Source organism: Pisolithus orientalis (assembly GCF_024613125.1).
Source record: "Pisolithus orientalis strain OTSU chromosome Unknown F5J12scaffold_32, whole genome shotgun sequence".
Lineage (NCBI taxonomy): Eukaryota > Fungi > Basidiomycota > Agaricomycetes > Boletales > Pisolithaceae > Pisolithus > Pisolithus orientalis.
In genome coordinates, this window is record NW_026260813.1 from 188,069 (window position 1) to 299,252 (window position 111,184).

The 111,184-nt window shown below is 47.9% G+C and overlaps 26 protein-coding genes across 26 annotated transcripts; 18 read left to right on the top strand and 8 right to left on the bottom strand.

Moving 5' to 3' along the window:
- The first annotated feature begins 1,491 nt into the window (after positions 1-1,491).
- F5J12DRAFT_329684 (Phophatidylserine decarboxylase-domain-containing protein) lies at positions 1,492-3,080 on the top strand. The gene is made up of 3 exons (XM_051738925.1): positions 1,492-1,614; positions 1,665-1,951; positions 2,001-3,080. Exons 2-3 carry the CDS (start codon positions 1,694-1,696, stop codon positions 3,036-3,038), a joined length of 1,296 nt encoding a protein of 431 aa, XP_051597108.1. The 5' UTR covers positions 1,492-1,614; positions 1,665-1,693; the 3' UTR covers positions 3,039-3,080.
- An 891-nt stretch (positions 3,081-3,971) lies between these two features.
- F5J12DRAFT_895674 (heat shock protein 70 family) lies at positions 3,972-5,988 on the bottom strand (the record flags this gene model as incomplete). The annotated part of the gene is made up of 6 exons (XM_051747854.1): positions 3,972-4,135; positions 4,192-4,395; positions 4,443-5,458; positions 5,513-5,589; positions 5,641-5,700; positions 5,749-5,988. The coding sequence occupies 6 exons, from the start codon at positions 5,986-5,988 to the stop codon at positions 3,972-3,974; spliced, it is 1,761 nt and encodes a 586-aa protein (XP_051597109.1).
- Positions 5,989-7,024: 1,036 nt separating this feature from the next.
- F5J12DRAFT_703837 (uncharacterized protein) lies at positions 7,025-7,207 on the top strand (the record flags this gene model as incomplete). Its single annotated transcript, XM_051740542.1, has 1 exon — positions 7,025-7,207. A coding segment is annotated over one exon (183 nt), but the record flags the coding sequence as incomplete, so codon positions are not given.
- A 301-nt stretch (positions 7,208-7,508) lies between these two features.
- F5J12DRAFT_956376 (uncharacterized protein) lies at positions 7,509-8,339 on the top strand (the record flags this gene model as incomplete). Its single annotated transcript, XM_051749870.1, has 2 exons — positions 7,509-7,751; positions 7,812-8,339. Coding segments are annotated over 2 exons (771 nt in total), but the record flags the coding sequence as incomplete, so codon positions are not given.
- Positions 8,340-9,014: 675 nt separating this feature from the next.
- F5J12DRAFT_725130 (uncharacterized protein) lies at positions 9,015-9,490 on the top strand (the record flags this gene model as incomplete). Its single annotated transcript, XM_051741596.1, has 2 exons — positions 9,015-9,059; positions 9,110-9,490. Coding segments are annotated over 2 exons (426 nt in total), but the record flags the coding sequence as incomplete, so codon positions are not given.
- A 997-nt stretch (positions 9,491-10,487) lies between these two features.
- On the top strand, positions 10,488-11,687 carry F5J12DRAFT_850559 (uncharacterized protein). Its single transcript, XM_051746512.1, has 2 exons — positions 10,488-10,806; positions 10,866-11,687. Exons 1-2 carry the CDS (start codon positions 10,679-10,681, stop codon positions 11,506-11,508), a joined length of 771 nt encoding a protein of 256 aa, XP_051597113.1. The 5' UTR covers positions 10,488-10,678; the 3' UTR covers positions 11,509-11,687.
- Positions 11,688-11,821: 134 nt separating this feature from the next.
- On the top strand, positions 11,822-12,536 carry F5J12DRAFT_850563 (uncharacterized protein). The gene has a single exon (XM_051746513.1). The coding sequence runs from the start codon at positions 12,076-12,078 to the stop codon at positions 12,262-12,264; it is 189 nt and encodes a 62-aa protein (XP_051597114.1). The 5' UTR covers positions 11,822-12,075; the 3' UTR covers positions 12,265-12,536.
- Positions 12,537-14,459: 1,923 nt separating this feature from the next.
- Positions 14,460-15,964, top strand: F5J12DRAFT_850569 (phosphatidylserine decarboxylase-like protein). The gene is made up of 2 exons (XM_051746514.1): positions 14,460-14,873; positions 14,923-15,964. Exons 1-2 carry the CDS (start codon positions 14,616-14,618, stop codon positions 15,958-15,960), a joined length of 1,296 nt encoding a protein of 431 aa, XP_051597115.1. The 5' UTR covers positions 14,460-14,615; the 3' UTR covers positions 15,961-15,964.
- A 546-nt stretch (positions 15,965-16,510) lies between these two features.
- Positions 16,511-18,594, top strand: F5J12DRAFT_850574 (CoA-dependent acyltransferase). Its single transcript, XM_051746515.1, has 4 exons — positions 16,511-16,700; positions 16,783-17,356; positions 17,414-17,436; positions 17,491-18,594. The coding sequence occupies exons 1-4, from the start codon at positions 16,540-16,542 to the stop codon at positions 18,275-18,277; spliced, it is 1,545 nt and encodes a 514-aa protein (XP_051597116.1). The 5' UTR covers positions 16,511-16,539; the 3' UTR covers positions 18,278-18,594.
- A 99-nt stretch (positions 18,595-18,693) lies between these two features.
- F5J12DRAFT_850582 (Metallo-dependent phosphatase-like protein) lies at positions 18,694-21,228 on the top strand. The gene is made up of 9 exons (XM_051746516.1): positions 18,694-19,432; positions 19,491-19,712; positions 19,760-19,970; positions 20,026-20,042; positions 20,096-20,175; positions 20,227-20,612; positions 20,668-20,698; positions 20,753-20,882; positions 20,935-21,228. Exons 1-9 carry the CDS (start codon positions 19,056-19,058, stop codon positions 21,068-21,070), a joined length of 1,590 nt encoding a protein of 529 aa, XP_051597117.1. The 5' UTR covers positions 18,694-19,055; the 3' UTR covers positions 21,071-21,228.
- A 2,241-nt stretch (positions 21,229-23,469) lies between these two features.
- F5J12DRAFT_850613 (caspase domain-containing protein) lies at positions 23,470-26,314 on the top strand. Its single transcript, XM_051746517.1, has 19 exons — positions 23,470-23,571; positions 23,655-23,784; positions 23,846-23,869; positions 23,919-23,999; positions 24,063-24,068; positions 24,116-24,584; positions 24,640-24,721; positions 24,775-24,921; positions 24,978-25,040; positions 25,089-25,135; positions 25,186-25,203; positions 25,259-25,291; positions 25,343-25,354; positions 25,403-25,427; positions 25,479-25,492; positions 25,548-25,625; positions 25,671-25,751; positions 25,810-25,992; positions 26,047-26,314. Exons 2-19 carry the CDS (start codon positions 23,714-23,716, stop codon positions 26,071-26,073), a joined length of 1,461 nt encoding a protein of 486 aa, XP_051597118.1. The 5' UTR covers positions 23,470-23,571; positions 23,655-23,713; the 3' UTR covers positions 26,074-26,314.
- A 1,555-nt stretch (positions 26,315-27,869) lies between these two features.
- Positions 27,870-28,832, bottom strand: F5J12DRAFT_329978 (uncharacterized protein). Its single transcript, XM_051738926.1, has 6 exons — positions 28,580-28,832; positions 28,459-28,523; positions 28,301-28,408; positions 28,211-28,241; positions 28,016-28,161; positions 27,870-27,939 (listed from the first exon to the last, which is right to left on the bottom strand). The coding sequence occupies exons 1-5, from the start codon at positions 28,775-28,777 to the stop codon at positions 28,051-28,053; spliced, it is 513 nt and encodes a 170-aa protein (XP_051597119.1). The 5' UTR covers positions 28,778-28,832; the 3' UTR covers positions 27,870-27,939; positions 28,016-28,050.
- Positions 28,833-30,405: 1,573 nt separating this feature from the next.
- Positions 30,406-37,085, top strand: F5J12DRAFT_956398 (uncharacterized protein; the record flags this gene model as incomplete). The annotated part of the gene is made up of 8 exons (XM_051749871.1): positions 30,406-30,495; positions 30,533-31,034; positions 31,084-32,157; positions 32,211-34,978; positions 35,027-35,339; positions 35,398-35,991; positions 36,053-36,594; positions 36,642-37,085. The coding sequence occupies 8 exons, from the start codon at positions 30,406-30,408 to the stop codon at positions 36,765-36,767; spliced, it is 6,009 nt and encodes a 2,002-aa protein (XP_051597120.1). The 3' UTR covers positions 36,768-37,085.
- Positions 37,086-37,186: 101 nt separating this feature from the next.
- F5J12DRAFT_895683 (uncharacterized protein) lies at positions 37,187-38,926 on the bottom strand (the record flags this gene model as incomplete). Its single annotated transcript, XM_051747855.1, has 1 exon — positions 37,187-38,926. One exon carries the CDS (start codon positions 38,924-38,926, stop codon positions 37,187-37,189), a length of 1,740 nt encoding a protein of 579 aa, XP_051597121.1.
- A 594-nt stretch (positions 38,927-39,520) lies between these two features.
- Positions 39,521-41,776, bottom strand: F5J12DRAFT_850638 (uncharacterized protein). Its single transcript, XM_051746518.1, has 2 exons — positions 41,091-41,776; positions 39,521-41,029 (listed from the first exon to the last, which is right to left on the bottom strand). The coding sequence occupies exons 1-2, from the start codon at positions 41,366-41,368 to the stop codon at positions 39,832-39,834; spliced, it is 1,476 nt and encodes a 491-aa protein (XP_051597122.1). The 5' UTR covers positions 41,369-41,776; the 3' UTR covers positions 39,521-39,831.
- Positions 41,777-42,346: 570 nt separating this feature from the next.
- Positions 42,347-43,804, top strand: F5J12DRAFT_850650 (uncharacterized protein; the record flags this gene model as incomplete). Its single annotated transcript, XM_051746519.1, is given in 6 exon segments — positions 42,347-42,369; positions 42,586-42,737; positions 42,749-42,919; positions 42,976-43,099; positions 43,159-43,269; positions 43,321-43,804. Coding segments are annotated over 4 exon segments (625 nt in total), but the record flags the coding sequence as incomplete, so codon positions are not given.
- Positions 43,805-45,988: 2,184 nt separating this feature from the next.
- F5J12DRAFT_914736 (uncharacterized protein) lies at positions 45,989-46,523 on the top strand (the record flags this gene model as incomplete). The annotated part of the gene is made up of 5 exons (XM_051749129.1): positions 45,989-46,030; positions 46,085-46,144; positions 46,196-46,255; positions 46,307-46,366; positions 46,418-46,523. 5 exons carry the CDS (start codon positions 45,989-45,991, stop codon positions 46,442-46,444), a joined length of 249 nt encoding a protein of 82 aa, XP_051597124.1. The 3' UTR covers positions 46,445-46,523.
- A 2,171-nt stretch (positions 46,524-48,694) lies between these two features.
- Positions 48,695-50,836, bottom strand: F5J12DRAFT_906920 (uncharacterized protein; the record flags this gene model as incomplete). Its single annotated transcript, XM_051748843.1, has 9 exons — positions 48,695-48,738; positions 48,787-49,071; positions 49,314-49,386; positions 49,440-49,599; positions 49,648-49,841; positions 49,890-49,957; positions 50,027-50,255; positions 50,307-50,383; positions 50,812-50,836. The coding sequence occupies 9 exons, from the start codon at positions 50,834-50,836 to the stop codon at positions 48,695-48,697; spliced, it is 1,155 nt and encodes a 384-aa protein (XP_051597125.1).
- Positions 50,837-62,899: 12,063 nt separating this feature from the next.
- On the bottom strand, positions 62,900-63,406 carry F5J12DRAFT_725106 (uncharacterized protein; the record flags this gene model as incomplete). The annotated part of the gene is made up of 1 exon (XM_051741592.1): positions 62,900-63,406. The coding sequence occupies one exon, from the start codon at positions 63,404-63,406 to the stop codon at positions 62,900-62,902; it is 507 nt and encodes a 168-aa protein (XP_051597126.1).
- Positions 63,407-68,276: 4,870 nt separating this feature from the next.
- F5J12DRAFT_785052 (uncharacterized protein) lies at positions 68,277-69,006 on the bottom strand (the record flags this gene model as incomplete). Its single annotated transcript, XM_051743160.1, has 3 exons — positions 68,277-68,438; positions 68,593-68,774; positions 68,835-69,006. 3 exons carry the CDS (start codon positions 69,004-69,006, stop codon positions 68,277-68,279), a joined length of 516 nt encoding a protein of 171 aa, XP_051597127.1.
- Positions 69,007-71,733: 2,727 nt separating this feature from the next.
- F5J12DRAFT_785053 (uncharacterized protein) lies at positions 71,734-74,841 on the top strand (the record flags this gene model as incomplete). The annotated part of the gene is made up of 15 exons (XM_051743161.1): positions 71,734-71,836; positions 71,973-72,021; positions 72,156-72,212; positions 72,320-72,419; positions 72,574-72,642; positions 72,771-72,800; positions 72,999-73,079; positions 73,122-73,225; positions 73,271-73,752; positions 73,790-73,897; positions 73,938-74,048; positions 74,327-74,373; positions 74,606-74,680; positions 74,732-74,758; positions 74,803-74,841. The coding sequence occupies 15 exons, from the start codon at positions 71,734-71,736 to the stop codon at positions 74,839-74,841; spliced, it is 1,482 nt and encodes a 493-aa protein (XP_051597128.1).
- Positions 74,842-76,433: 1,592 nt separating this feature from the next.
- F5J12DRAFT_850655 (uncharacterized protein) lies at positions 76,434-76,773 on the bottom strand. Its single transcript, XM_051746520.1, has one exon. It carries the CDS (start codon positions 76,686-76,688, stop codon positions 76,455-76,457), a length of 234 nt encoding a protein of 77 aa, XP_051597129.1. The 5' UTR covers positions 76,689-76,773; the 3' UTR covers positions 76,434-76,454.
- A 1,078-nt stretch (positions 76,774-77,851) lies between these two features.
- Positions 77,852-78,638, top strand: F5J12DRAFT_785055 (uncharacterized protein; the record flags this gene model as incomplete). Its single annotated transcript, XM_051743162.1, has 3 exons — positions 77,852-78,028; positions 78,072-78,195; positions 78,421-78,638. The coding sequence occupies 3 exons, from the start codon at positions 77,852-77,854 to the stop codon at positions 78,636-78,638; spliced, it is 519 nt and encodes a 172-aa protein (XP_051597130.1).
- Positions 78,639-81,372: 2,734 nt separating this feature from the next.
- On the top strand, positions 81,373-82,766 carry F5J12DRAFT_330189 (uncharacterized protein). The gene is made up of 5 exons (XM_051738927.1): positions 81,373-81,532; positions 81,590-81,914; positions 81,967-82,090; positions 82,153-82,263; positions 82,315-82,766. The coding sequence occupies exons 2-5, from the start codon at positions 81,747-81,749 to the stop codon at positions 82,533-82,535; spliced, it is 624 nt and encodes a 207-aa protein (XP_051597131.1). The 5' UTR covers positions 81,373-81,532; positions 81,590-81,746; the 3' UTR covers positions 82,536-82,766.
- A 1,119-nt stretch (positions 82,767-83,885) lies between these two features.
- F5J12DRAFT_850673 (uncharacterized protein) lies at positions 83,886-84,619 on the top strand. The gene is made up of 2 exons (XM_051746521.1): positions 83,886-84,165; positions 84,239-84,619. Exon 2 carries the CDS (start codon positions 84,245-84,247, stop codon positions 84,455-84,457), a length of 213 nt encoding a protein of 70 aa, XP_051597132.1. The 5' UTR covers positions 83,886-84,165; positions 84,239-84,244; the 3' UTR covers positions 84,458-84,619.
- A 6,408-nt stretch (positions 84,620-91,027) lies between these two features.
- Positions 91,028-92,362, top strand: F5J12DRAFT_785057 (uncharacterized protein; the record flags this gene model as incomplete). Its single annotated transcript, XM_051743163.1, has 7 exons — positions 91,028-91,034; positions 91,183-91,394; positions 91,443-91,604; positions 91,656-91,729; positions 91,810-92,154; positions 92,213-92,254; positions 92,323-92,362. The coding sequence occupies 7 exons, from the start codon at positions 91,028-91,030 to the stop codon at positions 92,360-92,362; spliced, it is 882 nt and encodes a 293-aa protein (XP_051597133.1).
- Positions 92,363-111,184: the final 18,822 nt, after the last annotated feature.

The window sequence follows — 111,184 nt, forward strand, 5'->3', positions numbered from 1 at the left end:
GAGAGCTCGTGGCCCGAGAAATTGCGATCCGGACCGAGGGTCTTTGGACGCCCTACGTTTATGACGGCTTGGCATCAACAATTTGACTGGCAAGCTCAGCGCACTGCCAGATAATTCGAGCCACGTGAGGTAGGTGCATGAGGGGCCTTCGACTTATTTCTCGACTGAAACTGTCCTAATCTAGTAGGTGCCATGGTTCACACAATGAGCGTCACAGAGATGTTGAGAAATATCCAGTGTGCATGTACGAACTTGTTGTACTCCCCAAATCAGTAGTACTTGGACACTATAGTGGGAAACCACCAGAGAAGTTGGCCAGGTCTCGACTCTGCTGCGCCAGTATGTCAGCGTGCCAATGGGCTCCGTTCAAAAGTAGTACGTGGGCCCTTTGCAATTTTATCTTATCTTCTAATCATTGTATTAATACAGTCACCAAGAAACAGCTCAGTGACGTGGGTCTCGACATTGCAGTGTTCTGCTGGTCAGTCGAGTGAACGTTCGCGCGAACGCAAATGAATACACCAGCTCAACAGCTTGCACGTGGCTAGCTGACAAATGAGTCCAGCCTCATCAGTTGCTATTACCCAAAGAGGACGCCCGCTGAAAATCACGTTCAAGTGAACTTCAGTGAAGTTTCATTGACGTGGTTGCTGACCATGATCCCCGTCACTGACTGGCAGCGCACTGGTTGACAGTTCTTTGTGCTTGAATGAGCCCAGTTCTCATTGTGGCTTAACGAGCACGGCCCACGGTACGATGTCAATGACCTCTGTCGACCGTCTTATAAAACACAAAAGAACCACACCCCTGCCTCCAAAACGGAGGTCCTGGCCCATCTAACTAGTAAGAGCTAGTTAAGTTCCCCTCGGGTAGCCTTCCTGAGAAACGGCTACATACACGACACGACCATTATTAACAGCTCTTTCGCACTTGAGCGAGCCCCTTCATTGACCAACAAGTGTCTTAGCGAGCGCGAAAGGAGCCTTACGACGAGACACTTCCAAGCGGAGGTTGCCGTGGACTGTATTCCCTCGGATGGTTTTGCCGGGTTAGTAGTCTAGTTTGACAGCACCGGTCATCCATAAGTAATAGCCGTTGCTCCGCGAGGACAACGGAGGCACATATATTTTGCGTGCGTGTAAGCTTTTAGCCCAGCATCCTGCCCTGACGTGTATTATTGGAGCGAATCAATGGCATCGTCCGCAACCAGATTCTGATGCAAATGACGTCGTCGTAGTCGCATGGACATGTTGTCCATTGGAGGTCAGTCTCGAGTACGTCCTCGATGACTTGGGATCTGCGCGTGACTTTGACAGCGGGCGGGGATTGACTGATTTTTTTCCGCCACTATTCCCTCCTTTTGCTCCAGTTCCAAACCGCTATGCTATTAGCACCTGACTGGCTCGTCAACGTAATTGTTAATCATTTTACATTTTGTTCGCTGATCTGAGGATCTAGGATGAATATTGTCGTGGGAGATAAATTGCGGAAAAAAAATTGGCGTTGCCTTCCCGTCATACAGCACTAGCGTGCCGTTCGGACCCTCCAGATCTTGCACGTGCACTTGTTGGTCTTCAGCGAGTGACCGTACTACATAAATTCAGTGGAAAGGTGGTAAGGTCTCCCCAATATCGACCCCTCGCTTCGTGCGTTTACCCCTACAGGTTAGGCTTCCTCAAAGCATTCAGAAACCATGTCACCTAGCGCATACGTTCCGGACCATATCGGTAGATGGGTTGTGCGCAAGCCAGCCATCCTTGATGGCTGGACTTATAATCAGCTCACTTTACCTCGTGCTCAACTACCCGCCGACAAGAAGTGTTTCAATGTTCGGCCACTCGCTCCAGTCATCCAGGAGTTCCAGCAGCTCATAGAGGATGACCCGGAACTCTTCATGTACTTCCACACGATGTTTGATGAAGTCCGCCGACCAAACGGTGACCTAGATCATGTAAGTAGCTTTACTTGATGTCCAGAAGCTTTGAATAACGGTGAAATAGGTTAACGATTATAAGGAGTTAATGAAGACCCTCGACCGTATCATCACTCAGGCGCCCAAATTCGGCGGTGCCAATAACCTTGTCATGGGTGTTCCCATGTATGCTGTCCTCGCTCCGTTTTGCAACACTCCATCTGGTTACAACATCTTCACCAATCCAAAAGTGAACGCCCAACTTCACAAAATCTTCGACGTCTGGGCTGCATTCCTCGTCTCTCCCGAATCTCGTTACGTTCTTACTACGAACGAGCAATGCTGGTTTAGCCCCATTGCCATAGACGTCATGTCGGAGAGACTTGGGACGAGTTTCTATGATGCGTGGGTTTGCAGAGACAGCAACCCTCGGAATCACTACGGCTTCACGTCCTGGGACGATTTTTTTACCAGACGTTTCCGGCCTCACATGCGCCGAGTCATCGATCCTGATAATTCGAATCTAATCACTGCCGCATGCGAGGCACACGTTCACACGATCCAGTCCAACGTTCGAGCCGTGGACAAGTTTTGGATCAAGGGGAATTCGTACTCGCTCTCCCACATGTTTAACCACGACCCCTTTACACCGCTGTTCGTAGGCGGCACGGTTTATCAGGGAATTTTAAGTTCTCTCGATTATCATCGTTGGCACAGTCCCGTGGATGGAATAGTTCGGAACACTCGCCTCATCCCGGGCATGTATTATGCCGCACGTTTGGACAATGACCCCGATCCAGACGTCGTCTCTCGCTCCCAAGACTTTGTAACGGCGATCGCTGCGCGTGCTTTGATCTTCATCGAATCGGACAATCCAGTGATTGGACTGATGTGCTTCGTCGCGGTTGGGCTCGGGGAAGTATCTACGTGCGCGGTTACGGTGAAGGAGGGAGACAGACTGAAGAAGGGGGATGAGCTTGGGTCATTCCATTTCGGTGGCTCCACGCACTGTCTCGTCTTTCGCCCACAGACGCCTTTGAAACCGTTCCCTCATCTACAGCCGGGGACTGTGCATAACGTTAACAGTAATATTTTCTACATCGAAAACGGAACTGAGATGGACTAACCACATAACTCTCGCAACGTGGACGATTTTTTATCTATCCATTTTTCTTGGACTCGTTCTACATTATGTGTACTGAATGATATCTCATAGTTTATAGCTTATGTTGATGTGTTTCAGAAGAGAGTTTACCAGAGCTGACATGTTGTAGTTATTTTTCAAATACCAACAGTACTGACCTACGTACGGAGTATCTGAGCATCGAAATTGGTTAGACTCGAAGCTCCGACCGTGGACATTTGTTGTAATATATTGGAGATGCACTCTGGGCCTCTCTGGGCCTGCTGGTCAGCGGGCGCACTTTTAGAAACAGAACCGATCGCTAGGTACAAGATACATATTAGCCTGAGGCTCCGTAACATCGTAACATTGTTGCAAGCGAATACACTTTACCTCGGCATCAGGTTCATAGGGATTAGATACTGACTTTAACTTCTTAAATCAGTCCCTGACACTGCCTTGGCATGAAAGTGACGTATTACTGGTACTCGTCTACTAATCCATGGAACAGAAAACATTACTTGTACTTCTGCTTGGCGGCAGCTTTTGTGGTCTCGGGTACTCTAGCTTTCATGAACTGTACCGACTGACTGGCTCGGAGGACTATGACGCTGCATCTGTAACATTAAACAAACAAAAATAAAATAGCCGATTGCGCGACTCTTGCAGCACTGCGCAACTTAAAAACAGTGACCCGCAATTTTTGCAGTCACCCCTCCATTTTTTTTTTCGAGTGGATCAATAAGACGTTTTATCATAATATGAAGATACCCATACTACAGCTCAGAGATCTGACTACCTCGAGTAGACCTGTGGCAGACGGAAGTACAAGTAGGACAAGGAAGAGCGTGGGGGGCGTGTCCTCAGAGCCTTGCGTTAACTGCGTGGAGGACGCATTCTCTGCGCCGCGCTTCTCGTACACCTTCTGGAAAAGGCCTAGCGAAACTTGTTGAGTCTCGCCGATCTTCTCCTCGATTTGCTCGGCAGTGACAGAAGCATCGCCGGGAGGCCTTTCGAGGCCAATTCACTAAGTTCGCCAGCGAGTTTCGACACCTTCTCCCTCTCGGCAGCATCAAGCTGCTCCTTGAACTCGTTCATTGCTATCACAGGTGCGAATCAATGCGGGAAAGTGAAGCACCATGTAGTAAATACGTACCCTTCTCTGTGTCGACACAGACTGACTTGCCCTTGTTTGCTTCCTCGATGAGTTCCCAACGGGCCTTATCCACATCGGCATACTTCTCAGCGTCAGAGATCATGCACTCAATGTCCTTGTCGCTCAGACCTGACAAAGACGCGATCGTCATAGACTGATCCTTGTTGGTTGCCTTATCCTTGGCGGTGACGTGGACGATATCATCTACAAGGGATGAGGAAATTATCTGAAGACCTGTATAAGAGACATACCAGCATCGATGTCGAAAGTGATCTCAATTTGAGAGACGCCCTTCGGGGCCGGAATACCGACGAGATTGAAGTTGTCAAGGAGTTTGTTGTCCCTGACGAGTTCACGTTCACCCTGGAAAATCTTGTCCTCAATGGCGGTCTGGCCATCGGCAGCGGTAGAGAAAACTTGCGACTTCTTCGTTGGGATGGTCGTACTGCGGTTGATGAGTTTTGTCATGATACCATCGAAAGTCTCAATGCCGAGGGAGAGTGGGGTGATGTCGAGAAGTAGAATGTCGGTGACATTTCCGGCGAGAACACCACCCTGGATAGCAGCACTAATGGCAACGGCTTCATCGGGATCGACACCTTTACTCGGCTCACGACCGAAGATCGACTTCACGGACTCACCGACCTTAGGCATGCGGGTCATACCACCAACGAGGAAGACTTCGTTCACCTCACTAGACTTGACTCCAGCATCGGACAACGCTTTCTTGCAGGGATCAACGGTACGTTGGATCAGAGGGCCGGTAAGGGTCTCAAATTGAGTGCGGTTCAACTTCAAGTTGATGTACTTTGGACCGGTTGCGTCCGTGGTGATGAATGGCAAGTTAATTTCGGTCTGCGTCGTGGATGATAATTCAATCTTGGCCTTTTCGGCAGCCTCACGAATGCGCTGAATGGCCATGCAGTCTTGATTGAGGTCAATGCTCGACTCTTTCTTGAATTCGTTGAGGATGTGGGTAACAAGAGCGATGTCAAAGTCCTCGCCACCAAAGTGGGTGTCTCCATTGGTGGACTTGACCTTGAAGACTCCTTTGTGCATCTCCAGGATGGAGATATCAAAAGTACCACCGCCAAGATCGTACGTGGCAATCACTGATGATTCGGTACGATCAAGGCCATATGCCAGTGCCGCGGCCGCCGGCTCGTTGATGACTCGAAGAACCTCAAGGCCAGTGATTTGACCAGCGTCCTTGGTGGCCTGCCGTTGCGCATCGTTAAAGTATGCGGGGACCGTAATGACCGCATGACTAATAATAGTAGTCAACACTGGGGGACTCCTAACTAGTATACGCGCAACTTACTTGACTTTCTTGTTGAGATACTGCCTGGCGGTCTCACGCATCTTGGTAAGTACCATGGACGATAACTCCTCAGCACTCTAGAAAGTATATTAGTTCTCTTACTGATCCAGAGGGGTGAAAAGGCATACGAATTGTTGTCTCTCGCCACCGATGTCAACCTCGACAGCTGGTCGAGCATCTTGAACACCCTGCAGATGATATAAGATGCTTTCCTATTTAACAATTGTCGCATGTACTAACCAGTGCTTCATGTCCTCCTGGACCTCCACGTCCTTGAACTTGCGGCCGATCAAGCGCTTAAATGTGAAGACAGTTCTGGTGGCGAGTGGACCAATGGATGGAGCTTGGTGCGGTGAAGGGCAAGAGCAGTGAATTTCTGTATCTTGGTCTTCAAGCCGGACGAGGATGGGGGCAACTCCGGGCAAGCGAAAAAGCAGGTGATAAAATGAGTACGAAGAGGCATCAAATTGAAACATGTTCATGGCTGTAGTATTCGTCTTGTCATGCGATGGGCTGTGTCGGTGGTGGTTTCGACGAAAATATGATATGGGAATCCAATGTCGACCGCAGGTGCCCGCACTCGCACTGGTAGTTGGTACATAGCAAGTTGTGTTGCGGTATATCCGTCTTCCTCGGGCTCCTTGGCACTTGCATCGTTGGTAGTCTTGCATGGATTCACGACGACGAGGGCAGTGGAGCTGATTCTAGTGCAAGGTAAGTCCGCACCTGTGGGCCCGTGACCGTGGGAAATGGTGTCGCACTACTGAGACAGTGGCGACACACCAGCAATGTCGATGCCGTGGACATGAGCTCTATCGCCCAGCTAGCGTTCCTGCCCCTTCCACAGCCCAGCCTTGGTAGATGGCCAGCTAATATCCAGACCGCTCATGGAACCATCAAGAAAGTGTACGATCAAGCTCTTTATGTCCTGCGATCTGATAGTTTTCCGGATCCCACTCGGGTTTCATTCCACATAGACGCACTCACTTCAACTGCACTTGCCATCCTCGAAGCACTTATCCCTAGTGGTTCTAGTCATGAGGACGAATCTCTGCCTCAGGAGTGGTTGGTGGGTGTCGCAAGGCTCATTGGGCAGGCAGTGCAAGATCTTCGGGACGTGGCACAGGTTGTTAATATGTTGTATGTCCGATTTTCTGTCGGTGAATGGCGCTTGACTTCTTTTCAAGTGAATGGCGAGAGGTTAGTATACCTGAGCTTGTAACGGAGTCCAAGAATGGTCGGCGCGGACGGCCTCAGAAGTCTGTATGCCCTGACTTCCTTACTGAGGTTGTCACCGATAATAGCTGTCACATCAGTCTCAGTGAACTTGCTCGCATCCTAGGCATTAGCCGCATGACACTCTGGCGAACTATGCGGAAACATGGCCTGAAGCGGAGCTACACCGTATTGAGCAATGATGACTTGGATGTAGTTGTGAGGGCGTTCAAGAAACACAAACCAGAGTCTGGATTCCGCTATTTACTCGGACACTTACGCCATCATGGGATTCGAGTCCAACAAAAACGAATATGGCAGTCATTGTCTCGCGTTGATAGACTAGGTCAGCGGTTACGTGAACATCGTGTTATAAAACGCAGGGTGTATCGTGTCAAGAGGTCAAATGCGCTCTGGCACATTGACGGACACCACAAACTCATCCGATGGGGATTTGTGGTCCATGGAATTATTGATGGTTACTGTCGAACGGTGTGTCGCAGCGCTTACTGACATGTTTGATTGACCTTACGCTTTCAACAGATTACTGGTTTATGTGCCAGTACAGACAACCTCGCATCAACCGTTTTCAATGTATTCCTCAATGCACAGGCAGAGTATGGAATGCCATCACGTATGAGAGGTGATCGTGGTGGTGAAAATATCGACGTGGCTACATACATGGTAGCTGTCCGAGGTCCCAACCGTGGATCATTTATGTGGGGATCGTAAGTCACAACTACGCGCCAATGGCTGTCTTTTTGATGTCATGTACTACAGGTCTACCCGAAACTCGAGGATTGAACGCGTGTGGGTCGAAGTTGGAACTCAATTTGTACGCCGCTGGCGGGGATTTTTTTCTCGGTGTGAAAGACTTCACTGCCTTAATCCTGGTGACAGCAGTCACCTGTGGCTCATTCAAAGGCTCTTTCTTCGGGAAATTAATGATGATTGTGAGGACTTCCAGTGCGAATGGAACCTTCATCCAATTAGCGGGCCAACGACCAATAATAAAAGTCCACAGGTGTGTGAAGCATATCATTTTAAGGATGGGCCGCACTCAATTTTACTGACATATCCACAGGATTTACGGCTTATCAGTAATGTCACACTAGGAGAATACTACGACGAATATGAGGGGATCCATCCCCTCACTATTGAGCGATATTATGGCGTTCACGGCCATGTACGGGTTCGGCGGAATGGCCAAACGGGTGCGGGCCATTGCCCCGACGAGGAGCCAGAGGCCGATGACGAAGAAATTGCCACAAACGAACATAATGGTATTCTGAGAAGGGTTGGAGCTGACCTCCAGGAGCAAGTGCGCCATGAAGCAGTGGAAGTTCCTGGCAAAGGATCACCTTTCGCATGTGTCAAAGACGAGGCAGAATTTTGGTCAGTGCTTGACCGCGTTGTCATTGAAGATATCACACCAGCAGGGTATGGAGATGATCATGGGTCAGAAGGTGATGAATCAACAGAGGAGCACATCGCAATTGGTCGGCAGGGAACACGGTTTGTTACAGTATCATTAGCAGAGCCCATATGGGCAAGACGGGCAAAAACCTGGTGTCAGGCACTCGCCGTTCTAACTCTCTTCGATGCAGATGGTTATTTTTGATCCCCCCCTAGTCATACATGCAATGTATTTACTGTACATATGGTCATGGTCAATTCAGTGGTTGTCGAGTTGAGCACAAGCACAACACTACCGGCTTAGTCAACATTAGACAGACACATCAGAACTCAGAGTCCTGCCTCGAGCTTCAGTCTTCACTCACTCCTTCTCTCGTTGCCGGTAGTTGGTCCAATCCCTCCATGCCAGATGTCGACGAGCGGCTCTGCTGCTATTTCGATGAGAACGGAAAACAATGCAGTTGCAGGATGTTTACCGCACCTGCCAACAAGAATGCACGTTATCACTGTCGTGAGTGCACGCATGGTTTCAGTAATCACCCGGAAGCACAGTTTAGCAACAAATCCCCGAAATTGACTATGGATGTAAAGGTAGAGCCTGCAACCGGCAACCGGCTTTTGGATGTGTTCCATCAACGGAAGACATCTCGCAATATGGAGTTGCCTAACTCCCTCCAGCATGTGCGTGAAGAGGTCCTGAAAGGATTCCGTGCTGGTAGCAGTGGGACACAACGAGTTACATCAACTAAAATTAAGGTGCGTTGGACCACTTCCTAAGCCAGTGTCCATACTCCAATATTGATGATCACAGAAACCTAACTCTACTGGGAAGCGGGTCCCATCTGGTAACCATGATGGGTCCCAGCAGGATGTTTTAGTTGGAACGTGGCTACTACTGATCAATGCATTGGATGAGGTATGTGCTATTGAACTAGCTCCTAACAAGTATTAATCACAGATATACAGGCAGGTGAATTGATCCAGACAAAACCACTGTCGAGAACAGAAATGTACACAGCAGAACATCGGCAGTGTGTGCACACTGGTGCCAATGCGGCCAAATTCGCATTCCGGCGGGACTGGACTCACGACGATGTCGACAAGTACCTCAGAGAACACGTTTTCCCGCGTCCGATGGAGTATGCACTTATGCACAAGAAGGGTAAAAGTAAGGCGAGCTGTTGTTGGAAACTCGCCTTCAAGGAGAAACAACGATTCGGACTCGCAGTGACCGAGGACCTTCCGACTGGCCAGGATCTATTCTACTATCGAGGACGGTTTAAATGTGGCACAGATTCGAGCATAATTATAGGTATGAGTTATGCCTTCCACCTGTTAAACTACTAATATATCAACACAGCATTGTGCGGTCATGTCCCGGAAGAGGAATATGCGTCTTGGGGTCTAAGACAGCATCAGGAGAGTAGTGAATTCCAGCCAGCAAAGCTTCGAGAGAGTAGCGACTCCATCCCTCCAGCAGCCTCAAGTGAAGACTCCGAAGACAAACGGACAATATTTGAATCCATGATGCGGAAGCAGGGACGCAGTCAGCACCCTGGTACGATGACCAGAACCCTGTTCTAATCACAGCTGACCTCTGAATTTTCCCCTCTGTGCAGACCAACCAAAAGGGAAACGAGGCCGATATCAATCACCGGTAATCGAGATCGAGAGTTCAACTGACTCTACTCAGCCACCGCCCAGCACCCAAGTTCCTCGCATCCATGGTGGATCCATCAGGCCATCAACACGTAAGTCCCATTTCTTTGTTTTTGACATGTGCTCACACCGCAACAGTTTTTCTCCCATCAGGCGACAGTGACTTATTGGATGTGGCTGACCTCCCGACTCAATTGAAGGGTCTCTCGGTTTCTCCACCTCCACCCACATTCGTTGGCCAGGCGCCTCTCGCCACTGTGAATCGCTATGTCTCGTTGCCCCCCAAATTTTTACAGGATCTTGATCCCTTTGGATCACTGGTCAACTCCCCCCTCTTACACCCGTATGTAAATCCGTGGTCACCTGATTATTTCCTTGGTGCGGCCGACTACTTTTGATTTGGAGGTAACATGCTATTGAGTATGAATGGTCATCCACTTACATCTAACCGTAATCCACATTCATGTCTATGGAATTTTGAGGTACCACCCACATTCGTTTAATCAGCATTCATGTCGACGCAGTTACATCCTGTAATCACTTGTCCCCAGCATCAATATACCGTTGATCTCGAGGCTTAGCCCTCTTCGCAAATATTGTTGTGGTTTGTTTACTCCTGTCAGCGGAGCCAGCCACATGTCCTGCTCGTCGACGCAAGTCCAATCCCTCTGCAAAGTGATGGATGACCAAACCCAAACCATGCCCATGCGACGACATCACATGTTCTACTACGAAGACGGAACCCATGTCTTCCAGGTGAGTTACCTAGCATCGTAGTAACATCTATCAGGCTGTTTACAATACATCCAGGCTCAAAGTTCACTATTCAAAGTCCATAAGAGTGTTCTCTCCGACAAATCCATCGCCTTTAAGTCTATGTTTGCTGCACAAGACAGTACCGGACTTCCCCAAACTGATGGACACAGCGACGAAAAACCAATTATTGTGCCTGATCAAGTCTCCGACCTAGGATTTGAACTGTTTCTGTCCGTGTGCTACAACAAGTAGGTCGATCCGTATGCTGCCATTGAAAATATGCTATATATTGATGTTGTTATTTCAGATGGCGCCCAGATACTTCACAGGCATCCGAGACCACCCTTCTTCAGCTCCTTGAGCTTAGTCGCATGTATGAGTCCAAGGACGTCCGTGAACACGCCATCAAGCAACTCGCCTCTCGCCGCTATACCATCAAACCTATCACACTGATCTCCATTGCCCTAAAATATCATATCAAGGACATCTTCTGTTACGCATTCAGACGGCTCATCCCAAAGCCTATAAACGAACTCAACCACGCCGATTATGAGCTTCTTACTGTCCCTGTATGGATGACGCTCCTCAGAGTCAAGGAGCGACTCGAACTCCACCGCCGTATTGTGGCATGTGAGCCACCACCTATGGTGCATTCGCCGTGTTGCCAGGACCACAAGAGGTGTGTTGACGACTGGCGCCAAGTATGGTGGAATGGCATGGGCCGGTACTTGCTTGATGGTCGTAGTCCTCAGCCATACAACTCTGCGGTCAAGCAATTTGAAGGTCTTAGCTATGGGAGTGTCGACCCCGAGTGTTGGAGAGTGATGCTCGCTCTTGTCAAGGAGGGGAAGGCATTTCAGCACGAAGATGATCTCATTTACCGCACAGCTCGGGGACTGGCAGAGTACTTGATCCACGAACCCTTCTTCGGCGATGATATAGACATGTGATCCTACAGTTGTACATCTAGTGTCGTGGCCATCCACCCAAAAAATCACAGGCCATATATATTTAAAGTATTAATGACTGCAAAAGTTGCGGGTCACTGTCTTTAAGTTGCGCAGTGCTGTAAAAGTTGCGCAATCGCCTGTTTTATTTTGTTTGTTAATGTTACAGATGCAGCGTCATAGAGGACAACAAGCGCTGATGCAACTTTAAGGTGTAGTCTCGGTTCCAAATTTCCGGTCAGCTTCGGAATCTCCCGGAACACGGCTGGAACCGAGGCTACGTTCCATTTTAAAGGAACACTTAGGATCCACTAATGGTGGTTTTCAGCTGCTGCCAAAAGCGATATCAAATGGAATCAATAGGCCCCTCGTGTTGCCAATATTGCTTACATGATCTTATCGACTTCCCGTGTGTGGCCGGGGGCCTTGCCATTCCGCACTTCCCTCCTCCGTTCGCATTTCTATGTTAACTACTGTCTTCTTGCAGCACGAAAAAGCTTGCTGATATTGGGGAGGGTATCACAGAGTGTGAAATTATGCGTTGGTGAGTAGAACCGTACGTTGTAGGCAATGAAGGAGCCGTCGGCTATTCAGTCATTTGACCCGCTGTGTGAGGTACGAAGTGACAAGGCCAGCGTTGAAATCGTGCCTCACTACGACGGTGTCATCAAACAATTCCTTGTCGACGAAGGAGAGGTGCCGGCAAAGGAGGCTGGACAAGGCGAATTGTCTCATAAAAGTAGTAGAAGATACCACTGATGTGGAGCACCGGTCAAGGAGATCACGGAAACGACAGGCCGATCCCCTGTCCAAAAGCCGATCCGGACGGAAGGACCTCACATGGCCAGCATTCTTCCTGAGAACGTTGGCAATCTCCATCATTACGCCAGTTCCGGCCCAGGATGCTAACGCCAAGCCGGATCACCGGTGCGCTAAGAAAGAACTCGAGCTTAGGGGCTGTCTGCCTGACAGAAAATGTAACATACACACTGCTCCATGCAATGTACATACCTCGTTTTTTATTACTGAGACTAGGTATGTAAGTTCTACACATATCAGAATGACGATCCTCCTCCCTAGGGGCAACTAGTGATCTTCCTGCTTTCTTTATTCCCTTTTCTTGCAGGGTCTACGTCGATATCGTGCGTGAGAAGGTCACAAGGGCGCTCCATTACAGAAACATGTGTTTCACTACACCCGCGGTCGCTGGGTGCTGGAGTGTGAATGGGGCCTACGTATTTGCGTCAGGCAGAAGTTCTCGTATAGTCCATCGCCGGCGTAGTAAAAGGTAGGACTGGATGTTAGGTCTGGTTTCTCCAGGGAACACACTGGTTTCCCAGAACCATTCTGCCAGAAGGACAGAAAAAAGGATTATAAGGATCGGGCAGGATCTTTTTTAATGAGAAAGGAAAGCCATACTACGAGTTTACCAACTCCTCGCCGCACGACGTGGTGTACAAGTGAAAGACATACCCCACGAGCGAGCACCCCTCCCGGGCATTCAAGGTAGTGGCCGTCTTGAACAAATACACCCATTCAGCTACTCACATATGGTATGGTGGTAGTTCATCGATGCCCACCCACATATTGCAGAACGCATTTGCACTTGCGGCGAAAAGTCCGTGGTGGCGCTCGACGAAACTCACAGACACCGGGGTTTAGTGGGAGCAGACTGGTTACATGTCCACAATGACATGGTACGCAAGGATGCTTTTGGAGCCATGTATTTCCATGGATCCCATGGCCAACTTCGTACCTGGGGAGGTTGTATTGCGTGCTAAAGCTTGACTTCTATGCTCCGTGGCTGTGGATACGTGCCGCCGTCATAAACCCATTAGCCCTGCAAGAACGAGCCCTTGTATGGCTATGCAATGTACTGCGGTCTGCAGCTGGAGCCGTGCTCCACAAGTAGCTCCAATGTACCACATGAATGAAGGATAGATCATCATCACTCTTCATCAGTGTTTACCCGATACCTATTATTTTCCCATGTTGCCGCAAGCAGCTAAGGCGAACTGTGAGTATGGATATTTCTTGGAGGTGAGGCAGAATCCGGAAAGCACGGATCACAGAACACACCAATCAATCGATTCTTTCCTTCCTTGAAGACGGATATTTGTGAATATGCTGCGGAAGGTCGCGGCCCGGGTGCGTAACAGCCCCTTGGTTGGCTTTCATTATCTCTGGACATTTCCCCTTGATCATGGTGACATTGTCACAAAGCCATGGCTGGACGCCTCCAGCAAAGTGTAATCGTGTTGGTCGTTTCTCTCAATCGACAAGATTTATAACGGGAAAATTGTGGTGAGTTATCCAGATGTGCTAGTTGAATGTCGCAGAGCGTACGCCATCCACTTCACCGGAGTCGGCCAAGGACCTTTTACACACACTACTGTGTACAACAATTAAAGGATGTTGTGACTTGTAGCACTGCAAGGCTGATCATTTTCGAGCTACTTTCCACACTCAATCAAGTTTACTGCAGGTCACTAGTTCATTACACCAAATTCCGGTCATCTATGGCAGCCGCACCTCTGCGAGGACAACGGAGAATTAAATATTGTCTGTACGTATAAGCATTTTATCCATGGAGTGCCCTGTCCTGATCGAGTCGATGCGGTTGGCAGAACAAATAAACGGCGTGGCAGAATCAGCCCATCCGCCGTACTCGTAGGGACATATTGTCGATAATTCTAAGCGATCGGAACCCTCACATGCCATCGGGTACGTCTTCAATCGTTGGAATCCACGCGCAGCTTTGATCGTACGCAGGGACAGATTAATTTCACTCTGGTTTCATGCTACTGTGCTAGCACTCAACCGGCACGGCAACCTAATCATCAATATTTTTACATGCTGTTCCGGAGGGTAGCGAGCACGGTCCACGGATATCGATCTAGGATAAATAATGTCGTGAGAGAATTTGCGGAAACAGATTGTTGTTTCATCCCGGTCATATGGTATCAGCGTACCCCGCGGGCGCAGCAGATCCCGCGCGTGCATTTCCTGATCTTTAGCAAGTGAACGTACTCAAGTACGATAAAAAGATGGTAAGTGAACTCCCCAGTATCAACCATCTCTTGCTTTTTCTCTCGTAGCGATTAGAAGCTATGTCACACAGCGCATACGTCCCGAACCACGTGGGTAGATGGGTTATGCGCAAGCCAGCCATCCTTGATGGCTGGACTTATGATCAGCTCACTTTACCTCGTGCTCAACTACCCGCCGACAAGAAGTGTTTCAATGTTCGGCCACTCGCTCCAGTCATCCAGGAGTTCCAGCGGCTCATAGAGGGTGATCCCGAACTCTTCATGTACTTCCACACGATGTTTGATGAAGTCCGCCGACCAGACGGTGACCTAGATCATGTAAGTAGCTTTACTTGATGTCCGGAAGCTTTGAATAACAGCGAAATAGGTTAACGACTATAAGGAGTTAATGAAGACCCTCGACCGGATCATCACTCAGGCGCCCAAATTCGGTGGTGCCAATAACCTTGTCATGGGTGTTCCCATGTATGCTGTCCTCGCTCCGTTTTGCAACACTCCATCTGGTTACAACATCTTCACCAATCCAAAAGTGAACGCCCAACTTCACAAAATCTTCGACGTCTGGGCTGCATTCCTCGTCTCTCCCGAATCTCGTTACGTTCTTACCACGAACGAGCAATGCTGGTTCAGCCCCATTGCCGTAGACGTCATGTCGGAGAGACTTGGGACGAGTTTCTATGATGCGTGGGTTTGCAGAGACAGCAACCCTCGGAATCACTACGGCTTCACGTCCTGGGACGATTTTTTTACCAGACGTTTCCGGCCTCACATGCGCCGAGTCATCGATCCTGATAATTCGAATCTAATCACTGCCGCATGCGAGGCACACGTTCACACGATCCAGTCCAACGTTCGAGCCGTGGACAAGTTTTGGATCAAGGGGAATTCGTACTCGCTCTCCCACATGTTTAACCACGACCCCTTTACACCGCTGTTCGTAGGCGGCACGGTTTATCAGGGAATTTTAAGTTCTCTCGATTATCATCGTTGGCACAGTCCCGTGGATGGAATAGTTCGGAACACTCGCCTCATCCCGGGCATGTATTATGCCGCACGTTTGGACAATGACCCCGATCCAGACGTCGTCTCTCGCTCCCAAGACTTTGTAACGGCGATCGCTGCGCGTGCTTTGATCTTCATCGAATCGGACAATCCAGTGATTGGACTGATGTGCTTCGTCGCGGTTGGGCTCGGGGAAGTATCTACGTGCGCGGTTACGGTGAAGGAGGGAGACAGACTGAAGAAGGGGGATGAGCTTGGGTCATTCCATTTCGGTGGCTCCACGCACTGTCTCGTCTTTCGCCCACAGACGCCTTTGAAACCGTTCCCTCATCTACAGCCGGGGACTGTGCATAACGTTAACAGCAATATTTTCTATATTGAGAACGGAACTCAGAGTAACTAACTACTCCATTCCGATGTGGACAGTATCGCATGATATCTTCTGTATATATTCAATACGCAACCATTGTTCATACCTTCACCTAGATGTAGTTATCTTTCAAACAAAAACAGTACAGGTTTGTGGCATATTCAACTCGATCGACCTCCCTGCAGGTACCCAATGCAGAATGTTCACAGAAACTGTTAAAGATTCGAGACTTCGGCCATTCGTTTCTAGTGGTAGGCGCACGTAGTAAATATTAGAAATCAGAATTGTTCAACAGACAAGGGGATCGGATCCCACCCATCACACTTCCGGTTCACGCACACAGTTGTTATGTAATACTATGTAAAAAGGTACTTCTGTCGGGAACTGTATGTGCGATTTCACTGAACCACCAGGTAAAGGCCACCCTCGTACAGTCGCATGAGCTCTACGTCGAGTGTGGCTACTCCATCCTGGAGACTGTGATACGGTGAGCCAACAGCCGACGCTGATGATGTAAGTAGAGCCCCCATCCACGTTGCTTACATGATCCAATTGACTTCCCATGTATGGTCCGAAGACCCTGAGACGGAGCTTTACTGCTTCCACCGTACTATGGTATTCGCGCGTCCCCTCCAGCGTACACTCATCCGCACATCCCTCCTCCGTTCGCATTTCCATGTTAACCACTGTCTTCTTGCAGCACGGAAAAGCTTGCGTACCTTCAAGCTTGCTGATATTGGGGAGGGCATCACAGAGTGTGAAATCATACGGTGGTGAGTAGAACCGTACATGTTCCGGCCGAGCCGTTCGTTCGCAACGCGAGGAAACCTTTGACAAACGCGCATTTTGTTGTAGGGCGGTGAAGGAACAGTCGGATGTTCAGTCGTTTGACCCGTTATGTGAGGTGCAAAGTGACAAGGCCAGCGTTGAAATCACGTCTCCTTATGATGGCGTCGTCAAACAATTCCTTGTAGGCGAAGGAGAGGTAGCAAAGGTTGGACAAGGGCTATGTCTCATTGAAGTAGAAGACGAAGACGATACCACTGGTGTGGAGATCACGGAGACGACGGACCGATCCCCTGTCCAGCAGCCGATCCAGACGAAAGATAATACTCGAACGAAGGCACCTCAGTCGACACACGATCCCCGGCAAAGGCATCCTCTAGACCCGGCCAATGTCGCAACCGGAACTACTGATCATGTGCTAGCTACACCTTCTGTACGTCACTTTGCGCGTCAACACGGAGTCGATCTTGCGGCGATCGCTCCGGGCAGTGGACGCGATGGGCGAGTGGAGAGAAAGGACGTCGAGGCTTATATATCAAGTATACCTGTACCGGAAGAAGTTGAGGCTACACCGAGACAGGAAGGGGATGCAGTAGTTGACCTGGGAAGAACGCGATATGGAATGTGGAAAGCGATGGTACAAGTGAGTGTAATGTCACTCAAATATTGGACCCTGACTTGAGTCTTCACATATGTGCAGAGTCTTGAGATACCCCGTTTCGGGTACGTCAAGGGGCACCTTTTAGAGTGTTCGCGTGTTTATACTTCTTCCCCTAGATACTCCACTTCACTTGACCTTACACGTTTCCACGGCCTACTGCCCATACTCAATGCCCATATCCCAGCACACTACTTGCCTTCGTCGTCAACCCAATCATCTTCGCGCGTATCTCATATGGTCAACCCTTTTGCGCTGTATCCGGTGCCGCAGCCTCCCTCCGTGCCCGAGAGCGGCAGGTTTTCAAAGATGACCTACCTCCCATTCCTCCTGAAGACATTGGCGATCTCCATGATGGAATGGCCGCTCTTCCGGGCTTCCATCACACCGGTTACAGCCCAGGAAACCAACAACAAGCCCACATTGACAATCCGGCCAACTGCTGACCTTGCACTGGCACTCTCCACCCCGACAGGACTGTATACTCCCACAATTTCTTCTACACAGTCTCTTTCCCTACACGCTCTTGCTTCTCGTGTCACTCACCTCGCTCATCTTGGTCGCCAGGTCCCATGTGGACTTGCTGTCAAAGATATGCCGAGACGTGGTGGCACAATAAGCGTGTCGAATGTTGGAGCGGTAGGCAAGGGCGAAGGCGCAAGCCCTGTCTTAGTTCCAGGAGGTGGCGTTGCAATTGTGGCAATCGGGAGGGCAAAATGGGTGTGGGATGTGAGCGACGAATTCTACCGTCCGAATGAGGGCATGGAGGGTGCGCGAAGGTTGAAGATCGACGTGAGCTGGAGCGCAGATCACCGCGTAGTTGAAGGTGCAGAACTTGCTGCTTTCGTTGAGACTTGGCGTGGATGGGTCGAAAACCCAGAACGACTAATTGCAGAGGCCACTTGAGCTCGGCTCGGTCAGCTAGGTGACTTGTACTACATACTGTATTTTTATTGCAACCCGAATGTCATTCTACCATAGGATATGCATGGATACCTTGTAGATGGTGTACACCCACTCCAGGTAGCATCAACCTGAATATCGAAGGCTGACGTTGAGTGACGTCTGCATATACCCAGCGGCTCTGGAAAGAACAGGTCAGTTGCATGAAACAGTATGCACACATTCATCTCTTCCATCCCTTTCCATAGGAAGTTTTAGACCAGTAACGAATACTACTTTTTCGCGGAAAACCGAACACTGTCAAGCTTGCAGCTTGCACGATGTAAGGCTCTACTTGAGTCGCCGTAGTTTTGAGTTATCATTGCCACGTGATCTGACTCGGCACTTTTCTAATAATAGCTGAACAACACGGAGTTTTACACATACTCTCCGTGCAGTGGGCCAGGATGTCGATGAACGTGCGTATGGGACCGTACTCTAAGAAAAGCTCTTGACGTGGGACTGGAAACTTGTCGTTTGACAACCTCGTTCGTGGTTCCAGCCTATCAGACGAAGATAATTCGTCAGTTCCCCATGTATCTGTCACATTTCTCCTGGCTTGCAGATAGCTTCTGGTCTGGTACCACATGGTCAAGCGTGAACCTGCACGAACTCGTGACCACCATGGTTACTATGCATATACTCTATTTTTCAGGAACCGTGCCTGTGACCGCCGATTAAATAGCGCAAGCTCCCCCCACGAGGACTATACATCGCGCGCCTCTTCTCATCGCCACGCAAGATGTGGGTGCGATTGGTATTAGCTGCTGCTGTACTTCTTCGTGCAGATGTACATTCTCAAGCTGTGAACGAGACCGACTCCCTGTCTTGTATCATCGAGTCTAAAGGCGTGCACATCCCTGGAACGGTTCCTTGCAACCCCTACGAACCGCTGCAGCACCGCCTCGCCTATGCAGGACCAAATGGCATGACAGTCAGTTGGAGTACGTATGCGCAGATCGAAACCCCCCAAGTATACTACGGACCGTCTCCATTCGATCTCTCTTCCGTTGCGACTGGCTATTCTGTCACATACCCTACTTCGAGAGTGTATGACAACCATGTAAAGATAACAGGACTCAAGCCCAATACGAAGTATTGGTATCGTGTACAATATCAGTTGAGTGTAGTGTTTCTTTTCATCGCAGGTTCATCTGTGCTGACCATGGTGTTGAAGGAATTGTCCAGGTTGTGCTTACAGAGCAACCGACACTTTTGTAACTGCACGTGAGGCCGGTGACGATACCCCTTTTTCCATCGCAGTTGCTGTGGATCTCGGTCTTATGGGTAGAGATGGGCTTAGTACGTCCGTCGGACCTTTGGGTGGCTCGTCTGCTGCAGCGAACCCTCTCGGCCCACGTGATCTTAATACCATTCAGGGTCTTTTGCAAAACAAGGAGTGCGTGGTTCCCAAGCTTGTTGGCTGCGCCACTCATGGCTTGATAGTACATATGAATTCATTGCTCACTACGGAGATATCGCCTACGCGGACTACTTTATCAAGGAGAGCTGGCAAGGCTACTTTGGAAATGAGAGCCTGATCCCCAACGTGACAAGTGTGGTGGATGGCTACAATTCGTTATTGGAACAGTACTATGACCAGATGACGCCGCTTACCAGTGCAAAAGCCTATATGGTCGGTCCAGGAAACCACGAGGTCAGTTTTTGCCTTTGCTCGTCATCACGGATGGTAACCTGAGACACCTGTTCAGGCAAACTGTGACAACGGGTACGTAACATCACTTTACACAATGTAGCCTATGGGCTCAGAGTTGGTTGTAGTGGTACGACTGACAAGGTTCACAATATCACTTACACCACCTCGATATGTACTCCAGGACAGACCAACTTCACCGGTTACAGTGCGTGGTTTTTGCTGTCTTTGTGAGGTTTTCATGATCCAATGGCCGTAGTTAATCATTTCAGGATGCCGTCCGACGAATCTGGTGGAAACGGCAACTTTTGGTACTCCTTCGACTACGGTCTCGCTCACTTCATCACTCTTGACTCCGAGACTGACCTTCCAGTGGGACTACAATCCCCTGATGAAGCTGGGGGCTCAGAGGCGGGAGCAGACAATGGCCCCTTCGGATACCCCAATGAACAGATCGAGTGGCTCGAGAAGGATCTTGCTGGTGTCGATCGCAGTAAGACCCCGTGGATCATCGTCGGCCTTCATCGTCCGTGGTACATCGCCGCCCAAAATGATTCGGGTGATGTTTGTCTCGCCTGTCAACAGGCATTTGAGCCATTGTTCTTGAAGTACAATGTCGATCTCTACATGCAGGGACACGTGCACGTGGGTTCTGTCCTGCCGCTATGACCGCCGTTCTAGAACCTGATTTCCTTTTTAGCTTTATGAGCGCAACAAGCCAATTGCTAACTGTGCGTCTCATTAGTTCAGCTGCATTTTCTGTGTCCTATTGTTTTCTAAATCAGATTCGATTGATCCCGCGGGGCTTAACAATCCCAAGGCCCCGTGGAACATCGTCAACGGTGCCGCAGGTCACTACGATGGGCTCGACACGCTCGTCGGGTCGCCCTACTGGACGGACGTTGCGTTTGACACGTAAGTACTCCTGTCACAGCACGTTTGTTCACTGGATTGACATGCTTTCAAGCGCCTACGGCTGGTCTCGACTCACTTTCCACAACCGCACGCATTTGACGCACGAGTTCGTGTCGAGCGCGAATGGAACTGTTCTCGACAGCGCGACTTTGTATAAAGAGCACACATTTGACAATTCCCAACATTGAATGGACCAACTCACAGTTCTCCTCGCTTTTGATATTGGGTATAGTGTCCAGTGTGGTTTGTTCCTTCACCACTTCTTATAACCGATACTACGCAAATTCGCTCCGATTGTTGATTTCACACATCAGATGTACGCATGGACGTTTCCAGAACTTATTCGTCATTTCATTTCATTCATAACTGTCCAGGGATGCGTAAGGGAGTGCCGCCGATATTCCGCGAAAACCGACAGTATCAATCAATATACTTCGTTGCGAAAGCCCCATTATTGATGCGGGTAGTATTTCTGAGCTTGCAATCGACGATATTTGGTTCCGAGATATTTGAGCGTAATCACAATCTCTGGCGCAATTCGCGCATTCAATGTACTCGTGCTGCCTAATTCATGCCTCTGGTAACGCCGGTGCGTTCCATTGAGATAGCTAATCAGACCCGCAATAAGTGCTGGGTCCAGCGTGCTCAAAATCTTGCATTGAGCGCATCATTTTGGTGACTAGTGGAATACTGTTACGACAGCTCGTACGACCCCTAGATTTGGGCGCACTGCTCTCATAACTCGCCGTATTAAAACACATGGGGCTGATACCCCTTAGTCGTCGTGTGCTAATAGTCCAGTCGAAAACCGGCGCCGCGTCGCGGTGAAAGGGTGTAGTAGGGGAGTGAGAAGCCGCAGGTCACCAGTGGTTAGGGGCTGGGAGTGCCAGGGATCTCACCGGCTGGGAAATGGTTTGTAGAGGACGGTGTAGGCTTGTTATCATGTAGCCTGTCCACCGCTAGCACCAAACGTAAGGCAACGAAGTCAGGAGTGGCTAGTCTAACGGGTTCTTGATACGTTTGAGATCAGGAAGGTCATCTACTGCGAAAACAAATCAGGCTCACGACGACGATCCCGAGGAGTCGCCTCGACCGCAGATCGTAAACTCCGGTCTGGTAGTTGCGCATACCGATGTTGTACACCTGCCCAAAAATTCCGGGAATACTGAGTGAAGTCAGCCTTGCGTAGCACTTGTGGAGTATTCTATCTGAAAGGAGTCATTGAACGTCGGAGCACTAGACTTCCGTGTGCTGCGGAAGCCGGTATCCAATTTATATACACCTCTTCCTCTGCAGGGGAGTTCTTGGCTGTATCACGCCAATATGAAATGAAATGCTTACAGCCACCTTGGTCAACGCATCGACATCCTTGGCCACCATCCGTCCAACTTGCAGTGTATCCGAATCTCCAGAACTGAGCACAGCGAACACTTGCGTTAGACTAGTCTGTAGTGCTTACAAAGCGGGTCTGTCATCCGGCAATTCTCTGCTGATGAATCACGCTCCATTCCGGAAGGCAGTACTGCAGACACGATGACCTATGCATGTAAACACTGGCGAGGTCGGTGAACGGCTTGGCGGGCTGACATGGCTCCGGACATATGTCCGAACTTTAGTCCTAAATGGGGCCGCTGGGCGCATGGCCAAGTAAGCGGTCCTAAACAGTCTCCGAGTCTTCGAGAAAGTTGGCCAGCCTCCAGTACCAGGGGTTCCCGCCTGCGTATACAGAGACTGCGGAAGATGACTCGGGTGACTCTATAAGGATAGAACAGTCGAAGTGGCAGTGGATGTCAGCTAATTGGTAATAGAATGATTCATGACTTACCGTCATCTCTTTTGGACAGATCTTCCACACGAGCTACTGGCATGCTGCGCGATCTTAGAGTTGTGATACGTACGAACGATACGTATGGAGAAAGTGTGCTGGAAAGATACAAATCTTGTCACTGCGCATTAGGACATAGTAACTGTAAGGAACGCGGCCTTTCCGCCCTGTTTGGGGGGTTTTCTTGCGGAGTCTCCGTGCATTTTTACTTCTGAGGAGATCTGCGGCCTCTAAGCTTGTCGTAGTGACTCGACCGACAGCCTGGCTGGAGGCGCGTCGTGGAGTTTGGTCATTCGGCCAATAAAGCTGCATCATGATCCGCTCATTGGCCAACATGTCTTCCCGAATGATCCGTTCCACTTTTATCGTGCAAAAAAAACACTTTTGCGTTTACTGTGATTCCTGGTCGAGACTCAAGTTGTATAGATGGATTAGTGCCTGTCGACCACGTTTGTATAGGCGTAAGGCAGGGTCTAGGCCAGAAGTTAGCCCACTGCTGAAGCTCGTACATACCGCGAATGGGTATTTGCCAGTACTTGTCACTGTTGGTACCACTCTTACAAGTACTTGGTGAAGGTTGAAACAGGGCGCGGCCCCGAGCGCTGGTGTCAGCGACTCATCATTTAATAATTACATAATTTGCTTTACTGGAACTCACCTTCCTAATATGGAGTACCAGGTATCAGGCCCGGCCATAATTTGTTTTTGCTCACCTTCCTAATATGGCGTGTCAGGAATCAATTGGGCGCGGCAGGCCAGAGTCACTGACATTCAAATAAAGCCCCTGCCGACTTCGAGATGTCTGCACTCCAGCGCCTGTCCGCCTTGACCTCCCTCTACAAGGATCGGTGGGTCCCACTTCTCGTAAGCCCGCCCTTTGCTATAAAGGTCGTTCCCATCCTAATCCCCCCTTGTGTCCCTTGTTCATGACACCGTCACCATGCCAGGTTGTCCCTTCTGCTTCCTCTTCCCGCGATTCAAGACGTACACCCAGGTTAACTCTGCAATGTGGGACATGAGAGGAAACAATCCCCCAAACAGCCCAAGATCACCCTACCCTCATTTTCCAGTTCCCTTGTGAGTACGGTGATTCGTGTCCTCCGGACGTGTTTGTGTCGATAACGAAAAACTTTATCAGCCCAAGAGCCCCCCCAGAGATGAAGCACGTAGCCTACGTCCCTCACTTGATGAAAACTAAATTATTCTCGCAGTGAATCTCGATCGGCATACCAGAAGTCGTATATGCCATTCGGCACACCAATAGTCCCGCCTGCCAGAATGCACAATACAAAGTAACCATTCTGTTTTATTTTTCACGCCGACTTCAGAATTTAACTACTCTTTGTTCCTATCAGCCCTTAGTAAGTCAGTTGCCAACGCGACCTTGTTCATACGTAACCATTAAAAGCTCGTCATATAACACTTTTCCGCGATCATCTCCTCCGCGGTTCGAATCAGGGGTGTTTCCATCTCACATGGGACAACGACCGTACTTGCGTATGCCCACTCCTGAGCCAGCTCCGCTCGCCCAGTTGTCTCGTGAACAGCACCGTGAACATCGCACTCGCACTCGCGCTCGCACAAAGTCAAACGAAACCCGTCGTGTTCACTACGCAGACAATATACCACCCGGGACGTCCCCTCCCGTTAAGGTTCCGACGACCCTCAATCGTGATGGCAGCTCACAGCAGCTGCGAAGACCCGCAACGCCTGTCCAGCCTAAGCAATCCAATGGTGGTCATCGGGCGCGCGCGCATTCAACTGGGAGTGCAGTGCCAAGACCTGTTTTGATCCATCCAGCACGGGAGCAGCAAGTTGCACGAGGTCACCAATACTTTCAATATTCTAAATGCACCGGGAGGAAGAAAGCGTTATGTGTGAGTAGACAATAAATTTTTGAGTAGTCTCCGGCACTGATATGCGTCGACGTAGATCGGAATTAATTATACCGGGCAAAAGCGTCAGCTACGTGGGTGTATCAATGATATCCGCAACGTGAAGAGATTCCTCACCAGTCTGTATCTTGATCTCTTCCCCCCTTTCCTAGCTGAATTGAAGGGATATCAGCCTACCGCGGATATCGTGACGGAGATATCGTTATGTTGATGGACGAAACGACCAACCCTCGCCAAATGCCCACGAGAAGAAATATCATCGATGCAATGCGATGGCTTGTGAAAGATGCTAAACCCCACGACTCCCTGTTCTTCCATTGTAAGTCGGCGAAATGGTGCTATGATGGAACTGGTTCCCCTATTATTATTGACTAGATTCGGGACACGGGGGTCAGATACCCGATCACAATGGCAGTGAGACAGATGGCTACGATGAAGGTACGATGAAAGCCTTAGTTGTGTACACTTGCTGACTGAAGAGTTCAGTGATATACCCGGTAGATTATAAGACAGCAGGTGTAATAGTCGACGATGTAAGGCAATTCTTTGATTCATTTCTGCTTCGCTTATTGTTGGGATGTAGGAGATGAACCGTATCATGGTATGGCCGATGTTCTCTGAGAATTTGAGTGCACTTGCCCACCCTAGTTCTGAAGGTGCAATCGCTTCCAACTGGATGCCGCCTGACCGTAAGCACACTACAGTGGGCCTACTTCGATTGTTTCTAACGGCCTATGCAGGCTATATTTGATGTAAGAGCATTCCAGCACCATGGCGAATATGTCTCACGATTATTATAGTCATGCCACTCCGGAACAGCGCTCGGTACGTCTCTATCTGGTTTGCCGTGTCTTGTACCTGACACTTCTCTAACAGATCTCCCGTATATCGTACGTGATTTTTTGGGTACACATACTCGTACTGGGAAATTAACCAACCACGTAGTATCATGCCGACGGCCGCCTCAGAGGTATCCAGATGTCCGACAGGGCAAGGGCACAAAAGGCGACATCAGCCGATGCAGTACGTACTTTCTTCTTAGGGAAGCTTCGGCTAACAAGTGCATAGATATCTTTCTCAGCGTGCAGAGATGACCAAACTAGTGCAGATACCGTCCAGAGGGGCGTTGCTGTTGGTGCCATGAGCTATGTAAGCTACTGTATTCTACATGCCGAGAATCCAGATTTAGCTAACACTGCTGTGACAGGCTTTCGTAACGTCTCTCTGTGAGTGGCAGGGGCTCATACGAAATCAGCCAGGGGTTCTGACTGCATGTAACAATATCACAGCCCGGAATCCTGTACAGAGCTATCAAGAACTCCTAAGGTCCGTTCGGGAGATTTTGCGGCGATACGAACAGAAGACACAGCTATCAAGTTCTCACCCTATCGTGCGTATGCTTATTAATGTTCTGGTGTAGTGCGTGCCCCTGATCATCGCACAGGACACGAATCTTCGATTTATACTGTGAACACTTCAATTCAATTCCCATACCCGTAAATCTACTGCGACTAAAGCTGAAGTGTTCCGACTCGTTTTTTTTTTCTGAGACAATAATATACTTATCTTACCTACTATGCGTAATTAGATGAAGTGATGTAGCAGTACTACGGGAACATTTGTGTATACTTGATACTCAGTTTATGACTGGATGGCTTAGCGTTCGTAGTACTAATAGCTTACAATCACCCAATTACTACATATGTAGTGTGCTTCAGTTGCTCAGTATGTATGTAGGCCGAATTCTACGTGTACATGAATATGTATGCCCATGCTTCCATGCCATTTCCTGTCCCCCTCAAGGAGCCCATAATATAAGGTTAGGGTTATGCATTACTCTTAGTCGAGAGGGAACAATTACCTTCCATCGAGTCTTTGGTTTGCCTGGGGAAGATTAGCACATACTTCATGAACACGAATCTGACAACACAAAATGACGTATCGGATACCCAGCCATACCACAATGCCTTTGCGTTGGCGCTGGCGTCGAGCTTGGGCACGCTCAACCCGAGCTCCCTCAGATTAAGCTCCTTCCGTGCTGCAAGTCACTTGCTGTGATCTCGGAAAGCTATGATAGAGTGTATCGCGTATTCCTATGGCAGCAGATGGACACCATCAATCGTGCTACCGGAGCGAGGGGGAACAGAGTTCCGTGATCAGGTCTACTGCGGTAGGCGTGCGGACGGGTGCCGCGAGGGCAATCATGTCGAACCAGATTGAGGTCTTGATGAGAAACCGGAAGAACCTCGAGCAACCTGGACCGCGGCCGGGACCGTCGTACGCCTGCAGAAGGAGAGGTAGAGTTAGCACGAGGGACGCTTGTCACTAGCCTACAACGAGTACGTACGTACGTTCGCAGGTATATAGCTGGTGATTTTTCTGCTGCGAAAATCGGACCATGGACAAGGCGCTCCGCGGGATGATGGGCTCGAGTGAATACAAGTTACTTAAACCCTAAATGGTAGAATCCGGACAGCCGTCGGCACTGGCATCTAGCTGTTGCATATCATATCATCCGTGTATTATTTCAGCCTGGGTAAACGTCCCGGTAACTATCCAGATTCGAGTAGAATTGACAAGTAGTAAGGGACAAGTTACAATGTCTATGCAAAGGAAGAGTATGCGTATTTCAAAGGATCGCTTGTAGCAGGAGTATGAAATGGTATTAACGATGATAGAATGATGGGTATGCCGTGCCAGCAAATCGAGGAAGTTGAGCTCCAATGTGTAAACATGTCCTTCGGCCACCAAGCGACAATCGCAAAAGATAAAATCGAGCTACTAGAAGGCGCAAAGAATGGCTCTAGGTGTTAGTGAGTGGATCTTACTATTAGGGCAAGTGAAGCAACTCCAATCCCGGTGTCTAGGATAACTGAACCGTGTTGGCATCAACGCCAAACTGGACGAAACGTAGTGGTGAGAGAGACGAGGAACGTAGGGTTCCTGAACGTGTTGGCATTATGGCCGAAGCTGACAAAACATAGTCGCGAGAGAGACGAGGAATCCGGGGTTCCCGGTCGGAGGAGGGAGGGATAGAACCAGAGTGGTCCTTGATTGTGCCCCGGGAGTCGCGGAAGACATCGATATTTTCTCTGGTTCCGTAGGTCGATAGGTCCCAAGTGTGCTCGTTATATGTGCGTAGTCCGTGGCAAGGTTTGCCATATGTCATGATCATCCCAGTCAACACCCAATTCACCTGTGCTTGTGTGTCGTTTCTATTTGGAAATGTGGCAGGATGGGGGATGTTGAAGGAAGTTGTGGACTTTGCGCCCGTTCCCGGCGTCCATGTCACAGATTCAGCCGTGAGGTGGTTGGTTTCCGAGTCACAATGCACTCGCTGAAGTTGAGATGAATGGTGACACAGATGCCAGTGTCAGAGCTGAGATACATGAGTACTTTCATTTGCCACACACCAATTCCATTGCCACGAAATTGCGAATAAGGGACTTCACTTCCTCCGTCGGCCCATCGACGTTGGATCGTGTTCTCTCTTTTGGGTTGTTTTTTCACATTTATGCTTTTGGTACGTGGGACCTGAAATTGTTGCTTGCACCGATAACTTGTGGTTCGCTGTAAGCTCTGCCAGGGAGTAGAAGACCGTCACTAACCAAGTGATGCAGCAGCCATGTGCTAATGCGTCTGAAAGGGTGGCAGTGTCAGTTTTTAGAGAGTTCCAGGTTCCGCAATGGCCCCAGTACTTTGCGGAAAATGAGCTGACGACCTCGTCGATAACAGCTCTCATGACAATCTTGGTTCCTGCCTGAACTCTTGACCGAAGATCATTATCACTTGTGAGTTGCGTTACACTAGTACCATCGTCAAGCACAAAATCATATTGTCCCTTGTCAAATACCACCTTTGGACCTCAGCTTCATCTGGTCGACATTGGTGTAGCAAGCCAGGGAGCATGTCACGAATTTGCTGAAAACGCATACTGTAAGCTTCCCCTCACTCATATTCGTGCCCCAGAAGCACACCTGAAAGGAGGCACACTGGTCAAGCAGCATTTTGTGTTCCCATCCTGTTGCGTCCACCAGTGTCACATAGCCAAGCGGGATGGTTGCTGGTAAGTGTCTCGCCTCCAGTGCCATCATGGTTTTCTCGATAGATTGAATTTTCGTTACCAGCACTTGCATAAGGTCGGCGACGTGGTGTGCATCGGCCTCGAGTTCCATTTAGGACAGGGCCTGAACAAAACGGGGAATAAGTCAGAAGCAACTGTATGAAGAAGCAACACGACCGTATATTCTAAGAGATGGTCACTAATTTTGCTGGAGCATCCGACTATCTGTTGTGTGAGGAGGGTGGATCCATGGATACGGCTTCGCATCTCTCTCAATCGTTTTGTGGTGTCCTCCAGCACTCTGATCATAAAGTAACGTTTCGACGTCAGAATGTTCCACGCGTACATCGTCGAGTGACATACTGGATCAATGCCCGTTGGCTAATTTCTTCGAAGGGTGTTCGAGCGGTTGGGGCGATGGCTATGTGACAGCTAAGATTGTACAGTCGGCGAGTGAGGTCGTTTAAGTCTTCCTTGTTCTGAATGCGATTCTATGATGTTGAGGCTTAGAATGAAGAACTGTACTTGAAAACGGAGCAAGGTCACATCAATGACTTAAAGGATAGCCAGCAATCGTCCAATCGCAGCCTTCATCGGAGCACAAGCGACCGGGATTGCCTCCGCGGCTGCCTGTACTACAGGTGCCGCTATCTGGAATGATGTCGGAGACATCATGGGCACAAGATGTGATGTAAGAAGTCTTGGAGGAAGATGGGATTGACGCTTGGAGACATAACACAGGATGCCCTTGCAGTACAAGAAGTGGAGAGAGAGAGAGAAATCCTGAGGTGTGTTGGTGCGTTTGTTTCGCTTCCGAGCAGTCAAAGGATTCCTGAATTTGATGCGAAAGGCAATGACCTTGCTGGTTTCCTCGCAGGGAACTTTACCAAGAGGATAAATCGGAGGAAACAAATGCGGTAGCAGGGGAACGAGGGAGGGGATATCAGTTGGACTTAAATACAAGGATGCATGCACTAGCACAGCCGTGCCTTGGAAACAATGTACAATGGATTCACCCTAAGGGAACTGTTGCAGCCGTTGAGGGCCGTGTTCTGTGATGGCGCTCACGAGCAAGATCTTCGGACGAGTTCTGATCATCAATGACGAGAACAGACGCGAACATGAATTTCATATGGACAGCACAAGATCGGCCAGGCTGCAATTGTGTCACGTGCTTTTGATTTTCTGGACGTGATTTGTTTACGCGTTGTTTGGCCAAATATGCTCCCCCACATGGCCAAACAAGTTCGACTTGGAGTCGGGTCTCTTCTTCCCTTAGCGTCGTCGCTGATAGCAAGTGCTCGCCTCCGTCGACTCCACTGCCGCCGTGACTGCGAGCCTTGTCACTTAGGGCCGTGAGTTTTCTGCTTCGTCGCTCTCAAGGTAAGTGCGCTGGACCCTATCCGTGACGCTGACCCGCTGACATGGCCGACGCAGAGATTCCATTTACTGACTATAAGACACTAACGAGGTTACTTGGCTAACGATCCGTTTTCGAATCAAGAAACTCAAACAACGCACACACGATCTAACGACGCTTACCGACCGTCAAGATTTGGGCACGTAACGACCTAGAACAACAACAGAAACCAATCTGCCTCTAGGGGCACAGTCTTCTTCCCCTTTCTATTCGTCTTTCTGAATTTCGAACAATTTGTTTTCATAACGACTTTGACGACTTCACGGTCTCAACCATTTTCTTGCACATAACGACTTCACAAGATTTATTGTTTTCAGCTCATGCCGTTGTCATTATTGTCACGAACTACTACGGACACTGTCCGCGTTCGCTCATCGTCCCCATTCACAACACCAGCAACCAAATCCCAGGTCCCCACCATTCGTCTTACTGCACCGACCCCTTCAGAACACAACGCGTCGCTCCATCCGCCTGCCGTCGGGCCATGGACAGCAGAAACCATGCCCGCTTCCCCTCGCACCCAAGTCATCTGGCGATCCTCCCCGAAAGCGCCTCATTCCCAAGAAGTCTAAGCTTGGACTTCTGGGATCCTCCTCAAGCAGAGGGGAGCGCGAGCAAGACTTTTCCGACCTGACGCGACGCGTAGGGGCCGCCGTGCAGAGTGGGACTGGCTTTGAAATCTACGTCGACCCTGCGGAGGACCCCGACATCGGGGATATACTCCTGGTAAGGAAGAAGAAATCACGCGCTGCCCTTGATGGGATGACATGGGGAACGCTGGGCGAAATCACGAATGTTCCTTCCGTCACGAAACCTAAGGAGAACAAGGAGAAGAGTGGGAAAAAGGAGAAGGAGGGATTGTTGAAGGTGAAGGTAGATGAGAACCAGAAGTGGTGGAGTATTGGCCGCGGAAGGAAAGACTCTAAAGAGAAGGAGGAGCAAACCAAATGTACACGTTCGAATTATGCATTTTTCATAAAGTACTAACGAGCCCCTAGCCCCTGATCCAGCTGCAAAACCAGCCGACACACGCACGCGCTTCAACTCGCTCGACTCGGGTATATTGCTTAGCAGTCCCATCCTCACAGAGCATCCCAGGGCGCCTGTAGAGTACCTCCAGGTTCCTACACCAACTGCAACTCTCGCGCCGCCTGGAGCTGGCGCATTGGGGAATGGCAAGGACTCGGTTGCCATGCGAGCTATGCGTTCCGTTCGTTCGCTTGCTCGTATTGGCAGCTGGGCTCAGCTCAAGGGCCCTACCACCACAGAAGACGCTGATAAGAAGGACAAAGAACAACCCGATGCGAAGAAAAAAAAGAAAAAGAAGGAGAAGGAGAAGACAAAGGTGAAAGAAACCGCACGCTACTCAGGCAGCAGCTTCGAAGCGGGTGCGCTGAGCGCAAGCCCCGCGGCGTCCAAGACTGACACCAAGTCATTGGGGAAGAGGAAAACGAGCATTTTGGGCTTGGGTTTACCGTCGACTATGCGTCTCCCCTCATCGCGGAGCGGGTCCACGGCTTCGTCAGTCCTGGCTTCGAATGGCGTTGGGAGTCGGCTCTCTGTCGATTCCGCTAATATATTAGGAGGCGGGATTCTGGCACGTGGACGATCTGGCTCGACAATGTCTACTGCGTCTTCCCTTCGACCCATGTCAACCGCTTCAGGTGCATCATCCAATTCCTCTATTTCTGTTCGTTGGGACGAAGCGGGGTTGGAGACTGTCAAAGAGAACCGAAAGAAAGAAAGAGAGTGCAAGAAGGCCACGAAGGAAAAAGACAAGAAAAGCAAGAAGTCCAAGAGCGAGAGGGATTCGAATAGGCAAGCGTCCGATAGTAGGAAGAGGAAACCGCTGGCGGCAATCTTCCCTGGGACGCTCTCTGAACGTCAAGAGGAGGATGCTCCTCCCAGTCCTGTTACACCCATTGTTACAGTGGAGGAGGCCACGATGGAGGAATGTTCGGCGAACGAGGGAAAGCTTTCCACTGAGACCCCTGTGAAGCGAACCCGCCGTCCAATGTCTGAACAACTTCTACTTCGGTCACGCCCCAAGGCAATTTACGATGACGGTGACGGTATGTACTAGTCGCGGTGCTTGATGCATTTTGTGGTTAAGCTTCTTGAACAGATAATGCTGTTATCTCGCTCCTGGATGCTGCGACCAATGATTTAGCCCAGCTCATCAATAGGCTGGATTTGGAAGCCACTCCAGGTAGTCGTGATCTGTCCCCGAGAAGTAATCGTTCACCATCGTTGCTCGACCAACATGGCAGTCCAACACCTTTGAAGAATCGCCTTACGATGGACAGTCCAGTCAGAGCTCTGCGCACTAATGTCGCTTCTATCACTTCGCTTCGACCTTATGGTCAGCCGTCTTCTACCGTCGGCCAGGTGCAGATTGGGCAAAATATCGCGCCCTGGGCAACCCTAAATGCCAGCATCTCACCGTCGAAGCCGTCCCCAGCGACCATCAGAGCTAAACCTAAGGAGGACCCGCCCACAGTTCGAATGACACACAAACGTACTTTGACTCCCGCCCCTGCATCTGATCCACCGCCAGTTTTCAAAGCTCTTCGACCAGCGGTATCCAAAGTCCCCAGGGCTGCTGCGACAGTTCGGTCATCTCCCGCTGTCCCACCGTTTGTCCTTGGTGTCGATGCCAAGGAGACAGATCGCTCTCCCTCGGCCTTTACGTTCGGTTCGGCGCATTCGAAATCAGATTCGCATGGTAGTTCAATGGCATCTCCTGTCTTCAAGAAAGCCCAGGGTCATGCCAGAAAACTGTCATCTCTTGTCCCCGTCCAAGATCAAAGCGGCAGTCTACCGATTCCTCCTGAAGCTAGACGCAACCTAGGCCTCACCGGAACGATGGGGGGCTCCGTCGGTAGCGTGGCAGAGCAGGAATTTGACGCGAGCGATCCTGATTCTGATATCCCAGACGAACTTCAAGTCATCCTGTCTAACTCTGATCAGGAGCTTGACGATACACTGTCTTTCAATCCTAACATGCCCTTACCCTCGCCCGGACTGCCTCCGGAGATGCCCCTTCCTGTTCCAGGTTCCGAAACGGTGTCACAAGACGGAGTACCTGAATTTCCTGTTTTCCGTGCCACGTTAATCGACGAAGATGACCGCCAAGCGGATATCGAGGAAGCCGGAGCATTATCGTCCTCTGAAGAGGACACTAAGAAATCATTCGATTTCACTGGGGAGATCAATAAACTCAACGAATCTGGCGCATCGCACCGACGTAGCTTCGTGGAGCAATTGGAGTGTGCCTTCCGCACCCCTGCCAAGATCGACCTTCGTTATGACTTTGGCAATTTCTTCCAGAGTGATGTCCCGCCTGTGCCCAAGAACTCTCTGCAGGACGAATTGTCAAGAGCCGGACAGAGTACATTTAGCCTCCCAGATGACTACGAATCTCGCGAACTTCTCCCTGCTGATTTCCCTGCCGACGTCAATGCTGAGGCATCGCTCCTCCCTGGCACCGATAGCTTCGCCTCCACCGCGTCAGACGACGACTTGTTGAACATCATCGCGCCTCAAATGTTGCGCAAACCTAGTTCAATGGGATCTCGCACTTCGGATGGTGAACTGAACAGGGATTTCAAGTTTGGTGGCAAGCCGTCGCCCACAGTCGTTGAGGACGACTCCCAGGAGGATGCGCCACTTACTTTGTCGGACATCATTCCTCCCCCAACTGTAGCCCACTCGCTGTCGACAGGAAGCCTAGCTGCCGATGAAAGCTCACTCTTGAAATCTATCTTTGCTAAGGCCGTGGAAATCCCGTCCCAACCACCTCGATCTCGCTTGCAATCGGATTCCAGCTCTCAACGCAGTGCCCGAGGTGTCGTACGAAACTCCCTTGTTGGAAACGGTCATCAACGCAATTCATCCGCCCTCAGTTTTGGAGGCTTTGACTCGTTCACTGAGATTAGACGAGGCTTCGAGTTCCATGACAACCGTCCGGGCTTCTATGCAGGTGCTGGTGCGACCTCGAGACACGGGAAACACGAATCAATATTTAGCATCGCGTCGGTATCTTCGTACGGTCGTGTTTTGCATGCTGGCTCGGTTGATCCGTTCGACTACGGGTCACTTGCTGCGATTGCTAACCAAGATAAACGGCGGTACTCGGACGAATTCTCGTTCTCTATGTCAACAACGGTTGATGATACATTCTCCTTCATTCACAAGCAGCCCCAACGAAGGCGAGTCGACAGTGATGCATCCAGTTTCTACTTCCGTGCCCCTGCGCACTCGCAACTGCACCCTTCTAACCGCAGCCACGGCCGCCACGAATCTTCTGCATCTGTCACCTCTCTTGGTCCCCCTATCAGCCTTTACAACCGCAGCTTTGCTCATCATCGTCGTGGTGATTCCAGCACTAGCATCAGCAGCGTTGCGCAATCTTACGCATTATGCGGTGCTAGCGGTGGTCGGGCAGCGTGGGCCAGACACCGGCCAGATTTCTCTGTGGATTCGGTGCTTAGTAACTACTCGGATGCTCGTCTCGGGCGCCCAGGATTGGGGGATAAAATGCTCGAGTCTGCGTTCGACCATGGCATGCCACTCACGTCCATCTCCGCCTCACCCCCAGAAAGTCTCGCGGGAAGTGTGCGCAGTGAACGGATTGCCTCTGCAGAATTTGAGAACCGTACTTCATATGACTCTCTCATGGACAGCCGTAACGAGTTGCAAAAGACCACCGCAGAGGACTCGCTCTTTGAGAAGACAGGCTACAGAACGTCCGTTTCGTCGTCGGATTCCATGTTCTTTGGCAAAGATCCAATGGACGCCCGACATGTCGACCTTCCTCGCTACCGGCCAATTTCAAGTTTCAGTGTCTCCAGTACACATAGTCCCGCGCAAGAAGATGACACGATGATCAGTGTAAGTGTCATCGTTTCCGTTAAAGTAATCTTCTTAAACTTTGCTTAGATGCTTGGAGGCGGACATGTTCGACGCTGCTCGGTAGGCTCTATGATCGAGACTTCACCTTGCGTTCGCGTGGAGAGGCGCAAACAGTTACCGAATGATCTGCTACCTAAGCCAGTTTTCAAGGGCACGAAAGGAGACTACGACTCTCCCGATAAATCTCGAGTCATTGAATCCAAGCCATCGATCGCTTCCACAATCAATTCATTCAAGTTTGGAGACGAACGCATGATCCGCGCTAAGCACGGTCTCTTGGAACGTCAAAGCTTGGAGAATACTGCTCTCGCAGCCAACGGTGAAGATACTTCCGGGTCTTGTACGTGTTATTTCCATCTACACATTGTGTTTCCGTGTTTAATCTCGGCTTGTCCTAGTCCGGATACAACCAGTTTTTACCCGGCCGCCTGTCACAACGCGTTCCCGTTCCAGTACGTGCACTTCCAGCTCCGGTGCGGAGACTCCTCCACTCTCTATTTGCGATGGGTACTCGTCGCTTTCCGAGGGTTCCCAGTCGAGCATTGATTTGGCTCAACTCAATCACATGCTTGCAAATGTTACGCATCCCGCGGCCATTACTGCCTTTGATCGAATGCGGCCGCGTGCTCGCGGCCATGGGCATCGTCGACGCATTTCCCAAGCTCGGGCATCGAGAACGTCAATATACGAAACTATCGAAGAAGAAATGACCAGTTCCCTGTCTCCCTTTAGTTCTCCCGATCGATCCACCCCTGGATCTGCAACAAAGACGGTTCAGCTGCCTGAATCTGTGACGAAGACCATGGGTCCATCGCGTGTTTTCGTCGTCGACCCTGAGACATCTTCGGTCGATTCAATTTCTCCATGGGACGAAGAAGGGGGCATCACGGTCCTTCGGAAGTACTACGCTCTGAGGGATGAGGCGCAGGACGCTGTCACCGAGAGCAAGCGCACCTGGATGGACACTCCATTTTCCATTTTTGCAGTACAATGTACGTCGGTGGTCACCGACGTGGGGGTAGTTCGAGACTGATCTGTTGTTTTCTTTCTCAGCGTTCGATCCACCACGTCACCGGTCTGGGATGCAGGCATTACTTGAACATTCGATCCAGAATTACCAACCTCTCCCATCGGAATTGGGTCCACGCCGTATGAGGTCAAGAGCTAACAGTCGTCCTTCTCCGTACCCGCGTACGATAATGACGTCGCATACGCCCTCTCCAGCCGCAGAACAACTTAGGCCCGCCGTTGTACATCCCATCGCTAAAGTGGCCGCCACCGATATTGTTCCAGCCCAACCAAGATGTAATGCACTCCAAGAAGTTGCCATCGATCCCAACGTTAACACCTTATCTGAACATATTGAGAAGCTTGCAGACGAGAAAGCTCTGGCATCGATGGACAAGCCTGAGCAAGTCTTCGGACTGCCTCCCCGTCCTCGCGTCGCCTCCCAAGCCCGACGCGCAGCACTAGGGTGGAGCAAGAGGAGTGCGGGAAAAATTGGAGCAGAAAACAAGGAGAATAACACGAGTCTAGGCAACGTCAGCCTCGGTACCGGCCTGGCGAATGTCTCACAAGGCATCATCATGACGTGCGTATGCGGCTGGTTTTATTTCTTCTCATTGATTAACCGCTTTCATAGACCATCGGAAACCCTTCGATTGAGTCGGCCCCGGCCTCGCGGGCGTCCAACTCCGGCGTCGACGAGGCCCATCCGCGTATGACCTGGGAACACTTCTGCGACGGTTTGGTGTATGCCCTTTCCTGATCCGCGCAATAATTCTTGTCCCGCACTACTGTTCATTATAACCTCGCTCTCACATCTGACCCATGCTATGAATATTGCCCTATGCTGTATCCTTTATCTCTGTATCAAACTCGTGACACAAGTTCGTACTATAGTGAGCCGTTCTATTCTTTGCGAAGTACTATGTCGTAGTACATCTGACATTTTGAGAATGGAATGGTTCTTGTCACAACCGTAACCTGGTTTCGTGGTAAATTTCTGTACAGCAAACAAGTGTGAGCTTAGCTATGTATCCTAGAATATCAAGAGTCCAGAGAATGAGTGTGTACCAAAAGTCATGATTGTAACTATACGTGTTTCGTACAACAAATTTCATTTCGTCCAAGAAATCTCAAAGGGAGTAGTATGCGGTTCTAATCTAACAAAGCAAAGGATTTCCCCTACCAGGGACCCGGCAGAGGAAACCCGGGCGTCTGCTGGATTTGAAACCCACCACCCGTGCCAGAAGGTGAGTAAGGGGCAGTGGATGGGCGTCGCACACGATTAGGCACTGGCTGGGGCCGCCGCAGTTTGCGGGGAGGCTGTTGTGGTGCAGGATATAAGGAGTGCTGAGGAGCACAAGAGTGAGGTGATATAGGTGAAGACGAGGGTGAACTGAGCGAGGAATGTGTGGGTAATGGCTGAAGAGTGGAATCGCCGGTGGGCCTACGAAACATCCCAGTAGTATTTGTTGGGTATGTATGTATAGCTGACCCGTCTGATGGGTGGTAATGGTTCCACGAGGAACTGTCACCGGGTAACTGCATGGACATATGGCTGGTATTCTTTGATGGAAACGGTGGCGGCGTTACCCGAGTCGATATAGGAGAGATCCCAGCCTTTCTGCCACCGTGCATGGCCATCATCCCGTCGGTAGCAGTTGTCAATGGGAACATAAGTGGAGGTAGAGGTGGAGGTGGAGCGAGGATGGTGTTGGCATGACTGCTAGTGGAACGAGTGCGTTCACGGATGGAGTTTGCTGGTTGACGGCCATAAGAATGACCATACAGATCCGTCGCGAACTCGATATTCAAAGTTGTAGACGAGGAGCGCGATGATATGGTGGATTGTCGGCCAGATCGCTCGTTACGACCTACGACAGAAGGTGGTTCGCAGACCCGCTGAGTAGTACCATTGGCGGTGGACACAGCGGGCGATCGAGCACGCTGTCCAGGATCTGGAAAGCTTACAGGCGGTGAATTTACAGAAGTATACGATGGGACTACAGGGAACGAATCCCCGCTGGCGGGAGAATTAAGTTGAGCACTCAATTCCCCATGTCCTGCATCTGCATCCGCAAGGTCAGCATCCAGCTCCGGAGGAGGGGGCGTTTCATCTACTAGAGTATATGGAGGAACTTCCTCTGCTACATCCTCCGAGTCCGGGGGCAGCGTACCGAGGGTGGGTGCTGTATCTGGGGTAGAAGACTGGATTACATTGACGGGTGCGTTTTCAGAGCTCGGTGGCACTTCGCTAGGCCCACCGCAAGGGATTGTCCAGGACGATGCTGGGGCCTCGTATTGGGGTGCCTCGATCACGGGGCTGGGTATTGGGTGGTCATGTGAATGCGGTGAGGTACGTGACGGAGCCAACACTATTGTATGTGAAGGCACTGCTCTTTTCTCGTCGGAAATTCCCGGATATCTATCCCATTCTTCACCACGGTGAGGTGAGGGGGGAGAAGACGATAAGAGAACTGCTTTCGAACTGAAATCTCGACTCAAAGCTTCGATTTGTTGCTCAGCAGGCGGTGGTCCGAGGTTGATGTGGCGCCGGTTCACGGTACGATGATTGGCAGATCTGGGAGGCGCCACAGACTCATCCAAATAAGCGATATTTTGTGACGGGAGAGATGGCTCCTTCTCCTTGGGTTTTGCGCTGGCATAAAGACGTTGTGCATATGTCCCAGCAGAAGAAGAAAGGGAGCTCCGGATTTGAGTGCCCGAAAGTATCGAATGGACAGGCAACTGGCTTCTCTCCCGAGAAGCAGCTTGGCGCTCGATGGTATATACTAAACTATTCTGCCGCGAATCCTGCGGGAATGATGACGCAGGGGAACTTCCAGGGGGTAGGAATGTTGGTCCAGACTGTGCTCCTGCGGGGTAGCCGTGCGCTGGTGTAACCCTGGTCCATGAAAGCATGGAAAAATAAATGGAAAACGTAGAAAAAGAAGAAAAGAAAAGAAAAAGGTAACAACTCACCCTCGTGTGTGCGGTTCCAGTCCATAAGGGTGTCCTTGTCTGTTAATTCCAGACATCTCGAGTCCAACTGGCAACGAAGTGGTGAATGGGAAAGAAAAAGGTGCTAGAGTCGGCACCCTTATCCCTGTCGTTACAAACCCCTTGTAAAGGCACCAGGTGTCCATGTCAGGAACCTCAGTTGGCCAACGGGTATATAATATGCCCATTGGCAGTCCTTAATGAAATTGTTTCTATCAGCCTCCGAACCGACGATCGGGTCTAAAGACACTAAGTCATCACAGTGGGTTCCGAGTTGATTGTCTGCTTGACCCAGGCCAACGGGTCCCTGCAAGTGCTCGGTAAACTATAGCCTTGCCAAGGTGAGGCGAGAAGTCAAAATGTCGAACATCATCCTCGTGTCAAGGATGCTGTGCGGCCCGAGCTCGGTCATACCGGTGTATAGAGAGAATACCGTGGGGATATTGAATACTGATCAGTTGATCAACAATTGGGTATCACACCATCAGCGGCCGATCAGGTGGCTAAGTGATCAGTGCAACCCAAAAGATGCCTCCGGATGCTATGAATTCATGACTAAAAGATGCATATTCGTAGCAGTCATACGAAGAATTGTGTTGCGGTCAGCGGGTATAAGGAAAGAACTACAAGCTAAAGCGCGATGACAACAGAGTAACAAAGATTAACTTGTCAGTAATTACGCTTGGTACACTCAGTAGGGTATGACTGATGGAGAAAGTGGATAAGTGAAAAGCAGGGAAAGATGTACAAACGAAGGTGATATTGGACGTCGCGAGCCAGGAAAATCACAGGACGCAGACGAGATCCGAAGCACATCCAGAAATGGTTCACATTTGCACGTTGAGCCCACCCCCACCCGTTCCAAATGCGCTAACACCTCGAATGACATCTGCAATGAGTTGCCGTGGGGAACTCCCAGAAAATGACCTGAGAAGTCTCCTTGAGTGCGGTGACGTGGACAAAACCGGCGAAGCCGGGGGTGATACGGTGGAAGCGGACGGGACCTTCTTTGGCGTAGAGGGTAAAAGCGAGCTTGATGTGTTAAGTTGGGGTGCCTTCACGGGGCACATGCTTTCTGGTGACGTAGACCGAGGGATCTGAGGGGTTATTTCCCGGTTCCTTTGACGATTGGATAATGGTGGTAGAGAGGCGAGGAGGTCTGGTGACGGCGCACGGGGAGGGTCATCTGTCAAGGAGATACTAGACGCCAATGCCTTTGGAAGGCTTAGCAAGGACGATGAGGCTGCAGGGGGACAAAGATATTGACCATGAGTGGACGATTCTGCCGAGTTTGATGGCGAAGAACTGTTCGTTAAGTTCTGGCCCCGGCCAACTTGTCCGGCTTGTAAAGAGGATAAGGAAGCAGAGGGGCTTGGAGTAGCAGAAGAGCACGGCGAACGCCTCGGAGACGGGAGAGGAAAAAGTTGATCCTCTTCGTCGTTATCATCAACCTCTTCTGATATCTGATAAGTAGCTAATTGCGGTACTCGAATCGGGGACAAACGAGGACGCCCATGAGCACTTGAGGGTGAGTCTGGTGCAACAGGAAGCGGCTTCTCCACGGATGCACTAGTATCTCCTGGCACGTTCGAGCTGGTGATAGAGGCGCCGTCAATTGATCGGCGACGCTTGTCAACCTCATCCACACTAATTGGGATGTCGCGAGCGAGAGAACCATAGAATGCGGAAGCAGCACTGCCAGCTACTGTGATCGTGCGGGGCTGACTATCCGTACTGTGACACCGACGATAGTATGCAGCGGGTGAAAAACGTTCGGTCCATGTGTCTCCCTGTGAACGTGCTGCATCCGTGACTTCCTGACACGCCGCACAACATGGTCGAAGTGGTACTGTAATTAGATCTGTCCGCATGGGTGAGGTTGGTGATTTACTTCGTGTGCGTCGACTTGTGGATGGAGACCCAGGGACAACAGTTGCGCCAACTGAGACGGAGCGATGTACCAAGCATGGAGTAAGAGGCATTGAATCAGTGCATCTCGTAGGCGACTGCATCCTCGTCTGGAGTCTATGATTGCGTAGTTAGATCGTGGTGTGCAATGCTTATCTCCGTGGATAGTTTTACAGACCGTGGAAGTGAAAGTTTGAGTACGACATGCTTATCAACCTCCGGACAAGCAGGCTGGCGAGATGAGTCTGGGCCCGAAGAGCCGGATGTAGAGCCCCGCCGCTTCCACAAGGGCACCGAGTAGGTTTTGGTGACGAGGCGGGGCCGTCGTGAACGAGGACTGAGTTCCGGAATGACGACGCACTGCGAGTCGAAGCGGACGGAGCTTCGCTCGTCGTTGGGGTCGGCGTGCATCGACACAGCTGCACCCTCAACAGCTACCACTGTTAGCGTTGACATCACAACATACGGAGAGCGACTCGGGCCAGACAACGTTGAAGAAGAAGAAAAAAAAACAGTTAATAGACTGGGAGCTCCGCAAAAACGATTGTCATACGACTTCGGGGCAATTACGTACTAGTGCTGATGCTTCACCAAATCGAACTGGTAATTTGTTGGTACTACCATCAAAATTCTGCCTGCTCCTCCAAAAGGTGTAGAGTTCTGATCTCGCCAAGTGGGTCCATTCACACAGCACTAAAGTCCATCTCGTGTTTCATCATACCGTCATGGTGGTGATCTCATGTCTGAGGTGATCCCATCATCGATTCCATGGTATGCTTCGTGCTGATATGATGTCCAAGAGAAGTCGAGTACTTATGTAATGGTTTATCCTTCTGCAGACCGGTCTGACTGCCGGTGCAAGGGAAAGGGTAAGTTTCCGTAGGGCGAACATGGTTACGGTGCGTGGGCTGAATCCCGATATAAGAATTCGGTTGAGTTGCTGCTGGAACATTTCCGAGTCGGAAATTATTAGGCTGGGCCTGCGCTGGGACGGCCTCGTCCTTGTAGTCTTCGTTCGACGGAAGACAATCGTTGCCTGTCTCGATTTCATCATTAGCGTGGAGAATTGAATCAGATTGCTGTGGCCACTATGCCCGGAGTATGCCGAAGGGCCGTGGTGAGGGGGCACCGATATCATTGAATCACTGGAGAAGCCCAAACAAAGATGGTGTCTTTTTGCCATCTGTCATGCCGCCGCCGGTCTGCATAATGGAAAAGCGCAATCGAATACGCACACGACTTGTTGTAGAACCGGTGTGCACCTCTCAAGACGCCCAATGCCAATCGGATACGTCCGTCGAGGTGCCTCGTTCACGGCCCGCGGCCCCCTCTGAACTGTAAAGGGTTATACTGCGATGTCACCATTTCTCCCACTCTCTTGCGCTTCTTGGTCGGGGCCGAAATCTCCTGCACGCACTGGTGAAACATACTTGGGGACAATGGATCCCCTTATATATTTATGTATATGTAAGTATGCAGTTGCTGTGTGTCTAGACCCCAGACCCACTGACGAACCGAATTGCAGTTGTGACCTTTACGTATGTGAGGCTTCAAGCAGTCGCAGCACAGTGGCCAATCGACATCCGTCATGATAGATTTGTAGCACACAGGGTAAAGCAGCGACCAGAGACCGGATGGACCGTATCGATACCACGGACGAAAACACCTGCTAGGTTCTGGATCTTTCATTTTGCGCGCCTGCGCAGCAACTTTTAGGCTTCATTTTGCAAACACGTTGCGCATTATATATTGGGCACTAGTGCGGTTTCTAGGCCATCTCCTCTTACCCTCGAGCACTCCCTGAATCAGTAACAAGTGCCAGGAGAAAAATCTTCCAAAATGCGAGTCGCCTCACTTGTGATCGCAGCGTTCGTGGCCGTGAGCGGTGCTCAGAACATCGGCCCTGGTCCATACAGCGTGGACGCCATTCAAGCGTTGTACAATGCCTCCGTCGTATCACAGTGTGCGACTGCTTGTAGTGTTCTATCGAACAATACCAGCCTGTCGGCAAGCAATGTTACTCACTCGTTGTGTCAATTCTAACGATGCATATACATATACAGGGCTGTCAAGCATCCCTGTGCTGTACATCGAATTTCATTCAAAACTACCGTAACTGCCTCGAATGCATAAGTCAGCTTCTCGACGGCTCCAGTACCACTAGTAGCACGAAAAGCGCAGTTAACCGTAAGTCTTTCTCTTCGTTGCACGATCGGAGGTTAAACGTTAATCCAAATGTCGGATAGAGCTATTGACGTCCTGTATTCAAGTGGGTGCCCTGCCTCCACCCCCGACGGCGTCTCAAAACCACATAAACCACACTTCATATGCTATGGCGTCTCAGACAGGGTCCCAGTGTTGGTGACAATCTCACTGTGCTACATTCAACTCCACTGACTATGTCCCAGTCTCCCCAACTAACTCCCCTGCGACTGGCACTGGCGTCGTCTCGGTACCCCCTGCCAGCAGTGTGATCAGCCCCACTAGCCCCTTCTCCGGTTCTCAAACTAGCACTACATCAGTGGGTGCGACGCCCTCGTCCACGAATAGCGCAGTCAGAACGACTGTTGGCCAGGCTTACAGGCGGTATCGCGTCAGTGCTTGCATGGGCTATTCTCCAAATGATGTGATCAAAACCTGTGATGCCTGCACTGAGTCGGACTCAGCTGATACACATGCATAATCCAGATGGACACTTCCACCAACCCCTTCCCCCTGCTGGATGTTTGCCTGACATCAGCATTCTTCTGTGGTATCTCTGCCGTTCGTTGTTCCTGGGGTGATTGTGGTTTCCTTGACGTCCACTTATTATCTGATTGACAACCATACGTACTCAGTATCGTTCCCTGCTATTTAGTCATGTAGTGCAAACTTATACCTGTTGTCAGTCACCAATGAGCACAGTTAACCACATTAATGCCCCAGTTACTTCGTCGCATTAATACAAGACACTTAGTGCCCTTCTTTCCCCGTTTGCAGGAGATATGTATGTGGCATGGATATCATCAAGGCGATCCCTGTGAGTAGGTCCACGAAGAGATCGATGGCAGGCAAGTGCTACCTCGTGTGTTCGTCATCCAACTCTCAGTTCATGCGGCTTCGTAGGTGATCTGCCAAAAGAAGTCGAGGAGGCAGTGAAGAAAACCTCACCGTTTTGCACCGCGGATCAATTCGTTTTCCTTCCGTATGACATCATTTATGGCCCAGGATCATCCTTCTTTCCATGTTCTTGACTCTAAATAATCTGGGATCGAAGCATTGATGACACGTTAATCAGACATGATCGGAAGGTTAACTTAAAGAGTCCGCGACTATGGATTCAGACGTATGTAACAGGAAGAGGGAGGCACCTTCTTCGGCGTAAGAGGTAAATGCGAGATTGACGTGTTAGTTTAGAGGTACCTTCCCAGGAAAGATACTTTCTGGTGACGTAGGCTGGGAGATGTGAGAGTTTATTTCCTGGTTCCCTTGACGGTTGGATAACGGTGGAGAGATTGGACACAGGGAAGCAAGGATGTTGACCGTAAATGTACGATTCTCCCGAGCAGGTTGATGGCGAGGAATCTAGCCGTCAAAGTCTGTCCAACTTGTAAATAAGATAAAGAAGCCAAGGGCCCTTGGAGTCGCGGAAGAACATGGCGAACGCCTCGGAGACGGGAGAGGGAAGACCTGATCTTCTTCACCGTCATTATCAAATTCTTCTGATATGCCATGCAAAGCTAATTGTGGTACCCGAATCTGGGACAAACAAGGACTCCAATGACCTCTTGAAGGTGAGTCATTAATGGGATGTCGCAGGTGAGAAAACTATAGAATGCAGAGGCAGCACTACCAGCTACTGTGATCGTGCGGGGCTGGCTGTCCGTGCTGTGATACCGACAATGGTTTGCAGCGGATGAAAAACGTTCCGTCCGTGCCTCCCTGCGAACGTGCTGCATCCGTCACTTCCTGGCACGCTGCACAACACGGTCGAAGTAGTACTGTAATTGGATTTGTCCGCTTTATGCGCGTCGACTTGTGGATCGAGATCCAGGGACATCAGTTGGCACAACTGATGATGGAGCGATGTACCAAGCATGGAGTAAGAGGCATTGAATCAGTACATCTCACGGGCGACTGCATCCTCGTCCGGAGTCTAGGATTGCGTAGTTGGATCGTGGTGTGCAATGCTTGTCTCTTTGGATAGTTTTACAGACCGTGGAAATGAAAGTTCGAGAACGACATGCTTGTCGACTTCCGGAAACGCAGGCTGGCGAGACAAGTCTGAGTCTGAAAAGTCGGATATAGAGCCCTGTCTCTTTCACAATGGCACTGAGTACGTTTCGGCGACGAGGCGGGGCCATCGTGAACGAGGACTGAGTTCCGGGATGACAATGCGCTGCGAGTCGAAGCAGACGGAGCTTCGCTTGTTGATGGGATCGACACGCAGTTGCACTCTCGACAGCTACTACTGTTGGCATCGACATCGCAACCTATGTCGGGCCAGACAACGTTAAAGACAAAAAACAGCAACAACTATTAGACTAGGGGCTCCGCAAAAATGATTGTCATAGGACTTCGAGGTCATTACCTGCAAGTGCCGATGCCATATTACGGTCGGCGAGAAGGATCAGCTTAAGAATTCAGGGGTTGAGGCCTCGTGAAAACTGGCTATGGCCGGGTGTGATGTGAGGTGACAGGATGTGAAAGTAATGTGACAAATATGACATGGTCAATAATCAATATTACTCCTTCCGTTTTGGGCTATGTTGTGTGTTGCGATAGGTATGTTGGATGTATCTTTTACACTACGCACTGGACGTACACAGTGCTGTGTCCACAGCGTTTCACACGGTTCCAGTCTCCTCAATGCCTGTGACAATGACTCCATACATATGTATCTGCAGCAGGTACAATTTTGGCCAGCCTCACCCAGTATTGAAGGCAACTTGGTACTGCCATTTTGCTGAGGCTGGGACCGAGGAAGAAAAAGAGTGCCTTTGATCGTCCCAAGTCAAACCCCACACATGCTGTGGCTAGTTGCATGCTCATCGCACAGCTGTTATCCAAGCAATGGCAAAAAGGTGACTCGAGACTATGGATAATGGACACTGTAAGTGTGCACACACTCAGGAAAATGTGAGTCAATTTATCTTTTATTCTGTAAAATACTCACTTTGAGATCAACCATAGGAATCAGCAGCTCCCGAGGGAGATGGACCTATGACACCTGTTGATCCATGTGCAGAGGAAGTAAGTAACCTCAGGTGACTGTAAACTTACATGGTCTAATTTCCAGTGTAGGAATTACCAGCTCCTGGATTGTATGGACATGCAACACCTGTTGATCCATGTGCAGATGAAGTAAGTAACCTCAGGTGACTGTAAACTTACACATTCTAATCTCCAGTGCAGGAGTTACCAGCTCCTGGATTGGATGGACCTGTGACACTTGTTGATCCACGTGCAGACAAAGTAAGTAACCTCAGGTGACTGTAAACTTACATGTTCTAATCTCCAGCACAGGAATTACTGGCTCCTGGGTTAGATTGAATGGCAGCATTTGCTGACATTCAGTATGAGCAGAGGACACATCCTATCATTGACATTGAAACTGTTGCACAATCTGCTGTACTTTCACATATGTGCCAGTCCATGGAGTTTGTATTGGCACTCAAAAGTGCTTCACTCAATGATCAAGTTGTGAAACTCAGTATCAATACTATTGAGAGGTTGCAGAACCCCCTCCCCCCAATGAGGTCATTACCATCAACAATCTGGGTATGTGCTTCTCTGTCATGACATACCACCAGAGTCTGTAGATTTAGACCTAGCAATATGGCAATTACCACAAGCACAGTTACACAACTCATGGCAACTACCAGTCCCTGCACTCAGCACATTTGACCAAACCCCCAGCAACTACCACACAGCCACCACACAGCCACTCAATAGTGTTTACCTGGTGTTTAGTAAGCTGTAGGACATTGGTAGATTTCAATCCCCACCAAATATATTTGCAAAATCAAATCATATTAAACCCTACAATAGGATTTACATTCGGAAATAGCAGGACAATCTTCCAACTGTGGATATTGACTAAATAGGCAGGTGAGTAAGAACAGTTACTCCTCATCTGTCCTGTCATCCTCCAGATCATCATCCCCCACCTCATATGCACTGCCATTTGGATTGTTGTCCTCCAGATCATTGTCCCCCACCTCATATGCACTGCTATTCAGATCATTGTCCTCCAGATCATTGTCCTCCAGATCATTGTCCTCCAGATCATTGTCCTCCAGATCATTGTCCTCCAGATCATTGTCCCCCAACTCATATGCACTGCTATTTGAATTGTCATCGATGCTGAAAAATTTGGTGCAATCTTCAACCTCAACATTGGTCCTTGCTTGATGCCAAAGCATGCTAAAATGATCAGAGAGCTGGTGTTGCAGAGTGGCCTGTCAATCTGCATATGCACAAATTCCATCCCTTATGAGGCTATCAACCATGACACCACTGGGGGATTCCCTACACTGCTTCCACCACTGTGCCTTGTACTCAAGGAATTTTTCCATGCACTGCATTTCTTCCAGCAAAAACTCAACCTCTTCAGACCAGCATGCCACTCAGGCACAGGCTTTTGCCCACTCTATGTGTAGTGCTTAAAACAATTTTGATTTAGTGGAATGATGTGCTGATGTAGATATTGATGTACCTTTGATCATCCCCTCATCACTGCTTGCCACTGTCCCACATGCCCAGATCCAAGATGTTGTTCTAAATCCCTCACCCAAGCCATGTCTTAAAGCCTCACACTGCTTCTTGGACCTTTGGCAGCTGTTGGAACCAATGATGACATTCAGATCATCAATGTCACCCAATGTAGATGCAGTCAGTCCACACACATCCTTTGTTTGCAGTGGCCACAGCTCTTCCTCCCAGGGACCTGTACCATGGAGCACAAGGAGCACTGCATGAGTTACCCAGTACTTCTGTATGACTCTGCCAATCTTTGAGGAGAGTGTGTTTATCAGTGTCTTTGTGTGAGTATTTGCCCTTTGGCCACAGATGTTCATGTTTTGATATTTGGTGAAATGAGTCTGCATATGTAGGTAGTTTTGAAGCTTGCCAAGGGCATCATGACATTGTGCCTCTCTAAGTTGCGCTTCAATGACAGAAATGTCATCAGAGATAGACATCTGCTCAGTTGGAGACAACTCCGAATGGCATGCACAAGCAGATGGCTTCAGCTTCAGCTTCAGGATCTTTGGACCATTGAACAATACTCTCAATGCCAATCATGTAAACCACTTGAATTTTGTGAAACTGTCAGATTTGATGGAAGAGCACAGCATGATGTCATTGTAAACTTGTGTCTTGAGTCACCAAAGCTGTAATTCAGCTGATATGTCTGACTTCAGACTTCGCCTAGCATTGAATCTAGGCTTATCTGTCTAGGCCTGAAGGAAAATCATGTACTGAGTTTCTTCAAGTGCCAACCCAAAAGAAACAAAGCTGCTTGGGGACATTTTATGGCAGCTGAATTCCCCATGAGCAGCCACAGCCTTGTCATCAGTGGCCATCTGGGAGCAAACCTCAGCCTTGGTTGGAACTGCAATCACATCTGGTGACCCAATGTACATAACACAAGGAACAGGAATACATACAACACTGAGTGGCAGCATATGGATTTGGTTTGGATTGATCAGCTTCCCATGCAGTGATCATAGTGGTCCATGTCTCCCTTTGTGAAGCACCAATAGGTGTGTTAAATTCCTCCAGGGTAGTGCAATGATGAGATCACTCAGCAATGGCAGCTTTGAGCCTGTCATGAAGTAAACATCCTTCACTGCTGTTAGTACAGTACACCATTTCACAAGATTCATGCTTACTGAGACCAACAAGCTTTCTGAAGTTGTGATGGCTGAAGTGGTCATTGATGGTATCATGCCTTGCACTGGATGTCATTTCTTTTGTACTATTTGTGACACAATTGATCTCCGACCAGTTATGCTCTACCCCTTTGCCATCAGTGTGGCCAACACCAGGCAGAAGATTGAGAGAATGGGGTATAGCACATGAGGCAGAATGGGCAGGGGCATGGAACTTCAGAATTCTGAACACAAACAACAATGCAATGATGGTGAGGGGGAGACATAGATGTTTGGGGAGCTGGTCTATCCTTCAGGCAAGGTTGAGTTTCCATTAACAGGCAATGTCATAGGAAATGACCATGGAAAGGAGCAGAAAGGGGAAAATAGCCAAAAAAAAAAATAGTCCATGTTACAGTAGCTGGGAATTTATGAATGGATGTGACTGGAAGGTGTATAGATGTGTACTTACCACTTGCCTTTTTGCAAATTGCCCATGCCACATGGGTGTACAAATTCATGTCAGGTGCAAAGGCATAGTCCTACACCCATTGTATGAAGACCAGTTGCAAACTTGGTTTCAGTGTGAGCCATAGACCTGAAACTGTTACATGTGCTGATCTAAATCGAGAGTCAAGGGCAGGAAATCAAAAACATATTACATGCAGATGCACATCTTCTTGTGTAGGAAACTGAAGTACATGCTCATTGTAAAGGCCATTGGCAACAAAGTAGGCAAGGCTGGTATGCAGGCCTGGATCCTGGTCAGATGCACATGCACAGTTCTTGAGCTGAAAGTTGGCATCTATTGCGATGATGAGCAAATAAAGAAACCTAAGGCCTTGATTAGAATATGTGTAGTGCCCAATATGTCCAGCAAACTTTTTAGAGGGCTCTGCATCTTTCCAATCATCAGGCAAGTTCATGCCTGGTTGTGGGCATGCAGGACACAACACAGTGAGCCCACCAGGTTTGGTGGTATGAATACCATCTTGCTTGCTTGCCCTCCCTGCTCTTTTGAGGAGTTTCATGTGGCAGAACTGATGAACCATGCACAAAAAGGGATGATACTGACTCTGAGATGCACATCAGTGGGGACTAGACTAAGGGCCCATACCACATACCTTTAGCATATTAATACCTGTATTATCTGTAAGACACTCCAGTGTGTGATAGTATTCATATGCTGAAACTTTACTTGACCATGTGAGTCACAGAAAGTGATCCAAGACTGTTCTGGTGCAAGCTGTTCTTGGATTACAGATGGTGGCAGGATACCAACCACATTGCAGAAGCTGTTGGCAATGGGACACACACTGCTCACAGCCACAGAAATTCACATTAACAGGGTGAATGCCATTGACATCGATGATGACAAAATCTAAATGACCATGCTCTGGACAGTAGCAAAACATGTCTTCATGACTGAGCCAAACTATGAGGCCAAGCTGCTTTAAGGTGACATGCTCAAAGAACTTTCCATTCCACTTCTGCAAATGATTTGTGAAGGGTGGGATGTATTATAAACTGGATGAGCTCACCTTGATTTTGTGTAATGGTAAACATTGATGAGTTGCTAGACAACAGGTCTGACATGACAATGTGACCCCATGACAATCTTCACAATGAAAGAGTCATTCATTTGGCATTCCACTAGCCACCTCACAACTACACCATTTGGCAGCATCACCATGGCTCTCAAGCCAGAGTTTTTCAAAGAGATACTCCTCGTGATAACCATATTCTTCATCATTGAACCCTGCCCACTCCTTGAACAGGTCATCCTGTCCTGTAAAAGGTCAGTGTCTTATCAGTTCAAAAAAAAACTTACTGAGATTTGAGTTTGCTGCACAGATCTGCTGGGTGCAACACCATAGGCATCTCCATCCCAATAGTTGTCCTCATTCCCCCAATTGTCTGAGGCCTCCATAAAGCTGTCTGCAGGTCCATTTGGTGTAGTCTGAAGTCAGATAGGTGGGTTGTGAGTAGTGACAAGGCAGTGGTAGTTGTCAGAAAATTGAACTGTGTGAGAGAAAGCATGCCTACTTTCATCAAAGGTTTCACAGTACATGTGGTATGTTTTCTTTTTTTCCCTGGGGATCATCATGGCTCAGCCTTGAGTGCAGGAGATGAGAAAAAATTGTGTTCACCTTGTGTGGCCATTGCCTGCAATCCCAATCCATGAATGATAATGACCCAAGAGAGAAGCCAGGAATTTTTTTCAATCCTTCTTTCCATGAGTATTCACTTGGAAAGCAAGTCAACTACATGTTTGGTATTTTAAGATAAGTATGGTACCATTGTATAAGACCTTACCAAATGAAAACACCCCCATCTCCAGGCCATTGCCACAGTATGGCAAGCCAAACCATTGCAGGGTCACTGTGCTTTATGTGTGTTGTGGTTGTGGGCTTATCAGATGGTAGTGCAGATCAGAGTCTGGGAGAATGGAAGGGGGCACTCTGCAAATAAGGTTCTGGTACTTGCCACAAACATGCCAGTGTCATGGGATGAGATTCAATTGGCTGGTAGGTAGTCATCAAATTATGTAATCACCCTTGGTCTTCTCAAATGCGAAGGTTGGAAGTACAGTGTACATGGTTTCATCTACTTGTCATGTAGTTCTATCAGTACCAGTAAAAATATTGCATCTCTCTAGATATCATGCCTATTACATAGATCTATGAGATCCTGCAAAAATTTTGCTTTGTTGATGGCCATGCCTTGCTTTGCAAGCAATGTAATGAACTGTTCACTTGTATGCGCATTTCTGTAGACTTTGATGATGAGATTGACATCCTCAGCACCATACCCATGAGAAGCAAGATAGAAAGAGGTTAGAGTACCAAGTGGGCACACTAATGTCCACACAGGCATCATAGAAGTTGGATAGTAGTGGCTCAATATTATACCATGTAGGTTGTGAACATGACTGTATATGATAGGGGATGGCTCTGCATCACTCATTGCAGTCTCCAGCCTAGTGGAAGAGGTAGAGGTTGCAGAAGATGAGGCATGGGATGTAAATGCTGAGGCTGTTTGTGGTGTCTGTGACAAAATATGCAGTGAATCATGGAGCCATTTGCCCAAGGTATCAATGGGGCTCTCAGGGACCTCCACAATGATCTCCAAAGGTGGCATGTGTTGAGGAATGCCTTTAACAATCACAAATGCCAACACAAGCCAGAATGAGGGGGTGTGCCTGTGTATAGGGTATGTTATGCCCGAGCGCGGTGACTTCTTCAAATGGAATAGGCACGAAGCGCGCGAGGTGGGAGACTACGGGCCGAACTTGTCGTAACCCCTATGGCAGAGTTATCGCAATAATCCGACAGAGGTTCTGTCTGCTGGCGAGTCCCTAAGGTTGTTCGCGCGGAGAGAGAACGAGGATTGGAGCGAAGTAATTAGCTCTGTTGCAAGCTATCGAAAAACTGAGGATACAGGATAGAGTACGTCGGACTAAATACCCCTGAGTACGAGTACCCTACCAGTCGCGACAGACGCGTCGCGACGCGTATCCGCAGTAATCAACAAAGTAATCACTGAAATAAATAAGAGTCATCCGGAGTCAAAGATGTGGGTAGTCAAGGGGACGAAGGCTATACCGGCTGCGCAATCAATGCGCAGCGAAGAGCCAGACTCCGGAACTATAGTACAACAATCAGGCAACATAAACGAGTCAAGGAAAAGGAAACGGGACATCTGCGCAATCTAAGAGCGGCGAACGTCACGGACGGATCACAAGTGATGAGTCTCGACAGGTATTGGAAATACCTGGACAGCGGGTGATCCGAGTTCTCCCTTCAGCATCCGTACTCCTAGGTACACGACCACGGCGAGAGACGCGACCAGGCACGTGACGCACGTGACTGCGAGAAGTCGAAAAAGGAAAGAGGAGGAACGAAAGCGTAACATCACCCCCCCCTCAAGGTCCTCAGACCCTTGAGGACGAAGTGGGCGCATTTGTGAGACGGGCGGATAGGGGTCGGCGAGTAGTATAGACGCGGGAACGCGTGCGAGAGGCGACGGGCGACGGAGGCGATGGAGACGGCGGTTCCTCGAGGGCCGGAGTAAAACGGGAGCCCCGTCCGTTGCGGCACGACCAATGTCCCAAGTAACGACACTGGTAGCACGCATGTTGATACAAGGGGTGTCCCACAGGGACCGGGGACTGCCCACCGAGGTAGAACCGAAGTTGATCTGCAGGGACGGGGACGAAGGGAGTATCAGGGAGAGCGTCGGTGGAGTGGACTGCGTTATGATATCGTTTATGCATTCCGGCCCACGACGCATCCTGAAGGAGAACCTCCCAAGAGGAGTTGTAAGTCCCGGTACCAAGGCGAGCACCAACCTCTTTAAAGAGTTCGCCAGAGTCTACATAGGAAAGCTCCACCGCTCGCCATTCCTTCTCCTTCTCCTGATCCGCCTTGTCTTCTTTCATTTTGCTTTCTTTAGGCGTTTCTTCTTTCGGGATGATGCGATCAAGAAGGCGAGAAGCCGGTGGCGCGAGGAACTCGTTGAACTGTTGTTGACGTAAGTGATGATAAGCTCCTCCGGTGATGGCTTCCGTAATATCGGCCGAAGCCTTCTCCAGCATTCCGACCATGATCACTTCCGAAAGAGGCGCTACCCCTGTCAACTTCCTGGTTCGTATCTTCGAGATAAGTCCGTTCATCACGTCTGATGCTCGGTAGACCTCAGACAGCAGCCCAAAATACGTATCTTGTTCTGGTGAGCACCCGTCAATGTGGTCCCCGTGCTTGAAGAGGTCAAGTGCCCTAACAACGTCCACGTATTCAGCTGCTGGGACTGGTAGTCTTTGCTCGTCAGCCCTGGCATTGGCGGCAGCGATTGCGGCAAGGACGTCGAGCGCGGCACGGTCGCCTCGGTCAGCATAGGTGGTGAAGGCGCTGCGTACGTCGGAAGATTCGGCAACATCGGGGGCACGGGTCTTGGGGGTTCCACTATCGGGGTCATCGCTAACGCGCGCCTTTCCCTTTCCCTTCTGGCTACTGTTTCCACCGGGGGAAACTCTGACCTTTGGGATCGGGACGCGCTTGACCGAGATGCCCTGGAGTGGGCGCGGTCCGCTAGGTCGGGTGGTAACGGACGACACCGAACGGGGCTGGGACACGGGCGACGAATATCCAGAGACATAAAAACCGGCGGGAGAGGACGGGGGAGAGGTTGGGAGATAGGTGGCGACGGGGGGTACGAGTCCGTCGTCAAAGGCGTCATGAAAGGATTCTGGGAGGGGGAGATCGGGGTAGTCATTTTCAGTGTTTACGGAACGCGGGGAGTCCATTTAGTTCTTAAGGTGACGAGCGAGCTTGTACTGTTCCAAGACGTCCTGGGCGTGGTCTTTTAAGTGTTCCTCGGGTTCCCACGTATTTGACGAATGGGGAAAACCTTTCCACTTTACCAGGTACCGCCTTTTTCCTCTTCGTCCATCAACCTTGTGATTTATCACTGACTCCACCTCCCATTCCACCTCATCATCCACTAACTCGGGTAAGGGCGCTGCGGGCGCAGCTCCATATGTCTCGTTTTCGACAAATGGGAACAGCCTTGACCCATGAAACACGGGATGAACCTTCCAAGACGGCGGGAGGTCCAATCGGAAAGCTACCGGTGACACAACCTGAGTCACTTCAAAGGGGCCGAGACGTCGGGGCGCAATCTTGTCGCACTGGTTCTTGATGCGCAGGTGCGATGTATCCAGGAGTACCTTGTCTCCTACCTTGGGCGCGATATATGACCCTTTTGAGCGCGACTTCATCAAGTCCTGTGCCTTTTTATGGGCCAGAACTGCGACGTCGCGACTTGCCGCTAGCTTTTCCAATCTTTCCTCAACCGAGGGGACCGGGGTTATTTTGATCTCCGGGTACGGCGCTGGGTCGTAACCAAGGAGCAGGGAAAAGGGGGACATTTGATGGACGGAATGGATCCTGGAGTTGTGAGCGAATTCAGCGGAGGGTAACTTGCTACTCCACGAGTTCGGGAACTCGGAGCAATAAAGTCGTAGATAACCTTCCACTTCCTGATTGACGCGTTCGCTCTCTCCATTAGTTTGCGGATGATAGGCGGTCGAGAGTTTGGTTCGTATTCCAACGGCTTTGTATAGCTCCTTAGTAAAGGATGACGCGAACTGGGGGCCACGATCTGAAATTACCGATTCCGGTAGTCCGAACCGGGCGTAAACGAAGCGATGGAACAGCTTCGCCAATCCTTCGGAGTCTATTGACTTGTGGCAAGGTACGAACAGGGCAGCCTTGGACAGCCCTTGATCGACAACCGTGAGAATCGAATCGAACTTTTCATCTCCGGAAACGGGAAGATCCGTAATAAAGTCCATCGAGATTTGTTGAAACGGGAGTACCGCAACGGTCGTTTCATGAGGCGTAACCGGCGGTCTAGGCGGATGAGTCACCACCTTACTCCCTTGACATACCGGGCATCCCGCGACATAGGACTTGATGTCCTTTCCCATACCTTCCCACCATACTTCTTTACGCATTTTAGCCATCATTGCCTTCTGACCTGGGTGTCCGGACGACTCCAAGTCATGATAGGTCTTCATACAATGGCGGCGGTTTTCGGGGGGAATGTAGAGACGAGTAGTCCCGTAACGCTGAGTACCGTCGGGATGCGTGGTAACGTTGTCCTTGTTTATGGGCGACTCTTTTTTTGCGTTTTTCTTTATTTCGTTGTATAAATCGGCCGACACAGCGAAAACCCCTCGGGCTCCTTTGGCTATCTCCTCAGATGGGCGAGCCGGGGCGTCCTTCTTCTCCTTTGTAGTATCCTCAGACGGGCGAGAATAAGGTTTCGCTTGCTTCTTCGACCTCTCGATACGAGCCGGGAGTCGATTTATATACATTCTGCGGTTTATTTTTCGTTGTTTCGTAAGTTTCGTGATGGAAAAAGAAGGGGAAACGAGTCGGACTGGGGTGTCCACCCCCTCCTCAAGCCAAAGGTTCGGGGGGAGAACCGTGGCCACGGGGGCAGGCTCGGCAGACTCGTTTTTGCGGGAAAGAGTGTCGGCTGGCACCTGAAGCCGGCCAGCTTGCCAAGAGAAGCGAATGGGGTACGATTGAACCGTGGAGGCCCACCGGGCTTGCCGCGGAGTGAGTTGCTGCGGCTCCCGGTAGTACTCCAGGTTTTTGTGATCTGTAAAAACGACCGTGGGTTCGACCGGAGAAAGTAGGTACGGTTGAAAAGCCTTGAGAGCGCGAACTACCGCGAGCATTTCCAAGTCGTAGACCTGGTACCGCTGTTCAGCTCCTACCAAAGACTGCGAAAGGTAGGAGCACGGGTGCCATTCGCCATCCGTCCCTTTTTGGGCAAGGACGGCACCTGTGCCAAGTTTAGAGGCATCGGTGAAAAGCGCGAAGGGCTTGGAAAAGTCGGGTATTAGGAGGACCGGAGCGGAGCATAACAAAGCCTTTAATTTCTGGAAGGCCTCATCACGTTCCGGCGTCCACGAATAGGAAACCCCTTTCTTCGTAAGATCATGAAGGGGGCGGGCGACGCTTGAAAAGGACGGGATAAACTTGCGATAGAAGTTGCAGAAGCCTAGGAATCTTCGAAGCCCGGTTAAGTTTTCTGGGGCTTCCCAGGTACCGATCGCATCCGTCTTCGTCGGCGAAGTCTCGATACGACCTTTCCCAATAATCATTCCCAAGAACTCGATTTCCTCAGCCTCGAAGACGCATTTGTTAATCTTCAGGCGAAGTCCTTCTTTCTGGCAAATTTCCAGGAACTCTCGCACACGAGTGCGAAGTTCCTCTCGCGTCTTTCCATGGATAGCGACGTCGTCCATGTATCCTACTTGTTTTCCTCGTTGGCTTGCAAAGGTACGGTCCATATATCTCTGGAAAGACGGAGGTGAGTTGCACTGCCCAAAGAACATTACCGTCGGTTCAAAGAGCCCGCGAGGGGTTATGAAAGCCCCTTTCCACTCATCTCCTTCTTTTACCCGTAGATTTGTGAACCCCCACCGAATATCGAACTTGGCGTAAAAGCGAGACTCCACCAATTCATCAAACAAAGCTTGCGCATTTGGTAGCGGATGCGCATCCTGGATGGTAAACGAGTTGAGGTATCGGTAGTCTTGGATTAACCTCTTCTTTCCATCCTTCTTTGCGACGAAGAATACCGGAGCTGCTTGGGGCGAAGTTGAGGGTCGGATCTTTTTACATTTCAGGTTTTCTTCGAGGAACTCATCTAGAACCTTTAGTTCGTCAGGTGACATGGGATATACCGCTGCCTTTTTAGGTTTGAAATCTTCTCGTAACCTGATTTCGTGGTCCAAACCAGGTCGGTGAACGGGCAGAGGGATATCTTCTTCGGAGAAAACCTTTGCGAAGTCTTCGTACTCCCGAGGGAGTTTCACTTCTTCTTTTGTCGAAGCCAAGGCGGCTTCCAATTCGGTGGAGAGGGTAGTCTTGTTTATACTTACCTCTTCCCCTTTTATTGATCCATCGTCATTGAACTTTACCGCTGATCCTGAGTACCAGGGCCATTCTTTCCTAATGGAAAGGTCAGTCTCTCTGGTGGGTACGTACCCATCATCCCAACACAAGATCTTGTTGTCTTCCCAATTTATACGCGGTTGGAATTTTCGGAGGAAAGGCATCCCAAGTAGGATATGCTCTTTTCCGATCAACGGTCCCACGTAACACTTGACGCGAACGATCCGGTTTTTGATGAGGAATCGTACCGACACTTTCCGGGTTACCCATTCCACGTCCTTTCCAGTAAAGGAGGTCGTCTTGAACCGGGTCTTCACCCTATACGTCGGGATCTTCAGTTTTTGTACTATTCGCTCCGAGATGAGCGAAACCTCTGCACCCGAGTCGATGCAGACCATTACTCCTGTGTTATAATCCGTTAACCACACCCGCCCTAGAGGAGAACCAATTCGCATAGTTGACTCGTCATCTAGGGTGGTAGTACAAATAGCGGACAATACAGATGCGGGACCTTCCTTAGGAGTTTCAGAGGTCCCCGTTAAAAATCCTCTTTTCGCAACCCGTGAGCTTTTAACTCGTCAGCCGTTGCCAGACGATCTCCCGCATACGCCATTCTCTTTCCATCTTCTGAAAGAACAACTCGTATGCCTGGGAGGCTCTTGCTCTTGGAGGATTGACAATCACGTTTGTAGTGGCCTTTCTTTCCACATTCGTAACAAGTGACGTCAGCGTTTGATTGGCGTACGTTTCGCCTTCGTTTATCGACGTCCATCGCGTCAGGATCTCGGTGGTTTCCTCGGAAATGAATGAACTTTCGTTCATACCGGGATTCCTTGCCTTCTAGGATATGTTTGGTAGCGATTGCGGTTCTTGCTTCTCCCGCGCACTGGATCCACTCGATTACCGTGGTAGGGGCGCGTCCAGAATTCAAGATCCAATCTCGATATTCCTTATTAAGGCCTTTTCCAAAGAAGATCCCCGCTTCACGTGATTCTTCTTTCAACTGGGCTTTGTTAACAAGTCCGGTAAATTCAGCAATATACGCCTCGAGTTCTCGTTTTCCTTGTGCGATGTCGGAGAGCCGCAAGATTGCGAGGGCGGTCTGATCACCAGATTCGAAGGTAGCTTTGAGACGCTCAACGAACCGCTGGAAGGTGTCGGTGTACCAGATGGTTCCGTCGAGAAGCTTGTTTTCGTTCTGATAATTTTCTGCGAAAGTAACCGCGGCTCCTTTTGTCATGTACGTGAGCGCAAAAGAGATCTTGAGAGACTCCGTGGTGTATACGTGCTTGTTTAGGTTCAAATAACCTTCGACCTGCGTAAGCCAAGTTTGAAGCCCGTTGTGGCTTCCATCGTATTCTCCGGGACGCCCGACATTAAACTCCCTACCTCCGTTGGGTGGGCGGACATCATACGAGTCATCGCCGGCATCGGCTGGGGCCTTACCCTTACTGGACCCACCAATGGGGCCCTCTGGGGGAATTACCTTTCCGAAATTTCTGGCGTACCATGCTCGTAGAGCCGAGTCCGTAGGCGTACCTGTTGGGAAGGGATCACTCGACTGTCCAGTACCGGCAACCTTGTGCCAGTCCTCGGCCAAAGAGTGCATCTGTCTTTCCAACCTTTCCCTCAGCTCCTCTTCGGAGTATACCTTCGGTGGCATCTCAGGGGCTGATTCTCCGTGACCGATCGTCATGGACATTTCCGGTTGCGCTTCTTCTTTGAGGACTGATCCGAGAGAAGTATCAGACTTCCGATCGTCTTCTTCTTCTGAACTAAGCGCAATCTCCGATTCCCTAAAACGGGACAGATAAGACAACCTAGGATTACTTGCTGTGCCCGACGGCCCAAGTCTTCCTAGCGGGATTGGTGGTAAGGGCGGGTTCCTACCGAGTCCTTTTGGTAAACGCGGAGGGACTGGTGGTCTCGACCTTTCGGGATTTGACACTTTGACGGATAGTGACAACGACGGCTGAGGGAGGATTTATTTTCCGAAGAAAACCTGTCAGCAGAGAGGGGTTTGTGCGCGAGTGGCTTTACACGTAGGGAGCAACGAGCGCGTAGTGAGGAGACTCTAGGGAGGCGATCTATTAAAACCTAATGGTTGCCTGTAGAGCGGTGAATTTGATTTAGAGTGGCGGGATGCTTCTCAATTTTGTTATCGATTTGTTAGGTCGAGTTGAGAAGTAGGGTCGGGAGGAAGGCAAGTTAGTCTTTACGCGTAGGGAGACCAACGAGCCTTGTTTGACTGGTTTGTTGGTTTGTTGAAGTTCAGTAACCAGGGACGAGTAGACTTTCGCGAAGAGGTCGACGAGTCCCGAAAGCTGCGCGGAGTTTTTCGATTTTGTTATGCCCGAGCGCGGTGACTTCTTCAAATGGAATAGGCACGAAGCGCGCGAGGTGGGAGACTACGGGCCGAACTTGTCGTAACCCCTATGGCAGAGTTATCGCAATAATCCGACAGAGGTTCTGTCTGCTGGCGAGTCCCTAAGGTTGTTCGCGCGGAGAGAGAACGAGGATTGGAGCGAAGTAATTAGCTCTGTTGCAAGCTATCGAAAAACTGAGGATACAGGATAGAGTACGTCGGACTAAATACCCCTGAGTACGAGTACCCTACCAGTCGCGACAGACGCGTCGTGACGCGTATCCGCAGTAATCAACAAAGTAATCACTGAAATAAATAAGAGTCATCCGGAGTCAAAGATGTGGGTAGTCAAGGGGACGAAGGCTATACCGGCTGCGCAATCAATGCACAGCGAAGAGCCAGACTCCGGAACTATAGTACAACAATCAGGCAACATAAACGAGTCAAGGAAAAGGAAACGGGACATCTGCGCAATCTAAGAGCGGCGAACGTCACGGACGGATCACAAGTGATGAGTCTCGACAGGTATTGGAAATACCTGGACAGCGGGTGATCCGAGTTCTCCCTTCAGCATCCGTACTCCTAGGTACACGACCACGGCGAGAGACGCGACCAGGCACGTGACGCACGTGACTGCGAGAAGTCGAAAAAGGAAAGAGGAGGAACGAAAGCGTAACAGGGTATTTGAATGACCCTTCTGCACACTTGGCACTCTCACTAGAAATGTCAAGCTTGGTTTGACATATAATCAAAACTACTAGCTTACACTGTGCAATGAATGCTGGGAGATGAGCCAATCATGATTGTGTAAAAGCCTGCTTCATCTTCAAGCAACATTCATACAGATGGTATGTTGAATGTGGTGAGTATTTGGGTGTGGTCTGCCCCATGTGGCAGTGAATTCATGATGCCTTGAAGTGTTCCTGCAACCTGCCTTGCCTCATTCTCTGATTTACACTGGATTGCGACTGGCAATGATGATGTTGCATGACCACATGGGATCAATGGACTAGTGTCAATGCTTAAGTTTCAACAATACACTCACCTGGGAATGCATAACCCACCAATCATCTGAACTGTACACATGCACACTGCTGTGAGGGCCCCCAATAATGGCCCAATAGTGTTCAATGGTGGCCATGGGATTTGTAAATGACCACTCATCTGGGCTTGTGCTTTTATAGTGACTTGGAAATGAGGGGGGGTGTTCATGGAGCTTTGCCAGATATGGATCCATAGAAAGCAATCCACTTCCTGTAAAAGCCTGTAGTTAATACTATGTACTCGAGGCTAACAATATGTGCATCTGTCTACCAGTTTTGGCATTGAGGACTTGAGTGCATTTTTCAGAAAAATTCATGCTACACAGTTGCACATGTGGCAAGTCAAAACATTGGCAATCACTTTAGTATGACCAATCACAGCAGGAAAAGGCCTGTGAATCATAGGGCATGTGTGAGACATAGTCAGAACCTTGGGCAGTAAGATCTTAAGACCTGGCAGTGGTACAACCAGTACAATGTATGCACCAAGCACTAGACTGGTTGTCAAAATGTGAGCAAAAAAGATCATGATCATTGTACAGTTGTTAATGTGAATACCTTTGAACAAAATGTAATGTAGTGGTTTCTCTCCTACAGGTAGTCAATCATTAATCAAGATTTGGCTCCGAAGTAATTGTGTCGAGTTTTGATCCTACATGCAACTTACAGCTTTCACATCACATTTTTTTCTGGTTTTGTGTGCATATCACCCGCTGTTAATCACTGACTTGTAAACACAATTCTAATTCATTGTATACTAGCATGATTGAGGACCACACAAACACACACAGGCTTATTCTAAGATATTCCAAATTCAGTGATCAAGAGCTATGAGGTGATGACAACTTGGCATGGCTGCAACTAGTGACCTAGGTGGCCAGTACTGCCAAAACAAATGAATGAAACATACTACATTGTTGGACAACTATGTACCTGGATTCTGTCAGATCTCTCAGTGATGCAAGATGATGTTCACTGTATCTGCTTCCATGGCTGTGGTGAGATCTAATAGCAATTGGGGTGACCAGCACTGTAATGGCGATGGTGAGGATGTTGTGCACAGTCTGCCAGTGCTCCTGGGGGACCTGCACCACCTGGATGATGTTGAAGAACCACACAACACTAATGTATGTGCTCCCACTCTTATGTCCATATGCCACTCAGCTCTGATCCCCTGAATTAGCTTGTGACCATAATCAGCATAATCCATAATGCTAGCTGCTTCCTGACCAAAAGTAGGTATGGAAATGACTATTAGAGATTTGGACAGTGATTGAAAATCTGAGAACTCACTCCAAATTTATCTTTGTCTCCCTCCTCCATGTGCTTACTTGTTCCATGGCATGCCCTCATATTCACCACACTAAGGAAGCCAGACTGGAAGCCACTCGAGAAAGTCGCTGGCAGTACTATGCAAGGTGAGGACTCTTGAGTCCACAATGCTGTTCTACTCTTGTTGACAGATCAGTGTCCAGACATAGAGAGAGAATCTGTGCAAACCATAGTGTAGGATCCAAGTCAGTGTCTGCTGATGCCACTTCTAGTGTCGACAATAGTGATCTGTAAGTTGTGATTTATTAGAGGTGATACTTAGTTTCCCATTCATGTTGGCACCAATACAGTGAAGTTCTCATGTTAAGTACCAGTCTTGCTATGGTCAAAGATGCCAAGGATGAGCTGGTTGCATATGTACTGGCACCACAGTCATTCATTGAAGGCATTCTTGGGAAATATATTGATTCCATGCCAGATGACTCAGATGATGAACTTGCCACAAAGTCATCGACAGGCAACCTTAGCATCATAGAGGATGCTATTGCTACAGTCAAGAAAATTCACAGTAAGGTGCTCAAAGGCCAAGTGGCCATCTACAAGATGTGTGGTATCTGTCCAGAATGACATGCAAGTGAGCAGGTGTGCAGTGGGATCAGGGAACTAACTATTCTACTTGAGGATATTCTGTGCTTGGCAATGGAGGGGACCTTGACTTCGGCAGAAGCACATTTCCTGGGTGAACTTGCATATCAGAAGTACCAATAGCCATGATGCAATGTATAGACCATTTCCAAAATGCCATACATATTTTCTATCTAGTGTACTCGACTGCAGATTGTTACGAGATATCATGCTGCTCAACTCCGAGCTCTTTTGGGATTGCAGCCATTCATTCAGGTGGCTGCTGGCAGTGCTTGCTTTGTCCCAGTCCTTTGAAGATAACTAAGTAGGTTACACATGTATAGTAAAATGAATACTTACTGGGGGTTGCCATCATCAATGGACTGGGATTTGATGAGCTGCTCCATTACCCAACAAACATCTGCCACAGCTGCATTCCATAAACCATACTGTGCTGCCCTAGCTTTGATTTTGGATCCCCACCAGTGAAGTGCAGTGATATCACTGAGGAAACCATTCAAGCCAGGTTTGTTCAGTTCAGTCCACCCACCAGCCAGCATATGTGGTGCAGGAACAAACTCAGCAGTCTTGGGCATTGATCCCTTCCTCCAGGTGGGTTGCAATTCACACCACCAAGTCCAGAAGTCATTGGAAAATTTGTCAATATCAAGGATTGGGGGACATCCAGTACATGTGTGTGTGATCCACCAATGAATCACTTCAGGGTGATACTTGCTGCTTAAGGTATGTGCCACTCCTTTCCTATTTGAAAAATTTGATGATCCTTCGAGATGGAAGTAAACTTTGAGGAGGTTATGAAATTCTTCACCAAGATCAGGTAATTGAACATAGCTGAATGACATATGGAACCATTCAGGGCAAGAGTCTCGGGGCAGGTAGTTACTAAAGTTGATTAAAAAATAGATGGTTCAGCATGCTCACCTAAAGATAAAATTGGCGAAGCCTTGGACTCTTCTTCTTGATTGGTGGTAGAATTCAGCACCTCAGAAGAATGCTGCGGTGTTCTGGAAATCTGGGTATGCTCATTAGCATTGGCAGCACCGTTGGCTCATGCATTGGCATTTCTGGGGATTAGATCTTGGGGTGAGAGCTGGTGAGCATGCTGGTGAGGCATAGACAGATGCTCCTGTGCATCTTCATCATGAGGAGTGACAAGGGGTTTGGGTTGGCATTCCTGTCCATGGTCATTGGGGGGTGAAATGAGGTGATGTTCTTTTGGTAATGCCTTGGACCCTTCCTCAACAGAGTTCAATACAATGAGAGAACATTGGGGTATTCTGGAACTCTGGATATCCCCATCTGGATCAGCAGCACTGTCAACTTGCATGCTGGTATCACCAGTGGAGATAGTGGAATGTTCCTGGCTGCATGGTGGTGAGACTGGGTTTGGGGGTGAGGGCTGCTGGCATGGTGTGGACAGAGCATCTTCATCATGATGAGTGAGGGGACTTGGTTGGCATTCCTGTCTATGTTCATCAGGGGATAAAGTATGCTGACATTGTTGCATGCTGTCAGGTCCATCTGCTGTGTAAGATAGTGAATATGGAGTGTGTGTTTAATTTTACCATTGTCTTGGGGGTCTGCAGGAGTGCCAGATCTTCAGGACCTCACCCAGCAGGGAATGGTGGTGGTTCATGGAACTGTGTGCCTCAAATTCAGGCCAATGAACACATAATCTACCTTTTTGGTGGAAAATGGTAAAGGGGCACATTGCAAGCAGTGGAAGCCATTGTTGTGGTCCATACTGTCATCATCTTCTCTGCTGCCACTGCTGTCATTGTTACCAGATGATTCTGTAGAACTATTGGGGGGCTTCTTATTCAGTGTTGCCTTTTTGGGATTGTCTTCACCTTTGCTGATGTCTGAAGAATGGTTGGAAGAATCCATGGATTCACGTGTGTGCCCTCTAGACTTGCACCCACTGATCAGTGTTGCCTTTGTTGCTGCTTTGGGAGCATCTTTGACTTTGTCAGCACCTTCAGGGTTGTCATCAGGGAGTAGGGAAATCAACCTGTCAAATTCTGTGGGAAGTTTGCTTGCATCACATTCTTCTTGTGCTAGAGAGTGAGATGGTTGATGAAGTCAACTCTGGGCTGTGACATGTGTACAACTTACTGTAGCAAGTATCCAGATACTCATGGAAAAAATGAGTGACAGCTCAATATTTTGCTTTGTTGTAAGCCTGCCAATTGTGGGGCACTGAACTTTTGTCACCTCCTTCATGCATTCTGTATGGGTTGACTGAAAGTAACAGCGACAGTAATAAAAAAACTTATGATAAAACAGTGATGTTCCCATCCTTTTGAGGCTCTGGGCCACCAACAATGAGTGTGACATGCATGCCAAGGATTGCATGCATTCCACTAAGGAGTGGACCAGCAAATGATGGTAGCCTATTGATTGCACTGTAAAAGAAAATTCAGTTATCATAAGAGATCAAGAATCAAGAAATAAATGACATATGACTGTTGTGATACAGGATTGGTGGCAGATGGGTTACTGAGGTGCCATTCAACCTGTGAATGTGAAGTCCAAGTTTTTGACTTCAGCTTTGGTTAAGAGGTTCACATGATGTGAACTATCACATGCATCCACCTGAGGTATGCAACCATTGTCACCCAGTTACTGTGATCATCGAATGTCTGGCTCATCTGCAGGATCAACCTGCTCATTGTGCTTGCATGGCCTTACAATCAATCCTCTAGACCTGTAGAACCCCCTGCCTCCCCCCAGGACTCACAGGAAAGCTGCAGTATGGACAACAGAGGAGGAAGGCACATTACTGGATTTCTTGGCCTCTCATCTTTCACAGGCTGGCAATGGGAACTTTAAGAAGGCTATGTGGAATGCCACAGCAGCCCATATGGCTCATAATTATCCACCAGGTCCAGATAACAGTGATAAGACAGCTGAATCGTGTGAGTGGAAGTTCAATGCAGTAAGTCATTGTATCATTCTTTTTTTTGCCTTGCTAACAATTATCCAGCTTAAAAAATCCTACTATGCCATCACTGATCTTAAATTGGTGGCCTCTGGCTTTGCTTACAATGATGAGCATGGTGCAATGGTCTCACTGGACAATGCCAATCTTTGGGATTGGTATGTAAAGGTAATGTAGTTTTTTTCTTGTCAGATCATCCACTAACATCTAGTCAGGCACACAAAGACACAAAGCTGTTTTGCAATTCTGGGTTCCCCCACTTTGCCAGCATAGAGCTCCTTCTCCCCTCACATGGCTGAGGTTGGTTTATCTACTGGCCACACACCACTACTGCACCTTCTACAACCACAACCTCTGCCTTTGATACTCCTGCCTCTACTGCACCCCCTGCTGCTTTGACTATTCCTACCCCCCCTCCCTCCCTCTCCCTCCTCAACATGATGCATGCTCTCAATGCTCACCATCATGAGGACACACAGTCCATGGATCCAAACTTCATCCCCCCTTCCACACCATCAAGTTTTTTGTTGCATGTGTCAGCCAGGTCATCGTTGTCATCAGCCATCACCAGCATCAGTCGCAGAAAAAGGAAAGCCAAGTCCATTGTGATGTCCAAAGGTGGATTGAAGTGCTCTTGGCCCCCATCAGCCAAAGCACATGCTGAAGAAGATTGCAGTTCATTCATTGCCACCATCACCTCCAGGCTTGATAACTTCACACACATAATCACTGCCCCATTTCCCCCACCACCCATTACCAATCCCCTCATTGACGCTGCCATAGACTACATCAATAACATGCCACAGCTCTTGACAGATGATCGGATTGACATCAGCAACTACTTCCTCAGCACATCTCTGGATGAAGTGAATATTTTCCTCAAGCATCAGGAGCTGGTGAAGCAGATTTGGGTGCAGTGTCAGCTGATGAAGTACTGGGATGGGCAGAGATAGGTGTTTGTTTTTTTCTTTTTTTTTTTACAATATACAAATGTACCCCCCCCTTTATACAAATATGTACATAATAAAATGTACATGACTATGACTAGCTTCCTTTTGACAATGCAAGTTATTTTTCTACATGAGTGTGAAACAATTGTAAGAACATATATTTGTACACCATGAAATCTGAATGTTCAGGCTCAGAGAAGGCCCCTAATTGTAAGCTGGTGCTGATAGTCAATCCACATCTCCTCTGCAATGTTGTCATGCCTATTATCAGCCCTTCTCCTCTCTGCAGCATCTGCTGGTCCATCACCAAGGCTTCCAATACCATCACCCTCTCCTATGTCCATGGCAAGTTCAGGGTCAAAGAACTCTTCTGGATCATAGTACCATATGAAATTGTGGAGGGTACAGAGAGCAGCAAGTACTTGAGTTTGGGTGTGGATGCTATATTCAGGGGGAATTTGAAGAATCCTCCATCTGCATTTTATAACACCAAATATCCAATCAATGGCATTTCTAAGTCCAGCATGGTGAAGGTTGAATAACTCCTCTTGGTTTTGAGGTCTATAAAATAGAAGTTACAGGTACACTGAGCAGGATGGAATAGCAACTTACCTTAGTCCAGCCTGGCACCATTCTTTCAGATGGTAATGAACACCTTGATAGGGAACCAGAAGTGCATCACAGGTCCCAAACCCTGCATCTGCAAGAAGGTACTTCCCAGGTGGCATGTGCAAGTCATTCCTGTGTGCATCATGCCACATGGTTGCATCTGCAGTTGACCCATCAAAGCCAGTGAGGGCATATGTGAAGAAGTCAAAATCACAGATGAAGAGACAGTTTTGAGATAGGTAGCCCTTCCAGTTCCTCATGTAAGGCTGGTTCTCAGCAGCAGTGAATGCTTGAATATGAGTGCCATCAACTGCACCAATACAATCCTGGAAAAATCAGAAGCATGGGTCACTAGTAATCATAGTTAATATGGGAGTGTTGTTGGTGGGGAATTGCACTTGGGATGCATAGAATTGTCCCCCAGAAAAGAAAGCCAACATTGCTTTGAAATATCTAAAAAATTGTGAGAAAAATATCAAACAGTCCAACAAACTCCCTACCTAGTGATGGTCCCTGGTGAGTGTTGGAACCTCTCAGCAACATGCCAGGATGACAACCCAGTAACAAAGGTGTAGAGGAATATCCCAAGTTTTCCTCCACAGAAATTCCATTGCAAGAAGGCACAAAACCATGATGGGTGAGCACCTGCATCAGGTGATCAAAAACCCCATGGCTGACACCAAGGCAAGTCCATATCCTGTCTGGATGACCATTCAGGATCTCTAGCATCCACCCCTCACCAGTCAGGATTGAGGTATGGTAGGGGATTGGTTCTGAGTCAGAATGAAAAAGGAGGTCATGGAGGCATAGCACCTGGATCATCACTGCTACTACAAGTGCAGCAAGATGGTGACAATGATGGTGCTGGAGCTGCTGTGCTTCAAGATCCATAGCAGAGTTGGTTGATCTGTTATCACAATGTTATCTATTGAACTATAAGTTGTGTTGTTGTCTTATATAATCATCACATGACTACATTACTGAAGCAGAAGCCCAAAACTTGGACTTGACATTCATGTGGGCATGCACAGCTTATATAATCATCACATGACTACATTGCTGAAGTCAAAGTCAAAAACTTTGACTTTGACTTTGGAGGGTGAACAGCACCTGAGGGCTTCAGTCCATTCTGCAATGGCTGTTTGAGCCTCATCTCTGGCAAGTTGAGTGTAATGGGTTTGGGATTTGGCCATTGGTTGCTAGAAAATGTTCTCAAGTGACTTGTTCTTGGAAGGTTACCATTGCCTTCCCCTTTATGCCCTGAGCATTGCATCTCTCCTGAAAACTGGGCCTGACAATGGTGTCAAAATGGTCCTTGGACCACCACTGGTGGGCTTGCAAAGCCTTTGGCTTTTTCTTGCCTATGCCAGATAGCTGTACAAGAAGGCAGGTCCACATGTTGTTCTCTGATGCCATGACATTTCCTCCAACCTTCTGATTGGCTCTGATGCAGCTATTCGAGCCATGATTTGATCACCTAGACAGGAAAAGGAGTGAGAACATGGACTTCCAGAGTGTAATTGATTACCTTGTGCATAGCAGTAACCTTGCATTGTTTCTGCTCCATTTCCACCTTCAAAAGGTTCTCTATTGAGTTCAGCTGTTCAGAAGCTGGAGCAGTGGGATTTTCAGACACCTTGAGCCTCCATGGAAATTTGGAGAAGTATGCATTAATGACTGAGTCAAGGTACTGCTGTGCACAGGAGGCACCTGCCATAGACACAGTTTGATAACCAGTGATGTGACTGGACAGAAAATCCAGGCATGGACCTTTCACCCAATGGTGCATCAGTTTCTCAACATAGGCATCAGGGTTGTCATGAGCATTGGTAGGCTGGGTTGTGGGATGTAGGTCAGGTGTGGGGTCAAGTACAGTGTTGACATGGTCACTAGATCCATAATTAGTGGATTGCAGCAGGAAAAAAATGGATACAGATGTCATGAGGTCACTGATATTCAGTATTGTTTTGAATGGTGGTAAGAAGGCAGTGGGGAAGGCACAATATATAGGAATACCACACTCTCACCAGATTGGAAAGTGATGAGCCATGATTGGGTGTCAGTCATGTGACACATCATGTGATCAGGAATTGAATAATGTCATGGGAACATTCAGTCATGTGCTACATCACATAATCAAGAATTGGTGGGGGAACAAAATATATTCCATGGGAACATCCCAATCTGGATTTTTTTTTCAAACACCAATGGAGGTTGTTGCTCAGGGGCATTTTCCACATTGGGAAGTGGTAGTTGCCATTGGTTGTGTAACTCAAATGGTGGTAATTACCATGGTCATTTGGTCAAAATCAGCTGATACAGCTGGACATACTTAGCCCTCAAGAATGTGTCACAACATGCATACAACTGTGTCTGTGAAGCAGCCCATGCAGCCTTTGCTGGCACCCCAGGTGTAGACTCTATCCTTAGTTTCTATAATGTCAAAAAAGTCATCACCACCCACACTGGGGTTGTCTCCATTGAGCACAACATGTGCCACAAGTCCTGCATTGCCTATACTGGACCTTTTTCTCATCTTGAGGCCTGCCCAATATGTTGTACTTCTCAGTGGAAGGAGGAACAACTTCAAGGAACACATGGGAGATCCAAGGTTGCTATGCAGACATTCACAACAATCCCAATTGGCCCCCAACTACAAGCTCTTTACTGGCACAGGGACAGTGCCATTGATATGGAATACCTCCCTCAGCATACAGTCGAGGTCCTTCAGCAACTACATGAGACTGGTCACATCCTGCCAATCAATGACATTGCTATGGGTTGGGACTACCTCACAGCTGTCCTCGATGGTGACATCAAATGCAATGACATCATTCTCATGCTCTCACTCAACAGCAAGGAGTCAGATTGTTGGATGCATATATGGATCACTGTAAATTTGCCACTGGACAAACAATATCACAAACTCCACATCTGCCCTGGGGGCTTTATTCCCAGCCCTAACAAACCCAAGAATCTAGACTCTTTCCTCTTTCCTGGCATCCACCATCTTGCAGCCCTTCAGGCCAAAGGACTCCCTATCTGGAACACCCATCACAATGTGCACTATTCCTTGGATGTTTATCTCCTTTTCACCACTGCAGATGGGCCTGGATTGGTCTACTGGAATGGAATGGTTGGTCACAGTGGCAAGAATGACTGTCAAATGTATTGCAGTGCCATCAGCAGACACAAAACCAATGGCAAACACTGCTACCCAGCATTACTCAGACCCCACAACCATTGTGTTCATGGCAGTGACCATGCTGACATTGACATCTTCAATCTTCCACTAGGTGGATGTGCTGAGTATGCTGACAATCTCAGAACTATCATCACTGTTCAGAATCCTTCTCAATGGGACAAGAAGAAAACTGACACCAGCCTCACCAAACCACCTCTTATTCTTGCCCTCCAGCCAACTTGTTCTCTTGGTGTACCTCTGTGCATGATGACTGATATCATGCATCTTGCCAGAAATATCAGTGACCTTCTCATTTCCCTCTGGCATGGTACCATTGATCATGTAGCAGACAACAATCCAGGGACATGGCCATGGGCTGTTTTAGCTGATGAAGAAGTTTGGCATAACCATGGAGCAGCTGTTGAGCATGCAGGTCATCATCTCCCCAGCTCTTATGATCACAAGCCTCATAACATCACTGAAAAAATCAATACACAATACAAGACCTGGGAGTTCCAGCTGTATATATTTTCCCTCACTCCAATTCTCCTCTACAACCTCCTGCCCAGACTGTATTGGGTGAATTACTGCAAATTGGTTTGCAGACTTCAGATCATGTGCCAACACTCATTGACAGAAGAACAACTCCTCAACATGCATGCACTCCCCTGCAGCTGGGAGCATGAGTTCAAATCCATCTATTACCAGCTTTGCGAGTGCTTGTATTCATTTTGTGCACCCTTGCATACACCAAGTCATCCATCTTGTACCAGAGGCAATTCATAAAGGTCCCCCTATCTCTTATGTGCAATGGCCCATGGAGCAGACCATTGGGAATCTCAGTGAACAGATTCAACAGCCCTCCAAGCCATATGCAAATCTCTCTTGTGAGGGCATCTGCTGATGTCAAGTTAACTCACTCATCTCCATCATACCCAAGCTCAATGACTCAGTCAATGGACTACCTTACAGCTCCCTTGATCTTCATGACAGCTTCGCTCTGCTTCATAAACATTCCAAGACCTCAATCCTTCCCTGTGGTGATGAAGGAGCTGCCATCACACTATTTCTTGGGCCCAGACAACCTTTGCCATGTATCAAGAAGTGGGCCTGACTTCATCTTCCAAATGGCCAGGTTGCATGCTCAGCTTGGAGAGAGAGTCTTCAACCTCCAGAGCAACTTTGTGTCTCACACAATATAAAGGTAAGTACATCATCCTACCGAAGCTGATCACAATGCTGACTAGCTCTTCATGTAGTGTCTTTGCAATGGTATCACCTGCTGTGCCAAAGTCCAATATTTTACTAGGCTGCCAATTCAAGCTGCAGATGGCAACTGGACTTTCACTGACATTGCGATCATTTGCTTGTATTCTGTGCCTGACAAAGACTTGCTGAAACTCTTGAATCATGTTCTTTTAGCCTCCCAACTGCTCAACACTATATCAGTAGTTCATGTTCAAACAAATCATCAGCATCATTGCAATGATCCCACAGAAAATGGTCTTGCCCTTGGGTGCTGAAGAGCTGGTGTATTGTATGATGGAAAGGCCTGGATTTGATGTATCTGACTGGGGGGTTCCATATAGTGTGTATGTCGAAAGAGATGACAAAGATGATGCACATGAGGATGTTGAGTAGTGGGTATAGCACAATCTTGAATTATATTGTTTCACAATATGCATGTCTGTCATTTGAACTCAACCTTTTCATGATACATACAGATATTGAGAGTATTGACAGTGTGAACATACAAGTACAACAAAACAAATTGTAGGTATCATAAGGCTCAGGCCAGCCTACAGTGCTTCCCCTCTCTCTCAAGCCTATCCTCATACCTTTCCATTGCTTCCCTCCTATGCATGATTTCGATGGGGAGAATGGAGGGATCAAATGAACAAACATAGTACTTCCAAGGTCGGGATGGTGTGCCCTCCTCAGCCTGGGGATTTCCATTGTCCCAGGTGAGGACAGTGCAGGGCAACAGAGCTACAGTAGCAGACTGTCTGCCTCAATCATTAGATTTGACTAAATTTTGAATAATCAACTTACAAACTTGTGTCACAATCAGAATCCTCCAACCTGACATGACACTTGCTGGATTCTTCGAGCTTGAGAGTAATGGCCTGGCTGGCCTCGTGCTTGGGTTCTTCGAGCTTCGAAGCAGTAAGGTCCTGGCTGGCCCCCTCCAACTTCATGGGATCCTTGATGTTCTCGAGTGACACAAGTTGTGCATAGGGTTCCTTGACACGAGGATGGTTGTATTTGTGGAATTCAGGGTGTTTGATGTGCAACATGATTCTCCAATGTGTTCAATGAGATTAGCAAAGTCAAAAAGCAGATTGGGAAGAAAACTCTACTTTAGTTCCAGGAGAAGGCATGTCCAATGAAAAGGTATATGCATCCCAGTCAGAAGAAAGACCTTCAACAACAACAACAACAACAACATTACCAACCATTGTAATAGTCAGAGTGGGAGCAAATGTCAAATTAGTCAGTGGTGACATTTCATTATGTTTAAGGTTACAAGGCACTCAGTAGCAGTTAATAAGGTATGAGAAAATAACCTTAGCCAAATGTTCCAAGTCATCATCCTCCCCTGTCTCTATATTACCATGTGCTCCCTCAATGCCAGCGACTCACACTTCAGCTTCAACAACAGCTTGTTGTTCTCACCTCAGTCTGGTGACCCATTCTCAGCCCCAACAGGTGACTGCATCAACGATAATTTGATATTCTCTTCTTTGCAGCATAACAGTCCTGGTGTCCTACCCCCTCAACAAAAGCTGTTTACACCATATTCACCCCAGAGTCCAATTAATCAAGTGAATGTAAGTATGGTGAATTAAAACTAGGTGCTTACCATGTTTTAGGGTGCATATATGCAGCAGGAGTTGCACATCACATTTTTACAAGATTGTTGCAATGTGCTGGAATGGCATTTGGTCAAGGTAACCATGGAATGTGACACAATCAAGTAAGATATTAGTTTATAGACTGTCTATTGCTAATCATTACACAGGAACCTCTTCGACAAACTCACAAATGTAGTTAATTTGGGAACATGCAATCTGAGTCTACTCAGGAGTAACTCACCTTTACAGCTTCTGATGACCACAGGTGAGAACCCCCCACTGCATGACACACACCCAAAGGTGCAGTGCTGGACAAGAAAAGATTATGAAGACTGGTTGGACTCCCCAGAGGCTGGAGGGAGCAACCATGGACTATATGCATATCTCGAGGACAAAAATGGTGATGTTCCATTGTCAGAAATGCTAACCAAGATTCAAAGAGCCCTATGTGCAGGGTGGATCGAACTTACCCAGCACAAAATAGCACCAGATACCTGGGGTAGAGCAAGCATGACTGCACTCCAATTCATACAGGCATATATGGAGAAGGACTTCCCCCTGTTCAAGCTTGCAGAAAGTGGCTGGAAACTCAAGCATCTGTGTATGAAGACATACTTGGCCTGGAGAACAAAATGTCTGGATGAGAATGGTAATTTGAAGAGGACTACACTGTGATGCAATCAAAGGAGAGACTTTTGATGATGACAAAGACCTCAAAAGCCTCAATCCCAGCAGTAAAAAACACAAGGGGCCTGCAGATGCTTCATTAAGGCCATTTAACAGGAAACAAAAATGTGAGTAATCCTATCTGATACTTTGTACTGATATGTGAAGCCACAGCAGCCTTGCAGTCCTGGGACCCATCTGAATCACTAAAGCTCATGGCACCAGACTCATCCTCGACATCTGTTGATTCAGCAGCTCATGTAGAGTCACCAATACAAGGTTAGCATCATACTCCTCTATGGCACCAACTTACACCTGTATAGAACCACCAGTGTCTCCTGTGGAGACCACTGCAGCACAATTGACCCCCCAGCACATGGGCACAGCCTTGGCCAACTAAGGAAAACAATCCAAATGTCAACAATGCCAACATCCTGACCACCACTGACCATCCTGTCATATATAATCCCATGTAACCTCATGCACTCTTCAGGATCACATTTACTAATTCTCATGTCAGTTTTGCAAGAGTTTGCGTTTGCTTGCAATGGCTTCAGGAAAAGTCAATGTATTACCTGTCCCTCCCATTACAGAAAGTCAGCAAGTCAGCAAACAAGGCCCCTCCCACAGTACACTTTCCAAAGACCAGGATTCGACAAGTGCCTTAGCCGATGCATCCAATGAATGCATAACTGGCATGAGTGACTCAACAACCAAAGCAAAGAAGCCTCTGCAGCCCTCAGGCATGAAGAATGGACGATAGTGAATGTGGAAGTGAATTCTTTGTGCATGCTAACACACTCAACAGGAACCTCTGTATGCTATGATGGTTGAAGAATATCAACCCCAATGGACAGAAAGAAGATTTCCATGTGTACTGGGACAAGATGTTATCTCCAGCTGTGCACAAGGTGAACATACTTGCTTTCCATGTTGACTCTCTTTTTATTGACAACCTGTAGACTTACAACAATGAAGCCAAAGAACTTGTAAGTGACAAACATGCCAGAAAAACACACTAATGTGTTATTAGGTTGCGAAAAATACCTGGACCAAGTCCATCATTGAGTAAGGTATCTTGCACAACTAGGGTACCATTTTATATCAATACCCATATTGCATCAACTCACATTGTCAATGCCCTCTCCTGGAATCATTCACATTAAACCTGTTTATTATTCAAGTTATTCACATCACATCACATCAAGATTGCTAATGTTGTGTACTATTCGACTAATTGGACCCCCATCATCTGTTGCATTGTGCACCTGCACCATCTGTATTGAATGCCCCTTCATGTTCATGTGTTGTCTTCCCATTCCCATGTATTGTCAGCCACTTCACATATGTATTGTCTGCTGCACCCTGCATCTCCAGTATCCAAATGTGGTCACATATATTAGTGCCCCCACCCTGTAGAATGTAATACATCATCACATAATGTCATACCTTGTCATTTTTGAGCAGATGGTGCAGTGCCAGTGTGAATATGGCCTGATATCACTAGGTAATATCATGTCACACCAGGTCACATGCAATCATATTGGGCAAGGTTGACAAGGGCATGACTCAATGTGGCCAGATGTGAGCCAGTATATTTGCACCAAAAAGATCATATGGTATCATACAGAGGTAGTACCTGGTCATACTATGTTAGTCTCATCTTGCTAGCAGGCTCTGACTCTGTGTGACCACATATCACTTGCCCAGTTTGGTCACATCCTGTCACCTCACCTCACACCTGGCCATAGCCAGTCTTCACTGGGGTTGAGGTTTCCAGGGTTCTATGTTTTGAAGGATGCTGTAGGTATCCTCAGTAGTGCAACAAGCTACTGATGTATTAGACCAACCTGCAGGTATCTACAGGATATCAGTAAGTATAATACTGGTAGTGAAAGTGAGCTTACCCTCAGTAGTGCAACAAGCTACTGAGGGAACAGTGAATAAACTACTGTAAAATGTGCGCTCTAAGGTGATTATGTAAGCACCCAAACATCGCACCAAAGTGAGCAGAACACAGGGGAGAATATATCTCCAACACTATGCACCCAAGGCTCTGCCCCATGATTAGTATGTTACATGATGGATCTATACCATATTGGGAAATATTTCGGTACTTAAATTTGATTTTGTGGACCCTGGAACTGCCTAATAACTGATTACCTTGCTTGCAAGGTCTCTACCAGGGTCATAATTGCATGGGAACCAACTCACCACTGAAACTCCTTACTTTTCAGGCCTTGCTATGGACTTTAGGGTAGAGTACTCACAATGCCATTAGTACTCATTGGACTAGGACACTAACTTTGCACAATGGATAATGGATGCATAACTGACAGTCTAAGTTACTAGAAGTTGCACCATATTTGTGGCAGTGTCTTCCAAGTCTGACATGCACATGTCACCTTGTTTACAAGGTCACTGCACCCTGAAAATTGAGAGGCTTTTTTTGACATCCATGCAAATGCTTCAACAAGTCCGCATGGCAAATCCCACCAGCCACCCCACAACTGTAGCATGCTCAGGTGTAGTAAACAAGGTGCCTGCTGGCAGCTGCACATGTTTTGTACAATGCAACTTGTCTATTATTTTTGTATAATCAAAAGATGTATGCACATGTACTACTGGGTGCTGACTAAGTGTGCAAATTTGTGCACTACGAAGCAAAAACACAGTAGTCATAAGTCAAAAAGGAAAACAACAAAAATAAAGCACATAAACTACAGCTATTTGAAAGGTCTCATTGAGTGGTACCATATTCTGAAAAAGCGGGAGGTAGGATGGTGAAATGCGCAAGCTATTGTGCACGCACCTGTGAAGTATCAGCTGGGGGAGAGAGAGGGGAGACCCTCGAACGATAACAGCTGAGGGGATCAACACCAAACTACGGCAGATGGTAGGAAACCCATAGACATACATGGATAGACATGAACCACGCTATTTAGACCACCCAATCCAAAGCTATACCCAAAGTTGCCTCACCACCCTCTGAATATGAAAACAGGCATATCTCGACAGTGTCTACACGGAACTGGGTGAAGTCGATTACTTATGTAATGATTTATCTCTGTGCGGACCGGTCTGACTGCCGGTGCAAGGGAGGAGGTTAATTGCCGCAGGGCGAGCATGGTTACGGTGCTTGAGTTGATCTGATTTGTATAAGAGGGTCGAGTTGATGCTGGAAATTTTCCGAGTCGGAAATTACTGGGCTGTGCCCGCTCTGGGACAGCCTCATCGTTGTAGTCTTCTTGAGACAAAGGCTCGACGGAAGACAATCGCTGCCTGTCTCAGTTTCATCGTTGACGTGGAGAATTGAACCTGCTGTGGCCACTATAGCTGGAGTATGCCGAAGGGCTGGTGAGGCAGGCGTCAATATCATTTAATCAATCATTGGAGAAGCCCAAACAAAGAATGTGCTTTTTTGCCAACTGTCATGCCGCCGCGTCTGCGTAATGGAATGCAATCGAATACGCACACGACTTGCTGTTGAACTGGTGTGCACCTCTCAAGGCGCCCAATGCCAATCGGATGCGTCCGTCCAGGTGCCTCGTTCACGGCTCACGCCCCCCTCTGAATCGTAAAGGGCTATACTGCGATGTCGCCATTTTTCCCACTCTTTTGCGCTTCTTGGCCGGGGCCGAAATTTCCTGCGCGCACCGGTGAAACATACTTGAGGACATTGGATCTCCTTACATATGTATGTATATGTAAGTATATGCCAGCAGTTGCTGTGTGTCTAGGCCCCAGGCCCACTGACGAACCGAATTGTAGTCATGGCCTTACGTATGTGAAGCTCCATCGCAGAACATAGTAGCCTATCAACATCCGTCATCATAGCTCTGTAGGACACAGGGCAGAGCAGCCAGCGGAGTCTGGATGGGCGGTATCGATACCACGAACGAAAGCACCTGCTAGGTTCTGGATCTTTCATTTTGCGTGCCTGCGCAGCAACTTTTAGGCTTCATTTTGCAAACATGTTGCGCATTATATATTGGGCACTAGTGCGGTTTTCGAGGCCACCTCCTCTTACCCTCAAGTCCTCTCTGAATCAGTAACAAGTGCCAGGAGAAAAATCTTCCAAAATGCGAGTCGCCTCACTTGTGATCGCAGCGTTTGTGGCCGCGAGCGGTGCTCAGAACATCGGCCCTGGTCCATACAGCGTGGACGCTATTCAAGCGTTGTACGGTGCCTCCGTCGTATCACAGTGCACAACTGGTTGTAGTGTTCTATCGAGCAATACCAACCTGTCGGCAAGCAATGTTACTCACTCGTTGCGTCAATTGTAACAATGCATACATACAGGGCTGTCAAGCATCCCTATGCTGTGAATCGAGCTTCATTCAAAACTACCGTAACTGCCTCGAATGCATAAGTGAGCTTCTCGACGGCTCCAGTACCACCACCAGTACGAAAAGCGCAGTTAACCGTGAGTCTTTCTGTTTCATTGCACCATTGGAGGTTGAACGTTTATGATCCAAATGCCGGATAGAGCTATTGACGTCTTGTATTCAAGTGGGTGCCCTGCCTCCACCCTCCACGACGTCTCAAGACCACACGAACCACACTTCATATGCTATGGCGTCTCAGACGGGGTCCCAGTGTTGGTGACAATCTCACTGTGCTACATTCAACTCCACTGACCATGTCCCAGTCTCCCCAACTAATTCCCCTGCGACTGGCACTGGCGTCGTCTCGGTACCCCCTGCCAGTAGTGTGATCAGCCCCACTAGCCCCTTCTCTGGTTCTCATAGCACTACATCAGTGGGTGCGACGCCCTCGTCCACGAATAGCGCGGTCAGAACCACTGTTGGCCAGGCTTACAGTGGTATCGCGACAGTGCTTGCATGGGCTATTCTCCAAATGATGTGATCAAAACCTGTGATGCCTGCACTGAGTCGGACTGAGCTGACATGCATGCATAATTCAGATGGCACTTCCACCAACCCCGCCCCCTGTTGGATGTTTGCCTGACACCACGTTCTTCTGTGGTATCTCTGCCGTCCGTTGTTCCTTGGGTGATTGTGGTTTCCTTGACGTCCACTTATTAACTAATGGACAACCATACGCACTCAGTATTGTTCCCTGCTATTTAGTCATGAAGTGCGAACTTATACTTACCTGTTGTCAGTCACTAATGACCACAGTTAACTACATCAATGCACCTAGTCACTTCGTCGCATTATTACAAGACACTTAGTGCCCTTCTTTCCCCCTTTGCGGGGCATATGTACGTGGCATTGATACCATCAAGGCGATCCTTGTGAGTAGGCCCACGAAGAGATCGATGACAAGTAAGTGCTACCTCGTGTGTCCGTCATCCAAGTCTCAGTTCATGCGGCTTCGTGGGTGATCCTGCTGAAAGAAGTCGAGGAGGCAGCGAAGTAAACATCACCGTTTCGCACCGCGGATCAATTCGCTTTCCTTTCGCATGACATTATCGAAGACCCAGGATCATCCTTCTTTCCATGTTCTTGACTCTGAATAATCCGGGATCGAAGCATCGATGACACGTTAGTCAGACTGATCGGAAGGTCAACTTAAAGAACCCCACGACTATGGATTCAGGCGCATGTAACAGGAAGCGGAAGGCATCTTCGGGGTAAGAGGTAAATACGAGATTGACGTGTTAGTTTAGAGGCACCTTCCTAGGAAAGATACTTTCTGGTGACGTAGACTGGAAGATGTGAGGGTTTATTTCCTGGTTCCTTTGACGGTTGGATAACGGTGGAGAGATTGGACACAGGGAAGCAAAGATGTTGACCCTGAATGTACGGTTCTCCCGAGCAGGTTGATGGCGAGGAACTTAGCCACCAAAGTCTGTCCAACTTGTAAATAAGATAAAGAAGCCGAGGGGCTTGGAGTCACGAAAGAGCATGGCGAACGCCTCGGAGACGGGAGAGGAAAGTGTAGCTAATTGTGGTACCCGAATCTGGAACAAACAAGGACGCCCATGACCTCTTGAAGGTGAGTCATTGGGATGTCGCAGGTGAGAGAGCTATAGAATGCAGAGGCAGCACTACCAGCTACTGTGATCGTGCGGGGGCTGGTTGTCCGTGGTGTGACACCAACGCTGGTTTGCAGCGGGTGAAAAACGTTCCGTCCGTGTCTCCCTGTGAACGTGCTGCATCCGTCACTTCCTGGCACGCCGCACAACACGGTCGAAGTAGTACTATAATTAGATTTGTCCGCACAAGTGAGGTCGGTGATTTGCTTCGTGCGTGTCGACTTGTGGATGGAGATCCAGGGACATCAGTTACGCCAACTGATGATGGAGCGATGTACGAAGCACGGAGTAAGAGGCATTGAACCAGTGCATCTCATGGGCGACTGCATCCTCGTCTGGAGTCTAGGATTGCGTAGTTGGATCGTGGTGTGCAATGCTTGTCTCTTTGGATCGTTTCACGGACCGTGGAAATGAAAGTTTGAGAACGACATGCTTGTCGACTTCCGGAAAAGCAGGCTGGCGGGACGGGTCTGAGTCTGAAAAACCGGACATAGAACCCTGTCTCTTCCACAAGGGTACTGAGTATGTTTCGGTGACCATTGATGGAATCGACACCCAGTTGCACTCTCGACAGCTACCACTGTTGGCGTCGGCATCGCAACCTACGTCGGGCCAGACAACGTTGAAGACAACAACCAGCAACAACTATTGGACTGGGGGCTCCGCAAAAATGATTGTCATAGGACTTCGGGGTCATTACGTGCACGTGCTGATGCCATATTATACTTGCTAAAATCGAACTTGCTCCTCTAAAGGGTGTTGGGCTCCAACTAATATCTCGCCAGGTGGGTCCACTCGCACAGCGTCAAAGTCCATCTCGTGTTTCATCACACCATCGTGGTGGTGATCCCATGTCTGGAGTGATCTCATGTGGCGTACTATGTTTCGTGTTGATGTCCCGAAGAGCCCGAATACTTCTGTAATGGTTTACCTCTCTGCAGACGGTCTGACGGCCCAGTGCAAGGGAAAGTGTTAATTTCCGTAGGGCGAGCATGCCAATCTGTAAGACGATCGAATTACAGCATACGCCTTGGACAATTTTTTGAAAACTTGGCACGCACCGTTACTTCACTGGGTAAACGCCAAGTGTCAAGTTGGCAAGCCAACCTAACCTGGTTTGTATAAGAACTCGGTTGAGTCGATGCTGGAAATTTTCTAAGTCGGAATTACTGGGCTGTGCCTGCGCTGGGACAGCCTCATCGCTGTACGTAGTCTTCCCGAGACGAAGGCTCGATGGAAGACAATCGTTGACGAGGAGATTTGAACCTGTTGTGGCCACCATAGCCGGAGTATGCCGAAGGGCTGGTGAGGCGGGCGTCAATGTCAAGTTCAATCACTGAAGCAACCCAAATAAGGACTGTGTTTTTTGCCAACTGTCGTGCTGCCGCCTCTGCGTAATGGAGCTCCTGTAGCTGTGTAATGGAACGCAATCCGATACGCACACAACTTGCTGTTGAACGGGTGTATTACCTCTCGAGGCGCCCGGTGTATCGGATACGTCCGCCGACATCTGCAAAAGCGTCGGACTACGTTATGCGCTGGCTGTTTTTCAACTTGGGGTTTACGACAAAACTAAGCCAAGCGGGGACCATCTCGTTCCGTGAATCCAAAAACTGTCTAATGTGGATGCTGTAATTTGGCTGCCTCACTGATCGGCGCTCGCTCACAGCTCCCTCTGGACTGTAAACGGCTATATCACGATGTTGTCACTTCTCCCGTTCTCTTGCGCTTCTTGAGGACACTGGATCCCCTTACATATGTAAGTATATCAGTTGCTGTGTCTCTCGGCCCTACCACGAACCAAAGCACTTGCTAGGTTCTGGATCTTTCGTCTTGCACGCCCGCACGGCAATTTTTAGGCTTCATTTTTGCAAACAGGTTGCGCAATATATATTGGGCACTAGTGCGGTTTTCTAGGCCATCTCCTCTTACCTTCAAGCACTCCTTAAATCAGTTGCAAGTGTCAGGAGAAAATGCGAGTCGTCTCACTTGTGATCGCAGCGTTTGTGGTCGCGAGCGGGGCTCAGAACATCGGCCCTGGTCCATACAGCGTGGACGCCATTCAAGCGTTGTACGGTGCCTCCGTCGCATCACAGTGCGCGACTACTTGTAGTGCTCTAGCAAACAAGGGCGGCCCATCGGCAAGCAATGTTACTCACTCGTCGTGTCAATTCTAACGATGCATATATGCAGGGCTGTCAAGCATCCGTATGTTGTGCATCGAACTTCATTCACAGCTACCGTAACTGCCTCGAATGCATAAGTGAGGTTCTCAACGGCTCCAGTACCACTAGCAGCACGAAAAGCGCAGTTGACCGTGAGTCTTTCTGTTCATTGTGCCATCGGAGTTGGAACGTTAATGATCCAAATGCCTGATAGAGCTATTGATGTCTTGTATTCAAGTGGGTGCCCTGCCTCCACACCCGACGGCGTTTCAAAATCACATGAACCATACCTCATATGCTATGGCATCTCAGACGGGGTCCCAGTGTTGGTGACAAGTTCATTGTGTTACATCCAATTCTTCTGACCATGTCTCAGTCTCCCTAACCAATTCCCCTGCGACTGGGACTGGGGTCGTCACAGTACTCCCTGCCAGCAGTGTGATCATTCCCACTAGCCTCTTCTCTCGTTCCCCTACTATCACTACATCAGTCAATGTGACACCCTTGTCGACGAATGGTGCAGTCAGAACGACTGTTGGCCAGGCTCACAGCGGTATCGCGTCAGTGCTTGCATGGGTTATTCTCCAAACGATGTGATTGATACCTGTGATGCCTGCACTGAGTCGGACATGATACAGGTGACATTTATACGAATCCCTCCTCTCGCCGGATGTTTGCTTTACATTATCACGTTCTTCTATGGTTTCTCTGCCGTTCGTTGTTCCTCGGGTCCTTGTGGTTTCCTTGACGTTCACTTGTTATTTGACGGACAATCATGCACACTCAGTACTGTTCCCCGTCTACTTATTGCTAGCTCTGTGCCTATGATATTCAGTACAAACCTACACTTACCCGTTGTCAGTTACCAATAACCACAGTTAACCACCAATGCACCATTCATTTCGTTGCATTACAAGACACTTCATTCACTTCATTCCCTTTTGCAGGACAGATGTGGCACGGATATCATCAAGGCGGTCCCTGTGAGTAAACTAGCATCACAGCCTTCAAAATATTATTTTTTCTCCAGTGAACTGGGCAAGCTGGTAGCTTGTTGGATGATCGTATATCCATCTGAACGTCCTCGAAACCAGGAGAAGATGCTTGCCATAGAGTCGGACCATGATGAAATCGATGATAGGCAATTGCTACCTCGTGTGTACATCATGCAACCCTCAGTTCATCACGCGGTTTTCGTGGGTGATTTGCCAAAAGAGGTCGAGGAGGCTGCGAAGTGAACCTCACCGTTCGTACCGCGGATCAATTCATTTTCCTTTTGCATGACATCATCGAAGACCCGGGATCGTCCTTCTTTCCATGTTCTTGGATCTGCATAATCTGGGATCGAAGCATCAGTGAGACGCTAATCAGACATGATGGGAAGGTTAACTTAAAGGACCCACGACTTTGGATTCAGAGGTATGCAACAAGAAGTGGAAGGGACCTTCTTCAGCGTAGAAGATAAAGGCGAGATTAGCTTGTTAGGCTAGAGGTACCTTCCCAGGAAAGATACTTTCTCGTGACGGAAACCGCGAGATGTGAAAGGTTATTTGCTGGTTCCTTTGACGGTTGGATAATGGTGGAGAAATTGAACACAGGGAAGCAAAGATGTTGACCGTGGGTGGACGATTCTCGTGAGCAGGTTGATGGCGAGGAACGTACTCGTTGAAGTCTGTCCAAATTGTAGAGAGGATAAAGAAGCCGAGGGGCTTGGAGTCGCGGAAGAGCATGGCGAACGCCTCGGAGACGGAAGAGAGAAAGGTTAATCTTCACCGTTATCAAATTCTTCTGATATCCCATGTGTAGTACCCGAATCTGGGACAAACAAGGACTCCGATGACCTCTTGAAGGTGAGTCATTGGGATGTCACAGGAAAGAGAACCATAGAATGCAGAAGCAGCACTGCCAGCTACAGCGATCGTGCGGGGCTGGCTATTTGCATTGTGACGCCGACGATGGTATGCAGCGGGTGAAAAACGTCCTGTCCATGTGTCTTCTTGCGAACGTGCTGCATCCGTGACTTCCTGGCGCGCCGCACAACATGGTCGGAGTGGTATTGTAATTACACCTGTACGCGCGGGAGAGGTTGGCGATTTGCTTCGTGTGCACCGCCTTGGGGATGGAGGCGTAGGGACGTCAGTTGGGCCAACTGAGATGGAGCGATGGACCAAGCACGGAGTAAGAGGCGTCGGGGATCAGTGCTTCCTGTAAACGACTGTATCCTCATCTAGAGTCAATAATTGCAGGGTTAGACCGAGACGCAAAAACGATCGTCATACGACTTCGGGGTAGCTACATACCGGTGCATGCTACTAAATCGAACTGGAAACTTGTTCGTACTGCCATTAATCCTGCTTGCTCCTCTGAAGTGGCGGAAGGCAAGTGAGGAGTCCCTAGTACACATATCTTGTCAAGTGGGCCAATTCACGCGGCATCAAAGAAAATTTCTTCCATCTCGCGCCTCACCATGCCGCAGTGGTGGTGATCCTGATGATAATATGTCTGGGGTCACCCCATGAGTCACCCATGGCATATCGTGTTGATGACTGTGATTGGGCCGTTGTGATTTGTATAAGAAGAAGGTCGATTCGACGCTGAAAAACTTCCAAGTTGAAATTACTATGGGGTGCCCGTGCTGGAAGCCTCATCGTTGTAGTCTCCCGAAGCAAAGCAAAGACTCGACAGAGAACAGTTTCCTTTTCGATTTCGTCGGACCGCTACAACCGGAGTATGCCGAAGGACCAATGAGTGTGACGGATCGAGGCTGCGGAGATGGGCGTCAATATTCAATCACTGGAGAAGCCCAAATGAAGTTTGTGTTTTTTGCCCGCTGTCATGCCGGTCTGCGTAATGGAACTCTTGTAGCTGTGCAGTAGCAAACAACTTGCTTTCAACTGATGCGCACCTCTTGAAGCGTCCAATGCATTAGATATGTCCCTCAAAATGCCTAGTTCACGGTTCACGGTTCCCCGTATACGGCTATACTACGGTGCCCTACGATGCTTCCATTTCTCTCACTCTTTCGCGCTTCCTAGGCGGGGCCGAAGTCCCCTATACACTGGTGGAACATAGTACTTTGGGACAGATTCCCTTACATATGTATATGTAAGTATTCGCCAACAGTTGCTCTGTCTGGCCCTAGACCCACTTACGAACCGAATTGCACTTCGGGCTTTACGTATGTGAAAATTTATAGCGTTGCAGATCATGACCCATTAACATCCGTCAGCATCGCTCTGTGGAACACAGGATAAAACAGCGAGCGGAGCTCGGATAGACCGTATCGATACCACGAACGAAAGCACCTGCTAACTTTTGGATCCTGCACGCCTGCTTAGCAACCTTCAGGCTTGAGTTTGCAAACACGCTGTGCATTACATATTGGGCCCTAGTGCGGCTTTCTGGACCATCTCCTCTTACTCTCAAGCACTCCCTGAATCAGTAGCAAGTGCCAAGAGAAAATGCAAGTCGTCTCACTTGTGATCACAGCGTTTGTGGCCGTGAGCGGTGCTCAGAACATCGGCCCTGGTCCATACAGCGCGGACGCCATTCAAGCGTTGTACGGTGCGTCCGTCGTATCACAGTGTGCGACTACTTGTAGTGCTCTAGCGAACAATACCAGCCCATCGGCAAGCCACATTATTCGTCATTCGTCGCGTCAATTCTAACCATGCACGCATACAGGGCTGCCAAGCATCTATATGCTGTGAATCGAACTTCATTCAAACCTACCGTGACTGCATCGAATGCATAAGTGAGCTTCTCGACAACTCCAGTACCACTAGCAGCACGAAAAGCGCAGTTGACCGTGGGTCTTTCTGTTCGTTGCACAATTGAAGATTAAACGTTAACAATGCAAACGCCGGATAGAGCTATTAACGCTTTGTGTTCAAGTGGGTGCCTTGCCTCCACCCCCCACGACGTCTCAAGATCACACGAACCACACCTCATATGCTGTGGCATCTCAGACAGGGTCCCAGCGTCGGTGACAATCTCACTGTGTTACATTCAACTCCACTGACCATGTCTCAGTGTCCCCAACTCAGGCCCCTGCGACTGGCACTGCGGTCGTCGCAGTCCCCCCTGCTAGCAGTGTGATCAGCCCCATTAGCCCCTTCTCCGGTTCTCATACTAGCACTACATCAGTGGGTGCGACGCCCTCGTCCACGAATAGTGCGGTCAGAACGACCGTTGGCCAGGCTTACAGTAGTATTGCGTCAGTGCTTGCATGGGCTACTCTCCAAATGATGTGACCTATGATGCCTTCACTGAGTCGGACTCGATTGACACACATGCATGATACAGGTGGCATTTCCACCCACCCCTCGCCCCCGCCGGATGTTTGCCCGACATTATCACTTTGGTTCTTTCTGTGGTTTCTCTGCCGTTCGCTGTTCCTTGGGTGATTGTAGTTTCCTTGACGTTCACTTGTTATCTGATAGACAACCATACGCATTCAATATTGTCCCCTGTCTATTTAGTCGTGTAGTGCAAACTTATACTCATCAGTCACCAATAACAACGGCTAATTGGAACTCACCACGGAGGGGTGAGCACACTCAACAGATCACAACAACAACAGAATGTGGACAGGTGTGTGGATTTGAGCAATCAAGCATATATGCTGATACAAGATGATGGACAGAGAGAGAAGGGGAAGAAAGAGAGATATGACCTGTGGACACAGACAGCACCAGTAAATATACCCTCAGAGTCCAAACAGTGCAACACAGGAGGGATCTGCATGCCTGGATGAAAGTGTGATAGGAGGTGTGATAGTGTGATGTGTTAGCATGAGCAACATTGATAGCATGAGTGGTGTGTTAGTGGTAAGCATATGCTTACACCCTCCCAACCCCTAAGAAAAAGGCAATGGGGGGAGTGGCACACATGTTCAGTATTCTTTGTCAGTGTCTCCACATCAACATCCTTCCTCAACCTCCACACCAACCCTTTCTTGTCCCCAAACCACCAACATCCCCTATGGTGGGTGTTCTCTTTCCCAAACATCCAAAGCCTCACAATCCTCCAGATCTTTCTTTGTCAACCACTCATCATCCTCCAGCCCATACCCCAGCCATTGCACCAAGTATTTCTTCATCCTCCCAGCCTGCTTTTCATCTAATATCTGTTCAATCAAATTTTCCAACTGTCCATTCACCATGACCACAGGGCCCAGGTGAGGCAGTTCACATGAGGGGAATAATGCAATGTTGTTGGGCACAAAGGCATGCAACTGACTGACATGGAATGTGGTGCAAGTGTTGGCTGTGTGGGGCATGTCCAAGATGTAGGTAGACATCTCAGGTGAGGCTGACAGGATGGTATATGGACCATCATACTGTGGCATGAACTTTGCTACATGATTAGTTCCATTAGCAATGTACTTGTGTCTATGATGTTTAGTAGATAACCAAACCTTGTCCCTGACTGAAAACTTTGGGTTGGGGACATGGTGACAATTAGCTGCATGAGCTTGAGCTGCCTTAGCAGCAAGGAGATTGTCATGAGCTTCGAGGACATCCATCTCTAGGCAGGCCAAGAAGGCTGCCCCATCAACTTGGTCTGTTGGAGTCTCAGCATCTGAGGTGGAGATGGGGGTAAGAGTTGAGGGGAATGGCTGAGGTGAAGTTGGAAGGGCAAGAACCCTGTACTGTTATTAATGGTATTCATAATATGGAAACATACTTGAGGCAGGGCCTTGACCCAGCCTTTCTGGTTGCACTCAACATGGAAGCATACACATTGATTAACAGTCTTGTTAGTGCACTCACTGGCCCTGTCTGTCTGTGGATGATATGACAACAACATCTTGAGTTTAATACCTGTCAGCTTATGAAGGGACCTCCAAAAACAAGACACAAAGAGCTTATCACAATCCAAAACAATCTCCAAGGGGAGACCATTCTCACAATACCAATGGTCAAAGAAAAGTGTCACAAACTCAGAGGCCATGATAGAGCTGTGGCAAGGTACCAAATGCATGTCAGCCCCAAGATGGTCTGTCATTGTCACAATCATATTGAACCCATGATCTTCTGGCAAGGGCCAATGAAGTTGATAGCTACCAAGTCCCTGTGAGCATCAGGGACTGGCAAGGGGTGAAGGGGACCAGCAGGTGCTGTGGTTGGAGACTTGTTGCACATGCAATGGGTGCAGGCCAGGATGTATGCAGCAGTGAGATCATGATGCATGTTAGGCCAGTAGAAGGAATTATGTAATGCTGCATAGGTTTTATCAGTGCCAAAGTGGCCCAAGGCATCATGAGCAAGATGGAAGAAATGCTCGTGAAGTGAATGCACATGAGGGATCACTAGATGGCCTGCGAGATACAGCAAACCATCCCATTCCTGGAGACTGGAGAGCAAGTTAAGGAGAGAAAAGAGTTTTTTGCAGAAGGGATCCTCCATGTACCCTTTCAGGATCTCCACCATCAGCAACTTATCCACCTCAACTGTTGACACTGCAGCAACAAGGGGAATGTCATCCAAGTGTCATGATAATGCATCAGCACTGATGTTACACTCACCTTGGACATAGTGGATAGTGAGGTTGAATTGTGACATGTACTCCTGCCAGTGAGCTTGATGTTGGGAGAGATCATGTTGTGTGGTGAAGTTCTGAAGAGGGCAGTGATCTGTATACACTACCACTGGGGCACTGAGTAACTCAATCTGCCACTTCTTCAAGGCATGAATGATGGCTAGCAGTTCCTTCTTGTGCACTGGGTAGTTGGGTTTAGCACCACATAGAGGAGTGGAGTTGAAGGCAACCAGTCTAGCAGTCTCCCAAGTAGGGTCCCCAGGAGAGAATCACACCAGTATGAAAGTCCAACATGTCACATGTAAGGAAAATATGGTTGTCACCTGGGTTGTCATGGTCAATAGTCATCAGGCAGTGAGGACTGACTACAAGGTCCTTGATGGCCTGGAAGGCCTGCTGATGTTCATCAGTCCAGGTAGGAAACTTGAGTTCCACAGTCTTTGTCATCAACACATTCAGGACACGTGTGTATTCTGAAAGATTGGGGAGGTGATCAGCAACATAATGAACCAGACCAAGGAAACCACACATGTCTGTAACTGATTGAGGGACTGGCCAGTCAAGAATCCTGGTGATCTTGGAGGAATCTGGCTTGATCCCTTGAGCTGAGATGCAGTGGCCCAGGAAGAGTATGTCAGTACAAAACAGCTGAGTCTTCTTGAGGGAGCAAAACAGTGAACATTGCATTCATGTTCCTTGAGCATTTGCAACCAGATGATAATGTTGTCAAGGTAGATGTGACAAATATGACTGATTAGGTGACAGAGAGCAGTGGACATATGATGTTGGTGAACTGCAGGGGCATTGTGCACCCCCATGGGCATAACTGTCCACTCATAAAGGCCCCAAGGGGTGTGCACAGCCAACCACTTGATGTTGTCTGGGTGAACTTTGGTCTGAAAGGATGTGTTGGTCATGTCCAGCGACCCCATGTAGTCCATTTAGTCACAACATATAGGTAGCCTGTGTGCCAAAATGCCAACACTTATATAGACCCTGTGATGGGCCCATCTAAATAGATTAGCCATGACACATGGACAGGCCTGAGGGCCTATAGTGAGAGCAACATATGTATGGGCCTGTAAATGCAATTCCACAACATATGGGAGGGCCTGTTGAGGGTAAGGATGCTGCAACATATAGATGGGCCCATGACCAAGTAAGTATGCTAAGCTACTGTAAGACATGGATGGGCCTGCCTATTGTATCATGAAGAAGGTTGCAACATATGGATGGGCCCACCCATCATATGCTTTATAGGGTCACAACATAAAGAGGGGCCCATCTATGATAGATTACAGAGTTGGCAACATATGGAAGGGCCCATCTTTGGGATAATATACCCCTGTCACAACATAAGGATGGGCCCATCAGTAATATCATTGACAGTGTCACAACACATAGACAGGCCCATCTAGTAAGATGCATCCCTGCTGCAACATAAAGATGGGCCTGTCAGTAATGTCATTTATAGCATCACAACATATGGACAGGCCCTTCTGTAATACCATTTATACCATCACAACACATGGGTGGGCCTGTCCATAGTAAGATGTACCTGTTGCAACATAAAGACAGGCCCTTCAATATATATCATTTACAGGGTCACAACACATGGACGGGCCCATCTAGTAAGATGCACCCATGTCACAACATAAAGACAGGCCAGTCAGTATTATCAATTGCATTGTCACAACAGATGGATGGGCCTGTCTAGTAAGATACACCCCTGTTGCAACATGAGATGGGCCTGTCAGTAATATCAATTACATGGTCACAACACATGGATGGGCCCATCAATAGCAACATGTATGCCTGTTGCAACATAAAGACAGGCCCATCAGTAATATCATTTACAGTGTCACAACACATAGACAGGCCTGTCTAGTAAGATGTGCCCCTGTCACAACATAAAGACAGGCCCATCAGTAATATCATTTATAGCATCACAACATATGGAAGGGCCCATCTAGTAAGATATGCCCCTGTTGCAACATGAGACAGGCCCATCAGTAATATCAATTACACAATCACAATACATGGATGGGCCTGTCAATAGCAACATGTATGCCTGTTGCAACATAAAGACAGGCCCATCAGTAATATCATTTACAGCATCACAGCACATAGATGGGCCTGTCTAGTAAGATGCACCCCTGTCACAACATAAAGATGGGCCCATCAGTAATATATTTATAGCATCACAACATATGGAAGGGCCCTTCAGCAGTATTTCAGGCCCTTCAGCAGTATTATTTATATGGTCATAATGTATGGATGGGCCCTTCAGTAATATCATTTATATTGCCATAAAACAAGGACAGGTCCATCTAGTAAGATCCACCCCTGTTGCAACATAAGATGGGCCCAACACCAATAGCACATATAGTGTCACAACATATTGATTGGATCACAGCAAAATATTGAGGCAAGCATCCCAACATGCTGTAATTTTCCAACAAGTTGCAAGTGGCTTGCCCACTATACAACTCCAACCTCATCCACCCCAAGCATGGATACTACACAAGACATGTCTAAAACCCCCCATGGATGGTGAATGGAACTAACAGACTGCATTGCATCATACATGAAAGCCAGATTTCAAGAGGAGGTATTCAGTGGACCTTGTGCCCTTCCAGATATATCAATTCCATTTCCAGTGTTATGTGAAGCAGATCACATATCATCAGTAATCTCACAGGCCTATCATCACCCAAGGAAGTCCATCATAATGGTGTGATGGAAGTTTTAATCTTTCCTGCAGTCAATGTCAGGAAAAATCAGGGTGGAAAAACCTGCAATGCAGAAGCTGCTGAGAGATACACAGAAGTGACTGAGCTGTCCATTCTGGTGACTGACTCAAACACCATCCACATTTGGTATTTGCCAGATGCTCTCAGCCCAAAAAGAAGGGTAAGGGAATGCAGAATCTCATATTCTACTGACTTAATGCAATGGCAGGCTGACATATGGAACTGCCTTCATCTTCTGAGGGAACCACTGTGGGAGAGCATAAAGGCTTCCCCACAGGCATGGTGGATGGACAAGTCATATTTCCATGATAATGCTGAGTTGAAAGGTGCCATCAACCTGTCACCTGCATGGTTTCAACAGGGTCATGGGGTGGGTGATCATTTCTTTCCTTGTGAATAAAGTGCTTCATCTGTCTTGAAGCCCCAAAATGGCTTCCTGGAAGCCTCACATGGCTGCTCAAATCCAGGATGGAAAACACTTCTACAAGGGAATGGGTCGACCAAATGTCTGACACCAATGCCCTGTTATCTGCAATCCTGCATGTCATCCATCCATGAATGTATGCAGATGGCAGGGAAGCATTGATCTGCCTTGGCAAACAGGCAGAACAGTGGGCAGATTCGGATATGAGCTCCATACTGCTGATATGGAGCTCCACATATAGCAGCATGTCCGTGATGGTGAATCAGGCAACTTGTTACCACAGGGATATCAATGGACAGGATCCATGGTATGACATGCTGGTAACCATGGGCAACTACCCACCCTTGGACTTTGTCATTCCAATGTTGAATCTGCAGCTGCACTACAACCCAGTGATGATCATTGCATCTTCAGGTTCAGCATTGGAGCATGGGGTGGGAGCTGTAGACAGTGACAGAGCATGCCTGGCATGCTGCATGCATGCCAATGTACATCAGTCAGTGCATGTTCCCATGTGTCAATCACTGCAGATGGATGACCTACTACCTAACCAGTTGCAACTGGAGAACTGTTGATTTGAAGCTGCAAAATTTAATGTAAGGTTTAGTAGGTGATGCAGATCTCATATTTTATTAGGATATGCTGACTCTTGAACTTTGGACAGGTGGTGTTGCCAAGATTTTGCAAATGGGCAGGTGCTTTGAAATCATAGATTGGGCATGCATTCAGAGCTAAAGAGTGTGCATCATAAACTGCAAAAAAAATAAACCTACTCAGACCATCATGCAGATGGGCAGATTGTTGGACATTGCATGGATGGGCAGGGGTTCAGACATCATGCAAATGGGCAGCATCTCATAAATGATTGACATTCACAGCAATGTATATTCAACCAACTCCACAGTCAAAAGCATGTAAACTATTGAAGTGGCATGCCCAACAACCTGCACAATGCCCACCACCTAGCATAGAAATGGTCAATTTGTCAACCCCAACTGTTGACAACATTGGCATATTCATATTTCCAAATATTTTCGATGCAGTAGTTTACCTGCTCCTCGATATGGCCATCAAGACAGTCTGTGATTGGTGCCTCAGGAAATGGCCATAAGCCCTGGGCCATCATCAGCTATTTTCAGCAACAAGAATAAGTGGCATACCTTAAAAAAATCCCAGGCTGTGGAAAACAATCCCTTGCCTTGCAATCTTTGGGAATCTGCTGCATATTCCTCAGAATGATATAGCCACCAAGGGAATGCAAAGCCAGAATTGGGATCAGCTGCATGTGGGGTCCAATGCAGGATGATGGCACTGATATTGTCAATTATGCTAAATGTGCTAAGGGGAATTAGCTGCATTTGATCATGGAAGCTAACCTCATTGTCTTGGTGTCTGAGGTATGCATGGTAGCATGCTGGGAGGGGAGGATACAACTGGCATGCAACACTGTCACCAGAATCAAGCTATTAAGCTGATTCTGAAGGAATTATGTATCAGTCCCACATTGTGAAAAATTGATGTAAAACCTACCAAGTCCATTGCTAGGTTTTCAAACCAATGTGTGGGCCATCCCGTGATATCAGCAGTCTGCTTCAGATGCACAGAGGCCACCTCGATCTGGCACACCAAGTAGAGGATACCCATCTCTACCACAGACTGGCAAGATGGGTGTGATTGGCTGGTGATGAATGGCTTGGGACAATTTTCAAAGGCAGAATGCAGATAGTGAATGACTTCCATCAAATCAAGCATATTGACAAGTTGAAGGCCCTGAGAGGCTGCACCATACTGGTCCCTTGCAGCTGTGCCCAATTCTCTCACAATGGCATTTGCAGCCCACACAAGGTGCCTATCAAGGGTGGGATCAAACGGCATGTTGCTGGGAGTGGTGTTTCCATGATATTGAGATACCGCAGCATGTAAGGTGCACAGGACTAAAATTATCAATGTCAAAGGTGTATCAGATTAAGCTCATGCCCATACCTTGATCACAACATGGAACAGGTGCCAATCCCCATTGTTCCATTTGAAGAGATTGCTGTGTGGATGGAAGTTCACCTACATAATTGATGGATATCACTGATCACATGAATAGAACCAAATAAATGCTCACTGTTGCATATTTCCTCAAAAAGATCCCTCATCTCTGATCGTTTGGGCATGCCAAAAGTCAAATGGTTTGTGCCATTGTCCTCGTCCACTGCCAAGTCAAAAGATTTGATGGTCACATTTGAAACTGAGTGGGGGAGGCATTGGTTCCCTCATATCCTGCAATTGAGCAAGCAGGTTAGTCAGAGAATCAGGTCAAGGAGATCGGTCCCTCAGATTTGATGATTCACAGGTGATGGGCAGAGGAGATGGTTCCCACACATTCTGCAAGTCTGCCAGAAAATTGACCTGCATAGTAATGTCTTGTGCAGGTGTTGAAGACCTGTCCATCCTGTTTAATTTCTCATGCATGACTGGCAGTGCCGATGGTTCCTGCACATTCAGCAATTGCTTGAGTAGATCCACATTCATACCATCTGCTGGGGGAGCAGTTGGTTCCTGTTCATTCAGGAACTGATTCATCAAGTTGTTGTGTGGATCTATTACTAGAAAATTAGTTTGTTTGTTAGCTTGAAGGGCAATTGTGCCAACTCACTGGCCATGATTCTGCCCTCTGCCAGAGCAGTTGGCTCCCTTTCCTGCAGGAACTGATCCACCAAGCTTTTGCATGAATCTATAGTGAAAGAATGTTTGTTGTTTAGCTTGGAGAGAAATCATGTTCACTCACTGGCCATGATATCCATGTTTGACCCCACCATATCTGCCCTTCCACTTGAGAAAATTGGTGGAGGGGTTGGCTCTTGCAACTCACTGCAGTTGTACTAGCATCTCCTCCAGATTTTTAGACTGCTTCACATGGGAGCTAGATTGTCTTGGCTCAATTGGTCTTGCATTAGCTGAGGATGGCTTAGGTCACTGGATCCAACAATGAAGACAACCTCACCTTGACAATGGAAATGAATTTGGCAGGACTGTTTGGCAGACATATTCGATGATGATGGGTTCACTGATAAGTTGATGATCAATCAAGATTTAAACTTGTAGGAACAATGGCAAGAATATCATTCACACCATGGGAAGCAAGGTTGGACAATGGCAGACAGAGCCAAATTTTGGGTAACAGCAATACATGGGAGATGAGCAGCAATATCTCCCTACATAGATAGCTACCAGTCACTTCCACATGGCCAATATGTAGACCTGTCCCACTCAGCTCTCTGCTCAATTGTTGTGCTCAACTGTCCTGCTTAACTATCCCTCTCTCTGATATCAAAGACACCTCTCACAACCACCATGGTGTCATGAGCTACTGTACATGCCATACACTTGTATTCTAATGTGTCACACTAGGCTAAGCCCTCTATAGACCATACACGAGTTCCAAAAAAGGTTTCTGCTCTGACTGTTTGAGGGATTTGACAGCTACTTCTGCTTCTGATTGCTGCCTGTTTGCTTGCATGATCTCTTTGCATCAAGAGATGGAACATCTGCATCTGGCCTTGCAGGGGCCTTTCTGACACAAGGTGACTTTCAGGTGCTCCCAGGGATGCCCTGTTTCACATTTGTGGATGCTGCATTGGTGGTCACAGATCCATTATGGTTGGACTTGGACAAGTATTTGGCCCCAGGTTGATGTCGATTCATGTCTGGCTCACTCAATTCTGACAGAGCCTGCTTAATATACAGTGCAAACTTGTTAGCCATAACAGCTGATTCAACATGACCAAACTTGCCTGGTGTGTGCGCTTCAGGGTGGATTTCAGCTTTCCACCTTTTTTTCTGCTTGTTGACCCCTCCTCAGTTGGGTGGTCAGTGAAAGGAATGCTCTCCAATCCATCTTCATCTTCTGAGTGGTCCTGTAGTTCAGTTGTGTACTTGTTCCCTGAGTGCAGATCAGGGTTTGCTGTGAATACAAGTTACAGTGGGAAGCTCACTATTCAGGGATGTTGCTGTTTTCTTTGAATTGGATAGGGTGGGCAAATAAGTGTCTTCATCAGCTTCATCATCAGAATCATGGCTGTTTCTTTCCTGCCCATTATAGTCAGTTAGCACTTTATTTTGCAGACAATGCACCAGGGTCTTTGCATGGGCTGGAGGTGCAGAGAGCTGCTCACTATGGGAACCATCAGCTGGTGGGGGATTTGAGCAGGAACAAGAAGGGAATAGTGTCTTGGCATGGTTTTGCCTCCCACCAGATACCTGAAGACCAGAATTGCATTAGCACTGATCTGTTGTGCATGAAAATCACACATGGTGCACCTTTTTAGCAGAGGGACCATCTGTTCCAACATTGCTCACCTCAGCCTTGCTGTGATCATCCAAACTGTCATCCATGCTGTCATCCATGCTATCATCTGTGCTATCATCCACCACTCCCTCTTCCTGTGCTTTACCCTTGCCCTTGACAATTTTCCTTCTGGGATTCTTTTTGCAGGGGGCAGGTGTCTTTTGGTATTTCTGCTGCCTCACAACCTGGAGGGGTGCCAAAGTTCTATCCACCAGTGGCTGCAGCTTGCCAGATTGATTGATCCATTTCTGAAATCCAAACACATCATTTGGATGGGATTCCTGTTGCTTGTGCCAAAAGGACAGCAGCTGGGTAGCTGTTGTCATCCACATGTGACTTGGGTCATGGTTGAAGGTAAATCCTTCAAGAAGATGGTGGGCTGCTATCATTTCTGCTTGATGATGACCAAAATTCTTGAATGGCACTGCTGATGAGGGATTTCCACATGCCAATCCTGATAGCACTCATCAGAGATTGAGGACACTAAATACTCTGGCCACTCATGGTAGTGAGCAGTCACAAATCTGCAAACCATTTTTTGTAGTTGGTCCCAGCTAAGGCCCATGATTTCTCCTATCCAAATCTCTCCATTGGCATTTTTCACCAATTTCACAGAGTCAACCTTGCCGGTCCTCGTTGCTTTGGCCACTGTCTTTTTCTGAGCACATTCAGGACTTGACTTGCCATCATGCTCAGGCAGTGTTCCTGGTTCCTCAAATGTTTCCCCAAGGTACTCTTGCCAGCTTCCTTCCAGTGTGTGGACATCATTGAAGGGGATTCCATCCATGATTTCATTATTGAAGTCCATACTGTCATTGCATGAGTCTTACCTAGGCCTAGAGGAGAATATGGTGGACTCATGTGCATGCCTGTATAGTTCCCTCCTCATTTTTCCACCCAGCCATACACACTATGTGCATTCTGCAATACCTCCACATCTCCATCACAAAGTTTTGGACATACTTGTACCCATACTTGGCTGCATTCCTGGGAACCAGGATAAATTGAAGACTGGGAAGTTGACCTCATACAATCACACCTTGCTTTTGTCTCTGGCATGGGGCCTTCCTTGCCCATTCCACCTTCTGCTATATCTTCAGCTGCAGCCAATTGTTCCTCTGTCAGGTTGTCCTGAATAAAAGCTGCCAATGCATTCTGATACTGTTGGATCTGCTTGCTTCCATGGGTATCACCTTCTTCTACTTTCATTTTTGCAAGCTTCTCCTGTATTTGCTCTTGGTACAATTCACAGACCACTGCCTGCACAGAGTATTTGTAACTGGATCTAAGGGTAATGTGGGGCTTCTTTGACTGGAGGGGCTTTTTCAACCAATCTTGTATTAGCTACAAGGGTGCTTTGAATTGTGAGCATCCAAATCAGAACTTTTAGAGCATACCTTGCACTTGGTCTGGACTTTGCTCCCTCTCAACTCCTTGTTCCTGTCCAATCACTGCATCTCCTCCCATATGGATTTGGGGCGACTGCATGCACATGGCATGGATGCTTTGATCCACATTGTGTTGTTGACTTCCAAAAAGGAGAAAGGTATGAGGTTGAATCATCAATTTTGACACCTGCTGATGGCACTGCAGACAGTTGAACATGGACTGCTCTTTGGCAAATGTATTGGGATACAATATGGAAGGGATCAAACAAGTGGTTTGCTTCTACAACATTAACTGCTCCTACATGATGAATCTGCAGAAGTGTGTGGGTTGAAGTGAGATGATTGATATCCCATCATCACTTCAGATTATCCCTGGAATCAGCATATGGCATGTGCATGGGCACAAGAAGGAATGTTATGCATGGTATGCCCTGCTGTTCATCAAGGGGGCCAGATGGGTAGATGGAGAAATCATTGAAATGTTGTGGTCCATCCTTAATGTGGCATCCACATCTGCATGCAGGATGACCTCACCACACTGCCAAGAACTGCTGGATTTCCAGATGAATGATTCCAACTTCATGAAGATGATTTGGATTGGTTAGTCTGAGGATCCACTTGCAGCACACTCTCTGACATCCAAGATTAAGTGGATAGCCTATCACAGAAGCTCAAAGTGGCTTGAGCAGCAGTGCCATTGGTGAGGAAGGCATATATAAAGCTAGATGAAGCCTTGACTGCAGAGCAGTGAAACAGCTGGTGAACACAAGAGATTCGTGCACTGCACAATTGCATTGATGACCCATCTGTCATGGACATCTTCGAAGTTCAATTAAGGGTGGGTATGGTGTCCACCTTTTTGGATAAATGCAAAATACTGACATATCACAAGAAGCACCAACGGTGTGTGCCATTGAACTAGTGTTATTGGAGGAACCAAGACCCAGTGGAAGCCTACATGGAGCAGCTAGTTGGCTAGCACACAATTTATGCTTAGAAGAGGCCATAACCTCACTTCACATGGACAGAAAGGACATCAGGGAACAGGCATTGGAATTGAAAAAATTGGCTATGGCATGCCATGCTGATCGCATTGCATCTGAACAATCAGGTTTTATCATGGATGCCATGATTTACTTGAAGCTGCACCTTGAAGCAGGCTCCAACACTTCCACCAGTGAATCTCTACAGCAGACCATGTTTCTTGACACAAATTCAGAGCAGGATTATGCTTTGGATGATGGTTGGTTGGACAATGTGGGGGATGAGTTGCCTGCTTCAGATGGAACCCTGGCAGGACTGCAGGACAAACTGCTGCACACAGCTAAGAGCTATTCTGCAAAACTCAGGCCTGGGATATGATCTGCACTATCAATGTCTCAGTAAAACAACAGGCCACAATTTATAATCAATGCAGAGATGCCATGGTTGTACTTGGTGTGGGTACAGATATCTTAGGATGTTATCAAGAGCTTCATAAAGAAGACCTGGCTGTGCAGACAGCAGCCTTCTCCCAAAATGCACAGGAGCACTGCAGAACCCATCTTCCATGGTTTTGGTTGATCAATGTCCCATTGGACACAGAATCAAAGAGTTGGATGTCTGAATGTATGTTGACCTTACTGTTCAACAGTGCTTTAAGGTTGATGAACTTTCTTCAATTAGTTTATCACATTCATTGGCTGCAAGCAAAATCCATCAAAGATCATTGGGAAGAAGAGGAAGAGCTTGTAATATCAGAATTTCAATGGGCTATAAGTTTCTTCAGATTTTGAGCAAAAGAATTGCATAAGATACAGATGGGAAGCAGCGCTATTGGAGCTCCTGGGGTGTGGTGTTATGCAGCAAGGCAGAGGATGATGTATTTGAGGTTGGCCAAGCATGCTGAATGCAAATGGCAGGCCATGAATGTGACTGATATTCAGTTTGTTCTGGAGAAAGATTTGTAGTTAAATGTTAGCTTAATGTGAACCTGCAGTTTCCATTCCCCACCCTTGCATTCTGCCCTGTAGCTGATGGGCAGGTCAGCAGGTACTTTGCAGGAGATGTCCAGTGGCAAGCTAGCCCATTCATTCACCTTTCACATGTTTTATTTCCATTGTGGATATGTCTGGTATGACATGAGTATGCATGTCATTTGTCTTGAAAGGCTCATGTGTCTGCAGGCTGAGATGAACAGCAACAAACCATTGTTGGGAAACAGAAAACTCATTTCTCACTACAGAGGGTGAATTTGTCACTAGTGACTGGCTGAATGCCCTTGGTTGTATTTCCATCTGTGGAGAAATATTTATCTGCTCATTTGCAAAGCTTCTGCCTATTGAAATACATTGGCTCCTGCAATAGCAGAATGCAACATTTTCCCTGAATTGAACCTTGTGAATTTCACAATCTGCTCATTTGCACATGTCCCACCTGTGGGCATACCTTGGATCCTATGTTAGCGCAATGAGAATATTGCTTTGCATTTGCATCCAATGACCAATTGCTCTCAGCCTTCCATCTCACACAGTCTACTCATTTTGAAGGGTTCTGTCTATCAGGATCCATCAAATGCCATGTTAGCAGGTTGAGACAGTCCATATCAACCTTGCATATTGCCCAGGCTGCTCATTTGGAAGGGTTCTGTCTATCGGGATCCACAGAATGCTGTTTTCACAGGCTGACATCTTTCTTTGCATTGTTATCCTATTATTAGCCATTATCTTGTTTTGCAACTCTCAAGTGAATGCTGTAAATAGCATAGCCTGCTCATTCGCCAGGTGTCTGTCTATTCGGATTCATCAGTGGCCATATTAGCAGACTCAGATGTGTTGGCCAAATCAGACTATTAATTGCATTTGTGTTGAATGGCAGGTTGCCATCACATATTGCACAGTCCGTTCATTTGCAAAGGTTCTGTCTATCAGGTTCCATCAGCTCCAGTTTTAGCAGAATGAGACCATCCTGCTATCTCATTTTTTAGGTTTCAAGTTAATTATTCTATGTCAAAAAGCCATGCATTCACTAAGCTTCCACCTATCAAGATACATTAGCAGTTGTTTTAGTAGAATGAGATTATCCTTTGCAATTCTGTTGGCTGTCTAGCCATTATTGTCTTTTTCTCACTCTTAAATAAAGGTTGAATATGCAATGTGGCACAAGTGGTCAATTAAAATGGAAATACAAAATGACATCATATGTACTGTGGAGGAGTAAAATGACAGACAGCCTCATTCACCCTGCTGTCCTATCTGCCCTTGTCTCATCTGCCAGAGGCCCTAAGAGATCGATGAGATTGTCACCCAATGCTCATCCATATACCCAAATATGCAGGGCCTCTAGCTTGTGAGCCATCCCGTCCAGTGTCTGCATGGTTTTGTCCTGTTGTATTTGGAAATCATACATTTGATCCTTGTAGTATTGGTGGTGGGCCTCAGCATCATGGAGTCAATGTTCCAAATCTTTGATTCACTCTTTGATTGTGTTGGACATTTGTGACACCTCAGCGATTGGGGCACAGACAGGTGACAGTGTGCTGGGAGTTGCAGCAGTTGTGAGTTGGACAGGTGCTGCTGTTGTCAATGGGTGGGTGTCTGCTTTGAATACAAGGGTTAACCATGATAATTAGTGTAAATGTAGATTGATTAAACGTACCTGCTGCTGTAGATCCCTCTACCTCCTGCACAATGGATGGGCCAGCCTCAATGATCGAATCTGCTTGTACAGTGGCTGGGATTGGGTGGGAATCCCTGCATTTGAATGCAGGAATATGAATCTCTAAATAAAATTTGAGTCAGCATAAATACATGAAATTGTGAACATACTGAGTGAAGATCCCTTGGGGATCATCTCTCCCTGGTTGGAGGGCCCAACCCTGGCATTGATGGCTTTGGAATCCATTGAAACATGTCACTTTGGGGGACATTCCTTTGGACTTTGGGATTCTTGGGCCTCCATTGTCAGGGACAGACTTTGAGCTTGCTTTTTTCCCCTGGCTCATGATGGATTCCATTGAGTTGGAGTGGCAATCCTGCCTTTGGCATGGCTACATCGAATTTTGTGACTGTTGCATGGGAAGCAGGACTTCCTGGGGTTCTTGTAGCATCAGATCTTGCATCTGTGGCACAAGTCGCAGGAATGGGGGTCAGGGGAGGGCATCCTTCTGGCAGCTATGGCAGCATGACCATATAGTCTGTCCGACAGTGGACAAGGCTTGCATTTCGATTGGCCTTGAGTGGGAACATCTTTGTCATTGTTGGTTTCTGCTGTTGCCTTCCTAGAGCAGGATCGACGTCTGGATTGATGGGACATCATTTTTGTGGCAGCTTTGCACTTCTGCCTGCCTTGCACTGGTTCTTCCTTGTCATCCTTCTCTGGCACCTCATCTTCACCCTCATTGTCCACCTCCATCCTGTGCAAGCTATCCACTATCATTTGCTCCACCTCTGCCTCAGTCACTTTCTGTTTTCCTTTGTTGCTCATAGGCATTTTGGTCTCTTGAGCAGGTGGTGTTGGTGTTGGCACGATGTGGGACATAGGGAGGCCCAACTGGTGGTAGTCATATTGATGCTCAACAATGTCAAGCCACTTGTGGTTGGCAATGTTGGTGTTGGAAGGGGATAGGGTGGTCTTCCACTCAGGCCACAGGTGCTCAATCGAGCTGAGGTCTTCATGCCACTTTAAGAATGTGTTGATGCCAATGAGGGTCATCAGAATCTCATCCATCCTAGCAATGAGGTCACATACAGCATCCTGAATGCATCAGTTAGTGAAAAAAATGTGATGATGCTATGATGTGCTAGTTCATTGTTTATCACCTTGATGGCACCTCTCCACTTCACAATCTTGTCTGCCTTTCCCAGCTTGCTACTTTCTGCAATATCCTTGAAGTAAAGTTGAAGGATGCAGTTGGCTGCAGCATTGAGCCCAGGTGATTTCTTGAAGAGCTTGTGAGACAATGATGACAATGACATGTTTCTGATGATGAGACAATGGAGTAGTTTGATGGTGAGAGTGGTGATGGTGATTGGAGAGTGGAAGAGTCAGAGGTTAAAGACAGATGACAAGATACACAGATGTTGCATTTTTTATCCTGCCTATGAATGATTCCCATGGCATGATGGCAATACTGGTACAAGTCAATAATCCTGAATGCATATATGAAGCAGAAGCTCAGATAAAAATATGATGCATTGTTCTGGAATAGCATTGCTGTTTGTTTTGCATGTTTCCTGTCTGCTCCAATGGTGGAGGCTGGCTTGCAGCTACATAGACCAGTGCCTGAGATTCCAACTAAATAGGCAAATCATCCAATGTGAAACACAATTTATAGTGGGAAATTCAGATACTCTATAGTGCGAGAGGTTCCACTTTCTTCATTTCTTGTCTTCCTGGGCCCATCTTATATTGTGACAGGGGGATAACCCAATTATGGATAGGCCTGTCCATTTGTGGTGAGCTATCTATGATATGATGGATTGGCCCATCTTATGCAGTGTCCAAGGGTTTGTAATCCTGCGATGGATGGATTGGCCTGTCTTATGTTGTAACAGTTTTTGTTTTCACTTATCTGCTGCCTGAGAATACCATGGATGGGCCTGTCCTTATGTAGATCCCTTTGATCTCCCTTTCTGCTGCCTGAGAATGCCTTACATGGACCATCCTTATGTAGATAGCTTGGATCTCCCTTTCTGCTGCCTAAGAATACCATACACAAACTCATCCTTACGTTGTGACAGGGGTGCATCTTGCTAGATGGGCCTGTCCATTTGTTGTGATGATATACATGATACTACTGAAGGGCCTGTCCTTATGTTGTGATGCTATTAGATGATATTACTGATGGGCCCATCCATATATTGTGACAATATAAACAATACTACTGAAGGGCCCATCCTTATGTTGTGACACTATTAAACAGCATTACTGATGGGCCCATCTTTATGTTTTGACAGGGTACATCTTACTGGGGCTGGGCCTGCCCATATGTTGTGACAATATAAATAATACTACTGAAGGGCCCATCCATATGTTGTGATGCTATACATGAGATTACTGATGGGCCTGTCTTTATGTTTTGTCAGAGGTACATCTCACTGTGGACAGGCCTGTCCATATGCTGTGACAATATAAATAATATACTGAAGGGCCTGTCCATATGTTGTGACTCTATTAAATGATATTAGTGATGGGCCTGTCTTTATGTTTTGACAGGGTACATCTTACTGGGGCTGGGCCTGCCCATATGTTGTGATGATATAAATAATACTGCTGAAGTGACTGTCCATATGTTGTGATGCTATACATGAGATTACTGATGGGCCTGTCTTTATGTTGTGACAATCTAAATAATATTACTGAAGGGCCTGTCCATATGTTGTGACTCTATTAAATGATATTAGTGACAGGCCCATCTTTATGTTTCAACAGGGTACATCCTACTGGGGCTGGGCCCACCCATATGTTGTGATGCTATACATGAGATTACTGACAGGCCCATCTTTATGTCTTGTCAGAGGTACATCTTACTGTGGATGGGCCTGTACATATGTTGCATAATACTACTGATGGGCCTGACCTTATGTTGCGACTCTATTAAATGATACTAGTGATGGGCCTGTCTTTATGTTTCAACAGCAGTACATCTTACTGTCAACAGGCCTGTCTATATGTTGTGACATTATGAAATGACATTACTGACAGGCCTGTCTTTATGTTGTGACAGGGGCATGGCTTATTATGAATGGGCCTGTCTAGATGTTGCAACACCATAAATGATATTACTCCTGGGCCCATCTATATGTTGCCAACTTTGTATTCTAATCATAGATGGGCCCATCCTTATGTTGTGACCCTCTCCATGTTATGATAGGCAGGCCCACCTTGATGTTGCAACAGGGGGGTAACCTACCAGGACAGGCCTGTCCATGTCTTACAGCAACTCAGTATACTTAATTGGTCATGGGCCTATCTAAATGTTTCAACATCCTTACCCACTGTGGGCCCTCCCATATGTTGTGGTAATGCACTTACAGGCCCATACATATGTTGCTCTCACTTTAGTCCCTTGGGCCTGTCCATGTGTACTGGCTAATCTATTTAGGCAGGCCCATCTCAGGGTCTATATGAGTGTTGGTGTTTTGGTGCACAGGCTGCCCATGTGTTGTGACTAAATGTGACTACACTATGTGGCCCAGCTTAGCAAAGTATTTGCCCTTGGCACAATCATGAAGAATCTTGTCAATGCAGGGTAATGGGTGATTATTGGGTATGGTGTTCAGGTTGAGTTGTTGAAAATCATTCACCCAGCACAGTAAGGCCATAGGGTCTGCCTTTGGAATGATGAACACAGGCAAGGAGTGCATACTATTGGAAGGTTGCAAATGCCCTGCATTGAGGTGTTGTTGTAGTAATGTCTTCCAAGCTTCACCATATTTCTTAGGACAATTATATGACTGAAGTTGAATCACTTTGTTAGCATCTTTGGGTTGCACACAGTGTAGGGAGTGGTATACTCCCTGAGGCTGAAATAGGGATGCCAACACCAAAATTCTGCCATTACCAAAGTTGACCCCTATCAGAGTTCCACATCTGTCATCTTCAGAATTATTGCATCAGCCTCATGTGCCACCTCACCCATTGAACCTTCAGAGTTCCCCTGTCCATCAATAACACACACCAGTCATTGTCCCAGAATTCTGTGTCAACATCAACCTGACATATGTCTATCTGGAATTCTGCAGTCATGTTGCCTCATCCTTTGCCTTGCCATGTAGCCAGGAAATCATGCAGATCATCAGTAATAAACTCCAGTTACCCCTCTCATTCCTTTCCTGCAAATCTTTCTCTGCAATGTGAGAACCCCTTTGCATCTATGGCCTCTATCCTTCACATACACTACTCTATGGTACACAGTATGCTTGTTCTGTTGAAAGATACCTGTCTTTCCCTTTTGTTTCTCTCAGTTATGGCTTTTCAGTTTGTTTTCACATGATTCTGTAGTGCATTGACATCTGTCATGTCTCTCTTTATTTTTCGACATTTTTACTTCACCTGCCCCACATTATCCTAATCAGTACCTTACTCTCCATGTACTATATAATTCTGCCTCAGCAACAGAAAAATACCACCCATCTTTTGGAGTCACTATCTGAGTCATTTGTGTGTCTAAGTGTTCAAAGTGTCTGCTGCATCCTCTGCATCTACTGTGTCTTTCATGTCCCCTGTGTATCTGTGACTTGCCTTCATGTCTCACGAGTCTCAGAATTACTTCCTTGTGCCAAGATTGTCACTTGGGATTTTGTAAACAAGTCTATTTGGACCCAAATCATCTACAACACTGCGGAATTAAATTCTGCACCCTACATTCAACTTCCTGATCAACTCTACCATCGCATTCTATGTCTCCTTCCTACTCAGCACCCCTTGGGTCAAGCCTAGGGATTACCCTACAGCTTTCCCCCTAATCACATGCTACCCAGAGGTAGTATCCCACATTGTTTTGGAGCCCACTGCAAGGGGTCTGTAGATCTGGAAAGGAGATCCTTATGACCAACTTGTCAAAGAACCGAACTTGAAGAGCTCTTAGAGCCCTTCTGTTGCCTTTCTATTTCTTTGTCAGAGATCTTAATCCTCATAACTGATCCCAGAGAGATTTCAGAACCTCATTCATCTGATTCAGACCTTGGCCTAGATGAGATCTTTCGGAATTCAGATTCTCCATCATTTTATCCAGATTTTCCAGGAGGTTTCAACCTTGACAAATCCTTTGCTCCCCCTGCAGAGTGCCAAGAACTTTTGCCTCTCACAGATCTGTCATCCTCTTCATCCTCATCATCTAGCAATTCCAAACTCACTGCTGAATAGCTACTCAACCCTTCACAGTCACTCTCTGTAACCCCCATTCTCACCCTCCTTGCCCAAGTTCCCATCCAGAATCCTGCTGTCCCTTTGCTTTCTAATCCCATGCCTTGTGTTCCCCAAATTCCGAATCTTCCTAATCAAAATTCTGCACTGACTCACATAATGTCTGCAGCTAGAGATATGCCACTTAGGGGCTCTAACAAAGCCCTGAAGTTTTCCAGTTGTACTGAAGACATCACTTGCTACCTTGAAGACATTGAACAACTCTGTGTTGAAGCTGGCCTGGACACTGGAAAAGATAAAATCCACTGGGTCATCCATTACACCAATCACAGTGAGGCTGAATTTTGGTCCACCTTAGATGCTGCAACTGATGGCTTCAATGACTGGGATGTGTTTTCCAAAGAACTCCTGAACTACTATCCAGGTGCCTTGGTGAAAGATTGTCACTACACCAAGGTTGAACTCAAGACCCTACTCCACCATCAGGTGCAGAAGCCTATGGAGTCCCTAGAAGATCTCAGAAAATATGTACACAAGTTCAGGCACATCCTCTGCCTCATACAGAAGAAGAAGAAACTCCCTGATAACTATGTCAACGAGAAATTCCTTGAGGGGTTCCCCCCAAGGTTCTGGAATTCTCTGCTCACCTGTTTACAACTTTCAGACCTAGATCATGACATCAATGAACCATGGGGGTTTGATGTGGTCTACAAGCATGCTAACTACCTCCTCAGTGGGGAAAAATGAAACCATCCTCAGCCAGACTCTGCACCACCCCCAGCATCATCAGTACCTACCATCCTGAAGCAAGAGTATGTCCAAGTCACACAGCATCAAGCCTCTGCATCTCTTCCTCAGCAAAACCAAGATGGTCAATTCTGCTGCTCCTTTGGTCCTCAGTGTTTCTTCTGCAGAGGTACTGATGGACATCATACCTCAGAGTGTGCAATGTGCTGTGAATATGTCCAAGCTGGGAAATGCTCCCTGATGGGGGGAAGAGTATTTATGCCTGATGGCTCTGACATCCCTAGGACAGCCGCTGGCTGGAATTTTAAAGAGAAGATTGACAACTTCCTTGCCATGTGCAAATCCATTATTGCCTCAGCCAATCTTGTCTCTGTACAACAACCTGGTCAGCAGTCAAGCTCTTCTTGCAGTCGCAATTCCCCACCCCATCCCCATCTTGTCAGTATGATGTTCTTCAGCAATGAAGAAGCCCTGGAATTTCAGGTTGACTTGCACCCTTCTTCCTACCTAATCAACAAAGAACTTGAGGAGGATGCCAATGAAGAAGACCAATGTGCCTTAGCAAGAGCTTATGCTCAGGTAGAAGAATTGAAGAACAATATCAAGAAGAAGAAGAACACTCATTTTGATGGTGTAGAAATTCCAGCTGATTGCCAGCAAACCCCAGTGGCTGCTCCTGCACCTGCTGGCATGCCAGCTGCCTCTAAGACAGTCATTAATTCTGCACCAACCAATTCCATCCCTTCTACAGAGATCCCAGCCATTACTAGCACTCTGGTCATCTCTAATCCCACAGATCTCTGGAAATCCAAGCCTATGACAAATTCTGCACCCCAATTTCATTATCAGAGCAGTTTTGACAATGCAGCAGCTACCAAATGACTTGTAAACCAAGCCTTAGATGCCAAGATGGAAATTTCCACCAAAGACCTCTTAGCCATCAGCCTGGAGATTCACAAGCAGGTCAGAGAGCTAGCCATGACAAAGAAGATAACAATTGGGAGTTTAGAAATGGTGTCGGAAGCTACTGCCTCTGCTACCTGGGCATCCTACAAACAGTATTGGGTCAGAGACACAGAAGGGATGTGTGTAGGCCTTGCTACTGTGCCATTATGTCCCATTGATGGCATCCTAATGGACAAACTCCATGTCAAGTGTATCCTGGACAGCAGTTGCCAAGTGGTAGCCTTACATTGAGAATTATGGGAAGCCCTGGGGGCTCCTCTTCATTCTGACATGAGCATGACCCTCAAAGCCACTAACCAGTCTAAAGAGAGTACTCTAGGAGTCATAGAGAACACTTCCTTGCACATAGGGAATGTCGAAGCCCATCTCCAGATTCAAGTCATCAATCATGCTCCATTTGACCTACTTCTTGGATGACCCTTCTTCTGCCTACTCACTAGTATCCTTTGGGATTTCCCTGACAGAAACAGTCTCTAGAGATTCATGACCCTAACATGGGCAGACAGGTATTAATTCTGATGTGCCCTCAAAACAGACTACAACTTCTTCCACAATTTGTAAATTCTGAAGACAAAGAAGACTACTTCACATGCAAGGAAATCCATCGCCATATGAAACAGCCTGAGCAGGGTTTTTAGTGTCAGTTGATGACTTGTTTGGATTGTGAGGAGGCCATGATAATCTGTTCTCCATGTGTTCTCTCTATGTTTCTGATCCTCCTTTATTACCTTTGAAGACTACTACCCTTTCACCTACAGACAGTTTCAAAAATTCCACTGCAGCATTTATCTATGATTTACAAAGCAACAGTATGCCCCCCATTGATCCATTCAATTTTGATCCCATTCTTCATGTTTTAAAGTACAAACCTGTAGCAAAGAAGGTCAGGCCTGTACTGACATTGATGCCTGTGGAATTCTGGGTAGAGCAATTGGAGGCTGAAGATCCTCTCGCAGATTTACCTGTATTACTTGCCCACCTCCATTCATGCCAGGTTCCAGGTTTGCCCAGCAAAGAGCTGACAAGCTCGATCTGGACCCTTTGAAGTTCCTCTTTCCTGCAGAGTTAAATCTGGTACAATGGCTGGTCAAGACACATGAGGCCACCTTCACTTGGGACACCTCAGAAAGGGGAACCTTTTGAGAAGATATGTTTCTGCCCTTGAAGATACCTACACTAGCCCACAAGCCTTGGTTGAGCAGAATATCCCCATACCCCCAGCCATTTTTCACAATGTCATCAACATAATCAAAGAAAAGATTTCCACAGGTGTCTACAAGCTGTCTACTTCATCCTATCGCTCAAAATGGTTCTGCATAGTCAAGAAGGATGGAAAATCTCTCTGTCTTGTCCATGACTTACAACCTTTAAATGCAATATCTATACAGGATTCAGCCATTCCCCCTTTTGTTGACTCGATTGCAGAAGCTTTCACCTGCCATTCCATCTACAGAATTTTAGATCTTATGGTCAGATATGATCATCACACCATCCATGACAAATACTGTGACCTTACCACTTTCCAAACCCCTATTGGTACTCTATGACTCACTAAGCTACCTATGGGCTACATGAATGCCATCCAGATTTTCCATGGAGATGTCTGTTGGATATTGAAGGATGAAATTCCAGAAGTTACCATCCCATTCATTGATGACTGCCTGATCAAGGGCCCCAAATCTCATTTCCAAAATTCCAATGGTACCTACCAGATGATCATACAAAACCCTGGGATCAGACATTTCATCTGGGAACATCTGCAGAATGTCAACCATGTCTTACATCGTCTGCATCATGCAGGAGCTACCATCTCAGCAAAGAAATGTGTTATCACTGCACTGTCTATCATAGTGGTTGGGCATAAGATGTCATATGAGGGGAGAATTCTGGATGAAGCTTAAGTCCAAAAGATTAAAGACTGGCCCTACTGCACAAACATTACTCAGGTGTGCAGATTTTTAGGTCTTTGCTTGTATTGCAAGATCTTTATCAAAGACTTTGCTAAACATGCATGTCCCCTCATCAAGCTGACCAAGAAAGATGTCCCCTTTGAATTCTGTGACAAACACAGAGAAGCCATGGAATATCTTCACCAGGCTATCATCTTGTGCCCCACACTACATACTATCAACTACAATTCTGAAAGGAAGGTCATTCTAGTGGTTGACACTTCAAATATCACTGTAGGATACCTCCTCATGCAGGAGAGAGAAGATGAAAAATGTTACCCTGTGAGGTTCAGCTCAATAGCTCTCAACAACTGTGAGCACTGCTACAGCCAAGCTAAACTCGAGCTCTTTGGTCTTTTCTGCACCTCACACAACATCAGACTACACATCTTTGGCATGCAGAATTTAGTTGTCAAGGTTGACACATGGTATATCAAGGGGATGATTAACAATCCTGATTTACAGCCCAATGCAACCATCAATTGCTGGATTGCCAGAATCCTTCTATTCAACTTTGAGCTTGTACATGTCCCAGTACACAAACACGCAGCACCAGATGGACTGTTGAGGAGGCCCAAAGCAGAAGAAGATGAGGACAGGGAAGGGGACTATGAGGATTGGATAGATGAGTGTGGAGCTTTTGCTGTCAAACTCTTGAATTGTAGGGAGGCCCATTTTGAGTCTCAGCCTTACCCTTCAGAAATTCTGAGTGCCCTGTCAGACTCACCCTCTGCCATACCACAGAGTCTAGGCATTTTCCTCTCTGAACAATCTTCACTGCATAACTATGAAATGGAAATTCTGCAGTCAGAGAAAGTGATCCAGAGAGAGGAGAGGTTAAAAGTGGTGAAGGAGTTTTTGGAGACAAAGAAGATGCCAGAAGGATTGGAGGAAGGGGAACTGGAGAGCCTAGTATGTCTCACCACATGGTATTTTGTTAAAGGAGGAGAGCTGTGGAGAAAAGAGCCTCAAGGATGTCATCAACTTGTAGTCACCCCACACAAACACATTGGAATTCTTTGTCAGGCTCATGATGAGCTAGGGCACAAGGGTATCTTCTTGACCTGCATGCATTTGCTGACTCATTTCTGGTGGCCTATGTTAGAGTAGGATGTCCACTGGTATGTCAAGTCATGTCATGAATGCCAAATCTGCCATTTGGATCACATACATATTCCACCAGTCATTGCCATTCCAGAACCCCTATTCTACAAAGCATACATGGACACATTCTTAATGCTGAAGTCAAACAGGTTTTTCTATGTCACCCAAGCTTGCTGTTCACTCACAAGC

What these genes read in the sequence shown, in the direction of transcription:
- F5J12DRAFT_850574 (XM_051746515.1), top strand. Translation starts at nt 16,540, where the DNA reads ATGGTATTCGCGCGTCCCCTCCAGCGTACACTCATCCGCACATCCCTC. An exon ending in GAGTGTGAAATCATACGGTG is followed by an intron (nt 16,701 to 16,782) that starts GTGAGTAGAACC and finishes ATTTTGTTGTAG; the next exon opens with GGCGGTGAAGGAACAGTCGG. An exon ending in CTTGAGATACCCCGTTTCGG is followed by an intron (nt 17,437 to 17,490) that starts GTACGTCAAGGG and finishes TTCTTCCCCTAG; the next exon opens with ATACTCCACTTCACTTGACC.
- F5J12DRAFT_850613 (XM_051746517.1), top strand. Translation starts at nt 23,714, where the DNA reads ATGTGGGACATGAGAGGAAACAATCCCCCAAACAGCCCAAGATCACCC. An exon ending in GACAGATGGCTACGATGAAG is followed by an intron (nt 25,041 to 25,088) that starts GTACGATGAAAG and finishes TGAAGAGTTCAG; the next exon opens with TGATATACCCGGTAGATTAT. An exon ending in TATCAAGTTCTCACCCTATC is followed by an intron (nt 25,993 to 26,046) that starts GTGCGTATGCTT and finishes ATCATCGCACAG; the next exon opens with GACACGAATCTTCGATTTAT.
- F5J12DRAFT_850655 (XM_051746520.1), bottom strand. Translation starts at nt 76,688, where the DNA reads ATGTATGTCTATGGGTTTCCTACCATCTGCCGTAGTTTGGTGTTGATC.
- F5J12DRAFT_850673 (XM_051746521.1), top strand. Translation starts at nt 84,245, where the DNA reads ATGCTACTAAATCGAACTGGAAACTTGTTCGTACTGCCATTAATCCTG.
- F5J12DRAFT_850582 (XM_051746516.1), top strand. Translation starts at nt 19,056, where the DNA reads ATGTGGGTGCGATTGGTATTAGCTGCTGCTGTACTTCTTCGTGCAGAT. An exon ending in GGTCTTTTGCAAAACAAGGA is followed by an intron (nt 19,713 to 19,759) that starts GTGCGTGGTTCC and finishes ATGGCTTGATAG; the next exon opens with TACATATGAATTCATTGCTC. An exon ending in CAACAAGCCAATTGCTAACT is followed by an intron (nt 20,699 to 20,752) that starts GTGCGTCTCATT and finishes TTTCTAAATCAG; the next exon opens with ATTCGATTGATCCCGCGGGG.
- F5J12DRAFT_850569 (XM_051746514.1), top strand. Translation starts at nt 14,616, where the DNA reads ATGTCACACAGCGCATACGTCCCGAACCACGTGGGTAGATGGGTTATG. An exon ending in CAGACGGTGACCTAGATCAT is followed by an intron (nt 14,874 to 14,922) that starts GTAAGTAGCTTT and finishes ACAGCGAAATAG; the next exon opens with GTTAACGACTATAAGGAGTT.
- F5J12DRAFT_329978 (XM_051738926.1), bottom strand. Translation starts at nt 28,777, where the DNA reads ATGGAACTCGAGGCCGATGCACACCACGTCGCCGACCTTATGCAAGTG. An exon ending in ACCAGTGTGCCTCCTTTCAG is followed by an intron (nt 28,524 to 28,579) that starts GTGTGCTTCTGG and finishes ATGCGTTTTCAG; the next exon opens with CAAATTCGTGACATGCTCCC. An exon ending in CATGGCTGCTGCATCACTTG is followed by an intron (nt 28,162 to 28,210) that starts GTTAGTGACGGT and finishes GCGAACCACAAG; the next exon opens with TTATCGGTGCAAGCAACAAT.
- F5J12DRAFT_330189 (XM_051738927.1), top strand. Translation starts at nt 81,747, where the DNA reads ATGCGAGTCGTCTCACTTGTGATCGCAGCGTTTGTGGTCGCGAGCGGG. An exon ending in CAAACAAGGGCGGCCCATCG is followed by an intron (nt 81,915 to 81,966) that starts GCAAGCAATGTT and finishes GCATATATGCAG; the next exon opens with GGCTGTCAAGCATCCGTATG. An exon ending in ATCTCAGACGGGGTCCCAGT is followed by an intron (nt 82,264 to 82,314) that starts GTTGGTGACAAG and finishes ACCATGTCTCAG; the next exon opens with TCTCCCTAACCAATTCCCCT.
- F5J12DRAFT_329684 (XM_051738925.1), top strand. Translation starts at nt 1,694, where the DNA reads ATGTCACCTAGCGCATACGTTCCGGACCATATCGGTAGATGGGTTGTG. An exon ending in CAAACGGTGACCTAGATCAT is followed by an intron (nt 1,952 to 2,000) that starts GTAAGTAGCTTT and finishes ACGGTGAAATAG; the next exon opens with GTTAACGATTATAAGGAGTT.
- F5J12DRAFT_850559 (XM_051746512.1), top strand. Translation starts at nt 10,679, where the DNA reads ATGTTTGCTGCACAAGACAGTACCGGACTTCCCCAAACTGATGGACAC. An exon ending in CTGTCCGTGTGCTACAACAA is followed by an intron (nt 10,807 to 10,865) that starts GTAGGTCGATCC and finishes TTGTTATTTCAG; the next exon opens with ATGGCGCCCAGATACTTCAC.
- F5J12DRAFT_850563 (XM_051746513.1), top strand. Translation starts at nt 12,076, where the DNA reads ATGAAGGAGCCGTCGGCTATTCAGTCATTTGACCCGCTGTGTGAGGTA.
- F5J12DRAFT_850638 (XM_051746518.1), bottom strand. Translation starts at nt 41,368, where the DNA reads ATGTCAACGCTAACAGTGGTAGCTGTTGAGGGTGCAGCTGTGTCGATG. An exon ending in CTCAAACTTTCACTTCCACG is followed by an intron (nt 41,030 to 41,090) that starts GTCTGTAAAACT and finishes ACGCAATCATAG; the next exon opens with ACTCCAGACGAGGATGCAGT.